Here is a 114,780-nt window from a genome sequence, read left to right as displayed (position 1 = left end):
CGTTGGATTGTCAACCAGAAGCTGTTGAATTGCTTTTTTAGTGATGATCCTCTAATACAAAAAGATTCTTGTGATATTTGCAAACAAAAGCTAATCAAAGAAATAAATATAAAAATACATTTCATGCCAAAAATATTGTAATATTATGTATAACAGCGTAACTCATGTCAAAGATATTGTAATTATCCCAGATTGTCAAACGCTAACAAAGCTTTTTAACAATGCCAAAAAAACATACTAAAAAGATGTCATGGATCACCCCGACATGTACCGCTGCCGATTTAACCTCTTGACTTCATGTAATTGTCTTCATTAAACATGACATTTTTTTGTGAAACGCATTTGCACAAAAGACTAGAGGGCAGAGACACATCTACATATTAACCTCGCATAAGGACTGTCTTCACACATCCACCCCACTGCTCCGCCTGGTGGCCAAAAGTTTAACAAGCTATTGGCCCATTTGTAAACATGCCTACAGTTGTAATTGACTTCTGGTTTCACCATACAGCGTTGTCATTTCACCCATCCCACCTCTTTCATTAAACATCATCGCTTCAAAATGGTGCTGCTTTTATATTTTTCTTACACAGAGAAGTTGTGCTCATCAATGTTTCATCTGTTTCGCAAAGGTCAGGTCAAGGTAGTATTCAATGTCTCCCTCAGGAGACGTTTGTATTGAGTAACTGCTCCGACAACAACACATAACACACATAAATAATCCAGTGCAACCAACTTTTGAGTTCAGTTTGGAGTAAGATTTTTTAGCCGTAGATGGGGTGTGAAAGATGTAAAAAACCACAAAAATTTGCATTACGAGTGTATTGTGATTGTGAAACATAATTCAATTTAACAAATACATTTTAGGTGAACTGTCCCTTCAAATTTTGAACACAGACCAGATAAAATAAAATGTAAAAAAAATAAAATAAGAAAAATAATAATTAAGAAACGGACAAAAAAAACAAAAATAGTCTTGTGAATAGTTAAATAATGGATTAACTATTTGCAAATTAGATTTTTAATTTAATAGGCTAACAACAACCATTAAACTCTTTTAAAGCTACACCGTTTGTTCAGTAAAGGTCTGGGGGTGATTTAATTATTGTTTTAACTTTGACAAGTGAATTTACTTTTTAATTAAATAATTATTTAAATAAATTTTCAATATTCACACATTTATTCCTCATTTTACAAAATGCTGAAAACGGCTCCATTGCTGTTTTGTCACACTGCACTGATACTCGAATCACGTAATTGAGATATTTTCCACCTAAAACAGCATTTTCAAGTTTGCATCACTGGATAATACTGTCAGCCGTTTTTTATCATATGAGCTATTGAATTTTTACTTACAAACAAATTCCAGACTTCTGTTTACATTATTTTCATAACACACATTGATAAATTTGAATGTAAATTAGTGTTCAACCTTTTCCACAGTGAAAATTAATTATTCCAATTCCAACAAAAATCTTTAGAGAATTATACAATAAAAATCAAAAAGATCAACATCTCCCTCACATTTACAAAAAGAGCAAAGATCTTCAATATCATAATATGTTGAAATGCATGTTTTAACAGTGTAGATGGTATGTAGAATTTCAAAGTTTATTTCTTTCATTTTAATATTAATACAATATTTAAAGGGATTAACCAAGCAGCCTTCCGATCAAAATATCCTCTTGGTACAATTTAAATCATTGTAATTGAGGATGTTTTTTTGTAATTATCAACCAATTCAACAAAGTTTAAAATTAAATTTCGTTTTTTCATTATGGTTGTTCCATTCCATTCCATTTTCTACCCCTTATCCGAACTACCTCGGGTCACGGGGAGCCTGTGCCTATCTCAGGAGTCATCGGGCATCAAGGCAGGATACACCCTGGAAGGAGTGCCAACCCATCGAAGGGCACACACACTCACTCATTCACTCACGCACTCACACACTCACACACTCACACACTCACACACTCACACACTCACACCCTACGGACAATTTTTCCAGAGATGCCAATCAACCTACCATGCATGTCTTTGGACCAGGGGAGGAAACCAGAGTACCCGGAGGAAACCCCCGAGGCACGGGGAGAACATACAAACTCCACACACAAGTCTGAAGCGGGAATCGAACCCCCAACCCTGGAGGTGTGAGGCAAATGTGCTAACCACTAAGCCACCGTGCCTCCCCTCATTATGGTTGTGTTAAATTTAAATATGGATTTTGATAAACTGAATAATCTAAGGAGGAACAGCTCTAGAAACCAAATTTAATTCCTTAAAATACACATCGTGTTACGACACACCACAGACGATAACAAATGGATATCCAAATAAGGTAGGTTTATTAAGCCAAACGTAACATGGAGCACATGAACACTATAAACCATACAACACAGAGACTAGAAAAAGGCTGGTGTATACATAGTTCTAGTGATGAGGGGATGGCTGACAGTTGCGAGGATTGCAGACATAGGACAGGTGTGGAGCATGATGGGAAATGGCGTCCAAGTGGGACACAGGGGAAACAGGTATGGAGACAGATGAGACTTTACAGTACCTGGGGTGTGCGTACTCCCGGCACAAGGGATCAGAGCGGCCATTGAGGTGCCAAGAGCTCAGGTGGCCACGAGGTCTGGCAGTTCTGGGGGGCATGGGGGTTCTGTCTGAGGGACCATAGCCATGATGTTGGAGCTGGTGGAGTCAGGGATGATGGCCGCCATGGCAGTGATGCTGGAGCAGGGGGAGTCAGGGATGGTGGCCACCGGGGTGCTGGGGTCTGGCGTGGTGGTGACTCTGACAATGGAAGTGGGCGTTGAGGAGTGGGCGGTCATTGTTTGGATGTTGGAGACAGCTAGGATGACTGCTGCAAGGAGGTGCTTCGCCTGGCCGGTCCTCAGAGTCTTTTCCAGTGAGGTAGGAATGGCCACTGCAGTGTGGGACTGGGAGCCCCCCCAAATTTCTTTGAGGAAATCCTGGGGTGCCCACGCAGCTACAGATCATGCCAGTGCCAAGGCCACAATTTTCACCGTGGTGCAACCCGGGGAGGGCTCTAAAGACCTGGGAGGCTCGGTGGACAGCTCTTGAGGCTTGGAAGGCTCTTAACACTTGGAAGGCTCTGTGCACTAAATGTATAAGGGGTCGAACTCCCACAACACCTGATCCATTGGGTGCAGGAGATCTGCAGTGAGGTGCCGGATGGGGAGAGCGTTCAGGCGGTAGCTCGGGGCGCACGGCACATCTTATGAAGTGTTGCGGGGTGCCGGTCCGGGAGAGCCTGTCATAATCCATCTTGTGGTAGTCTTGTCTTCTGTAACGTGACACCACAGAGCATAAGAAACGGATATCGGTCTGGCCAGATCCTCAACTCAACTCAACTCAACTTTATTTATATAGCGCTTTTTACAATTTTCATTGTTACAAAGCAGCTGAACATGAGACACATTTAATACAAGTATGAATTCTAAAGCAGCCCCCCCGGCCAGGCAGATAGTGCAAAACAATATGCAAACGGTGGTGAGGAACCCAAAACTCCCATCGAGAAAAAAAAACCTCAGGGGAACCCAGGCCCAACCAGGGGATTCCAGTTCCCCTCTGGCAAAAGCTGCTGCCTCTGCACAAGCTCAACAGTGCTTGCACAACAAGGCTTAGTAAAAATATAAAAATTAAGGATTAAAGATTATCATTAACAATCTAATAGCATTTGAAATGTTGTAGGAAAAACAAAGTTGTCGCGTCCTTTATCCAGCTCTATCCTCTTAGCACTTGTCAGGTCACCGCTTTCCATTCTCAGCTCTGCCATCAGGTCTGGGCATGAACTGCATCCTGCGGTAACCTTGGAACAAAGAGACAAGACTGGCTGAGAGTAGAGTACTGTTCTGCACTCTTTGATGCAACAAGTGCATCATTTGTTGTTGGATGTGTTCCTGGTTCCGGTTGATCTAGATAATGCAGCCTAAATCTTCTGAGGATTAATATTATGGAGGTGTAGTGTATGCAAGATTAAAAAGATGAGTCTTTAGTCTAGATTTAAACTGACAGAGTGTGTCTGCCTCCCGGACCGTGCAGGGAAGAATATTCCAAAGTTTAGGCGCTAGATAAGAAAAGGATCTACCACCTGCACTTGATTTTGAAATTCTAGGTATTACCAACTGACAGGACCCCTTAGAGCGTAATGTACGTGGAGGTCTGTAATACAATAGAAGTTCATTCAAATACTGCGGCGCTAGACCATGTAGGGCTTTATAGGTAATAAGCAAGATCTTAAAGTTAATGCGATGCTTTATAGGTAACCAGTGCAAGGTTGACAGAACCGGGGTTATATGCTCATACTTTTTTGTACGTGTAAGAACTCGAGCTGCCGCGTTTTGAACCAGTTGCAGTTTTTGTAATAGGCCCGCAGGGCAACCACCTAGAAGTGCATTACAGTAATCTAGTCTTGATGTCATGAATGCATGAATTAATTTCTCTGCATCTGAAAGTGACAGTATATGACGTAATTTAGATATATTCTTAAGATGGAAAAATGCAATTTTACAGGTGTTTGCGACATGGCTTTCAAATGAGAGAGTACTGTCGAATACAACGCCAAGATTCTTAGCTGATGACGAGGATTTTATGGAGCATCCGTCAATCGTTAAGCAGTATTCTTGGTTGTTACGCATAGCAGTTTTCGGTCCAGTAAGTAACACTTCTGTTTTGTCCGAGTTTAGTAGTAAAAAATTGTTACTCATCCACATTTTTAAGTCAACTATGCAATCCTTTATTCGATGAAACTGCTGGGTTTCATGAGGCATCGAGGAAATATAAAGTTGAGTATCATCAGCATAACAGTGAAAGCTAATTCCGTGTCGCTTTATTATATCTCCTAGAGGTAGCATGTATAATGCGAAGAGCAGGGGTCCCAAGACTGAGCCCTGTGGTACACCGTACTGGACTTGTGATTTGCGGGACACCTCATTGTTTATTGCTACAAATTGAAAACGGTCGGATAAATAAGACTTAAACCATTTCAATGCTATTCCGTTAATGCCAACGTAATTTTCGAGTCTATGTAGAAGTATGCTGTGGTCAATGGTGTCAAATGCAGCACTGAGGTCTAGCAGCACCAATAACGAAATACAGCCACGGTCAGACGCTAAAAGCAGATCATTTGTAACTCTGATCAAAGCAGTCTCTGTACTGTGACATGCTCGAAATCCAGACTGGAATTCATCATTAATGTCATTCCTTTGGAGGAAGGAGCATAATTGAGTTGAAACTACTTTTTCCAGAACTTTAGATATAAAAGGTAAATTCGATATAGGCCTGTAATTCCCTAGTTCTTTAGGGTCGAGTTTGGGTTTTTTTAAAAGAGGCCTTATAACAGCCACCTTAAATGCTTTAGGCACATGTCCTAATGTCAGAGATGAGTTAATAATACTAAGAAGAGGATCTATAATTTCTGGGAGCATTTCTTTCAGTAGTTTTGTAGGTATAGGGTCTAGCATGCATGTTGATGATTTAGATGATCTAATGATTTTAGACAGTTCATCGTGATCTACTGTAGAAAATAATTGCAATTTCTCCTTAGGGGTGCTGTAGTTAGTTTGTTCAGCGGATTTCACTACAGGTTGCATTGTTATAATTTTTTCTCTTATATCTTGGATTTTACTCGTGAAGTAGTTCATAAATTCATCACTGTTATGCTGATAATCAGAATCTGACGTCGATGACAACTTATTTTTTGTTAATTTAGCCACGGTGTTAAATAAGAACCTAGGGTTGTGATGGTTTTCCTCTATTAGTGTTGAAAAGTAGGCGGATCTAGACGTTTTTATTGCATTCCTGTAATTTCGAGGACTATCCTTCCATGCTATACGTGGATCCTACACTTTATTAAATTGTTAAGACTCACCTTGTAATTATCTTGTCTTTTCTAGGCTACAGAGCTTGTAGTCTTCTGCATGGTGTTCTGCTTCTGCGGTACCCATAGATTGCTGCCTCACGCAATCAAGTTTCTCCCTTCCTCGGATCAGGTTTGTCTTCTCTTCCCATGTGGATTAGATCTCTCCCTGCGTGGTTCACATCTCTTCCAGAGTGGATCATTTCTCTCGCTGGGCGAGTCAAGGACTTCCTCTCCCCTGCGGTCACCTCTGATCCCCACACCTATCCCCCATCCAGTCGCAGCCATCTCCCCATCCACTCCCTGGCCGAGCGCTCAAGGCTGTTGTTTCTGACCTCCCCTTTCTGAGTGTTTTATCTTGTGACGATGACTCTGTCCGTTGAAGTATCTCTCTGTACCCTGCATCTGATTCCGGTATTGTTCATAACAGTAAGTGTTTAATAACAGACTTAAATTGATGTTACATGTAAATGGTTACAAATTTAATGCATAAAATGTTAAAATTTTACAAGTAACAGTTTCTAAATGTATTCGATAGTCCCTGGGAGATAGGAAAGGATAGAAAAGAGAGAAAGTTTAGAAGGAGCCATAGAAGAAGAGCCAGAGCTCCAAGAGATGAACTTCCAGGGAGATGAAAACGAGAAGAGCATATTTTACATTTCCTTTTTATCCTTTCCTTGACCATGTGACAAAACCTAACCTAGTGACACAGCAATAAATTCATGCTTATTTCTAAGCCTACAGAAGTTTAAGCTTTGTCTTTCTAAAATATTGCTGGTTAATTCTGTAACCATGGTTGTGTGAATGGTGGAAGACCGCCAGAGACAGTCAATACATGGTGGAAGAATTGCGTCTCATGCATCACATTGATAATCTCGTATTAATTCAATCTCACGTGATATTGACCGATTACACATCGGAAGCTATATCAACTCCCAACTATGTCACGGTCGGTCTCAAAGTTTTCTTAATCTGAGTGACAAGACTCTGGCGGTCTTCCATTCATAGAACCACAGTTACGTAAGCAACCAGAGACAGTCAGTACATAGTGCAAGACGAGTACAACCAAGTGACGAGGATACCGCAGCATTAACGTGAAGAGGCAAAACTGCAGAACCAATGAAAGGAATAGAAGCCACACTAAGTCTGCTAAACTTGTGAATGTGCAAGTAGCTGCTGCAGATTTTTCTGATAGGGGCACACCACGCAATGACGCCCAAGACGTGGACACCGCCCGAGTTAAATGACACCTAACCGATGCAGGCATTGTATTGCATGCTTTACTACATGCCTAAATTATAGTGTCCGCTACCCAATGGGCCAGCCTCAGCTTCAGTAAGGGAGCACCCTTCCTGCCGGAACTAAATCAAACAAACAAGTGGTCTGTGGTAAGCCATGAAGCAGTCCTTGACACATACTGCCTCAATGCACAAACTGGACATAGGACCTCCTTTAACTGAATATGTTGATTTACAAACTGTGATGACACCGCCTTGGGCAGGAGAGCTGGGTTTGTTCAGAGCATGACCTTATTGCCCTCTGGCCCCCACCTGAGACATTGTGGGCTAACTGACAGCGCATGCAACTCACCAACTATTCTGGTTGGTGTTATTGCCAAAAGAAAGGCAGTCTTCATAAAAGACTCCTTATAGCTGCTTGCTCCAGTGGCTCATTGGGAACTGAACAGAGACTTCCCAACACCACACGCAAATTCCACTGGGTATATGTTACGCGTGCTAGTGGCTTTAGACACATAGCCCCTTTAAGAAATGCAGCCACTTATCTATCTGCACCTACTGACACCTGCCCCTTAGGATCCTGATGGGCTCACAAACACTCTGAGAGTAGCTGGAGAGTGACCAGAATCCAATAAGTCTTGCAAAAAATCCACTATCATGCTAATAGATGCTAGAACTCAAAACAGTGTCCTTACCCCAGCTGATTTCTGTGTGTCCTCTCAACCCCAAGGGCCAGGCACACAGTTTCAAACACTGGGGAAAGCTAACAAAACACTGACAAAAGGAGTGAAAAGGTGGGAAATGTGTATAGAAGGAGGTTCGGCCATTTGTGGGCTAGAGCTTCCTGGACTAACGAGTCCAGCTCCCGCTGTGTGCTGAGAACCACAGCAGGCAATTTGTTGTCGCCCTGCTATTAAAGAGGCCTACTGCCGCTGTTGCATAGATTTTCCATAATGACTCGACAACCTCCTTTTGCCGATTCCACTCCCCCAGCCTTGGCACTACACTGTTGCAGCACCCGGGAATGTGTGCTACCCTGACTGACAGGAAATGTTTGCCTGCCCATGTCAGAAGTAGCCTTGTCAATCGGACACAAGGTAGGGACCTCGTGCCTCCTTGGGGATTGATAGAAATACCAAATGTGTCTACTCACTAGAATGTTGTTTCCTGAAAGTTTGTGCCGGAAATGTTACAGAGTGAAAACGACTGTCCACAGCTCCAGTACTTTGGTACGCAATGCCCGGAACATGGGGTTCCAGTCGCTCCACACACCATGATGTTGCCAAAGTCCTCCCGCTGAGGGAAGAATCTGTGGTCATCAGCTCCCTGCGTGCTGAATACCATAACCAAATACCCGATGAAACCGCCGTGAGAAGGCCGGCCAGCCGTGTCAAACTGATGAAGGCCAACTTGTGGTGAACCTGGAACCTTGCCAAGGTCCTCCAAAGTATCTGCCTTCTGATGTCTGTCAGAGTGGCCTTCATTGATCTTGACTTGAGATCCAATCCCAGGAAGGACACTGAGGTTAACCCTCAAACCCAAGGTGGCACCATGGTGTAGCAGGCACTGTGTATTGATGATAAATTGCTGTGGCGACCTGGCACACAACATCCAATCGTCTAAGTATGGAAGAATCAATATGCCTTCTTGTTGAAGTGGTTCTAGTGTCGCCTGAACAACCCAAGTGAAAACCCGGGGAGAAAGAGAGAGGCTTAATGGACCCTGAAAGATGGCGCTGGTAAGATCAACTGCCCCCATGACTGCTCTGATCACATTTTGCTTATTTTTGTTTATTTCATACAACTTTCTGCACTTTGTCTTCGACATGAGCTACATAACCCACAACATAGCGACCCTTATATCTACCCCATCCTAGATCTGCATAGCCTGAACAGGCATCTGCACAAGCTGCAGTTCAGGATGCTCACGCAGAGGCGCAGCCTGGCGTCTATCAGATGTCAGGATTTGTTCATGGCAATAGACCTGAAGGACGCTTACTTTCATGTCTCCATTCTTCCTCATCATCACCCGTACCTACGTTCGCTTTCGAGGGTCAGTCGCTTTCGGTTTGTCCCTATCCCCATGAGTCTTTACGAAGATCGTGGAAGCCGCCCTCACTCCGCTCAGGGAGAGAGGTGCGCGGGAACTAAACTATCTCGAAGACATTGTTTATCTTGGCACACTCTCGAGATCTATTATGTACAGATTGGGACTTGATGTAATTGGGACTACAGGTCAAATGAGAAAGAGCAAGCTCTCCCTGTGCAGAGCATCCTCTTTCTCAGTATGGAACTCATCTCTGTCTCAATGACAGCATGACTGACTTCAGTGCATACTAAGTCAGTGTTAAACTCCCTGGAACAATTCAGTCAGTCAGCGGTCCCCTGAAACAATTTCAGAGGGTCCTGGGACACATGGCATCCTCGGCGGGGGTGATACCCCTCGGGTTGATGCGCATGAGACCGCTCCAACACTGGCTAGAGAATCGAGTTGGACAGCACGACTGGACAGCACGTATATCAACCACAGGGTGGCATTCGCTCATGGCAGCTTACACGACTTGCCCGACGTCTCCTCCTGTGGAGTCAGCAGGTGATCCGCTCCCTGCAAGCCAAAAATATCCCAGGCAACCCGGAACCAGACAGTCGACGAGCTCCGCGCAGTCCAGCCCTGCGCAGTCCAGGTCATTGGGTGCAGTTTGCAAAGATCTAGGACTTTGAGAGATAACTGAGGACCTCCTGCCCCAACCATCAACACAGCTGGGCCCGGTTTCTTGCATGGGCAACAATTATTCGGGGTCAAAAGGTAGGCCTTTCCACTCGGGACCTCCGTCTGCAACATCCCTGTCGAGACATCCCCGTTGAGACCCAAATTCACTGGACCATTACCCATAGTACGCCAGATAAACCCTGTAACCTATCGGCTCCAACTACCTCCTGACTGAGCATGCGGCACAACTCCTTGTCTAGACCATGGTGATCTCAAGGTTGGACTACTACAATGCTCTCCTTGCTGGTCTTCATGCAAAATTTATCAAACCTCTCCAGCTGGTTCAGAATAAAGCAGCATGCCTTGTCTTCCAACAGCCAAAAGGGCTCATGTGACACCCCTTTTTATCTCTCCACTGGCTACCGGTTGAAGCCCGTATTAGATTCAAGTCACTAATGCTAGCCTACAGGACTATCACTGGATCTGGACCGGCATATTTTCACTCACTCCTACACCCCATCAAGATCCCTGCCTTCAGCAAACCAGCGGCGTCATGTATTGCATTCTCATAAGGGCAGCAAATGGCTTTCCTGCTCATTCTCATTCACAACTCCTTCATGGTGGAACATTCTTCTTAACTCAGTCCGGTCAACCAGATTTCTCAAAACATTCAAAAAACAACTTAAAACCCAACTCTTCTGTGAATACCTTACAGGCAAATGAAAAAAAACCTCTAACCCTCTCTCTTTCTTTCAACAGGTATTGTTCTAGCTTTTGCTGAAACTAGCAACTTTGTATGAGCACCTATTGTATTATTGCTCTTGTATGACATATTTCTTATTTCTCCCTGAACTCTTTGTGAGTCGCTTTTGATAAAAGTGTCTGCTAAATGACTAAATGTTATGTAAATGTACTATCGCATCTCACCATCATTTCAAGTGTCCCTTCTAAAGCCATACACTAACCCTTGTGTCTCCCTTTCCCACAGAGCCTGGTGCAGCGGCCGTCACTTTGTCCGATTTCAGAAGTGGTTAAGGACTCAGTACCTGCTGGTATTGCTACTTACCATGTGTGACTCCTGTGTTTCTCCAGTGTCTCCTTGTATTCCCAATCATCAATTTATGTAAGAAGGATTTCCCCCTGGTCTCTAGCTCCTCGAACGGAAGTCTCCACTCTCCATAATAGTTATTCTACAATAAACTAATCTGAACTCTCTGTTGCATCTGTTCAATAAATACGCATGGTGTGGATTCATGCTTACTCTTTTTTTTGATTTTCATCCTTAACATATATAAACACAGGTCATAAAGATTGGTAAATGGAGGGGGGATTCTCTGTGTTCTGTCTCTTTGATTATTATGTTGTCAAACTATGATACAATTATAATTGTAACCATTAGAAGATTGGCTCCTTTGTTTTGATATTTTAATATTTATTTGAGTGTTAAGATCTGAACCATAATTCATTTAATCAAGGATAAACAATTGAGTGAAAAAAGTGCAGTGTAATCCTCTTTTTGTCTGTCATGCTGATGTGTCTTTGAATCCTCAATGACTCACAGGACTGTGTTATATTATCCCATTTATGTAATGATTAACTGTAAACCTTATCAGTGGGCAGAAGGTTGTGATTTGATTTTTTTTAAAGCTATCATCTTAAGGTATTTTAAAAAGCTTTAAAGATTTGGCCTGATCAGCGTTTTATCAACTTTTCATATCAGGTTTCATTATATTTGTCCTGCTGTAAATTTTGTTTGTCTTAAGTTTAGCACTTTCCTAAGTCACTTTCTAAGTTTTTTATGTTAAAATACTATTTAATGTAATTATATTGTAAACATTTATATTAGTTTTCAAATTAAATCCTTCAGATTCAAGAGGCAATAAGATAATTATACTACAAATGTTTTAAAGAAAGGACCATCCTTTATTATCTCTCTTCTCTATCCAAGTTTATTTTTTATTTTATTCATTTAGCTTTATGATTTTCATGTTTTGTTACATGAGCTCTTTTAAATGGTTGTCGCCCCAGAAGAGGCTTTTAAATTGTATCAGGAAATTCAGCATTATTGTTTTTAGCCGACAAGAGGAAACCCCACCTTAAGCCCCATATATTTGCAAAGGCAGAAAATAGCCCTTTCCTACGGTGTATGTGTGTTTGTGTGCGTGTGTGTGTGTTGTCCCCTCCTCCTCACATACACATGATGATGGTGGATCTGGACTTTAGACTATAACGAGTTATGAAAACCAAAGAGTTATCTCAGAGCTGCTTCATGTTGGACAAGTGGGGAAAAGGTTGACATCTTATTTAACCTTATTTTATAGCAGTAGGCAGGACACAGTCTTAAGAGACTACATTGTCACTCACTCAGCCAAGCCTGAAGAGGATACATTTCTTAATAGATTACATTGCAGAAATAAGGAATTTGTTAGACCAATCTGTGCTCTTTGGTGAAAAACATCACCTCTGTTTGCTGCTGGTCAGGTGGGATGGAAGAAACATGTTGTCAGCTCTAGACAAATACTGTGGCTCTGTGTTTTGGGTAAGTTGCGTAAATTTTATGTTTATATAAATTTGTATTTCATGATTTGAAATTAAAAGTTTAGTTTACGGATTGCAGCTGTGTGGCAAGATGCAAACAGTACTAGTTTACACAACTCGTAATAATAAGTTTGAATTGTGCGGGTGGCAAAATTGTAAGAAAACTTACACACATTTTACAAGCAGAATCTGAAATCACAACCCAAGATTTTAATTTAGGATAGCATCTCATGTAGATAATCTGAAGTCTTACTTAAGCAATAGTTTTAACAATTTTGGATTATCATGAAGTACATACTGCATACACTTTTTTATCACAATGGACCAAATCATTCAGTCGAAAACAAAAACGTATTCCTCATTCCGTAAATAATAATTCCTTAAACATTATTTACCTCCAATGACATGCACCAATTAAATTCATTGCACCAATTGGATAAGATGTCTTTGAATATTAGGAATTGATTGTCTAAAGGGAAATAGGGTTGACTTTAGGTAATTAACATCTTTACAAATCATTATTAATATTATAAATAACTTTTTAAAAAGTCACTTTTCTTCTGAAAGGAATAGTTTCAAGGTGGTATTTTCTGAAAGAATTTCTGTGTTGTCAATTTTAAAATACTTGTTTATATTATATTATATTTGTATTATATAACAGGTTGTTTTCTATTAAGACATCTCTAACATTTAAGTTAGTCTGGGACTAGTCCGGGAAACCGCCCTTTTAAGTTTATGTTAAAATTTTAACTTGATCTCTCTTACTACTTAAAGAATTCTGAATACCGCTCAGAGTACCATGAATGGAATCTATTTTACATCGAAATAAATCAGCATATCAGTTTTGTTGAATTTCATCCCACAGGGTTTGAAGCAAAATATGCTAGTCGTCAAGACAAAGAGCAGAAAAATGTAAAAGGAGATTTTACCTTAGCTGTCATAAAAACAACTAAAATGAGAATGAGCTTAACGCAGTCCCATCTTTTAATACATTTTCAAAGTTTTCACAGTTCATTTTTATCATTATTGTGTATAGATTTTGGATTAATTTAAATGTAAAGTAAGTTAAAGTAGTCTAACTAAAGGCAGAACATAACAAAGTGTAAAAAAAGAAAGGGGTATGAATACTTTGAAAGCCACTATATCCCTTTTCACAGTTACTATTGTTTCTATTTATAACCACTAGGGCCATTCCGAGACATGAAAGGGCCTTTCGCCAAATTGTTCTTGAAGGATTTAGAGGTTTTCTCAAATCTTATGAAGGCACCAAATAATAAGACACAAAATAAATGTAAAGGAATAGTTGACCAAAAAGTGAAATCAAAGCCATATTATTTACTCACCCGCATGCCATCTTTAGGTGTTCATGTCTTCCTTTCTTCAGATAAACATAATTCTAAGTAATAATAATACTCTAACTTCTGGCTCTTCCTAGTGTTGTAATGGCATTAAATAGTAGCGTATTAGTAAAAAAAGTGCATCCATTATAAAAAAACTCCAGAAGACTTGTGAAACGAAACAATAGGTTTGTGAGTGAAAAAGATGAATATGTTCTGTATATTGAGTCATGTTGGAAAGCAATACATCACTGTACTCACAAAAAATGAACAAATTCACGAATGTCAGCTTTTAAATCTCATTGCTTCTCGTGGTCACAAGACACAGAGTTCTGCTGATTATTTTTGGAAAAGATATGAGCTTTTTTGAGCTTTAAAAACTTGGTTACTATTCAATGCCATTAAAATGCTAGGAAGAGACAGCATTTGGATTATTATTACATGCGTTATTATTATTTGGATTATTATTATTGTGTTCAGATAAAGAAAGGAAGACATGTACACCTAGGATGGCATGAGGGTGGGTAAACTATAGCTCATTTTCCTTGAACTATCCCCAAAATTATATCTTCTACCCCGCCTTTGCCTAATCCCTGGTCTTTAATTTTGTTGTCCTGTACCTATCAGAAAGGTTAACTGCAAAAAAAACTAAATATTGGAATTTATTTCATGACAATGAAGTCTCCATTTGACCTTTTCTAGTGCTTTTCACCGGTTTTACATTGTTGCAAAGCAGCTTTACAGTAAACACTTTTATGATGCCTGAATTGATGACAACTACAAATTAAAACTAAATAACTCCACCGATACCGATCTGCCGCCCGATACAGATAGTTCAGGGTTCTATTAACTTGGATTGCAATATAACATTTCTGCTAATTATATAAGTACATATTAAGCGGTTTGGTCCGTTAAGAAAAACTGCTCACACCGGCAGGAAAAATTGTTGCAAAATGCAGCCAGTTGGAGCCATGACAGATCAAGTCACTTCATTTTGCTTTTAAAATGCCACCCCCAATAAGATAAGAAAGTGCAAGTCTTATTTCTTTCTTGTTTATATAGTACTGTTTTTATTACGATGGTTAAATTTGGCACATTAAGATAAAATACAACTCATATTGATTTGGTGGGTTAGAATTATGTGCTTCCCCTCTTTCAAGTCATTCTGTAATCCTTAGTGAGACAGGACTCTAGATACTGTCATCTATCATTTTACCTGAATGACATCATTCACTCTGTCTTACTGTGTCTGTGTGTATCAGAATGCGTCGTACCTGCAGCGTCCAGACCCTGATTTGCCGGTGTGTTTTGAAAGGACAGTGCTGGTGTGGCTTCCATTAGGTTTTCTGTGGCTTTGTGCCCTGTGGCACTTGGCTTCTCTCTGCAAGAAATCTTCCAGAGTTCCAGTCTCAAAACTCTACATCTGCAAGCAGGTAATCGTCCGTGATAAATATATGCATAAATAACTCATCATCATTTAAAGTAATAGTTCACAAAAAAATTAATTTAAATCCATAATTTGCTGTTTGTAGTCTCATGCCATCCAATAGATAGAGAAAAATAAACAAATGAATTACTGTAATTAAATGGTTTCTTTACCCAAATGAAGAATGGAAAGCAAAAACCAGGTGATAAGAAATGTGAAGAAACTGAAGGAAGAGCATAGCCGGAGAGTATTGTGTACTGTAATTTTTTTCCATTTGGATAACATACTGTACATATTAAAATATAATTTGCACATATGAATCTGACAAATGCACATAAAATATTGTCTCAGATTGTTTTTTACTAACAGAAGTGTAACAGTCGATAAGCTTTTTTGTTACAAACAGAAGAATCCACTGGCATAATCATTCTTTAAAATAGGAAAGTGAATCAGCCAAGTTTGTCATTATCATAAATCTGCAGTATTTTTTATAGTTTTTACTTTTACCCAAAGTACTTGTTTTTTATGGCGTGAGCAGCGGATTTGTGGCTTCTTCTACATGCAGCGTTCCCCTGGGCATGTCAGCAGCGAGCTGTGCATTTCTCTCCACAGTTTGTGCTGTCTGCGGACATGGTTCACTACTGTGCTTTTGGATGCGACAGAATCATCCTCGATTCTGACGGGCATGATACCTGCATTCAAGCGAGGGTGAAACTGATCCACTGCGACGCCATCCCCTTAATGCTCGTGACTGGATGCTTGGTATCTGGGTACGAAGAGTGATGACAAACTGCCCAGATAGCGCAATCCATCTGGCTTACGCCTATTTGACGTCTGCATTTATATCTACAAAACATCTGCAATACATAGTTTGCTCATCTGCAATACGTCTCGGAGACGTCTGTAATACTTCTTCTAAAGATCTGGCAATCTGTTGCATAAAAACATCTGCTGAACATCCTAGAAAGAGCAGCTTTACATCCATTCTAAATCATAAACATCTTACAGACATCTTCTAGAGGTCTATATGACGTCTGACAGTAGACATCTCCGAGACGTATTGCAGATGAGCAAACTATGTATTGTAGATGTCTTACAGATGTAAATGCAGACGTCAAATAGACGCAAGACAGATGTATGTGTGCTATAAGGGTGTGCACGGCCCTGGTGCCTTTTTTTTTGAGGTGCATGAGGAGATCACAAAGGCATGGAACGCCCCGTTTTTGGCACGTCCACTGCTGACGAACATGGCTGCACTCACCACCCTCATTGTTGGGGTAGCTATGGGATATGTCGACATACCCCAGGTTGAGCGTGCCGTTGAGGTGCATTTATGCCCACAATATATACTATAAGCTTAAACTGCTGTGGGTCAGGCTGCCTCTGCCCTGCATGCCAGCCATTCGGCAGGTACATCAGGCCAAGGTGCTTACAAATCTGCAGTAGCTCCGGGGTAGCGGGCAACGATACTGCGACACTGCGGGCAACAAAGGTCACGGCCTGAGCTCTGGGTTATACAATCGCTACCTTGGTGGTCCAGGAGACCTTGGTGCTCTATCTTGCGCAGATGAGAGGCTCTGAGAAAGTAAGCATTCTCGAATTACCCTGCCCTGCTGTGACCTGGCTGCCTTCAGACCGTCAAGGTCCTGCGCGTCTACTCCCCAACAGTGTACAAGACAAGTCTGATTTTTATTTCTATGAACACAATGATAATCTTTTACACGGACCAAAATTATAAACGCACCAATTTTGTTTTGCCCCCATTTTTCATGAGCTGAACTCAAAGATCTAAGACTTTTTCTATGTACACAAAAGGCCTATTTCTCTCAAATATTGTTGTCAAATCTTTCTATATCTGTGTTAGTGAGCACTTCTCCTTTGCCAAGATAATCCATCCACCTCACAGGTGTGACATATCAAGATGCTGATTAGACAGCATGATTATTGCACAGGTGTGCCTTAGGCTGGCCACAATAAAAGGCTACTCTCAAATGGGAGAAAATGCATTTGCTATTTAAACCACGTGGCATGTGACTTGACTGCGTTGGGCCGAAACTAGCAAAAAATACTTGTGTATGGTAGGACCCGTATTGTAGGACCCGTATTGTAGGACCCGTATTGTAGGACCCGTATTGTAGGACCCGTATTGTAGGACCCGTATTGTAGGACCCGTATTGCAGGACCCGTATTGCAGGACCCGTATTGCAGGACCCGTATTGCAGGACCCGTATGGTAGGACCCGTATGGTAGGACCCGTATGGTAGGACCCGTATGGTAGGACCCGTATGGTAGGACCCGTATGGTAGGACCCGTATGGTAGGACCCGTATGGTAGGACCCGTATGGTAGGACCCGTATGGTAGGACCCGTATGGTAGGACCCGTATGGTAGGACCCGTATGGTAGGACCCGTATGGTAGGACCCGTATGGTAGGACCTAAAGTTTGTGTGCAATATGAGCAGGTTGATAAGGTGAATCCCACTTTAAACAATAATAATAGTGCATAGCATGTCCTGTGCTGAGAGATGTGTTGATCATATGAGTGAGAGGAGTGTGGGTATGATAGCTTGAAGTAGGTGTGAGGGAATGAGGTCTATAGGGCAGAATTTACATTTATCCATAATTACATTATCCATGGCGACTTAAATTTCATTATACAATACATAATATTTCTGACTATGTGCAATCCCTGGGATTGAACCCATGACCTTGGCATTGCTAGTGCCGTGCACTAACCACTGAGCTACAGGAAACCTATCCCTACAGGAAAGCTACAGGATAGATTAGAGACGTCCTCCTCTGTAGAGAAAGAGGAGAGAAGATTGTCCGCTGTGTGTATGTTTGGTAAGGGATCCTGAGTAGGTGGAATTGACTGCTGATGAAGCTGGTTTTATTGGCGAAGCAGTTGGATGGGGGCGGTGAAGGGGGACAGAGGAGAGTGTTGAAAGTTTTGAAAAGTTTACGAGAATTTGAGGCCCTGTCGATTTTGTTGTACAAAACTGTTTATTTGGTTAGAGGTTAGTAGAAAGTGGAAGCTTGAAGGATATGGCTTGTTAAGATGGATGTTAAAGTCCCCCTAGACCAAAGGCGGACTGCCGTACTCAGGGTATAGGATAGCAGCACGTCAAGTTCCTCTAGACAGTTGCCCAGCTGACCTGAAGGACGATAAACAACTGTCGAGTTTTAAAGGACAGTGATTGTAACAACATGGAATTCTGATACCAACTCCACTGATATATTTTTGACTTAATCATTAAACAAATTTAAACAGTTGTTTTTGTAAAAAAAAAAATTTCTTAGTGTATTATTTTTAACCTGTTTGTTCCATGTTGTTTGCCGCTACCTTTAATGTGTGCTTTGTACTGTCCATAAATATCAATAGCTGTTTCTTCTCAGTCAATGGAAATTGCCTATCAGTTCTGTGTATTCTGTGGCGGACAGCAGGTTACAGTACAACCTTATTCAGTTCAACTTGGTGCAAGTTAAATAATGGGAAAAAATGTAGTGTGTTGGCTTAAATGCTACATTTGTAAATTGGCTATTTCTAGCTAATTGTATTCAGCTGAAACAAGTCATATTCACATTGGATGGCATGAGGGGGGATGAGTTAATTATGGATTTAAATAAATATTTTAATGAAATGGCCCATTCCTTTAAGTTTTTTACAGTAAAAAAATGACTTGGCAAAACAATTAAGTACTCAAAAGAGCAATGTTTCAACTAAATATCTACAAACCTTAAAACTCTGAACTAATGAGAAGGCATCGGTGTCCTCGTTTTATGATGCAATACATGGACAACGTGTTTTAAATATACAATACACAAAGATGGGAGCAGCACCAGCCACACTCAGTAATGATTTCTGCTCTCATGTCAAACCTCTCAAGGTTATTGCTGGGCTACTGTTTCTGGCAGCAATAGCGGAGCTAGCTGTCACACTCGGTCAAGATTATGGGCCATCAAGTGATTCCACAACTCCAAAAAATCCAATAGTGTTTATCACAAACCCTGTTCTCTTTGCTGTGTCATGGGTATGTTCACTAACAGATCATCATTGTTGTCAATTCAGACATATTGAAGAAAATGTTGAAGAAACGTTTGTGTTTGCATAGATAATCTTGATGTTGTGTCAAGAGTCTTTGCGGCACAAAGTGACTTCCGTCGACTCTGGAAGCCTCTTCATTTTCTGGGTGCTTGTAGTGGTGTGTGAGATCTTTCCGTTCCAGACGTTACTAAGAGATGCCTTCAGTAAGGTATTGAAAACAGCTTACACTTGCTACACCTGTCACCCTTTTGTCATCAAACTGAAGTTCTGCTGTTTCTCAGGAAGAATTAGTTGATCTTCCACGCTTTTGCCTGTTCTACATCAATTTTGGACTGAAGCTGATCGCTTTTGTCTTATCAGCTATTGCTGACATTTCACCTGAAGTTCAAAATATTTCCAAAAAGGTAAGGGGAACTTGAATTGGAAAACTGGGACATTTCATATAAAACGCAAAGTAAATTACCAACTCGATTTTTGCCTCATTCAATGCAGAATCCTGAAGCTAGAGCAACGTTTCTCAGCAGAATCACATTTAACTGGTTCAACAGGTGAGTCTGAAACAATGAGAGCTTCTGAATGTTTCATTAACAAAACAAACCTCTCACCCTCGTGATTCATTATCACTGTTACTCTGTTCTCTATTTAATAATTCTATGCACTACTAGTTTTTACTGTATTCCCATCTTGTTTTTCTTCAGCATGGTTTTTAAAGGTTACAGGAGGCCTCTGGTCCAGGAGGACATGTGGGATTTGAATAAAAGTGATTCCACTCATGACATCTGTCAGCGGTTTGAGGAGGTAATGAACAAAGAGGTGAAGAAAGCTCAAATCGTTCTGCAGAAGAAAAAACAGAAGCAAACCATCAGTGACTGTCATCATGGCTTGGCCAAAGGAATCAGTCAGGATGTTCTAGTCATGGTGAGATTTCCCATAATCTGCGAAAATCCTGTCACTAATTATGAATTCTGTCCAAATGCATGAAAGTATGGACGCCCTGGAGGCTATGTAATATTTTTATATTCACATCATATGCTTTGTCAAATTTCTGTGTGTTTTCCCATTTTCATGTTATTTTAGATTGTTTTTCTTATGTTCCTGCTGGTTGTGCTAACATGCATTAAGGACCAATCCCATTTCTAGCCATTATCCCTATACTTTGTGTTCATATTTATGGTCATGTAATATAAAAAAAACTTTTAGGAAAATTCCTAAAGTACCGCAGTACTGATGGCACAATTGTTCCTCAACATAGGACAAATGCAATAAATAAACTGTAGCTCGGTCATTCTGGTGATTGCAAGCAGGGGGTATAAAGGGGTTTATTACACAACGCTCTGGAATACTTGATTCTGATTGGCCAGTCGCGACATTCCAAGGGTTGTTATTCTCAGATAACAACCGCTCGAAACAAATAACACCCAATTACCCGGATGCTGCAAATCATTTTGACAGGTTTAGTTTAGTATTATACAAAATTAATGTAAATATGTATTTTAATCACATTTATGACATGATATTTACAAATGATTAAACTAAATTGAATGTTTGTGACATTTGAACGTCGTTTCTTACCTTAAAACCAAAAGTAAACAGCAGAAGGTCTGCATTCTGTAAAGATGAGCTAATATAATATTTCAAATTCACATTTTATGTCCAGTTTTTATCTCTTGTGGCAAGAAGCCGTGTTAAAAGCGGGATAATGTACAAGAAGCCGGCTGTTATCGCAAAGTAAGTTCCTCCGGTTATTAAACAAAACCCTCTTATTCACGTCAGGTCCTGATCACACTGTCGGGGCTTATTTCTGCGTTAACAACAAGCTGCCTGTACATTATCCCTCACACAAAATAAAATTGGGATTGGGTCTAAGTGTAAAGGTGTTTTGCAACCAAGTAAACTTGTATAAAGCGCTACAGAAATACATTTGAATGATCTTTGGCGTGATCTGTTGTTCTTTCTTTTCGTCTACTAGGAAAAGACAGGGGGAAGCAAAGAGAACAGCAAGAAAAGAAAAGAAGGATTCAGAAGCAGACCATCCACATTCCTGGCTTATTCCCACCATTTGTAAAACATTTAAAGGTGTTCTCATCGAGTCTGCTGTTCTCAAGCTGCTGCAAGATCTTCTAGCATTTGCAAGCCCACAGCTTCTCAAGTAAGTGATCATGACTTCAGAGCAATCCCGTTTGATTCCTTTTCTAACCGAATGACATAATCCCAAATGCATATAGACTGCGTGATCTCTTTAGCTGGTCCGTACAGTCTTCTTCTTTATCCTGTGGCACAGCTGTATTGTTTGTAAATCTATTGTTCTGCTTCCTAATATGATGTGATTTGTCACAGGTTAATGATATCATTTACTCAGGACAAATCCATTCAAACCTGGACAGGCTATTTGTACGCTGTTCTGCTTTTGTTGGTGGCGTTTTTTCAGTCTGTATTCCTACAACAGTATTTTCAGCGATGTTTTGTCCTGGGTATGAAAGTACGCACAGCAATTATGGTTGCTGTCTATAAGAAGGTACTTGTAGAAGAATGCTTCAGCAAAAATTCTCTTGCTTTAGACATTTTATTTCATGAATTCTCTTGGCAAGAAATCAAGCCATATCTGGGTGTTTTTGGTTTATCGTTTTTTACTGGTCCCTTTCAGGCATTAGTTGTATCCAACGACTCTAGGAAAGAGTCTACAGCTGGAGAGATTGTCAACTTGATGTCAGCGGATGCCCAAAGGTTTAACGACGTCACCAACTTTATCCATTTGCTTTGGTCATGTCCGCTGCAGATCGTTTTGGCCATAATTTTCCTTTGGTTTGAGCTGGGCCCATCTGTCTTAGCCGGGCTGTTGGTCATGGTGCTGATGGTACCCATCAATGGCTGGTTGGCAACCAAGTCGAAAGGCTTGCAGGTGATTTATCTACAATTGGCTTCATAAATCATTCAATCTGATTCCTAAATGTGCAGTCATGAAAAGGAGATTAAAACACAATATGGTCTTGAACAATAAACTGAATTATTTAATGAACTGAAATATACAGTCTGCTCATGTTGCGTGATCCAGTGATGTCTTGTGCATTCAAAGCATTTTAAAAACTTGACATTGGACATCCTGTGAAGAGACATAAATGTGAGACGATTTAAGGATAAGCACAGTCATTTGAAAAAAACTCTATTAAAAAAATAAGAATAAAACGGATAGAAATAGAATTTATTACTAAATGCAAGTCTTTATTTTCAGATGAAGAACATGAAATATAAAGACAATCGTATGAAAATTGTGAACGATATACTGAATGGAATAAAGGTAGGTAGTCTGCTTCACTATCAAAAAGGATGTGTAACTGATTAACACATTGTTTGTATTAGGCTATTCAACACATTATGGGCCCTGTCACACGTCCGGTGTAATGCCTTGTCAGGTTATTCGCGAGTGTTTTTGCTATGTATTTTCACGTCAAGCGCCACGTTGTTAAAATAGCAAAAGAATTTGTGCCCATATGTTCTCCCATATGGGCATGCTGGTTTTAATGAGGTGTGTTTATGCGCATTGTTGCCAAGTTGCTAGTTTGAGTCAACTGAATATGATTACGCTATTGACCAGCTTTTATTTACAGGACGCATTAGTAACATGCGCCTATAGGTGGATGGACAACGCGCACGCACTCTGCTTATTTCACGCACAGAAGCGCACAACATGCCAAACTATTAAAAATGAAAGGATTACAATGTAAGAGAGTATTATTGTGTACGTGAAGGTCTTGTCCCGTAGATGGTTTGCTCTTGCAAATTCCACCATGTAAACAGCAAATCTGTCATGGTGCAAACGCAACTGGCTTTTAAAAGGAATGGGAGATGAGACTCTGATTGGCTTATTGTAGAGGTGTAGCAATATGTATCGATACCACCCGTAAAATATTGATATGAGGTATTTTGACACTCTCCACTTCCTCATTTCTCACATTATGTCGGTCTAAGTGTATTCTTTTGTTCAGCATTATCACTATATTCATTTTGCCGTGGCACGCTACCTACCACATTCAAAATCTTCCCCAATATGGCTACAGCTCTGTTTCCCATTTATTCCTAATTTAATTGGTCTTGCCTTTGTTGCTTAATTAATAAGTTACCGACTGTTTGAAACAGAAATATCAAACAGAAAATGTGTATATGAGAGTGGCTTTACGACGGCACAAATATGTTAATTAGCCTATGACATCATCCAGGGCCACATTTCCACAAAATCCTAGCGGAAACACTTTGATTTGTTGTCATTTTGGACAGAGAGTGTGCAATTTTCAGGGGTTTAATTAAATGTTATTTTATATATTTTGGTTCCATTTATGATTAATTAAAAATACTCTTGTGTAAACTAGGCAAGTTATATGGAAATATGGATTAATTATTCGAATCCTAATTTTATCACAGAAATTTTATCGCGGAGTTGATCCCAGCATATCGTAATGTACAAAATGTTCTTTTTTAATAATCGTTTAGTGCTCCTATCCTTCGTTGAACCCTTTTAAAATGCAATGTATACCACACTCTTCTTTCTGTTCAAGATTTTACTTGACCTGTTGACATGGAATATTTCATGCTAATGCTTCTATACTCGACTTTGTGTGTCAGATCCTGAAGTTTTACGCATGGGAGGCATCTTTTGAGGCTCAGGTCCAGGCAATAAGAGAAAATGAGCTGAAGGTCATGAGGAAGTTTGCCTACCTCTCTTCGGTCTCCACCTTCTTATTTTCATGCGCTCCAGCTATCGTAAGTTAACTCATGTTTGAAATAATAAAATCCTATAATCTTATTTACTTTGTAAAAGTCCTTTTTGTGTGAAAGGTCATCAATGCTGAAGCCTGTATTTATACAATAAAGTAGGAATAGTGCCTTATGTAAAACTTTGCATTTTTTTCCATACCCTTTTCTGGGACACTTTAAATTTAGCTCAGAATCATTCCATTTGATTTTCTACACTTCAAGTTGAGTTAACCTGTGGCAAATTCAATTGAATGAGTAGGAAAGGCAACTCTTGATTAAAGGTCTAAGAGCTGAAAATGCCTATCCAGAACAAAAACCAAGCCATTAGGTCTAAAGAATTGCCAGTGGTGCTCTGAGACATGATTACATCAAGATACATATCTGAGGAATGCTACAAAAGAATTGCTTATTGAAGGTTCACAGAAACATGTAGCCTCCTTAATCATTAATGGAGGAAGTTTGGACAACCAGATCTCCTACTTGAGCTGACTTTCTGTCCAAACTGAGCAGTGGATGGAGCAGGGTCTTGGTTAGAGCGGAGACAAAAAAGCGGTTTGACATTCAGGTTGAGGTCAATAATCACCATGAAACTTTGAGAAGGAAAAACATCATTGGAAACCAATATGGGCTTTTGTTGGACTCAAGCATGTCCTCAGTGAAGACACATGAAAACTTTGAATTTAAAGAAATTGCACTTGAAAGACGCTTAGACTGTCAGAATCAAGATTCTCTGGTCTGATGTATCCCTGTTTCAAGCATCATGCCTGTAGGAAACCAGGCACTGGTCATCACCTGCACAATACACCCCAACAGTAGTGTCAGCGCATGACTCCACCTCCGTCAGAAATGCGATTATGATGTTAATTGAATCCTCTCCTCTCATAGTAAACGTTTCTTTAATCATTTGACATTTTAATTATTATGTTTATTGAGGGAAAAATGCAAAATTAACAAATCAAAATCCAATATGGTAATACAAAGAAAACAAGCAGATTTATTCATTTTATCTAATATCTTTGTAATAAAAAAACTAACCAATCTCAAAGAAATGATAAAAAAGAAACATTTACCAATAAATATCTTGAATTGTTACAACACAATTACTTGAAGAATCAGATCCAATTCAGTTGCATTCAATTTAATTTACGTATATAGCGCTTTTTACATTATTCATTGTTGCAAAGCAGCTTCACACAAATGATTATGAAAATAATATATGAATAGACAAACTATGGACAGTATATGATAATAAAATACATTACATTATTGCAAATGCTCATAGCAAATAGTTCATCCATTCATCCTCTTCAGGCAGTCCAAACAGCGAATTTTTTTTACAACATGTCAAATGTTAAAAATAAAATCAACCCCAGGGGGAAACAGTATAGATACAGGCTTCATAGAAAGCATTACTAGAAGTTCCTACTTTGTGTGTGTAAATTATATTTTGTGTGTCTGACTGTGTGTAGGTCTCTCTGGCGACCTTTGCTGTATTTGTGTCTGTGAGTCCTGACAACATCTTGGATGCAGAGAAAGCTTTTACCTCAATCTCACTTTTTAATATCCTGCGCTTTCCGCTGGTCATGCTTCCACAGCTGATTTCTGTCATGGTCCAGGTACTGTTAATACACATGAATGTTCTCTCTTCTCTCTCATAAAACCATTATTTTAAGTTTATATGATTCATAGTCAAATCTTTCAGCTAATACAAAAGGCATGAAAATTCAACTTTATTGTCACACCACCCAAACACAGAACCAATCGTCAATTAAAAAAGACAAGCGATTTTAGAGATATCCTTCTTTCCCCATTCAAGAAGTTAAGACTTTCTGCCTGGAAGTGTTAGGAACACAAATGGGAAAATGTGTAGGCTTTACTGAAAGGAATTTGTTACACGAAACTCCTGTGTTTTGGTTGTCTGGAAATAAAGGTCATTTTTGTCTGCCTTCTAGAAATTTTGGTTGGATTAGTTGTTGGGTTGGTTTAAAAACGGACCGTTTTACTTATGTGTTTAGACCAGTGTATCTAAAAAAAGGCTAGAGAAATTTCTTGGTGGGGACGATCTGGACTCAAATGCTGTTTCACATGACAACACAAACAGTAAGAAAAGAGTGCATTGTTGAGACTTTTCAATAGATATATGTACCTACTTAATTGTAAATTGCTCAAATATTGTGTTAATATCACGAATCATCCTTATGGTTTAACCAGAGCCATTGTTAGAGAGAGAGTTCTGCCAACGGAAGTCCAAAACATTGGAATGTCACGTGATTCATGGTGCCTTCAGATTGTTCCAGGAAGTTATGTTTTCTCTTTGATGCTTTATTTCTTTCGTCTTTAAATGGGTTAGCAGTTTACCTCAGTTGGTCTGTTTAATCGTAGCTCCATGCATAACTAGTAATCGCCTGGAACTAATGAGAGCTTCCATGAACCGCCATTGCTGTGAAAAAACTGTTTCATTGGAGTCAACGGATTAGATGCGACTCTCTCTCAATGGCTCTGGATATAACATACTGCATGGAACAAACTTAAGGCACTTAAGCACTTCAGTGTAAAATCTCTGTCAGTGATCAGATCTTCATGAATTAGGTGCTGCGGTGAGTATTTCTGAAGGCACGTTTTCCTGGGAGAGAGGAACAGATCCAATTCTGAAGAAGTGAGTTTTATTTCAGCAAATAACACTTTTGGATGCTCTTATTTAACATTTAATTGTTCCTAGTTGCACACATTACTTCCACATTTAAATTGACCTGTCATCAGGTGTGTGTTTAACATTATGATCATACAGACATATGATGACATGTGTGTCTCTCAGTGTATCTCTGGACATTAATGAAGGACATCTGGTGGCGGTGGTCGGGGCCGTGGGCTCGGGCAAGACGTCCCTGATATCAGCTCTGCTGGGAGAGATGAACAAAATCAAGGGTCACATTAATCTCAAAGTAAACCAAAAGACCCTGTACTGTATTTGCTATGCAGTTACTTACGTACATTTGCTGATGTCTTGTAAACATGTGCTTGCTCAGGGATCTGTAGCGTATGTGCCACAGCAGGCCTGGATACAGAATGCGACTCTAAAAGACAACATTCTTTTTGGATCGGAGCTGAATGACAAAGAGTACCAGTCCGTGGTGGATGCTTGCGCCCTGCGACCAGACCTGGACCTCCTGCCAGGTGGAGATCAGACTGAGATTGGAGAAAAGGTGAAGCATGTTAAAAAGAGTGAACTGTGATGAACAAAAATGGCATCTTGTTAAGCCAATGTGATACTGAAGACATTTGTAACAAGGGGAAGAAATCTAACAGCCATATCAAGCAAGTCATTCCAAGCGTAAACTCTTTATTCTTTGGAAGCGTACATCGAGGATGAGGAGGGCATGTGAGCGAGCAGAAAACATAACAAGGGAAACCAAAATGATCTAAAAATAAACCAGTGAAAAGAATTGATTGCTATAGTGATGTTTCTTTTGATCACATGCTGTGCCACAGGGTATCAATCTGAGCGGGGGACAGAAACAGAGAGTGAGTCTGGCCAGGGCAGCTTATAGCTGTGCAGATGTCTACCTGCTTGATGACCCGCTGTCTGCTGTAGACTCACATGTGGGAAAACATTTGTTTGAGAGGGTGATTGGACCAAGAGGACTTCTCAAAAATAAGGTAAGGAATTGAATGACAAGTTGTTGGTAACGCTTTAGATTACGACCCGCAAAGAACTGCGCAAGTAAACTAAATTCACTCTGTAAGTTTTTTTAACTATAGTGGTCCTACTATAAGGAAACAATATTATACATTTGGGTAGCAACCAGATATAAGTGGAGAATGCTACCCATTTGTTCCACGAAGTTACAGATATCATTGCCTCCGAAACCTTTATTTAAAAAACAAATTATTTAAAAATACATTTGCAATAATGTTTATTTATTGGCTAATTCCTCTCATTTCAAAACAGATTAACAGCAATCACCATAGGAGATGTTTAGTTTTCAATTCCCCCACATAAACACAAGCAATTATTTAAGTCAAAATACTCTAGAATGCTACAAGTTCATGGTTCCTAAAAGTTGAAGGATCAAACGGCACATAACGTCAGTAATCCATACAATCCCGACGGATTCATTAATGTCTGAAGCGAAATGTTAAAAAACACCAGGACTTTAATAATTTTAATTCATATCGCCTCCGACCAACTGTCACCAGCTTATGCATAAGAGGCATCGTGTAAAGCACATTGTAAGTGCGATGAGAATATCACGTGAGAAATGCCATCCTTTATTCCTCTAACAAAAACAACAAAAAAGCAAATAAATGGCAAAACTTGTCATGACCGGGAAGTGACAAGGTGGAAGAACCCACGTGCATGCAGCAGTTGTACAAGAAACAGACTGTATAGATAACATAAAAAACCATGATGGGGTAAATACGGACAGGACTAAATTGACCTAACTAAAAATAAACTAACTAAGAAATAAATAAATAAACTAAGACTTAAAGTCAACAGGAACCAGACTAAAATAATAAACACGACGCAACGTACTAACAAGGTGACAAGTAGACACGGCAGGGTAATCCAACAGGGTACTGAAAGGTAGTCCAGACTAGGCAGGTGTGGGGAATGAAACACTACTGGGAAGCTAAACGTGGAAAAGAGGGGGGCGGGGCCAAAGACGAGCCAGACAGCGCATGTTATGTCAGAAACAACAAGAATATCTCTCTCCACAAAAACAATGAGGCTCATGACAAAACCCTGGATAATACTCATTTTTTTGGGAAGTAATTCTCTATCTCTCTCACTCTCTCTCTCTCTTGCATTTCACTTTATTTATCCAGTACCATGGTGTGACAACTTCAGAACACATAAATTGGGTCCTTCCTATATTTTCTCTATTCCAATCAGATACTGGTGGGTAGAGTTTGTGTAAATAGCCTTGACCAACAAGGTTGTAAATAGACATTAGTATAAATAGACACTCAAAGTGTAAATAGACATTAGGATAAAAAAATTAAGAATGGTATACATATTTTCTGTTAAACTATTATAAAATGACTTTTAATATTTTGAGACCCACCCAAAAAAATTATCTCATGGTGGGGCCATTGAGAGTGATTCAATTTGAGCAATGCATGTGTTCAGCAAAGCTCCAATACTGTTACTTTACAGTTAGGTGAAGCGCTTTGATCAGTTTTTTTTTCTTTGTAGACCCGTATCTTGGTTACACATGGAGTCAGCTTCTTGCCATATGTGGATGCGATCGTTGTGTTGGTGGATGGGGTTGTTTCTGAAGTAGGGTCCTACAACAGCCTTCGAGCCAGCAAAGGGGCCTTTTCTGAATTCCTGGACACGTATGCAAAAGAGGAAAGCATCAAAGCTGATGGCTCTAAAGGTTTGTCCGCCAGACACCATTTGCATTTCTTTCCATAAACCAGATAGTCATTTTATTTTTGCAAAGATAATCAATTATCGTTAATCTCATATGATTATATCTCATATGTTAATCTCATTATTATTTTAACCTACAGTGTGAGCTTTATACCAGAGAGGCACATTTCCCATAATTCTTGGTAGTGTCCAAGTAAAGTGATCAGTTACCAAGTTGCTTATATGACGAGATACAGACACACAAAAAAACATATTTACAATTTACAGAATTGCAGATAATTCCAACAGAAGACTGAACTGTTATATTGAATAAATGAATCTTTAATAATCATTGACTTTCAGATTCTGCTTGATAGAAATATTCCACATTTCCTAATTGCTGTATGTCATTGATTATTTATACCACATGTAGAGATGCATATTTTTCAATAGCAACCCCCCCCCTCAATTGCATTACATTTTGTCCCCATTATTTGTAATCTCTTAAAGAAGCAGTTCTTCAGACAACAAATTTTTTAACATCTTGCCTGATTGCGTGAGTCTGGGATTATCTTTTTTGTTTTGGTTAAGATTGTAGCCCCCAATTTTGTCCTCTATTCAATGAATCTAAACTCCACACATACTGGTTAAACATTTACCAAACTCAAACCACCTTTCCAAACACATCGGTAGTATCATAGTACAGGATATATATGATTGATCTAATGACTCTCGTACAAATAATATTTGACTGTACTGCACATACAGTAGTTAATTAATCGGCCCTTGTTACACATGTTACATGTTTTTACTATAGTCCTTACAAAACTTCTCTAACGATTAAGTCGTTTATAAATACATTATAAAGCAGTTATAACTGCGTGAATAAAAAGGGGGATTCTAATGAAATACCTGCCAAATAGTGAGCCATTTTAACTCACATGTTACAAATGCGTAATAAATATATTCATCATTGATTTGACTCTCAATCAGATTCATCATTATATTGTTATTATTTGCAAAATAGGTGTCAGACTGGAGAATGTAGGGTGTTATGTTGTTTTTTCTTATTATTGTACATTTCATATAACATGTAACATTTCAAACCATGTTGCTTATCTAAAACTATTCCGCATGTCTTTCGATGCCCTTCAGAATATGCCTTCAGATCATTATGCTTATTAAAAGAAGTTTTTTCTTGCTTATCAAGATAAATGCATCAAACTTTTGATCACTTTTTCAAACTAAATGCACAAAGGGTGACAAACTTGTTTGTTTACGATGTTTTATTAATGATTAAATTACTTCCAATAGTTAATCAAAACCAGAAAACATTTATTTATTATTTATTGTAGAAACAGAATGCTGGCTCACAAGGCTTCATCTCTGATGCCATTTTATGTGGATGCCTGTGAAGTATTCGTTCACAACTTCAAAACACCTAACTTATAAATATTAAGAGTTGTAAATGCTAGCAAAACACGAAAGTGTGCCTAAATATAGTGGATTCATGTGAACCATTTAGTAATAAGTTCTGAACATTAATAACTTTTGAAAATGATATATACAATAATAAGAAAAACCAACATAACACCTTCCATTCTCTAGTCTGACAGCCAATTTGGCAAACAACATCAAGATAATCATGAATCTGCTTTTGAGTAAAGTAAATAATGTATAAATACATATATTACGCATTTATAACATGTGGCTCACTATTTGGCAGATATTTTGTTAGAATCTCCCTTTTATCATGTAGTTATTACTGTTTTAAAATGCATTTGTAAACGACTTATTTATCATTATATCAGGGGGCTGTGGAATGCTTGATTCTGATTGGCTGACGAAGTTCCAGATCTGTCGACCGAATTACAGTTTGATATCACTGCACCAAGTTTAACTGATATAACAGAATTTATACTGTAGCTACAGTCCACAACAAACAACATTGAAGACGATTTAAATTTCCAGAAATAACTTTTAGTAAAGAAAGAATGAACATTTCGACAATTGGGTGAAATTTCGCGTCATGGCTGCATTACCACCTTGTCAATAATTCATTACTTAATGAACACATTTATAAATGCTTTATAAAGGGTACCTTAATGTCGTGTTACCGACAGCTTTGTTCTCAAATCGGGGAAAGTGATATAGAAATAAATGTAAACATTTAGATTTTTCCTTTAATTTCTTCCTTTTCTATGCCAGTGTTTGATATATCAAAAATGTGTTTAGAATCTTCAAAGTCTTAGAGTAATAGGTGCTCCACATTTTGATGAAAATTGTAATAATAATGATAATAATGATCGCATGTTACAGATCAGGACTCCTCGGGCTATGAAGAGTTTGACACAGTTCCTGAGAGTTTGGAGCCACAGGCCGATGGCTCTCCTGAGGACGTCATCTCAAGCACGCTGAAAAGAGAAAACAGCTTACGCCACAGCCAGCGTCACACTCAACAGAATGGAAGGTAAGCTATCTTGGATTTCTCACGTGTTAAATAGATGAGAGAATTGACTACAGACATACACCTTGAGTCTAAAAGAAATAGGAAAAAAAGGTGACAAGCATCAAATTCTGAGAATTGGTTTATATTTAATAAATCATGTTTTTACGATTAGACTAAGGAAAAACAGCTCAATCACAGTCAGAAAAGACTCCGGCGATAAGAAGGGACAGCGACTGATTGAGAAAGAGGCTATGGAGACAGGAAAAGTACGTCCAAACAATCTGTAGCATGTTCTGAACCTCTTCTGTATGTCTTGTGGTCTCAGCTAATCTGTTGTTATGCTCCAGGTGAAGTTCTCAGTCTTTCTTCAATATTTGAGGGCTATGGGCTGGGGTTATACAATCTGGAGCTTTCTGATCTACTTCGTTCAGAACGTGGCCTTTATCGGTCAAAACCTGTGGCTCAGTGACTGGACCAATGATGCTGTGGAATATCTGAACTCAAGCTACCCGGCTCATGTAAGAGACACTAGAATAGGTGTCTTCGGAGCGCTGGGAATAGCACAAGGTACTATTGATGAAAAATGTCACCCTGGACCACAAAACCAGTCATAAATCGCACGGGTATATTTGTAACAAAGGCCAACAGTATATTGTACAGGTTAAATTGATCCATTTTTCTTTAAAGTCAAAAAGAAGATATTAAGTAAATTTCCTACCGTTAATATACCATTAACCAGATTATATATGATTATATTTAGAATGTTTCGCACCATCAGATTCCAAATATTCCTCAAATCTATATACTGTTTTAAAAAAACTGACCATTATGACGGTTTTGTGTTTTATGGTTTTTATGGTTTATCGACACAAAAGGAAATTCTATGAATAAATGTAATTTCAGAATGTTGGACCTTTGTCCAACAGCGACCTTCTATAATAATGGCAGACTTTCCTTTCCTTTCATGGCATGACTTTTCCTCTGTGACTGACTGATGGCGTGGCTTTTGTCAGGTTTCCTGGTATTTTTTGGTACTATACTCTTAGCAAATGGAGCGGTTGATGCATCCAGGATTCTACACACACAACTGCTGTCAAACATTCTGAGGGTGCCCATGGTATTCTTTGATACCACGCCGTCGGGACGCATAGTCAACCGTTTTGCTAAGGTATAGGTGTGTTTTTTACAGCGTGTTCAAGCTGTCGATAATCATTTGATCTGTCAGTTTGTCTGGTTAACTAGAACTGCACGGGAATTTTGACTTAACACTGTATTAGATGTTATGAATCTCTGTTTATATACAATATATTAATGTGTGTGTTAAAATGATTGCAGATCAACACTGTGTTCACTAAATGCACTGAATGGCAAATCTGTTTGCTACAGTTATGTCATGTTTCAATTATAATGTAATGTTAAAGTGTGGATGGAGCTGCCTCTGTCTGAATGGGATTATTATTACTGTAGTAATTAAAAGAGTTATATGTATAATAAAATAGTGAAACGTGATCAGTAAATGAATCGTCCACATATAAATGTCACTATGCCTTGAGTAACACGTATGCCTGTTTTCACACTACATTTTTTTAGGATATATTTACTGTGGATGAGTTGATCCCCATGTCCTTCAGATCCTGGATTCTGTGTCTTCTTGGAGTTCTGGGAACTTTGTTTGTGATCTGTCTGGCTACTCCACTTTTTACTGCAGTTGTGGTTCCAATGGCTGTTATCTACTACTTTGTGCAGGTAATACAGCAGCCAGTCGTGAGGAAAGCAACCGAACAGAATCAGCCTGTGAAAAGACCTCAGTTCTACTTGAGGATTTGTAAATCTACGCTGTTCTCTGGTGGTGTTGATGTGTTTTGTCTCCTGTGTTTCAGAGGTTTTATGTTGCCACATCCAGACAGCTGAGGCGACTGGACTCTGTGTCTCGATCGCCCATATACTCACACTTTGGAGAAACCGTATCAGGCCTCTCTGTCATCAGGGCATACGGACACCAGCTGCGTTTTCTCCATCAAAATGAGCAAACCATTGATGAGAATATTAAAAGTGTTTATCCTTGGATTGTTTCTAATAGGTGAGTTTGTATGAATCACAACAAGGTTTTTGTCTGTTTCTGCTTCATACCGGATGTTGTCTGGTGGTGTTTAGGTGGTTGGCCATGCGCTTGGAATCTCTGGGGAATCTGGTGGTATTTTTCTCTGCGTTATTTGCCGTTCTCTCCCGTGAGACTCTGGAGAGCGGACTGGTTGGACTGTCCATCTCATATGCCCTAAATGTAAATCCAAAGCGCATTCAAGCTATTTATCAGTGTGTCAAAGTAAAAAATCTTTTCATTATTCAATTCCAATCATTTGCTCAATAATGTGCATTCCCACATTGTCCCTAGGTGACCCAGACCTTAAACTGGTTAGTGAGAATGACATCAGAACTGGAAACCAATATTGTTGCTGTGGAGAGAGTGAGCGAGTACACAGAGATCACAAATGAGGTAAAAGTTTTACCATCTTCAGGGTTGGATAGACTTGGATTTAAAATGCTAATAGTAATTTACATATAATGAATCATTTTAGTGTTGTTATAAATGGTTTCTTTTGTTATTTTAACGCTTGTCTAAAAAAAACCTTGTTTAAAAAAAAAATTAACAGATTTTTGCAAAAAACAAATGATGAAATGTGAAAATAGCATTTCCATGTATGAGTTATGGTTTCAAAGGTCAGCTCAGATAACTTTGACCTTTTGAAATCGCTATAGAGGAATCGATTGGCTTTTTGACGTACAGCATTTAAACGTTTTAGAAAACTGATTTAAGCGTTATCATTCTACATTTCCATACCCAACATGATGAGACGTTTGATTTATAAATGTTTCAGCCAAAAAAGCTTGAATATCTATTCAATAAAAAAGATTTTCATAAAAAAAAAAGTTTCATATCAATAACCATAACCAAGGATAAAAATCAGTTTAAACATTTTTTTTTAGCAATAACGATCAAACTTCAGTATTAAAAACCCACAGGATTCTTAGTTAAAAAATCTTGGCTGAAATATAAACGAACCTGAGCCATTATCTGACAGCAGCAGCACTCATTTATGTCCATACTCCACCAAACCCTGACATAGACGTCAACAATTGAGTCCTCCTCATCTGAGGAAGTATTGTCTGAACTTGTCTTCTCCTTGCGGTAATTCTGTTTTGCTGACGGACTGCTTGAAACTTTTGGCTGGCTAGGGTTTTTCAAAAGGCTTCCTATCACTCGGGCCATGCGTCATACTCCCAAACACAGAAGCTATATAGGTTTATAATCCGCTAATAATTTCACAGTATCAAATACACAAAATACTTACAAATATTGTCTTCAGGCTCAGTGGATCTCAGAGAATCGTCCTCCAGATGGCTGGCCAACAGCTGGGAAGATTTCCTTTGAAAACTACAAGGTTCGATACCGGCCTGAACTGGATCTTATTCTTCATGGAATAACGTGTAACATTGAAAGCACTGAAAAGGTAAAAAGATGAAACCAAGTGTCTATTTTACAAGTGCTCACAATTTTCTTAATGTAAATGATGGTTTAAGTGAGGTAAAATGACTTTTACATGCCTTAAGTAGAGGAGATTCAATAAATGTGGAGATTTAGCTTAACTATGCATTTCATGAACTTGAATATTGCCTGATTTATTCTGCATCATCACAGTTTTCTTTTTGCCCAGATCGGCATTGTTGGACGAACTGGTGCTGGCAAATCTAGTCTGACCAACTGTTTATTTCGCATTATTGAGGCTGCAGAAGGCCAAATCCTCATTGATGGTATTGACATTTCTACCTTGGGACTCCATGATCTCAGAAGCAGAATAACCATCATTCCCCAGGTGTGTTATATACAGAAGATAGCACTTACCTGCACACTTCAATTGGTGTATGTTGCAGTCATTCGTTCTTTAACAAGTGGTGGAGCTCCTCTTATGTGACCATTAGTGCTGGGTTGTTGTTTGGTCAAATATAAACTTTCTTCGGGTTAATTGAACCCAACTGGTGGGTATGTCCCTTTTTGACCCAAAGCTGGCTTGAAAAACAATCATGTGTGATGACATACAGTGATCAGTCTGTGCAGGGATACTTGGTCTTTAGCTTTGCTATGAGCTCAGTCATAATGTGTCGGCTTACATGTGAAGAAGGTTTTGTGTTGTAGTCAGAGTTGGTTTTATGTGTGAGGTGGTGTCTATCACATTTCTTCATTTACACGCTAACGTCTGACCACTAATGCTGATACAGATCTCAAGTCTTCTCGTTACAATACCGATGTCTATAGCAAGGGAAGATCATGCAGAAAGAGAAAGTAAACTGTGGAGTGCTTGTCAAAAAAACATTGGATATTTGAATATATTATTTCTGTTAGGACTACTACCGTCAAAGATTTAAACAATAGCAATATTTAACGTTGGCAGAATGAAACTGTTCTGGACAAACTCTGTGCCTGTCCATGCAGCCTTGCACAAACAGAGCAGGAGTGCAGCAAAGTTGGGGATGGGGGTGGGTATTTTGAGCGTGGTATTATTAAATCTCTGTAGAAGAGCGAGAAGAAACCGGACAATTTTGGTTGACAGGTGAAGTCATCAGGTGCAGCCAATCAGTGAGCAAGCTTGACTTAAGTGGCCTGCCAGGGCTATACGCTTGATTTATGATCGTGTTTGATTACTATAATAATCATTGGATATTACAGTATTGGTTATCTTGAATTCAGCTCAGTTTCGTTTGAGTGCAAAGCTGCTTTCTAAAAAACTTTGAGAAAAATGATGGTAGGCACTTAAAAGTAATCAACTAAATCTTTATTACAGGACCCAGTGCTTTTCTGCGGAACTCTGCGCATCAATCTGGACCCTTTTGAGAAGTTTAGTGATGAGGATATTTGGAGGGTCTTGGAGTTGGCTCATCTGAAAAATTTTGTTGGTAGTTTACCATCAAAACTTCAACATGAGGTTTCAGAGGGAGGAGAAAATTTAAGGTGGGTTAACTTTACAGTGTAAACATGAACACAGTTTTGTGTAGGGTTGAACCAGCTGTTCTTATGTTCTTACACTGGAACGTAAAGTCCACACCACACTAAAGGCTTCGTCACTACCAACTAGTTTGAAGCAACTCATTACTTTATTCGGTTGCACCATTTGTTCTCAAAGTCCCAGTGAAATGAAAGATCACAATTCCTAATTTGTCATGGTATAGTTCAGTATTTATTATAAAATGCTTATCTGTCTGGGTTATTTTTATTAAAAATGTATGTGCATTTATAATCTGAAATTAAAATCTGAAAATGCGCTTTAGCCCTCTGGTAACCATCCACTTCAGAGGACATCAGGTTGTTGGCTTGGGCAGAGCATCTGTTAACTCATTTCAAATGTTAGTCTGCTGCCAGTTCCATTAAAATGTAGTTTAGTAAGATCAATTTGCAGTTTAAAATGCAAGCCACCCTTTTTGTCATCCGAAATTGCGTTTCACTTGGAAATGGGTCAGAATACGGAAGTTAAAACAATCACAACTTCTGGCTTAAAGCAGAACATAGCTAGCACTTCGTAAACTCTCCATAAAGTAATGCATAGGCACGTAATATGATGCTTACCTACAATAATCCTTTAGCAGATTTGTGTGCAAAAGTTTGCATGCCATGCATTTCGGTTTCCAAACTTCTATGTTAATTTATGTTTAAAATAATTATTGTACTGCCTAATCATGAAAATAATTAATATTTTTATAAATAAACTGTAACCTTTAATAAGGATTGCTAAAAATGAGTAATGAAAACGTATATTATTAATTTTGGCTATTTTATTTTGCCATTTTCATCGCAGATTCATTCATGAAAGTAACTCTTGACCCGAGGTTTCCTTAAATATGTATTTCATTCATTTATACATAGAATTACGCCTCAACTTCAAAGCAAAAAACTTACAGCATGCACACACTAGCCTTGAGTTGCCCTGAACCGTACCCAGGTGTGATTGTTCCCTGCTAGCCTGCGCTTACACTGTATATTAACATCCGCACCACAGCACACTATCTTCATTACAACGTGACTGCTTTGAAGTAAACAAAAACAAATCGATCTCTCTCCACACAATGATATCCATCGTAATGTTCAGTTTGTGACTTAAGTATGTTTCACTTTATGCCCTCTTCGCAGACCGATTCACATATAATATGATAGTCATAGGAGAACCATGTGAGAGTAAACAGCTCATTGTAAGTGCACATCCAGGCTTTAGGTGTCAAACACGCCCGGGCACTTTTCCATTACGATAGCGTGAGCAGCCCCTTAGTATTGCTGTAACTTGGTGCACCTTTACACTAGTGCAACCGAACCCACATGCTTAAATGTGCACTTAAAATAAAATCCAGAAGCAGAATTCAAATGCCTTCTTTAACTGAATAATCCAAATGAGAACCAATCAGAAATGGGAAAAACTCTAAGACAGGGAGTGCCGCATAGCAAAAAATGCTTGATAAAGAAAAAAACCTTGCACTGCATCAAAATATGCCTATAAAGTATGCGGAAATCAGTATGAAAATGATTCCATTTTAAATTAAACTTTCTGTAGTTACTGATTTTGGTCATTTGTAATAGTCTCGGTCAGAGACAACTGCTTTGTTTAGCCCGGGCCCTGCTCCGAAGATCACGCATACTCATCCTGGATGAAGCCACGGCAGCTGTGGATCTGGAGACGGATGATCTCATCCAGAGCACCATCCGCAGAGAGTTTTCCCACTGTACTGTGCTAACTATTGCACACCGTCTCAACACCATTCTGGACAGCTCACGGTAAGCATTTATCTTTAAGAATTGAGACCGTTAACTACATGTTTTTAATTATAGTCTTGATAAATCTTCAAACCTCAGAAAACAAAGAGAATAAATAGATGATTAATGAAGATAAATATTTATTTACATACAGTATCTCACAGAAGTGAGTACATCCCTCACATTTTGTAAATATTTTATTATATATTTTCATGTGCCAAGACTGAATTTTTTGTAAATTTATTGTCCCCTTAAAATAACTCAACACACAGCCATAAATGTCTAAACCACTGGCAACAAAAGTGAGTACACCCCTAAGTGAAAATGTCCACATTGGGTCCAATGATCCATTTTTCCTCCCTGTGTCATGTGATTGTTTAGTGTTACAAGGTCTCACAAGGTGAATATGGATGAGGTGTGTTACATTTGGTGTTATCGCTCTCACTCTCTCATACTGGTCACTGGAAGTTCAACATGGCGCATCATGGCAAAGAACTCTGATGACCTGAAAGAAAGAATTGTCGCTCTACATAAAGATGTCCTAGGCTATAAGAAGATTGCCAAGACCCTGAAACTGAGCTGCAGCACGGTGGTCAAGACCATACAACAGGAACGGTTCCATTCAGACCAGGCCTCACCATGGTCGACCAAAGAAGTTGAGTGCACATGCTCAGCGTCATATCCAGAGGTTGTGTTTGGGAAATAGACAGATGAGTGCTGCCAGCATTGGTGCAGAGGTTGAAGGGGTTGGGGGTGAGCCGGTCAGTGCTCAGACCATACGCCGCACACTGCATCAAATTGCTATCGTTCCAGAAGGAAGCCTCTTTTAAAGATGATGCACAAGAAAGCCTGCAAACAGTTTGCTGAAGACAAGCAGACTACGGACATGGAATACTGGAACCTTGTCTTGTGGTCTGATGAGACCAAGATAAACTTGTTTGGTTCAGATGGTGTCATGCATGTGTGGCACAACCAGGTGATGAGTACAAAGACAAGTGTGTCTTGTCTACAGTCAAGCATGGTGGTGGGAGTGTCATGGTCTGAAGCTGCATGAGTGCCGCCGGTATTGGGGAGCTACACTTCATTGAGGGAACCATGAATGCCAACATGTACTGTGACATACTGAAGCAGACTGGGCCACAGGGCAGTATTCCAATATGAGAACTACCCCAAAAGAAGCTGAGGGTAAAGGTGACGGACAGGCTAAGGATGTCTCCAGACCTAAACCCTATTGAGCATCTGTGGAGCATCCTTAAACTGAAGGTGGAGAAGCACAAGGTCTCTAACATCCACCAGCTCAGTGATGTCCTCATGGAGGAGTAGAAGAGGACTCCAGTGGTAACCTGTGAAGCTCTGGTGAAATCCATGACCAAGAGGGTTAAGGCAGTGGTGGAAAATAATGGTGGCCACACAAAATATTGACACTTCGGACCCAATGTGGACATTTTCGCTTAGGCTTTTTGAGTTATTTTAAGGGGACCGCAAATGTACACTGTTTTACAAGGTGTACACTCACTACTTTACATTGTTGCGAAGTGTCATTAGTTCAGTGTTGTCACATGTAAAGATTTAATCAAATATTTAATAAACTGTGAGGGGAGTACTCACTTCTGTGAGATACTGTATATAGATACACAACATGTAGAGATGCACACATATACATTTATTTTTCAATGACTTTTTCAGCACTTTTTTGCAAAGCAGCTTTAAGTAAAACAGAAGAAATGTAATAAAAATAATACTAGGGGGACATTAAAGAGAAAATACGGTATGCAGATACATGGTATTATTGCAAGTTTTTTTGTATTCAGTGTACACTGATGTAAGTGTATTGTCAGAAACTGTAAACTATTCAATCGAAGTATATTTAATTTAGGCATATTATTATTTTAAATATTGTTATCAGGACTGGGAGTCTAAAATGACAACATACCAGAACAATACTAAAACGTGCTGAAAGAATATATTTAAACATATAGTATATTATGAAATAATAAATATATAACGTGTGTTGTTAAATGAAGTTTATTATATTTATGGATTCAACTAAATCCGCAGTCTATTATAGAGCTATACAGTGTGAATTAGATTTACAGTATACTGCTTACATGTATTTCAAACAAACACATGTTACATGTTAAACAAACACCGAATAATATAGATATAGTCCTTAAAAAGTAAAGAAAATCGAATACACAAATGTTCTGTACATATGCATATTATACTGTACATATGCATATTATACTGTACATACAGTACACACGCAAATATAGCAATTATATACTATGCTATTTTACAGAGCATAAACTCTTTCAAAGGAATAGCAAAAAACACCATTCTGGTTTTATTCTGACTCTTATATTCATAACTTTATTCATAACATTATGTATCCATATCAAATCATTATTAATCGGAAATTTTTTTCTAACTGCATTATTTAAACCGTCTTTGGTAAACTTCAGTATTAAAGAGAAAATACTCAGCAATTCTTGTGCTGTATTCTAACTTCCTTTTCTCTGTAGGGTGATGGTCCTGGATTCTGGGAAAATTGTGGAGTTTGATTCACCGAGTGCATTGTTTAACAAACATGGACATTTCTATTCAATGGCTAAAGATGCTGGAATATCGGCTATAGAGCACACCTCACTGTGAACATAGCTGTAGTTCTCTGTTGTGACTTTTACTTTCTGTATTTGTCTTATAAAGCTATTAGTATTAAATATTATGTATTATAGAACAACATTTATAATATATAATTTTTTTTCAGTGCTAATGTGTCTGTTTGACATGGATTTATGTTGTGACAATAAAGCACACATTTTGCATTCCTTGTTTTATCTATATTTTTAATAAAGCATAAGTGTCAGAGCGTGTTGTTGTTGTTTTGGGCACGTGGCAGTGGATGACAGAATGTTATTTTTTGGGTGAACCAGCCCTTTAAAGCTACATGTCCCAATCTTTTCTGATGAACCTCTGACACACTAATCACGTAATTCATGTTTACAACATTTCAGTAGAGGGAAACACACAATCAATACACAACATAAAAAATACACAAACAAACAAAATCATTCAAAGTATGACATCCCCCACACTACAATGTCAGCAGTCCCCTCTATAGTCTCAGCCTCAGACGTCACTCCCACGGACTGTTGGCTAAATGTCTGATGACAAGGCACACCTTCCTGGAAACACTTCAGCACATTCGAAGTCGTCATCTGATTGGTTGAATTTTAGAGGATTTACAGGAGAGGTGCGTGTTGCTTTCTTTAACGGTCCGCCTGGAAACAACACAAAGCCGTCTGATCTAAGTAAGCTATCGTGTTTACAACTGCTGCAATAAAGAGTTAAGCATTTATTCAATTGTGATGAATTCTTAAAGTATCCAAGGCCCATGGTATAAACTTATAATCATTTTGTTGCTGTTAGCTTCTGACATGTTAGTGAATGTACAACAATCTATTAGTGAGGGGACATTTCACACCTCCAAACATGAGGTGAAACAAATAGAAAACGTGATTGGATGCTTTATCAATCAGTCATATGGCCTCTTGGGCAGGCCTTGGCCAAAGAAAGTGGCCATACGCTACACGAGACTATCCCTGCTATGACTTAATCATTACCTATAACTCGAGGCTGCTTGCCAAAGTTTTACTCTGTGGACCATCTCACCAGACCACCTTCATTATTTACAATGCCAGGCTCTAATAGAGTGTTCCCACCAAACGTGACTTGAGCTATTCGCGCGTTGTTGGACGCTTGAACATTTTGAGTTGACTCGCTTCATTCGCGTCATGAGAGGGGCCTCATTTTTACAATTTACCAGATTGTCCGACCTCCTAACTCACTTTCTTCCAAGCAAGATCCTTTTTATTCCTGTTTCAATAAAAGTAAGATCCAACTCCAGGTATCCACATACAGCCACGATGATTTTGTTCTCCTTTGTTGCATTGCCTCTGCTCACTACGTCATAATCACGTCACTACTAGATCAAGCTCCTGATTGGTTAACGTGGACAACAACCAGTCTGGTTTCAAGAGCAGTCATTCCACTGAGACTGCGGTGCTCTGTGTCATTGAAGCCCTGAGACTGGAAAGAGCTTCCTCTAACTCATCTGTTCTCATCCTACTGGATCTATCTGCCGCCTTTGACACTGTTAACCATCACATCCTCCTGTCCACCCTCAAGGCTATGGGGGTCTCCGGAATGGTGCTACAATGGTTTAGGTCTTACCTCTCAGGTAGGTCATTTAGAGTATCCTGGAGAGGTGAGGTGTCTGAGTCCCAACATCTCGACACAGATTCATCCTCTACAACATTAGGAAAATTAGACCCTTCCTATCAGAGCATGCTACGCAAGTCCTCGTACAGGCTCTTGTCCTGTCCAGACTGGACTACTGCAATGCGCAACTGGGTGGACTTCCAGCTTGCACAACAAAACCTCTCCAGATGATCCAGAATGCTGCGGCAAGAGTTATCTTTAATGAACCGAACAGAGCACAATTTACTCCTCTATTCATTAAACTACATTGGCTCCCTATAGTAGCTCGCATCAAATTCAAGACTCTGTTCGGCACCCCCTTATCTTCACTCGCTAATACAGATACAGTATACGTACCCGGCAGATCCCTACGCTCTGAAAACGAACAACGTCTTGTGGTGCCATCCCATATAGGCAAAAAATCTCTCTCACGTACCATCTCCGGATCGGTTACACCTATGTGGAATTATCTGCCCGCTGTTACAAGATCTGCAGATTCTGTAGCCTTCTTTAAGAAACGTCTGAAAACACATCTCTTCCGTCAACACCTGAATGATCAGTTCAAACTTCTATTTCTTCTCTACTCTTAAAAAAAAAACCTCTGACTTAGCTCTGTATACTGTGTTAGGTTATATGAGACCAGTCTTCTTTTTTGATTGCAATTATTCTTTTGTTGTACTTATGCTGTCCCAATTGCTTCCATTGCTTACCCCATCTGTAAGTCGCTTTGGATAAAAGCGTCTGCTAAATGACTAAATGTAAATGTAACATGTAAATCAATCACGCTTAACACTACATTCGCGTTTTGTGGGAACACACATTAACACCACCCATATGCTATGGGCCTCTGAAGGTCTCTTCATCTACATGTGTGTCAGCAGCTTTGATGGGTAGTGAGTGCACCCATTAAACTCCTATTGCCATTCAGAAGCATTGGCTAAAACAAGGAACACATCCTTGCATTGTGTTGTTCTCAAAATGGAAACAAAACTATCACTTAACTTGTTTATTCAGTACTTGTTTAAAGATATATATGTGACTCTGTGTGTTTGTGTGGATGGAATCACACTGAGAGCAGGTGGATGCTCACTCAAGATCTCTTTACTAGAGCCTGGGATAAACACGACCAAAAGCTGGTTAAAGGACAGTGCATCAACGCATCAACGTTGCTCAAAGTCTTGAATGAAATAAACAGAGATACTGAGTTCATAAGCAGGTTACAGACACACACTTCATTTGTGTGTAGTATAAAAGTCCAACCTTACACTTGAAATCAATCTAAACTCATTGTTTATGACGCAGCGCTTATTGATGCGACTTACCAGCAGCGAGAGATGTGAAACTCTGCTGGTGGTGACGTAGATCCGCCCTTAATATCACGCATGCCAATGCAAGTGACGAAACAGCCAATGTCGACTTTTCCCAATTAATGCATGAATTTAACAACATTATTTAAACTAATTTACAGCTTTGTATTGTTCTACTGTGAGTTCTACTGTTTACATGATCAATCAGTTATTCATTAGTAAAAGAATGAAAAAATACATGATAGTTTAACATTTTGAGGTCATGTTTGTACTTTATTTATTCAGGTCAATGTATTTTGAAAGTGATTTGGAAAGTGAAATATGCATAGTGGTTTTGAGTAATGAATTAACACTCTGCCTATTTCTTATCTATTTTCAGGGCAGACAAAAATAGTTAAATCTGTTCTAAGCCTTAAGCATCTATTTAGATATACTCACACCCAGTAACAGAAGTCTCCTCCCTTGGACTGTTCGTAGTCTACTTAAAAATATGTCAGTCAACAGACTTAATTGTAGTTTTATAACCATAAGCTTTATTAATAACAATTAGTCTGCTTTATTGACAATTCTGCCATATGTACAGTTCATACATATAGAGGATTGAAATTGCAAGTATGGGAGATAGGAGTAGAAGGACCTTCGGATGAAGTCAGAGTTCAGTGGTGCACATGGCACGTCACATATAAGATACTGACACATCTTTATATAGAGGTTGTGTCTTAAGAAGCATTTGACTAATAATTTTTGTGTCATCACATATAGATTATTATTTATGTGTTTTATATATGTATGTTAAGCTTTCTTGCGTATATTATAATGATATTTTTTTTCACTCATTTGATAGTAAAAACTAGATGGTTCCATAGTCACATGCTTCTATAGGTAAAGGATTATTTACATGTGAATCAAAATGTAAATTAAATGTTATACTTAATTACTGTAATGTTTTTGTCTTTAAGTTTTCTTTCATTTAAGTATTTGCATTGATTTATTATTTTATTTTCTTTCATTTTCAGTTATGTCATGACAACTCTCTGTGGGTTTAGCATGGTAGTGTGCATGACATTTAAATGTATTTGTTCTTTGCGGAATGATTTTTCCACGCTGCTGCAGCGCCGTGTAGTAAAGTATGTCAGATTGGTTAAGACTTTTGGACTGCACAATTTAGAGTTTCATGCCAGAACTAACTGTCATTTATTATTATCTAATTTAAAGTATTATGACAAGGGCCCATCACAAAGGTTTACATAGGGCCACCTGATGTCTAGGATGTGCCTGTGATTATATAATCTGAAGCACAACCTCTATATAAAGATGTGTCAGTATTTTATATGTGATGTGCCTGTGATAATATTAAAGTGAGATTAAGAGGGGAGGACATTATTAACAGGTATATTGGTTATTGTGGTGGAAATTATACCCCCTATAATAAACCCACTGTATTGAAGCTATAGTCAAATGCTTTTAAAGACACATCCTCTATATAAAGATGTGTCAGTGTCTTATATGTGATGTGCCTGTGATAATATTAAGGTGAGATTAAGAGGGGAGTACATTATTAACAGGTATATGGGTTATTGTTGTGGAAATTATACCCCCTATAATAAACCCACTGTATCGAAACTAGAGTCAAATGCTTTTAAAGACACAACCTCTATATAAAGATGTGTCAGTGTCTTATATGTGATGTGCCTGTGATAATATTAAAGTGAGATTAAGAGGGGAGGACATTATTAACAGGTATATTGGTTATTGTGGTGGAAATTATACCCCCTATAATAAACCCACTGTATTGAAGCTATAGTCAAATGCTTTTAAAGACACATCCTCTATATAAAGATGTGTCAGTGTCTTATATGTGATGTGCCTGTGATAATATTAAGGTGAGATTAAGAGGGGAGTACATTATTAACAGGTATATGGGTTATTGTTGTGGAAATTATACCCCCTATAATAAACCCACTGTATCGAAACTAGAGTCAAATGCTTTTAAAGACACAACCTCTATATAAAGATGTGTCAGTGTCTTATATGTGACGTGCCTGTGATAATATTAAATTGAGATTAAGAGGGGAGTACATTATTAACGGGTATATTGGTCATTGTTGTTGAAATTATACCCCCTATAATAAACCCACTGTATTGAAGCTAGAGTCAAATGCTTTTAAAGACACAACCTCTATATAAAGATGTGTCAGTATCTTATATGTGATGTGCCAGTGATAATATTAAAGTTAGATTAAGAGGAGAGTACATTTTTGGCAGGTGTAAATTTAAAATTGTGTAAATTTTACTCCCCCATTAAACTCGTTCTAGTAAAATTAAAGCTTAATGGTCATGAGGTCACCAACCAAAGATATATAAAGAAATGAAGTGCTTCTTGTTCCAGCTTTTTAAGACTACACAAAGGTTAGAAAAACATACATTGAATAGAATATTTAGACCTGAAAAGAAATAGAGGAATCTAGAATGGTCTGTTAAATACCCTGATACAAAATAACTCATATTTTTGGTATTTTCATAACTCATAACGCATTTTCAATGTTATCAAAATGGAAGACAATTGAAAACTGTTTGTTTTGTCTTTTAATCGTGATTTCATTGGTCATACAAAATGTAATCCTTGAAAAAATCCTTAAAATAGAGATAAATGAAAGAATTTTGGCAGTATAACGTTGACAAGCATTTTTAACACCGTCTTCTATAAGAGCACATTATAACCTTAAATAAATGTATTTCTCTATACTTCAATGATTGAATATTTGTATTTTAAATGACATTCATATGCAAGTATCAAAGGAAAAGTAAAGGATCAGCCTAAAAGTTATTTGAAAGACGGTGTGAATTAGTAACATGACAAAAGCAAAACGTCATCCACGAATCCAAAGATATCGTGACATTTCTTTTTGGAACAAAGTTGTGCACAGATAAATGACATCGGGCATCCAAATTAGTCTGCATACAAAGCATTACTATCCCTTTACTGTAATAATCCATGTCAAATTTTCCGGGTGGTCTTGAAGATATCGCTTCCACGAGAGAGCTAAATCTATCTACCATGCTGTTGTGTGTTTATTTACTTGACCCATCTTTAATCCTTAGTATTGCTTAACATCTTTTGGTGATCGTAGATTTTAGGACTTTGACAACGACTAATTTACACATTCATTCCTGGGGCTAGAAGTGTGAAATAGAACCGCAGTAAACAGAACTCTTAACTCCGCCTATCAAATGTGAATAAAGGGAGTATGATTTGTCCGGGGAGTCGGATTTCGGTACAACACCGGCATTTTACTTTCGTTTGGTGGTTTGTTTATTTTTTATTAAAAGTTATCGAACGTTTGCCAGTTCCCTCCTCCTTCCCATTCCTTGTACTTGTTACAGTGTTCATCATGTGTCGCAAATGGAACGCCTTCCATCATTGCTGGGTTATGGTTTACAGGTTATTATTATAAACAGTGTATAGATAGAGATGGCGAGATTTTACTTTACCAGTTTGAGCCCCGAATCTGACGAAGAAACATCCGAAGACGATAGTAGATAATAAATGGATGATAATAGATTGAACACTTAAATTAGCAGAGTTCATAGCTAGATAAACAAACTGTAATACCCAGACATAACGGTACATGTTCACTTTAGCGTTATATGCATCAGCTAAACACAGACATAAAATACACAAATATTTCTTGAAGTTCAGACAAAAATCAATAGTCACACTTACAGGTTGTGATTCGGTGGAGCTGACAGGTACAAATAAGGTTGGTATTTCCCCCTTTCAAGGATAGTCTTTTAAAACATCCTGCAGTGAAAGTGTCAAGATTATTGAAGCAATCTTTGGTGAAGTGACGCACTCACAGTAAAACCCTGGGGTTATACTCATTTGGTGTCAATTGAAAATTAAGTGTAACCATTGTTTCCTCAGAAGTTCTTCTTTTTGTAGTTTAAATAAGACGCACTTAGTTTCACAACGTAAAACACAGGTTTTAGACGGCACACACATCACAAAAGAGCGACAGTGTTTTGGGGGAGGAGAGAGAGTGAAGTTTTCACAGCAGTCCCAGCAAAACATAGGTGGGGACTATTTCTAGTGACATAGATACGTGGCGGTACTCGTTCACGTCTTGTTTGCCTGATTCAGAGATGACTCCCTTTTTTACAAGACAATAACTATGTTATTTATTCAACTTCGGACTTACAACTTGCAGGATAGCTTACTTTCAAACACGGCAACATAACACACTGCATGAAGTGTAATTTTCATGATCTAATGCTACCTACTCTTCAAGATAACTATTATTATAATTTGAGCATACAGGAAGTAGCAGGATTTAATTATATTACTTAACCTTGATTCCATAGCTAAGATCAAACTGGTGGTTTTGCAACAAAATATAACAGGGGCATGATAATTAGGTAGTCAAGTCCTTTAATAATAATCATTAACTATCAAGAAAATGATCCAAACTGTTTAAAATTTGGAGCCAAATCTGTTAAAAGCGCTGAGGAAAAACAAAACATGCAAGATAACTTCACGCACACTATTAGATTCCACAGTTGGTCCAATGGGTGGCTCTTACAGGTGAGTAACAAAACACACAGAAAATGTTGCAAGCTTTCAGTGCACCACAGAGCTCTTTATTTTAGCTGGATGGACATTCAATATCAGCAGTTCATTTACAAATCAGATATGACTCTACAGGACATATTCATTTTCTTAAATACAGATGAAAGATGCTCTTAGGATATTCAGAGTGTGTTCTTCGCAATGGCATTCAATGTGCGCACTTTTGTCCCGTCTGCCACTTTTATAGCATATTCTGGTACAGACAGAGAACCTCCCATACTCACATTTGGATTTCTAGAGAAGATATCATAAACACACAAATGTATTAGAAGCACAGTCTGTAAACAGTAAATATTCTGCAATAATAATGAATTCGCTACAAAAAATGAATTTCATCTCTTCCGCTAGTATGGGTAACCCCTGTAATAACCAAGCCCCCAATTAATTGACCTCCAGTAGTTTCTACTGGGTGTGTGTTAAGGTGCAGTAAATGATTTTGATTCAAAATTTAAATCAAGCCTAAACAAATACTTTTGTGAATGGGTCCAGGATTGCTAAAGTTTTGGAACCCCTTTGCTAGATGTCTGCTCTGTGTTAAAAAAATCTTCTGTTAACACAAGATTGGCTGTGTACATTATGTGTACCTATTTTTGTCACGTTTTTAGTACAAATATTAGTTCTGAGAATAATTTGGTACCTCATGACTCGATTCAAATAATTTCTTAAATCACTATTTGATTTGATTTGATTCTTGGTGTACTAATTAACATATTTGTGATGTCATCACATTATATTGGTGTCAGAATAGCGCTTGGACTTTTCCCTTCACATACTTTACTTAAAAACAGCTGCCCTATAAAGCCGTTCTCATTGACATAATTTTCTGTGTCTGTTGTCAGCAATTAAAACAAGTATTAAAAACGTTTCATTCCAAAAAGCAGTAGGGCACCAGGGACGAGCAGCCAGCAGCAGGGCGTATCCGGCGGCAGAGCAGCAGGGCACGGGAATGGAGCTGAAGTAGGAGCAATTTCCACTGACAACATGAAGGCTTGAAAGTAGTGATAGACGTCATTCTCACGCAACAAAGCAATCTGTAAATGACAATGGCGCTTCCTGTGTTGTCGTTCCCCAAAAGAGTATAGATACCAAGAGGTGCAACTCTGGTGCTTTTTTGAGAGAAAACAGCGCGGCTTGTTCTTTTGGGGTGATAAATGCTTGATATCTGACAAGGTTTCTAGCGAGCCAAGGCTTTTGTCATCATGTATTATCATCATTCAGGTTGATTTTGAGCTTTAATGTTTTATTTTTTAAACAAAGCAGCTGATATTGCCATCCCCAGAGCAGAAAGCAGAGTCAATGGAACGATCTATTGAGTTTCACCTCTTGGCATCTATAGCCACTTTGGTTCTCATTGTAGTAGGTGCAAGTCACGATTCTCTGAAAACCAATCAGCATTCTGCAGTGAGACTAGCTCCACCCATTAGGTTTCGGTACTATTGGTACTACTGTGCTAGTTACCCTCAGGAAAGGGTCCCAAAAAAGTGGTACGGTACGGTTCGCTATTTGTGTGCCATTCACAGTGTTAACAGAAAAAATTGTGTACCGTAGTGAACCCACTCAGTGGAAACGAGGCATAAGTGCTGTACTCAGGTCCCCGGTGTATCTAGCAACCCAGAATACGTGAAAAACAAGATCCCAGTAACTTATAATATAATCTACACAATTCCACCCACAGCGCTGCCACCATTGTTGTTTTCACAAGCGACAGCGGTGTATTTGACGCCATGGCAAAAGTTCATGGACAACATGCAATGTTGTTACAATGTTGAGTCTTAACCTCGGAAGAGACAGGAGTGGATTTATTTAATTTTGAGTGGAAATCCCTCAGAAACCATAAGTAAAAACCTAATTGTTTCCGCGAATCACTTCAAGCCGGAGTGCTTTTTCAACATGGGACAGCACAAGCAGGATTAGCTTCAAAGTTCCTCAAGAGGGATCAAGACCAACTGAGCGAGACAAAGCTGCTGATGTTAGTAAGGGATGTAAGGCAATGTTTTTCAACAAGATTTAATGGGTCTGGGCAGCAAGACACCCGTGTGTGTGTGCAGGCTGAGGGAGAATGGCGGGACTCCTTCACAAGAGCCTCTACATTTATAAGTAAATGTTAAAGAGCAGCAGGTGGATCTCTACAGTAACCTAACGTTCCTTCAGATCTCAAGCGTGTGTACAGAACAAACTTCTCTGACAAGTCAACTGAAAGGGTCAGTATAATGCCCTGCACACCCATATTCCCATGTGTTTCCTCTAGAAAGAGATTGGCAAAAAATGTCTCATTCCCTCCAACAGGGAACTGGGTTACAGTCGTAACCGAGATGCTTTACAGGTTTTGTGTCTTTAAGCTCACCTGTATTTCATAGTGGAGTCTCTACTGGAGCGAGCCGAACAATGGAACTCTTGCACCCCAGAACCTTCAAGAATCCTCTGAAGATTCCGTTCAGTGATTCCACCTCCTGCAAAACACAAACAAAATCATGTTTAACTCTGAAATAACAAGCCCATCAATTGGCTGATGACTTTTTATTAGAATTTTATAAAACGTACCTGGCATTATGATTATTCTGCCTTTTGCCTATATTGACATAAAGAGAGACGACAATTATATTGTTACAAGATGAAAACCAAGTAGTTATTCAAAAGGGTTAGATTGTATAAATTGCTTTGAGGTTGGATGCACAACTAAAAGAAAAATAAAAAAAATAAGGTGAACGATCAAGCAAGAGCAAGGTTTTTTTATATGTATTTAAAGTTGTCTATTCAGAAGCGTTGTAGCAGGACGTTGCTAAGAAGAAACAGGTTTGTTTTAACACTCTCCATTGGCTTACAGCTGTAATGATGTTGTGAAGAGTAAATTAACCAAAGTGTACATTCTAAGCTTAACATAGAGACCAAGCTTGAGTGGGTAATTCCTAAAGAGCGGTCCAGCAGCAAGTAAAAGCAGTAGCAGTAGTTTGTAGGCGTATTTCCGGCAGATTTTGTTTGCAATTGTGCTGTATCCACGCACAAAAATAAAGTTTTGACCTTTCTACAGTAGAAATATTAATGGAACATGATCTTTACTTAATATCCAAATGATTTTTGGCTATTAAAACCCATAATTTTAGCCAATTCAATTTGACTTGAATGGTTTTGTGGTCAAGGATCACAAATGATTGTGGAACAGGTTGTATGGTTGTACAATACCATTATCGACCATTTGATGTATGCAGATGATTTGGTGTTTTTCAACAGCTGGTCTTCAACAGTTACTGAAGGTGTGCTCTCAATGGGCCTCATTCATCAAACATTCGTAAATATAGGAGTAAATTCAGAGTAATTTACACGTAAAACAGACCTCCCTGAAAACTTTCCTCCGGATTCACAAATACTTCGTAAACCACAGATTTTGTATTAAAATGTGTGTGTGCTAATGAATTCCAATCATTTGATAACAAGGCGCGCATTCACGATAAATTAGCATAATCCCCACCTATGAATTACAGCTACGCAAATGACGTATCTAGGAATACTGGAATCCTCTGTACTTCATTCTCTGGTTTGGCTACATTTAATAAATGCATAAGATACTAATATGCTACATGCTTACCAATAAATGAATCAATTAAACTTTGTCCACCAAAGCGTATTTAGTAAGCTAAAATAATAATACCTGGTGCTCTTCTGAAAACAACCAGCTGGTGGCGCCTGAGAACACTGAAGTGCGTTTCAGAGATGCGTTGGGTGCTGTGGTTTGAAATATCCGCAGCAGTTAGCCTACTTGTTACCAGTCTCTTATTTAAAAGCATATAACTGAATATGAAAATGCATAAGCAATAGTTGTATATGATGGTTGGTCAATGTAGTGTTTGTCCCGCCTCTTCTCCTCTGTGATTGGACAGTTGTTTAAAAAAGGACAGTGAAGAGCTCTACGTTTTACCCAAAGTTAAAAAGTAAAAAGTGATAAAAGACAGGGCAAAATAACTTGTGAAATATCATTATGATACATAGTGCATCAACATGCAGTGTCATAAGTTTGTCTAAAAGAATACAGAATGTTACGTGCAGTTTGACTGGTGCGGGGCATGAAATCATTAACAATCAATAATGAGGAAACGAAGGGCAGGTACAAAGACGAGAGCGGATAGTATTGAAGGCCATAAGGGCCAAAATTGCCTCACTCCACATAAAACATGAGGATCTGCCATGATTCTGCCTCTTCAAGTCATGTCTTTCTTGGTCTAGTGGCAGAACCATGACATTGGTTTCACCATAGTGTTTGATGTTTACACTTACGAGTAATAATTTCTCAACACATTGTGTTTAAAATGAAACACTAACATTTGTTTTTAAAGACTTTGGGCAGTGTTGTGTCAACACTAGCAAAGATCGACCTTAATGTTCAACCGGAGAGTGTTCATTTTAACACCCATGGTAACAAATCTGCCAATTTTTTTGCTGTAGCGTTCCCTTGCTAGTACGGTCCAGCGATCATTTTTGAGTGTGATCTGTTCAATCGAAACTAAGTATCACCTATAGCTCTTCTTTACTCTTTATATGCTGATAGGCAACATGTCATTTGCATCCATTTCACAAAGTCGTTCTGTTATCCTTCGCCTTTTGAGTTTGTAATTTACCTGGCTAAAACCGAAGTTATTGTTGACTGTGTAGTTTCAAATTCCGTCAAGAAGACACCTGGGTTCACCTTTTTCAAACGATAAATCAACAACACAAATACATATCCTCACATGAAGAACATAAACAAAATTCACATTAAAGTTGATCTGACGTTTCTGAAACGGCCTAATCTAAAACACTGTGTAATAACTTGATCCACAACTATTTAAGGAACTTTCTATACCGAAACTAAACCTTTACGTCAAAAAAAACTCTCAACTTGAAAGAGTGTCTCACCTGTTCCACAAGTCTTTTAATTACAGGTAAACCTTCCAGTGCAGAGCTGTCACAACCACTGGTCAATATCCTTTCAAATCCCAGGGAGACCAGCGTTTCCAGTGCAACCACTGGATCATGGACCATATCAAATGCTGTTACAAAAGGCAGAAATATAATTAAATTACATTTTCTGGATTTTAAGGCATTTTTATGTTAGGTTGGGAAATTTGTTCAACTGTTCTGACTCCAACTTCTTTCAATTGCTTAATGATTCTTCTTTTAATCAGAACTTCAAGAATAAGCAAACAGCGAGGAATTTGCTATTTGATTTTCAAAAATGGATAAAAGTGCTGCAGCAGAATATATTCTTTCTTGCTTATATCTGCAAACTAAAGCAGCTAAAGGAAATATGGGTTGTTTTTATAAGCAAATTGTTGGGTTGATTGTGCTGGGTCAGAAATTTGGGCAGTCTGGGGTACTGGTAAACTGACGGTTTGGTTATTTATGCTGGGTCAAATGAGTTGTCAAATTAGTTAATTTTACCCAATGGATAAACAACCCAGAAATCTGGGTTATATGGAATAACCCAGGAAAAATAAATATGAAGCCATTTCTTTTTTAACAAATGCAAAACATATATATTGGAATACCATTGCTAAAGGTTGCACTGTAAAACTTCGCAGCAAGTTTGCCAGTAACTTACTCTAGATTTAATTTACAAATTAGTTTTAAGCAAAAACAAGACTAAATATGTCAGGTCAATTTTCTTATTTCGTAAATATTTTTACTAGAAAACAAGACAAAAATGCACAGAAAAAATGTATTTTTTTGCATTTTTTGTCTGTTCTTGCTCATTTTGAATTTCAAAAGTCAAATTGAAGTTAAATTAAAGTAAATTGAAAACAGTACAAATAGGAAAATAGTACGAAGTAGTAATTCAATCTAAAGTAAGTTACTGGCCTACCTGCTGCAAAACTACAGCAAAGTTTCACAGTGCGCTTATGCTTAATACGTAACTGTGGGTCGTGATAAGATGCTTAAGATGCACAAATGACCTATGGGTTGTTTTATTCAAGGACAGTCTCACAATTCCTCTTTTTTCTATTGTTAATAACATTTTGCAGATTCAATACAAATACAAATACAGCAGAATTTTCAATAAATGTGAAATTGATCCACTTTACCTCTGTGAAATGTAACTGGCAGAGGACGAGATGCTGCTGTAGAAACAAAAACAACATTTTGTAGTGTACAACATTGAGCCTACATTTGATATGTGCAAAAAACATATTATTAAAGCTGAAATACGGAACTTTTGTCCGTTTAAAACATAAAATGTACAGTTTTACTGTTATTTTCTTTACACAGGTTGTGTACAAAGCATTTGGCCAAAACTCATATGAATAAGTAATATATCTTTCTCTTTTGCTCTGACTAAGTGAAAAGCAAATGTTTCTCGGTAGTAATGTAGTAAAGCACTGCATTTATTTAATCTTTCTAGATGTTGGAGTCGCCTCTCAAAATCCCTGTCGATACTAATTCTAAGTTTTTAAATACTACTTGAAAAAGTTATTAATTACGAGCTACTTATTACAAATAATGTAATAAGTAAAACAAATATAAATGTAATTAGATTACATAGAGTACAAATAATTCTCTCCATAAAGTATTTCATTTATAACTAATTACTTTCTTTAGCCTTCATCAACCTTAATTAGAATTGATTCAAGGATAGACATGAAATGCTTATTTAATCTATTCATACATAAATTCTTCTTTTATTTTACCAAAGTATACAAATGTGAGAAGGATACATTAAAGCATACATTTTAAAGTTAGCCTTATTATTTTGATGTCATTTTCACTATTGTATATATTACACAATATTTGGTTCAATTACTAATTAACTTATTAAATTACAGAAAAAAAATAGTGAAATCCCTTACTTACCTTTTGAAGGGAAAAGTAATTAAATTACAATTAATTAGTAAATAGTTACACCCAACACTCATTTGAATGGCTAAACACATTCTGGCAGAGGCCTTGAGTTCTTGAGCAATTAAGCCTGAGGGTGGCGCTCAATTGAGGGATATTCAGGGACAAAAATTAAGTTCTCAGAACAGTAAACCAAGCAATGGTGTGCATTTGAAACTGTAATTTAACGGTTATTTGAAGGATGAGTTTTTGATTTACAGCGGCCACTAGCGTTGTATTATAAATTTGCAAGGAATCGCTCAGTCCAAACACAATGGTGGCCACCACAGTACAAAAAGATGTGGTTCTCATATTGAAGCAGGAAAGAGATGATGCGGGCATCAGAAAGACTGTAGAAAGAGCGATGTCTTATTTATTACATCAAATAAAAGGTCTGTGGATTTTAAATATAAAAAGAAGGACAAAAGTCAGGCAGGAGCTAAGACCTGCAATAATATTATAAACTCTTTCCAGCAGAGACGTGTTAGGACCCGCGGTACTGAGGCTTTTAGCAGAGATACTCAGAGTAATCATAGGAGGTTGCTTTGATGAGGATCAGTATGTGAGTAACATTGTTTTTATGTTTGTTAGAACCAATATATGTTGTTGTTTTTATTGTTATATTAGCTGTGTGACGAAGCAGTTTTAAAGGTTCTGTGTGTAAGTTTTAGAGGCCACTATTGGCGATTTAGGAAATTGCAACCTACAGCTCCGCTACCCCCCCCTCCTATTAGAGAAGCTACGGTTGTCATCACAGGACAAAAGGGTTCCGTAAGTGATAGCGGCCATTATCGGTGGTGTTGATAATTGCAATCTACGTCTCAAAGGCGAACAACAGACTGAAGTTACGGACACAGGACAGAGATGTCGTCGTCTGAGACAGCAGAGACTAACCTTTGCAAGTCAAGTGACGAGGTTTATTTACAACGAAAAATAAATAAATAAAATTTACTTTTACAAAGAAAAATAAATAAATTAAATTTACTTAATTCATTATTTACTCTAATCGTTATAGTGAATATTATTGTTACTTGTTATCATTGTGTCAGTGATTTATTCGCTTTTTTTGCATAGCCTTTTTTTGGCACGGTAACATGGTTCGTACTTTACAGCCTATTGAAACGACTTGCTAATGCTAAAGCCGTGTAATCTAACCGCGAAAGTTCTAGCAGAGGTTTTTTCTCATTGTCACAGAGTCAATCAGAGGACTTAACACAGGTAGTAAGAGAGAGAGGGCGGAGAGGTTAGGGGTGTTGGAGATGCAGGCAGGGCGAGGAGAGGTAGGAGTGCTAACGTTACCCGGGAGGACCGCACGAGAGGATGTGGAAGCTAAGCAGTATTATAATATAATTTACACCCGATTTATGCAAATTATGATTGTAAACATGATTTCTAACTTGATTTCCACACGGCCATCCAACAAGGACTTATGATACAATTACAAAGTGCTAAAAATTTACAAGGAAAAACGCTACTTCTCTTGATGATCATGCTCATCTATTAGCTAAAGCTATCAAACAAACAGTTCACTTATATAGCGGAAATTAGACAAAGTTACTGGTCCAGCAGAAAGCTGGCAACTAAGGCGTAGCTAAGCAAACCCGTTTCCTCCTTCAGTACCCTCCTTTTTGAAAAGAACCACGCCGATGTTTATTCGGGTTTTCTGCCGTTTTTTGTCTCGACTTCGCATTGCTGCATCGTATTTTCTATTTTTTTAAATGAACAGATTGATTCTCTGTCAGCTATTGTGCAGAGTATGTGTGGTCCGCCATTAGCTCAAATTTCACTTCTTACTGCAACAAAGAACCGTTTCTATTTCTAATAAAAAAACATGACAAGAAAATTTAGTTATTGTTCTTCCTCTACTTCTGCTAATCCTTCTATGTAGTGGCTTTGCAAGCTGCCTCCAAAACACAGCTGAAGAAGAAGAACTAGTCCCGTGCATCCTTCATTTTACGAAACGCCCTCAGTTTGTCCGTGTAGTGCTACTATAGAAACATGGCTGTGCAATTTTATATATTAGATGTAAGGGTGTGCCCGCGGTGTATATACATAAAATGGCTCATTGTAAGGTAATATAAACATTTTGGTTCATTTTGTAATGTATTTATTCACCACTCACGACATAGTTTTGTATTATATATTACATGTTGGTAAATAAATCCTTCAAAATGCTACACACTGTACCTTTAAGTGCCATTGTTTATCTCGAACCGCTTTCATATTGTACTCGTCCAGATTCTGAAGAGAGACAGAGCCAGAGCACGTTGGCGCTAAAACTGTAGAGTGTGTGTTTTACTCTCTTACTAAAAGATGAAGAAACGGTCACACTTTATTTTAAGGTCCAGTTCTCGGTTTTTGCTTAAATTAGTTAGTAAGGTAGTTGTTAGGTTAAGGTATTGGGTAGGATTAGGGACATTGACATTTACATTTAAGTTACATTATATTCAATCCGTGGGTCACATGCGTTTCGAACCATAGAGTACGATCCCTATGGATCACAGATCATCTGCGATCCGTTTCACCACTTTACTGCAGGGGAGAGGAATCGTTGTTGTAGAGTTGTTATTCTGTTTAGGGCTTCTGTACAAAACATGGCGGCGAATTCAATGTATGTAGGGACGCTCTGAATGTAGATGTAAACAGCTTCATCGCTATAGGGGGCAATTATCACTATTAACAAACCATTAACTACGACTTTCCCCCCAATAAACTCTTAATTTGATGCTAATTAATAGTTAGTAAGGTAGTTGTTAGATTAATGGTTAGGGACGTAGAGAATGCTCATGCAGAATATTTGATTTATAAGTAAATCTTTTTTTGACCAAATGTAACCCAGCATATGAAAACTGTCTCAATAGATTACTAATTGTGAGAAAACAAGCATCAAAGTTTGATTTGAACAATTCATTCCCATATGACTTAAATCTTTCACATGTCCGTACTCAGTCAATAATAAAGATATCGTTGTTATTTTTCACAGAATATAATCTATATTATGTTGGACAAGTAAACCACATAAGAAGACTAAGCCTGGTTTTCAAGGCAGGCTCACAAATGACAAAAAACTTGAACACCCACATGGCTACAATAATAAAAAAACAATATGTGGAGATTTAAATGACATATGTAAGATTTAAAAAGGAAATCAGTCCAAATGAAACCGGAAGTGCTTCTGGACAAGCGTTTACAGTTCTTTGCTAATAACTTGCTTCACTTCACTTAGTGTTGGTTAAAGGTGGACATATTTGGATCTGGAAAACAGCAGGCAAAATTTACCCAGAAGTTCCATGCAAAGCTCAGAATCCACATGTCCGTCTTCTGTCAGCGCTCCAAATACTAGTCCATCTGCCTCATGATTCTTCATCTGCTCAATGTCTCTCTTCATCACCTCAAGCTCACAGTCTGAATACAGGAAATCGCCACCACGAGGACGAATCATAACATACACTGGAATCTTCACGTTCTCTTTGACGACCTGCAACAGACCTGAAGGCAGGACAAAACAACAGGAAACATCAAAACCATATCACAGCACGAAATCAAATGACACACAACTATCAGAAATATCACCGCTCATTTCTGATATCCTTATGCAGTTTGAAAGAAAGCAACAATTCGGTTGCTGTGAGTGAAGCTTTTATTTCTTCTTTTGCTCTGACCAACACTGTTAAACATTAGATAAGACAGTGTTATCATCAACCTGACAATCTAGCAGTGCCGTCACAAACTATAGTTGCAGGAAAATCTAAAAATATTTGCTCAATACCAAGACAGGACATCTTTTTGTCTCACTCACAAAAACAATCCACACCCTTTATTTTACATAAGATCACACAAGGAATATAAACACCAAACTCTATCTGATTCTGCAATGACTAAATATTTGTTGTTCAGTTTGTCATTGTTATTTCAGGGTAAACAGGAAAGCAGGGAGCGGACCCAAATGCAGTTAAATATACTTCATTAAAGTCCACAGGCTCACAACAGATCCAGTAACATAAAGAACACACAACAACCATCGACAACTGAACACAAGGGTAATATATAGATATGGCATTTGAAAGTAGGACGGCATCAATACACGACTGAGTCCAATGTTTGCTTTACTCCCTGTCTCCTGAGATACCTCCATCAGGTCGGTTTTTGAAGGCGGCATAGATGTATCCTTCACTGCCTTCAATGGCCCACAATTCTATGCGTGTGCTCACGCTGGGAATGCGATTGGTCAAAAAGGATTGAGCTCAATAAAATAAAATGGCGGCTTTTGAATGCATTTCTAGCAAGAAATTAGTCATGTGGTTATAAAATATTTGATTAGTTATCACCGAGGCGCCCTCTGTTTATATTTCAAACAGAATTCTGTTTAGCTGCCTCTGAAGGCTGTCTGAATGTGTTTCTCAGAGCTGTCTTCATGCCTAAACGCTGCCTCCCAAGGCATAAGGCTCGTTCCACTTGATGCGCATGACATCACAGTACCACCAGATCGATTCAAAAGAAATGTTTTTTAGTTTTCGAATAGCTCTCGCGGTACTTCGATGTCATCCGCCTGTGGGATCTTGTGGCGCCGCATCAAGTCAAACAAGTATTTTGTCTCATGAGACAGTGAGGCAACAAGTCAGATGTAGGGACAAACAGGAAACGGGACACAGATGAAACATGTTTACAATCACAGGACACCATGCATTAAGGGGAATGGAGTCCTTGACCAGAACACAGGCAGAAACACTGAGAAACATGATGCCTTCAGGTGGATAGCCAAGACACCAGCAACGGGTGTGACAGTTTGATAACAAGGACATCCTTACTGTACTCTTTTTGTTTTATTGGACATGGACATCAAAATTACATGGACAGACCATATGCTTTCTTTGAGTGTTTTAGCTCATTTCAACACCTGTCTACAGGAGGCTTTTTTTAAACAATAATATAACACATAATGAAAAATAATAATACAGACATTACTGTTAAATCATTAAAAAAGAAATAAATACTCATTTAAGAAGGAGTGTATAGAGAATTAAATTCATTTTGTAAGCTATAAAGCAAAAGCACCATGATTAAATATAAATCCAATAATAGGCTATTTATGTACTCACCTCAAGTATCAACGACACTAAAAATACACATCCACTAAAATAATATCATACTAGACAACTGAACTTTTAATACAATGTTTTAATACAAAGAATAATGAGTAACCTGTGCTGGGCGTCGTTCCTCCCTCCAGCAAGTTACAACAGAGTTCAATACGACCAGCACCTGCAAATAAACAACATCACATGATCATTCCACAAAGAACTCCAAAGTGTTCAACAAACATATCCCACTAAAGAAGCTCACAGGCAAACACAGACTAGAATTTGATCTGTATTTAATATTTGTTAATGATATCTTGTGGTAATATTGTGCAGACATTCTCCTGAACTACTGTAGGTCTATACTGTATATACTGTGTTGTGTAGAATTTTTGCCAAGCATTCTTAAATTCTTCTCAATACTGAGCTTTGATTTGCATTCCAGACACAACAATTCAAAAGGCATACTAAACTTTTGATGCATCTTTAATAAAAATGTTTCTCTATATTTCTCTGGCCACTACTATAATTGCAAAATTCAGACATATCAGACATATATTGAGTATGCTGAAGATGGTGCATAAAAATGTACCTCCCCTTTCTGCATTTATGGCCGACTCGACTGAGTCCACACATGTCTCCATCAGAAAGCCATCCAACATCTGCATTACACAACAGAGATAATCACTACAATATGTGATGACACATGTGATACAATTTCATTCAGTAATGAAAATAAAGCTTCTCAACTTGTCGATTCAGCAAAGTGATTCTTTACCCGAGTTGCAGCAATGCAACAACTGTTTTTAGGATGAATGAGGAGGACAGGAAAGAGGCCCTCAACAATCTGATGAAAGGACTAGAAGCTTCCAGAGAGTCATTTTCAATTCATTTTATGTTCGGACACGAAATGGACTTGTTTTGCAGGAATGTCATGACAAAATGATCCTAAGAGTTAATTGTTCATTTGTTCCGTTGTAATTAAATTATTTGTTTTACACTGTATTTGATTGCTTTGTTTAAAATAATGCTGCTGTTTTTTAAAATGTCTGTTTCCATGTAACAAAGCAGAAAACCATAAAACTAATACAGTCATATAAAATGCCCACAAGTTTGAAATATTATTTCTAACACCATCAACAAAAACACATAAGCTTATACAATGAAACACTTTAATTATACAATAACTCTACACAAGATTGATGTTTTAAATGCCTTTTGTTACTATACCTTAATGTATTACTATAACTTACACCTATAAGACCTGAATATTAAAATAGCCTTATTTTTGGTTTTCGCGTGTAACAATTGCAAATCACATTCCAAGACCCTAAGTGGCGGGTCTCAACCAACATGTTTAGGTGTATATCGCCCCACATGTGTAACATCATATAAAATTATATAGAAATCCATGGTGTTTATTCATCCTTTTTGCGTAATTTCACGGAAGCCATATGCGTTGTGCTTGCAGTGCACGTTAAGCGTCAGTCTGCAAGTAGTGTAGGGATGCTGAGAACCAAACAGACTTCTCAGATCATCAGGATCAAGTCAGTTAGAGATAACAAGGGTTCACTCAAAACAGGGCGAGTCAGCGTTTAGTCATTACGCCCCGTAGCTGAAATCTGCTTCCAGAAGTCATCAGGGCCCGGTTTTTCAAAAGGTTTAATCCGGATAAAATTGATCCGGATTTAGTAATCCTTTTTTTGCGATCCGTGATCACGTAATCCATCTTACTTTTGGAGCCAGTTTTTTAAAGCAACATCGGATTGGATCAATCTGATCCGGATAGGAACTTTTCAGGATCACCAAATCTGGATAACCAGTGCTGGATAACCTCCTACCATGGCTGATGACTCCTTTTCTAACAGCAAATACACCGGCGCAGGCACGCTTCAACACTGCTCATTGCAGAGCAAGATGTGCAATTGCGCGTTTAAATGGAGTTCTGAAGAGACGCTTTGCATGCCTTAACTACCTGAGAGCGGAACCACAGAAAGCATGCAACATAACCCTTGCCTGTATTGTCCTGCACAACATCGCCACTAAGCGCAATGTCCCTCTCTGTGCTGACAATGATGCACCTGAGCCCCTTGGAGCCCCTAACCAACCTCCTGCATTCTACCAGAACGAGCAAACAGGACGTGCAACAAGGGACGCAATAGTTAGACACTATGTCTGATTTGGATTTGTATTGGATATCAAAAATCAGTGATTGCCATTCTTTGCATTTTTTTGGTTATTCTGTAATCATTGCATGCATCACTAATAAATATTCTAAAAACAAAAAAAATTCGATTGTGATGAATATATATATCAATTAGTGACAGAATAAAATTTATTGTTTTTGGTCAATTTTGACAGCTGTTTGGAGGATTATTTTATGAGCCAAAACTCTTTCTACTTTGCTGTAGGCCTTTACTGAAAGGCTGAATAAATTAAAGCCAACCTAATCACTGTAGCCTGATGGATGATGGGATGGGATCAGTTTAATCCAGATTTTTTGGATCAAAGTGATCCAAATCCTACAAAAAAGTTCTGAAAAACCCAAACTAAAGGTTTGATCCGGATCAAAACCAAGATTGGATTTCGTGATCTAATCCGATTATGTAATCCGTTTTTTCTTTTGAAAAACCCATTTTCAAGATTTGATCCAATCAGTTATCCAAAATCCTAGTGGATTACTTTTGAAAAACCGGGCCCTGACGTTCACCAAAAGCAGATACTTTTAAATCCAGATTAAAAACACACTTGTTTAGCTGTGCATTCACAACCTGAGCACTGTGCTGCTTTACATCAACTGCACTTTTATTTCTAATTTATTTTTATTTTGCTCTTATTCTTTTAACATTTTTTAATCAATTTTATTGCTGTTTTATTGTTTCTTAAAAATCTAAAGTTTTTGTGATCTTAAATCATTTGCATTTTAAAGATACGTTTATTTCTTTCTGTCAATCATTTTATGTAAAGCACTTTGAATTAAACTTGTGTATGAAATGTGATATATAAATAAACTTGCCATGCCTTGGCTTGAGATAAAACTACCCGAGTTAAAGTTCGAACTTCGGAAAGCTCAGAGACGCCATTTCTTCTTTATTATAGAGTGGATGTGACGTATTTCATGTTGGAAAGTGAACTCGCCCCATCGGCTGCAGACAGACCCTCTCTAATGTTCATTTTGGCGCATCAGTAGTTTGTTTATAAATGTTTCTAGGAAAACCAAAGCTAGGAACGCCTTCTAACTACCTCATAGCTAGAGACTGTGACAGAGGTCTGAACGCAGCTTTATGGTTGGAATACACTACAAATCGAAACAGATTATTTTAACTAGACATCATACACTTGGAGACTTCTTGAAAGTTTCAGATAGAAACAAACTTACTGATCAATTCTGCAGACTGGCACAGACTTTCTGTAACAAGTCCAGACTGAAAATCTAAGCAAAATCTGAGCAAAAGTCTTGTAGTGTATTTTATTCTTTACACGCACTGCTTAATGCACCATGTGTGTATATGTGCCAGGTCTCATCCAATAGCAGACATGCCCTCTCCACATAGAGTCAACATCAAAATACAGCTTTGCCATCCTTAACTATGTGTTTAATATTCACATTAGAAAGAAAACACACAAATTAAATGTATAAATAAGATATAATTAAAATGTATAAGCACATTTATATTGATCTGAGGGCCCTGCCTCACAACAATCCATTGTTTTGTGGTTGACCGTGCTTTGGTTGTCTCAACCCAACCTTGTGTCACAGACTGACTGTCACGTGTGTATGTGTGGTGTACTAGAGCCGGACTGCTCAAACTCTAAAGTTCAGGGTGAACATGAGAAAATATCTCGTGTAACTTGTAAGCGACAGGTAACAGTAACTATTTTACCTTGCTGGGACATCAAAACATCGCCCGCGACTGAACACTTCGCCTCGGAAATACTGCTCACAAGTTCGGAACCTTTAAGAAATGTTGTGTGACAAAACGGCTTGTCAGTCAAAGTTCCGGATCGCACACACTACTTCTAACTTCTCGCTTTTGATTGGTCTGAGCAGGCGCATGCGCAGTGCAGGGCTGGAAGTGACGCAGCGGGTCAGAGCTGAGAGGTTGTTGCTAGAAGGGAAACGGCTACGCAAAATATCCACAAAATATCGCCACATATTTACAATAGATAACATAAGCAAACGTCTGCACCTATCCCAACCCTAAATATAATCTAAAAAAATAATAAAATATTAATAAACTATTTTCCGCGTGACAAAATATATTCTGTATTGAAGTGCGCATGCCCAGTGGAGGGGGCTGTATCCCTTCTAGTCAAAACCAAGCTGAGCGTGATTGTCACGTAAGACATCATGGTGGATGTGTTATGACTTTACTCATCGTATAATCTTACAGAAGACGCGATCATGCTGTTGTCTGCTCTCAGACTTATCCGGTCCAATGGTTACAATGCCGCGTGGAGGAACTTTTCAAGAATGAAGGTAAAACGCTTGAATTTGTGGATTACACGGCCGGTCTTTCCATCATTACATATCAGTGCTGTATGACACTCTTGTGTAATAAGTGTTAATGTTAAACGTCAAGTCCTGGCGAATGGTCGATTAAACTTGAGCCTTACACGAAGGCTTTATATTTAAAGACTGCTTCAAACATCTTTCATCTAGATCTGTGTAGTATACCTATTTTGTAAAAAAATGTTTATTTATTTATTTAGAGATGCAGAACAGATATTAAAAGAAAAAAGAAACAAATTGAATAAGATAATTAGTAAAATAATTCCTCCCTTTAAAAATTAACAAAAGATAACTCCCTTTAAAGACCTTATGAAAGCAGGCTGAAGTACTCTTTGCCAAAATACTGAATACATTACACAACAGCCAATGAATGATGAGAGGATGACATTTACTTTACATAAAATATTAATTATAAAATTAATAAGCATTTGCTTTATTTTATTTTTTGGTATTATGTACATTTGAAGGGGGGGCACGGTGGCTTAGTGGTTAGGACGTTCGCCTCACACCTCCAGGGTTGGGGGTTCGATTCCCGCTTCCGACTTGTGTGTGTGGAGTTTGCATGTTCTCCCCGTGCCTCGGGGGTTTCCTCAGGGTACTCCGGTTTCCTCCCCTGGTCCAAAGACATGCATGGTAGGTTTATTGGCATCTCTGGAAAAATTGTCCGTAGGGTGTGAGTGCGTGAGTGAATGAGTGAATGAGTGAGTGTGTGTGCCCTGCGATGGGTTGGCACTCCATCCAGGGTGTATCCTGCCTTGATGCCCGATGACTCCTGAGATAGGCGCAGGCTCCCCGTGACCCGAGGTAGTTCGGATAAGCGGTAGAAAATGGAATGGAATGGAATATACATTTGAAGATGAATGTATATATCTTTTCTTTTAATAAAAATAATTAAATGTCAATATATTTACAGCAAAGCCCTTTAACACAATGGTCACTGAGGAGAGGACAGACCACCGTGACCATCAAAAGTGGCCCAGTAACAACCGTATCGATCCCCAGCGCAGCGACAGATCGAGTGGTGGGCCGCTGGCTGGTGGGCTGCAGTGGACTGGTTCTGGGCGCTGTCATTTTGGGAGGTGTTACCAGGTACAAAACAATGCGAAGTGCACTGGATCTTTAACAAACGCATAGGGGTGTTTTGGGCGGTACCTTGAGCTCTGATTGGTTAGCGCTGCAGGAGCATACAGTCCAGAGTAATAAAATCAGAGCACTGAGAGAATTTGGTTTCTAAAGCCTGCAGCAAGTCTGCTTGCATTTTATTAAAGTAGTCTTTGTCAGTCTCAGATTTAAGCATACATCTTCAAACAATACCAGAGACATTTAGAAAATGACAAATCTAATTGTCAAAATGATAAAGACTAGCTAGCTGCCTATTAATGTTGAAAGAGAAGAATTTAAAGACCTACTGCATAACTGTGTTCAGCTTATTTTCATGGAGCATTTTCATCATAGATATTTCTTTAAAAATAAAATGTTTTGTGCAGATGGATGCACGTCATATTTCATTAATATTATTAACCAAGGCTATATGTGATTATTCTTTTGCAGAAAATGTCGTAAAGAAAGTGCATCAAGTGACCAGTGTTCATTCACTCTTCTTCTCCAAAAATATTGACAATGTCTAAATAATCTACCAGTGTTGATTTGTCATAGTACAGCAGAGGGCACTAAAGAGCTCGCAGCCACTTCTTTGTGCTTAACTCTACTCGAGCCTTATGTCTGACCACATTTGTGCTTCTCTGACATTTCAGAAGTTTTTCTGCCTGATAAGGGCCACAAAATCCCCCAAAAACATAAAAAAATCACTAATCATAATCCTTGTGAGAATAGGTCTTCACACCTTCAGTGTGGCCTTCTAGTCTACACCTCGGTGCTTGGGTCCTAATGAGCTGTTATATTAATTCCTTAATATGTAAATGAAGCCGTGTCCTCAGTTTAATGCAGATATATAACAGACATTCAGTAAGCCAATGGATTCAGTTGATTGTAAACGTGTATGTGCTGTAACTGTTGTTCTGACAACTCTCTCTCAAGGCAAAATTGTGATCTACCCTAGATTGACAGAGTCTGGGCTTTCCATGGTCGACTGGCATTTAGTGAAGGAGATGAAACCCCCCCGGACTCAAACTGAGTGGGAAGATGAGTTCTCAAAGTATAAACAGTTCCCAGAGTTCAAAATGTGAGTAGATTTCTCCTCTTATGTGAGCTGAGCTGCAGGATCTATGCTCAGAATGAACAGTGAGCAGTGTTTACAGTGAGAAAAACACCTGCTGCTTTTGTACGTTTGTTATATAACACATTATATAAAGTTTATACATTGATATTGACGTGAAATGCATTTCAGTGAGTGAAATACTGTAAGTATTTGATCCCATAAATCTTTATTTAATTTGTGATAAGAGCATAGAGTCGAGTGCCTGTTTATTACCAACCCGCACGCAAATGAATAATTATTCCACCCGTTACATTAAATATTAGCAGTTCACCCGACAGATACTCGCCCGTGTGCAGGACTGATGAGGATTAACAGTTTTATGCGCCCATGCGCGGAGCTGACCAGTACCATCTCAAAGGCATTAAAAAATGCATGAAAAATGTGCAGGCACGCTGTGATCAATAATCATGTGTGGATAAAATGAACATCTGTTCTTCATATAAATGAATGAACTAACATTAACAAACAACATTAAACCGGAGCGAATGAGACACATCAGTATACACCACAGAACAGCTTTCAAAGCTGATGTGAGACTCAACGAGGCCCAACAGAATGTGGGAAGAGCTCTCCATGTGAAGACACCTTTGGCCGTTTGTCATTTCCAAGAATGCAAACAACGGACTTTTGTTTCCACAAAGACCAGTCTTATGAGGCAGCATCGGAAGATCGATCTTGAATGGACGCAACACAATGACTTATGGGACTTTAAAGCAGTTTGGCCGGAAATTAAAAAAATCATGTTGATGTATGTCTAAGTGTTCTTCTTGGTGTAGTTAGGTTTTTTAGTTAATTATAAGATGTTATAAAAAATGGGTGTAGTAACATGATTTCTTGAGTCATCAGGGAATGTGGGCGGGACCTTGATTCCACACTCCACTTCATGGTCAGTACTGCACACACTCTGGTTCCACTCACCATTCCTTCAGCGCATGGCCAGCCTCCAAACTGATGTTTTACTTCCGCTTCATTACAATGGAAGGAAGCGGCGTCATGTTGTCCATCTTTTATACACACACGAGCGCACGCATATATGTACTTATATGCATTACATATTACTTTTACGTAATGTCCTTGACATTGAGAGTCCAGCAGGTAATTAAAAGTTAAAGCTTGTCTTGCCTGGATCTCATTTGAAAACGAAGATCTTGCATGTAGCTCCAGACTGAGGGCGGTCTATGGAGATTTTATATTTCACTCACTGAAATGCAAATCAACTCATAGGATTTATCATTTATTTGCTTGATATGACATTTTAAATCCTTCATTTCTTTGTAACTGGGCAAACTTACAAAATCAGCAGGGATCAAATAATGATATTCCTCACTGTATGTTCACTATGTGGGCATTGGGACCCCCTTCTAATCAACAGGTTTGACCACTTTAGTCATTTCCATGAGTAGAAATCTTAATGCTTCAGCATAGAATGATATTCTAGGGAATTATGGGCTTCTAAAGGTGTAGCAATGGTTTGGACAGAATCCTTTTCTATTCAAACATTACAATGCCCCTGTGTATAGACTGTTTCAGTGAATGCACGCGCACTTGGCCCCCAGTTCACTTCTGCTTTGTCGTTGGCTAGTGTCTTATGATATAATCACTTATATTTTATTTAGTTTGTGTTAATATTAATTTATTCCATAAAATTCAACACAGTTATTGATGTTCATTTTATTATATAATCAATTTGTGGAGTGGGTCCTGTAGTTCGGTCGCGTTTAATGAAACTGTATGGTACACTGACATCTAGCGGTTGAGCTTGGTATCACAGTCTAAATTCAAAATATTGGAGAGACAAGTTTAGTCAAGTAACGCTTCTCCTCAGTTTCTTTTGCTAATCTACAGGCACTCTATTGTTTGTGAATGTGTTCCAGAAGTTCAGTTGGGGTCTCAGAAGAGCTCATGCGCGGTAGCTTTTGTTTACGTTATAAATATGAATCCGTCTATAAGGCAAAGGTTAAAAAGAAATGATTGATTCGGTCAATGTGGTAGAACTGATCTGCATAAATTCCCAAACCCAGTTGAACACCTCTGATGTGACTTTAGATGTGACAGATAAGCCAATGAATCATCACCAAACACCAATGACTTGTACATATGAGTTCAGTGGTTTCAAACCTGTGGCGATTTAAAAATACATGATACATACATTAGCATCTGTTGCCACAGGTTTGGAAGTGTCTTTTTCTGTTCTAAAACCACTGTACCCATGTGTACAAGTCATTGGTATCTGATGATGACCGAAGTAGTCAAACCTCTTCATTGGAAGGGCTGTCCCAATACTTTTGTGCATATAGTATATGAAGAGCTCTTTTCCAAAACGCTATAAATCCATTTTAATAGTTTTCATGAAAATGATTTTTTTTAACCTAGAGCCATAGATTTTGTTAATATTAAATGTATCCTGTTAAAAGGCTCAGTCTGAACATGTTAAACAATGATTGTGAAATGAAACAACAATATTGGCGATTATTAATTTACTATTTTAATTTTTATTTCAAACAAACAAGAGAACATGAAACGTATGACATCAGGGACTCATACTATAAATTAATATTAAATCAAATAAATGCAAATGCATGAAATAAATAACAGCCAAATAAAATAAATAGTAACAAACTAAATAGTAAAATAAAATAAATATGTTTCATGTTTCAATATTGTCCACCACATACAAGAAATAATTAAAAAATAACACGGGTACAAATACCACTAACGAGCGAATTCTGATTGGTCGAGAGGACATCTCGAATTTAGGCTCAAAACAGGTTCAGGACTTCTAGCGTTTTGGAAAGAAACTACATCTTGCAGAATATTTTAAACAAGAAAATATAGCGAATTGGCATGAAACATTGATGGAGCAGTGAATAGGTTTAGTACACAGCAAAATGGCATGACAAACTTTATTTGGCCCTTAATGCGTTTTGGAAAAGAGCTCTTCATATGTTGAGTAAATTACAGGATGTACTTTATAAAGTGTTTGAGGACATGGACATTGATATCATAATGTCATTTCTTTTCTCAGCATGAATCACGACATGACGTTGACAGAGTTTAAGTGTATATTCTACATGGAGTGGGGACATCGTATGTGGGGTCGGCTGGTGGGATTGGCTTACATCATTCCTACAGCATATTTCTGGAGTAGAGGATACTTCACACGGTCAATGAAGGCTCGTGTTCTGGGCCTGTGTGGCTTTGTCTTCTTTCAGGTAACATGTTCAGTGCGCAGCCTGCCGTTCAATAGTGTCTCATATCACCAGACAGTTTGTTTAGTTAGAAAGTGCCAACAACTTATAGGCGATAAAGCTGCTAGAACTTTATTGCCTTTGTGGTAACATTTTACAGAAAAGTGCTAGAAATCATTACATGAAATGGCTTATTTAAACAAAACCTTTTTAATCAATAAGCTAGAAGTGATGTTCAAATGAGATTATATTTGATGATTAAAGATTAAAGCAGATAGCATGTTCTTTTTTAAACTTTGTGTCTTTCCCAAAAACTGAGAGTGCGTTTCCACCATAACACCATAATGTTTTCCATCTAAACCAGCCCAGAATAACATGCTGATAGAATGCGTGTAGTGACATCACCACTCTGGATTGTTCACTTGCCCAGATACCAGTTTCTCTCTGTAGCCAACATGGTTATTGAAGAAGTATTTTTTATTTAAACAGGAAAATCCCAAGAAGAATGAAGTTTAATAAAAGTTAAATAAAGTTGATTGCGTTCGTTACAATAATTCAATATTTCAAATCAATGTTTAATGTCCAATAATTTCCTCTTGAGATAAGTAGATGGGTACGCTGCATTTCTTAATTAGTATTATTACCTAGTTTTTCAAGTTTAATTTACAAACAGATCATCGGCTAAGCATTGTCCTGTAGCCTAATAAATATTAAATAATACAATATAACATAAATGTCTGTCCACAAGCCTCAAACATGGTTGAACTCTTTTCATTCTATGAAAAGAAATACGATGTTAAAGTGGTTTTAAAGCAGTTAGGGACTGAACCATTTTAATGTCAGCAGAGGCTCTGTCCCCTCTGCATTTTAATCCTGATCTAGGAACCAGAAGAAGATTCTGATCTCCAGATCTTAATGTATGGGATGGACTGTGGGGGTGGAGACACCCAAATTGTGAACACACTGGTCAAAAACAATTATCACTGTGACCAAAAATAATGACCCTCCATATCTTACTTGCATTTAAAAGTGAGAAAATATTTGGGAAAGCATATTTTTTACATCTTCTGAACTGCATTTAAATGGCAGGTGTGTCTGTCTGCATAACCCCATGCTTACTAAATATAGAACTAAAAGAAAGCATATTCATTAAGAAAAGGTCCAAGAATGGACCCCTGAGGCATACCGCAGGATAAGTGTGCTATAGAGTACATACAGTTATCAGTTATAAAAACATCTAATTGTCAAATATGACCGAAACCATTTAAGGATCTTCCTCTGCAATGTTTGTATCTCCTCTCTGCTCCGCCTCTCTGAAACATGCAGATTTTTTACAAAGCTCATCACTCTGAAAAGCGAGGTGTGTTCTGATTGGCCAGTTCACCAGTGCGTAGTGATTGGTGGAACTCTGCAAGTGTGTGAGGGAAATGTAACGCCTCTGACCATATTTGGTCATTTAAAGTCAGCTACTGTATCTCCTCTGCGTCGGTTTTTAGGAGTCATTTAACGTGAAGGCCGTTTTTGACACCGAATGTTTCATGTGTGTGAGGAAAATAAATGTGTCAATTGAAATGAGTAAATGTTCAGGGTCTTCTGGGCTGGTATATGGTGAAGAGTGGTCTGGAGGAGAAGCAAGGGCCATCCGACATTCCCCGTGTCAGTCAATACAGACTGTCAGCTCATCTGGGTTCTGCTCTTCTTCTGTACTCCGCCAGTCTCTGGACAGGACTCACGCTCTTACTGCCTGCAAACAAGGTATGCTATATCCCCTGTGTGTGTGTGTGGAGAAATGGTGTATGATGTCATCACACTGAACCTCTTCCCTCTTCCGTAGCTTCCCGAAAGCCGGCGTTTGCTTCAGCTCAGGAGGTTTGCCAAGGGCACCGGAGCCCTGGTGTTCCTCACAGCTCTGTCAGGTACGAGCCTTGACATATGTGGACATATTAGATCCGACTCTCTGATTTATGTACAGGATGTTTAAGCCAAGGCACACACAGTTTCTGCCAATCACATTTTATTCTTGAGTACCTATAGAGAAGCACTGCATACTTCATATCTCTGAAGAGTCTTTAGTTTGATCGTATTTATAAAAGACAGATACAGCTGGGCGATTATTTCCGAAAGCAGTCGAGCTGCTGGATGCGTGCAGTAGGGATGAGCAGAGTCAAATCTCAAGTCACAGTTTAGACAAGTCAAGTCAAGACATTGACTATAAAGAAATGACTTTCTTACCTTTCCTTGTGGTTCTTGAAATGTTCGATGAAATTTGATGTTGTTGTTGTCGTGTCAGATATTCTTGCGTTGCATACTCTACATCTGGCAAATCTGTTTTCATTGGCACGGTCCAGTTCAAAGTCCTTATAACCGAACGTGACTATTTGTAGAGCTCGACTGTTGTCTGCCATGCTTGGCACGGATTGAGTTGTACAGCATTAAATGCACAGGCGCCGATTATTGTGTTGCTGAGTCACAATCATTATTTTTAAAACTAAATGTATTACTTTATTTTACTTTATTAAAAGTTCAAGTCATTGCCGAGTCTTCCACTTTAAGTCAAGTCTCAAGTCACTTGCTCTCAAGTCAAAGTCAAGTCATTTTTCTTCTATCAAGCAAGTCGCAAGTCCTGAAAATTGTGACTCGAGTCAGACCAGAGTCAAATAATGTGGATGGGCGATGTGATATTGTTTGTGATATAACGGTAGAAATTCTCCCACGATAGATATAGTCTTCCCGTGAAATGAATCCTACTTTGATGACGTATTTCTTTGCTAGACCCATTCATAATAATTTGTTAATAGTCACAATGCATTAAAACACCACAGTATTTAGTTTGTCTATAAGTCTTTATTTAAACATGCGTTAGATGTTATGTGCACTTGCGTTTTGCACAAATTGTCTCTTGCCTATTAATGATTTCTTGCCTGTTATATACAGGGTGCATGAACGGAGCGACACAGCGCTCACAGTACTGCTGCCTGTCTACATGCGAGTTTGTATGACGTTATTTTCAATACGTTTATAATCGTCTGTTCATCTATAACCCGAATGAAGCATATAACTGGGCGAGCTTTTTCTCTTGCTCTCATTGTGATCTATGTGTTCATGTGCGCTGTTCATGGAGAGATGCCCATGAAAGAAATAAGACCACTTCTTTACGCAACGAAGATCCATGTTTAAAAAAAAACTTTCCGAAACTCACACAAATGTAAAGAGAGTGCTTTTGCATCAGAAATACGACATTATACGTCCAACATCTTTTCAACACTTTGAACACTTTTGATGCTTTTAACATAACATGATAAACTTTACAGTGTAAACAACTAAGAAAGCATTAAAAGAAATCATTTGACCGAACTTTAAAGCGTTAAATATACATCATCGCTTTAACAAAAAGGGCTTTAAAGTTGTTTTTAACACTTTATAAGTCTCGTTCCATCACATTTATTGAATGCATTATTTAACATGTACTAACAATGAGCAATACATTTTACATTGACTTTTTCTCAGATTAATGCATTCAAAATATTTAGTGCAATTAACGCAGCATCCATTTGTTTTGTCATCCGTTGTCTAGTGTTACATTTAAAATCCTGCTCTTATTCACGTAAAGGCTTTTAAAGAACTAAAGTGCGATTTGAAACAGTTTAGTGTTGATTGACAGCTTCTAGCTATGGGATGCGGTCCAATGCGACAGCGTCAGTCTGGTGTAGATTATACAGTCACAGGCTAAAGCCTGCATCACTGAATCTCTGTCAGACAGCACAGCATCTGTATTAAGTTCTCTGTCGTGCTTCAGCGAACAAAATCACTGAAGATTATGCATGTAAGCCCGTTTTCTCAAACACAGATTTCAACGTGTAAATCAATTCTTACATGAAGGCAAAGAGTTTGGAGAGGCGTGAGATCTGTGTAGAGAGACGCAGTGTTAAACCTGCTGCTGTGACTCCTGTCACTAATGTTCATCAAACAACAGAAGAAAAGAGGAGCTCAATGTGTTTAATGGAGCTTTAATGAGAATTCTTCTGTTTAATTTACAATTTAGCATTAAAGACTGTAACGTGTTTGAAAACTTCATTCCATATTCTGTATATTTCCTTCCTGTTAGACATCACAGCTCTCAATTATTATACTGTTGAATGACTATCACTAATGTTAAAATGAATGTAAAATAATCCATTTAATAGAGACATCAGTTGAGGTAATAAAATCAGAATGTTGGCTGTCATCCATAAAATTATAAAGAAATCTCTTGTTTATACATTAATTTGGACATTCAATGGGAAATTATAAGAATGTAAAATTATATTTAAAAAATGAATGTAATGTGACTTATGACAGAAAGAATGTGTTTTGTAGGTGCGTTCGTGGCTGGACTGGATGCAGGGTTGGTGTATAACTCCTTTCCAAAAATGGGTGAGCGCTGGATCCCTGACGATCTTCTGGCGTTTTCCCCGACCTTGAAGAATGTGTTCGAAAATCCTACAACTGTACAGTTTGACCACCGTTGTCTGGTAAGAGCTGCACACAGACACTGAAATGTGTCATTTTTTGTGAGAAATGTGAGACATGATGATGCGCTGGAATAAAAACAAGAGTTCCTTATGAATCCCCCACACTGCACGCTTTCATTCACACTGCAGGAAAACAATGGCTTTCAAAATCCAACTTTTTTCTTTTCATATAAACTGAATGTACTCTCCACCTTATTTTCAAATGCAGGTTCATTAAAAACAATGTTGTGGAAGCACATTATTAAAATATCGTAATGGTAAATATTTATGCACACCCGTGGTGGGAGGAAGAAATAAAGAAAGAAGAGGTCTGACAGATCACATGAAGAGATTTTGTGCTGTTGCTCGGAGTTTGCAGGTCTTCAATGACCAATTAAACAGCATTGATGCTTATCAGTACCTGCAGTATATGGATTTATTAAGACCATGTTTATTATTAAATGTGTTTCTTATTAATAAGGCATATACATGTAAGCAAATGAGCCCATAAACGCAATGCGTTTGTTTAATAACATGTTTTGCGGTGCCTCCTTATAGGAAACTTGAACAGAAAATCATCATATCAGCTCAAATGACGTTTATTTGTATATTAATGATACAGTATTTGACTTCACTCGCTATGCCTCTATGTGTTATAAAGGCCCAAAACATTTAACACATGGGGTACTTTTTATCCCTGTGTGACTCAAACCCATCTTGTGTGTTTGCTTCTCAAAAGCTTTTTTTGTTTCATCTGACCATATAACCCGTCCAGTTTGAATGATGGACATTTATTTTCACAGCATTCTTTGCTCATATTAACCTAACATATGAATACTGTTGAGCACAAAGTTGTGATCAGAAAACATTAATATTGTGTTGTTTAACCATGAATATGGCATTTCTTGTTATTTTGTGTCCCATTTCAATTTTGCTGCAAATCAAAACAATACTTTCATTATGAGTTTGGGAGACATTTTGTCACTAGTTATCACAAAATATCACAAAAAATACCTTTTACTTACACGCGTACCTAGAAAAAGGAAATTCGACTGAAAATGATTTAAACACAACAGCCAATGCAAGTCTACCGTTTAATATTAATATACATTTGTGTTTAAAGTAATTCTGTTCATTAAAATTAAAATGAGATTATGAATGGAGTAGTTCTTGTGTTTCTGTGTTCTGTTTTAATTCTATTTCAGCTTGGGATGTTTATTTGGGGGTTTGTTTCTCATTTCATAAAAAAAGAATTCCTCCATGAAAACTAAATGCCTCTTTATTCTGTACAGTATGCTTTGGCAATGGCCAGAAACCACCTTATCTGTTGTTCAGTATCTCTGTCTGAGTCGACATACACTAACAACTTTAATGTTGGATCATGTAAACAGAGAAACATAGAGAAACTATATCAGGAAAACTGCATATGGTGAATTCAGAAAAGAAAATTTAAAACCAGTATCTGCATTCATAGAGGACACCTTTCGACACGGAGAGGTCTGATTGTGTTTTATTGTGTTTGCGCAGGGCATCACCACACTGACGGCCATCACAGGACTCTATCTCTTCTCCAGACGAATGTTTTTACCCAGAAGGACGAGGATTGCCATCGGCTGTCTCACAGCCATGGCTTACACACAGGTATCAATTCAATTAATGTGCTGCCATTAATGGCATAATAGTGAATCATTATCTTTGTTTAAAGCCCATGTTGTTGTTTTTTTAAGATTATGATTTAAAAGAGATATTTCACCCAAAAATGAAGTGAGTTTACTCTACCTCATGTCCTCCCAGATGTACAAGACTTGTCTTGTCCAGCTGAACATAAACCCAGATATAAAGCATGCCATCGCTTGACTACTCCAAAAAGCATATCCATCCATCAATTAACAGAAAGTTCACATAGATGTGCTGATCATTTTGCAGGTAAAAATAGTGGTTTTAATTCACTCACCCTCAGGCCACTCAATTCCAATCCATCATTTTTGGGTGAACTATCCCTTTAAAAGAGCAATATAACATACATAACCATGTGTTCAGAGGTGTATAAAGACCTTACATTATGAAGCGTTATGTTTTAACTTAGAATGAGCGATTTCTATCTACTGACAGAGCGGGTGTGCCTGCATAGAAGGTTGTCGACATGTCGCCATGTTGTTTCTACGGCAGCCCTTGAAGGACAAACTTCTATACAGAACTCGTTTCCTAAATGCGTTATATCCTTTGGTAAAGAAAACAAAAACATGACGACATCATAGTCCTGTGTCAGCCACCGTAGTGATTTTGAAAGGAAGGGGGAGTGAGTCGTTGGTGGCAGTTCACAACCTCGTCGCTTGAGGTCACAGAATTCCATGACTAGTTCTTTAATACTTTAACTTAGCAAATTCTAACCGAAAACCATAACAAACACATGTGCCAAAATTTGATAAAGCATCACGTCTATAACACATCGGTAATGTGATTTTTAATTGAACCTAGCAAATCTATATCATTCCAAAAAATGTTGAATAACTACTGCCCCTCCCAAAAAGAAATTTGCGATAAGTAAGTGAGATGTAATATAGATTTTCACAGCTGTGGTGTTAATGAAATGTTTTCTTTTGTCAGGTGGTTCTTGGCATCAGTACGCTGCTGTTTTATGTGCCCACCTCGTTGGCAGCCACACACCAGTCTGGATCTGTGGCGCTGCTCACCTTTGCCATCTTTGTTTTGGCTGAGCTGCGTAAAGTGGTCAAGTAGATATCTTATATAAATTATGCTGTACAGTGTGGCGTCTCCTTGTTTGTTTGTATGGGTGGATATAATGGACCCGACAGTTGCAAAATTCACATAATTGTATTTTGCAGTTACATGATAAAAATGATGTTCCAGTTTCTTTTGTGCAACATTCATAATAAATCTAAATGACAATGGACATTTTTTGTTGTATGATTGTTAATCACATGCCACTTCAGACTAGTGATAAATGTGTATTTTATAAGAAACAGTTTTATGTCATCAAACTCTCATAAAGGGGGCGATAAATGTTTTTATATTGTTTGTCACCAGTTCACACTTAAAAGAGTTCTGAACTGTTTTTGTTGTGCTTTGAAGCAAAATGGCTTCGTATATCAAGTCTTGTTTTCTAAACCAAGCAGCTTAGGCTGGTTTATGCTGTTATTTATTATTATTGACTTCTACAGTATGAACACAAAACCAATGCAACGGACAAACAGGTTTCTCTTACCAACATTCTTCAAAATATCTTTTGTGTTGTGCAGAAGAAATAAAGTCATACAGGTTTGAAATGGGTGAGGGGGGATAGTTTTCATAATTGTCTCGCTCTACATTTGGTGCGATCTGCATGTATGTATATGTACTTTATATTAGTGTGTAAAGCTGAGAAACAGTATAGAAATACATTGGAAAATATACATCTTTAAATTGAAATGGTAACGTAACACAGTGTAGCTGTATAGTTTTAGCTATTTTAGGGCAACGGTAGGCTATACTGTATACAGCATACAGTGGGTGCAGAAAGTATTCAGACCCCCTTACATTTTTCACTCTTTCTTATATCGCAGCCATTTGCTAAAATCATGTAAGTTCATTTTTTCCCTCATTAATGTACACACAGCACCCCATATTGACAGAAAAATACTGAATTGTTGACATTTTTTCAGATTTATTAAAAAAGAAAAACTGAAATATCCCATGGTCTTAAGTGTTCAGACCCTTTGCTCAGTATTTAGTAGAAGCACCCTTTTGATTTAATACAGCCATGAGTCTTTTTGGAAAAGATGCAACAAGTTTTTCACATCTGGATTTGGGGATCCTCTGCCATTCCTCCTTGCAGATCCTCTCCAGTTCTGTCAGGTTAGATGGTAAACGTTGGTGGACAGCCATTTTTAGGTCTCTCCAGAGATGCTCAATTGGGTTTAAGTCAGGGCTCTGGCTGGGCCATTCAAGAACAGTCACAGAGTTGTTGTGAAGCCACTCCTTCATTATTTTAGCTGTGTGCTTAGGGTCATTGTCTTGTTGGAAGGTAAACCTTCGGCCCAGTCAGAGGTCCTGAGCATTCTGGAGAAGGGTTTCATCAAGGATATCCCTGTACTTGGCCACTTTCATCTTTCCCTCGATGCAACCAGTCGTCCCGTCCCTGCAGCTGAAAAACACCCCCATAGCATGATGCTGCCACCACCATACTTCACTGTTGGGACTGTATTGGACAGGTGATGAGCAGTGCCTGGTTTTCTCCACACATACCGCTTAGAATTAAGGCCAAAAGTTCTATCTTGGTCTCATCAGACCAGAGAATCTTATTTGTCACCATCTTGGAGTCCTTCAGGTGCTTTTTTAGCCAACTCCATGAAGGATTTCATGTGTGTGGCACTGAGGAGAGGCTTCCGTCGGGCCACTCTGCCATAAAGCCCCGACTGGTGGAGGGCTGCAGTGATGGTTGACTTTCTACAACTTTCTCCCATCTCCCGAATGCATCTCTGGAGCTCAGCCACAGTGATCTTTGGGTTCTTCTTTACCTCTCTCACCAAGGCTCTTCTCCCCTGATAGCTCAGTTTAGCTGGGCGGCCAGCTCTAGGAAGGTTTCTGGTCGTCCCAAACGTCTTCCATTTGAGGATTATAGAGGCCACTGTGCTCTTAGGAACCTTAAGTGCAGCAGAAATCTTTTGTAACCTTTGCCAGATCTGTGCCTTGCCACAATTCTGTCTCTGAGCTCTTCAGGCAGTTCCTTTGACCTCATGAATCTCATTTGCTCTGACATGCAGTGTGGGCTGTAAGGTCTTATATAGACAGATGTGTGGCTTTCCTAATCAAGTCCAATCAGTATAATCAAACACAGCTGGACTCAAATGAAGGTGTAGAACAGGGCTCCTCAAATCTTACCCTGGAGGTCCGGAGCACTGCAGAGTTTTGCTCCAGCCCTGATCAAACACACCTGAGCAAGCTAATCAAGCTGTTCAGTATCGCTAGAAAATCACAGGTGTGCAAGTTTGATCAGGGTTGGATCTAAACTCTGCAGTGCTCCGGCCCTCCAGGGTAAGATTTGAATAGCCCTGGTGTAGAACCATCTCCAGGATGATCAGAAGAAATGGACAGCACCTGAGTTAAATATATGAGTGTCACAGCAAAGGGTCTGAATACTTAAGAACATGTGATATTTCAGTTTTTCTTTTTTAATTAATCTGCAAAAATGTCAACAATTCTGTGTTTTGTTTTTGTCAATATAGGGTGCTGTTTGTACATTAATGAGGAAAAAATGAATTTACATGATTTTAGCAAATGGCTGCAATATAACAAGAGTGAAAAATGTAAGGGGGCCTGAATACTTTCCGTACCGACTGTATGTGACCAGAAACACTTCCAGCTAGTAAACGCACATCAGATTGAATGAGCAGACACTGATTTACTAAAGTAACTGATGAGATGAAACTGTAAAAGAGTCAAAGTGGTCTTCTCACAAATATGTAGACTTAACAGACTTTGATTAGTAATTCATTGACATTAAATATGTCCAACATAAAAGAAAAGTGAATCACAGATCAAACGGCTTTACAGAGATTTTTCATAGTTTAATCAGAATGATTTGTGTTTGTCACTTAATTCAGACATACAAAATCAAAATACATTGTCTGTGGGTTTTGCATACATGTATTTAATATAAGTAACACTGTCACTTTAAAAATGCTACATTTTTTTAAATTTACTAACAGACATACAAGGTCTGACAGTGATGATATGATAAAGGAATGTTAATGATCAATGGTTCAGTATAATATCACAAAACCCTTAGCTTTAGATAACCGTGATTATCAGAGTATAAAAATAAATGACAAATACACTAATTGGCCTGCAAAGTTACGTGTAAAATATGGGTGCGTAACAACATGATCCCCAGACTCCCCAACACAATCTACTGACTTACAATGACTGGCTGTTATAAATAACAGATCAAACCAAGAGTACAGATTGAAAAGGAAAAGGTCAGAACATATTTCAACTGTATTCAGAAATACCTAAAAAGGGATAAAGCAAGCACAGCGACAGACCACAATATGAACAAATATGTGAAAAAGAAACTTTTAAAGCCAAAGTGTCTGTACTGCACCACTTCAAGAGAAGGTTCACTTTCGCTCTACACTGATTTGTTCATCTACTCGTGCAGTCCAGGATGTTTCCTTGACCTCACTCAAGCCAGACTCCTATGACGGGGCCTAATTCTTGGATACAACTGTAGAAGACAAACAGAAGAAAAGCAGTTACATAGTTGAACGTATGGTGCTCTCTGTTGGTGAAATTTGATCATATTACTGAATATCTACAAAACATTGTGTATAATGTATCGACTGTAGTCACCGCTAAAGGTCAAGTTTGTGTAATGTCATGTTATAATGTAAACCAACGCAGTGGCTAGACACTACTAATACTACTTTATATTTGATCATGAGACTGTGTGTCATGGCGCTCCATTTTAAAGCAGAAATCCTACATACTTTAGACTGCACTTCTGTGTTCCAAGATATATATACATATTTCATGCATTTGGCAGACGATTTTATCCAAAACGACTTACATTGTATTATCCTATACATTTATACATAGGTATGTGCAATCCCCTGGGATCGAACCCACAACCTTGCGTTGTTAATGCATGCTCTTACCACTGAGCTACAGGAAAGCTGTAGCTCAGTGATATAAAACAATTATTAATGCTCACATTTGCCAAAAGTTACATTTTACCAAATAAAAAAGCTTCAGCAGCTTTTTTTAATAAGGTCTCAATTTCTTTTCCCACAACGAACCCCCACCATCATTCATATGAAAATCATAATGAATAATATCAGCTTTCATATTTATATTACAAAGACTCACAACACATAGACGAGTCATATATATCCAATGAATGGTGTGGGTGTGCGTGTGTGTCAGATTACCACTTTCTCAGTTTACCTCTGGGCACAAGCTAAGGAATTTCACACAACAGTAAAACTTATCCAATTAGATCATACAATAAAAAAGAATTAAACTGGAGGAAGTAAATCACCTGGTTTATTTGAAGGATTTCGTAAGATTCATTTAACTTGTAAAGCCTCTTACTCTATTCAGATCATTATATATAAGGATTAATTGGGTCATGACAATTATGACTATACTTAATTTGCAGTACTATCTGTCTTTTGCTTTATACATTTCTGTGATATTTTGAATGTAGGATAGCAAACAATTTTGGGGCGCTTTTGACTACCATCGTCATTTCTCCTATTATGGTGGTCAATGGTGGGTTAAATGGATGTGCCTGCTGTGCACAGGGGGGTTTGGGGAGATGTTATTATGGCTTGGGCCCAGCCTCGCTGCTTGCTGCTATATTAAAAAAAAAATAAAGTCTACTCTATTGTAAGACTTGCAAAAGTTGCGAACTTGCAAAAGTTAACCAGATTTTTATTTGGATAGGTTACTGCAAAGTCCCTTTCACTGTGTGTTTGACAGAAGCTTCTTTCAGATGAAACAGTGAAATGCTTGTGTAAACTCTGGAGTTCACAATTTTCATTCCAGGACACACCTAGACAAGTATAATCTATCTTGAGACACACCAAAATATGTTTTAATGGAAATATGGTGAGAAAATACACATTCATCTTCTACAAGTAGAAGTTTTTATTTTCCATAAATAGAATAAATGAAATTTAGCTGCAATACCAAACTATCTAACGGTAAAGAATCAAAGCTATTGTTATTACCAGTCATTAACTGGACTAAACTGTTTGCATTCAAAAGCCAAGTGACTTTCCATGACCCCCCTCATGCCACTCTGCGACCCACAGTTTGAAAACCCCTGTTCTAAATGATAACATGTAAGTTATTAAATGATTGGAGTCATGTGTCTAGTTTTTCTCAATTTTGATGCAACTTTAACTTCACATGAGTGTGGTGTGTCACTTACCCCAAGCAGATTTCTCGGTATGTAACCTTCTGTGTCGCCCACACGTGCCCACCACCACTCGGTCTCATCCGCGTCTTCCCTGCGGATCACAGTCATGCAATCGCCCTCTCTGAACGGCAGCTCGTCGTTATGATCACTCTCATAATCCCAGAGACCATACACCACCCCTCTGTTCATAATGCCCATCTTTTCCTGAACACCTGAACATTTCAAAATCACATGTCATTCATTAGGACTGAACCCATAGTAAGCATGGGCATGATGATCTTTTACAGTATGTATCAGTCATGTGTTGATTATCAGTTTCAGGTGACAAATGTCAATGTGTATGGTTCATCATGCATATTTTGTAGTCACGTGACCTACAAGGAGGGCAAGCGGTTCACATTGGGCTTCTGTTTCAAGCCACAAATAGAGGAATCTGGTGGGATTCAGTGATTCAAATGTGTTTGGAGTTTAGCTCCGACCCCAGTCAAACACTCCAGAACCAGCTGATAAAGATCAGACTAGGCACAGAAGAAACTGGCAGTCAGGTGTGTTTGATTATGGCCGGAGCTCAACTCTTCAGGGCAGTGGTCCTACAACACAGTCTGGAGACCCCTGGTGTAAACTTATCACTGTAATCGGTTGCCTCATCCATGACAACAATTTATGTAAGAAAACTACATCAAGATCTGATTTATGGCTAAAAATAGAATGATTAACATACCCAGTGCTTATGTGAGGTCACATTTATACGCATTTGGCCGACGCTTTTATCAAAAGCAACTCACATTGCATTATACTACACATTGCATCTGAGCATGTGCCATCCTCTGGGATCAAAGCCATGATCTTTGCGTCTAAAAATAATTATACGCAAAAATAAAGCAATGAGGAAACATGTTCAAATAACGTGTGAGAATGAAAGTGGAATTTTGATTAAATACATATAAATGTATTTTTTTGTCGATTTATTTTAGCATTTTTTACTTTTAATATTGGTGGACATGTTCGGACAATACATGTTCCAGACATGTTCGAACAATACACCTCAGTTGTAATAAACACAGAAGCAGTAAAAGTTGTAACACACCATAGAGGAATTGAGAGCACTGGCTGTAACCATCCTCCATCTCTTCACATTTATCAGCTGCTGTCTGCATGTCACTGTGGGTCATAGCAAAAACGGCCGCTCCAGACTCCACCAGAAACTTACACACCTGTACATTATTACAGGACGCTGCACAGTGCAGAGGGGTCCTGCAAAACACACAAGTGCTGTGAGATGATTGACCTGCACATCGTACACATCTGCAGTATTAAAGCCTTTATCTTTTATGAATATCCAGATGTTCATTCAATTGAATTTGATTTCTATGGCACATGTGAACTCAATTCCTGAAGGGCCACAGCTCTGCAGAGTTTAGCTACAAACCAGACACCTGCTTAGAAGTGTCTAGTAATCCTGCAGACACTGATTAGCTGGAGGGAGCGGGCGTGTTTAATCAGGGTCTGAGCAAAACTGTGAAGTGCTTTGGCCCACCAGGAGTTGAGGTCTGCACCCGTTTTTGACGAGAAAAAAAGAGACAAACAGACAAAAAGCATCATGTTAAAAAAACAAGGAGCTAATACATGAGGAACGGTGTTGACTAGAGGTATAAAATTCATCATCAATGCATTGCAATAATAATATATTTCCAACAAATATAGCTGCGAGCAGCCATAACGTGGTCAAGTCCTACAAAAGTACTAAGGGAAATCACGGGGACATTTCTGATGATGAGTTTTAGAAAAGCTGATTTTTTTAAATATGTAAATGCACCTAATTGAAGTGCTTATAACTTTTGCCCACTAGGTGATGCTGTCACCAAACGTGCCAGTGATGCTACATAACAAGTTACATGTCAATACACAAACGTTCTACAGAGATACACCAGGACAATATTTTATGACGGAAAATGATGTTGCAATGCATTCAAATCAGCATTAGCCAAGATATCATAGGACTGAACAATTGTGTTTCCAGGATCAAAAGTTATAGGCTAATATTTAACTTGTGGTGGCGCTAAAAAGTTTAAATTAGAGACTCCAGATTTGCCATGAGAATGGTTCAGACTGTGCCAAATTTCACAACTTTCCCATGTACAGTTCATAGGCTGCCATAGACTTCCATGGTAGAAGAAGAAGAAAGGGAAGAATAATAAGAAAACTAATGGAAACTAATAAAAGAGCCACTTAAATAACAGCCAATTCAATTCTAAATGTTAGAAACCAGGCCTTTGAGTCAACTGAATTGGTGTTCCCTTGAACTCTTACTACAGAAGCAGACAGACAGAAGAGTACTAACCAGCCGTCGCTGTCCGCTGCATTCACATTGGCTCCATACTGCACCAGGAATTTAACAATGTCTGTATGGCCTGCACATACGGCATTATGCAGCGCTGTGATACCCTCATCATTCGGCTGACTTGGATCTTCAACCTGTTAAAAAAAAGAACAATTCTTGCTGTTAACATCGCCGTATTATTGGATTGGGGCCAAGCTTTCGCGGTGGCTGCTAGAGTCAGGCTGTAGAACAGCCAGCCCATATCCATTAGTTCAGCCCCATGTTCAGATCTATGCTCCGTTCTCTGATGGTAAATGCAATTAAAGCCTTATAATCTGATTTCAGTCACAACTATCTGTTGAATAATACAGCTTTACTTTAGTTTCTCTTTGCAATGATTGATGCCACACTGTTTATTTGTTATAAAAACCATTTGAGTTAAATCTTGTTTCTGAATAAAAGGGAAATTAATTAAATGGGACATTCATTTGTAATCTAAAATCTAATGTATAGTATAATGCAATGTAAGTGGCTTTGCATAATAGCGTCTGCCAAATGCATAAATGTAAATATTGTCCATATTTTTTTCAAGCCATAATAAAGTAATTTCATGGATTTCGAATACAGAAACCGTTTTGATTGTGTTGTAAAATGACTCAATACTTTCTGGTCTTATCATTTACCCCACCTGAATTTGTGATTAAGTTGTAGTCACACACTTGGAAAAACGGTACACATCCATAAACACACACACACAGTCATGCTTTAAAAGTGGAAAGTAACTTTCTTGGTATATGACCCTCTGCACTAGATCAAACTCTCCCTCCAGAGATGAGTCCAGTAACAACGACAGAGGATTGAATTTCACTCGCATGTCATGGTCGATGCGCTCCGATCCAGATTTCCGTAGGTTTGTTCTTTTACCCTGCACAAAAAGACATCAATCTTCATCAGAATGCACCCACAAACTACAACCACCACTGAATACATCACCTTCATGAAACTATTAAACTATTGCCACAGGCCAAAATGTTAACCTCAACCCTGATTTATCTGTGGTTTGAGGACTTGTTTGTCTTTACGTAAAGGGCTTGAATATGACAGCCTGAGGTCAAGAAAAGCATGTGAGTAGCAGGGCTCCAGACTGCACCTGAAACGGTCACAGTTGCGACCCATAATATGAATTTGATATTTGTTTGGAGGTCACCACTGGTGACAATCCCATGTTCATTGCAAACTGTTTTAGCATATTGAACTTTTATTTGACTTTCCATCAAATATATTTTTGATTACGATTTAGTTACAGTTGTTTTGTGAAAGATTATTTAGATCTCTGCAACTATAACTGCACTAGTAAGAAATCTGATTTTAGATATCTGTATTGACCTCATAGATATTTTAATTTGTAGCCGTCTGAAAACTTTGACCAAAAGGTTAGCATCCCCTAATGTGAAGTTTTTAGACGTTTCAAGAGTAGATTTCAATGCTTCGTGCAAAATTAGAAAGGTTCACGTTTAAACCTTTGCATATTATAACCTGAAACTTGGACGTGGAAATAATCACAATTAATGCAAAGATTGCTTGATCAAAATAGAGGTGATGCTACAGAACAGTCAGATTACTAGCTGTATGAGATTGTGTGTTACACTTATAGACATGCGTTACTGGATTGTTCTTTCCAAACCACAATATTATACATTTACAGTTTATCGAAACAACTGTAATTTTGAGAGATTTTTCAAATTATTTTAAGGTGAGCTCGAAGGAGTTCACTTTCAAAAGAAATGTTCATGACCATTTACTCACCCCCATTTCAAAGATGTTAATGTATTTGTTTCTTTACACGAAAAGAAATGAAGGTTTATTGATGAAAACATTTCACGATTTTTCTCCATATATTGGACTTCAATGGACTGTTGAAGGTCAAAATAACAGTTTCAGTGCAGCTTCAAGGGCTATAAACCAAATCTGACCATGAATAAAGGTCTTATCTGGTGAAACCATCGCTCGTAAAAAATAAATGTATATGCTTTATTAAAACAAATGCTCGCTTTACTCTGTTCTGCGATGTGCGTTCATGACTTCACAAAAATACATAATAACGTTGAAAAGTTCACGCTTTTCAGAACAGAGCAAGACCAGCATGTGTTTATAAAGCATATACATTTTTTTTTAAATGAGCGATGATTTCACTAGATAAGACCTTTATTCATGGTCTGGTATTGTTTAAAGTCCTTTGAAGCTGAACTGAAACTGCCAATTTGACCTTCAAACATTTGGAGTCTATTGAAGTCCACTGAATGGAGAAAAATACTTTGAAATTCTTCTTTAAAAACCTTCACTTCTTTTCCAATAAAGAAAGAAATACATAAACATACTCCATCCAGGGTGTATCCTGCCTTGATGCCCGATGACTCCTGAGATAGGCACAGGCTCCCCGTGACCCGAGGTAGTTCGGATAAGCGGTAGAAAATGGAATGGAATGGAATACATAAACATCTTGGATGACATGGGGGTGAGTAAATTATCATGGAAATGTATTTTGAAAGTGAACTACTCCTTTAATGGGTGCAATACTATGAGGTAAAAAGGAAAATGTATGATTCCATAGATATTGTCATTATTATTGGTTAATGTTAAACTATTATTTCTTTTGTAAATCTTTTCTAAAGTGAAAATTGCGGGTTGTTTGAGATTTGTGAGCGCACAGAAATTTGCATCTCATAAGGAGCGCAGAATACTAATCTTAGTTGTCTTTCATGTCTTGTCGAGGTTAAAGATCAAATGTAAATTATGCAGGGGATTTTTCCATGTTATATGAATTGGAGAGGTCAGAAGCTTTTTTAGGTGTTGAGTAATACAAACAAACTAATTTGTGGTGTGAAGGTAAATACACTGCTCAAAAAAATGAAGGGAACTATTCATATTCCACTATTTAAGATCTCAATGAAGGAAATATCCAGGTTAAAACCCTTCACTTATACTGTATACATTGCATAATGTTGTTTGGCACCTGTGTTCTCCTATGGAAGCCAATGACTCCCTACAAGATCTTTTGGTCTGGAGACCTGCAGTGGCACATTTGTATTAAAACTTGTTTCACCACAGAGCATTAAAGAACGAAACACAGTGGGACAGGCCCATAGCACAGCACAGCACACACAACATGCAGAATATCAATTCCGCAATAAGTAGCCGGAGTAAGAAGACAGCTCTCTTTTCAAGGAACTTACAGGGGGCAAGGGCACCTGGCCGGTGACTTCAGGTGGCTTCAGGCTCAAATGGTCTTCTAGAGTCTCATGCTCGGCACCACTGGGATAAGGAGGTGGTGGATACGGAGGAAACTCCTCAAGCAAGCTCTCTGGGAGTGGTGGTGGAGGAGGGACAGGTGGCTGCGGAGGTAGAGGCAACACTGAAATGTCCGGCCGTGGAGCTGGATGTGAAGGGGGCGGAGGAAAACTGTCCTCGTCTTTAGTTTCTAGTGTGCCCACAGACACCGACGGCTCATGAAGCGGCTGATCTGACCTTCCAAGCGAAACTTCATCGGATCTGGGAGGTTCTGTCGTCGTCTCTTTCTCCTCTTCTCGAGACGGACTCACCGTGGTCTCCATTGCAGCCAGAGTGGCCTTCTGGTACAAGAGCTTCTGGATATTGGGGCCACCTGGGCCCTCTGGCTCTGTGATGGAGCTACGTTTCTTCAGCGGCCTTGGAGCATTGAAGAGTTTCTTCCTAAGAGCCTCCAAATCCACGTCGCTTTGGTGACGGTAGGGGTTCGAGATGAAGGGCAGCAGTTTGGTAGGACTTAGAGGCCTAGGAATGCGTTCTGTCTCTTGGTTCTCTGATGAACTGGTATTTTGGACTGTTTCCAGGCCACCAGAAATGTCCAGGTACGGGTTATAAGGGTGCTGGTTTTGAGACTCCTGGCCTGTGGGAATTACTGGCTTTCCATAAACTGCATGAATGTGGACAAAAAGCAGTGGTCAATAGTGAATCTTAATGAAATCATTTACCTGTAAAATCACCTATGTGTTAGAGAAACACCTTGCGTTACATAGTAGCAGCTCATCTCAGTTGATCGAAACTTAATTTTAACGTCCAACAGTTTACTCACTCTGCTCTTTCATATTAAGTATCTGAATGGATCAACATTTGATCGATCATGTTGTAAAAATATAACAGTGAAGGAGTTACGTCAAGTCTGAGAACGAAACTGGCTCACCACTGATGAAGTTGTTGGGGTTTTGGGATCGGTTTAACGCTCTCTGTACAACTGTGGGCTGCTGGGTGTACATGGAGTAGATGGAGCTGGCAGTCAGCGTTTGAGGCTTGCGTAAGTCTTTGGCTCCAGAAGAGTCGGGGCTGAACGGGTGTACAGTGGCAGCGGGTGGAGCATCTTGTATGCAGGGAAGTAGTGAAGTGTTCCCTTGAGGAAGACCAGACAGAGAGGCAGTGTGCTGAGCAGATGATGCACTCTTCCCAGGGAGGCTCCCAGACAAAACTGCCTGTTTAGGCTTACTTGGAACTGGAGGAGGAACCTTAACTGTGTTCTTGACAGCACTCTTATTGAAAGGAGACATAAAACAGTTTAATTTAATGACAGTAAACAAAATAAATAAGGATGCACAATATTATGGGCACGGCAATATAATCGGCATCAGCCCCATGTAGAAATTGATGCCAATATGACGCAGGCACAGCTTGCATGTTTGTAAGGAGTGCTAGAGACCATGGCATTATACTTTATGGCTCCACATTTCACATTTTGATCAGTGTATATAGTGTAGGGTGTGTATCACACTGTTCCTCTTATGTAAGAGCGCGCACTTGCACAAAGAAGCCATCGGTCACCAGTTATTAATGTTCTCTTTCACGTCTTGTTGCACTTACATTGTTCAAGGTTATGTCATAACCAACTGTGCTTATGTGAACTTTGTGTGTTTATGTCGGACCAGTGTATCAGTATGGGTGACTGTGCCCTGGGTAAAATGAACAAACATTGTGTAGTGTGACCACGAATGACTATTACGTGAATTACATCTAAAATACATTATATGTGGTAGAAATCACTGATACAGTGCTTAAGAGAATAATACTTCACTGTGGTAAAACATTTTAGCTGCCCATCACGTCTGAGTCACATCAACCAATGATACATAAACAATAATCATTTTATCATATATTAAATTTGCTTATAACACGGCTCATTTGAATGCTTGATTCTGATTGGCCAGTCGCGATATTCCAAGGTCTTCTAAAATAACAACCGCTCAAAACTAATAACACCCTGTAACCCGGATGCTGCAATTTTGAGTTTGAGTTTAATATTACACAAAAATGTATTATAAATGTCTTTTAATAACATATATGACATTATATTTACAAATGATTAAACCCAATTGCCTGTTCGTGACGTTTGATCGTCGTTTATTACTTTAAGACTGAAACTTAATGGCTTTTCCACGTGGAAGGTCGGTAAAAATTATCTAATTAAATATTTCAAAATCATATTTTATGTACAGTTTTTTTCTCATGTGGCATGTAGCCGTGTAATACGCGAGATAATGTACTAGCAGCCGGCTGTAATTGCAGATTATAAAATGGTCAGTTCTGGTTCTTGACTCCGATTGGCTGAGCAGAGTTCTAATCCGTTATAAAATAACCCAATATATAATGGCTGTCTGCATTACATAGCCTTTTCGTTTTTTTTTAACCTTGCTAGTACGCAGATGGATTAAATGTTTTATAAAAGCAATAAAGCCCCCGAAACAGAAGGGTACAGAGCACTTTATACCGGTTCAGGGATTTAAAACACTCCGCTTCGTGCCACAACGCCCTGAGCCGTTAGAAATGCACTGTTACCCACTGGTTCTTGGGGCTTACTGCTTTAATAAACCCCTTCAGTGTGATACAAGACCATCCAGTCCTGATCACACTCTCTGGGATTATTTCAGCAATAACAACCGCGTGGATACACAGTATCTCTCACACATGGGCTATATGAGATATATTCTGTATTGATGGATGATGTATGTTTTTATAACACAAAATGAATATACAGTTTTTTATTTCCTATCATGTCACGTACCACTAGAGTGTCAAGAACCACTAGTGGACTATACGTACCACAGTTTGAGAACTGAAATTGTGTTTTCGTCAAAAATTTGAACTGAAGTTTGTACTGTAATTTCATTTGATGTCATTCTGACACTTTGTTGCCCGACAAGGCTTGTCTCAAGATGCAAACCAGTAATATTTAAACCAGTTTATTTCAAAGGGCGTTATATCAGAATGACCAAAAGGGATTCCCAGTACAAAAGATGGAAAAATATGTATGCTTATATCGACACTGGCACCGACAAAGATGAGTTTGAAAATATGGACATATCGGATATCAGCAAAAATAAACATTGCCCATCACAAGATAACAGACTACAATGTTTGTTGACTGAGGGTTTTTGTGTTTCATTAACGATAAAAAAGAAGAGTTGTATTAGCAGTCCAGATTATGTTGTATTTAAAATATAACACAAAACAAATGAATATGAATTATGCGTGAACTATTATTACTCATTCAAATACACAGCATTAATGACTAAAACGTTACCAAAAAATCAGACACCGCAAAGAACAAGTAAATTAAATGACTAACAGAAACAACAGCATAAATGCAATATTACAATGTCTTTCATTGAATCATCTATCTGACATCATCTAATACATTTTCCAAAATGTCAATGCAAGTCATTGTAAAATTTAAAGTAAGAGTTCACTTCAGAATTTTCCCCCTTTGACTTTCTATGGTAGGAATAAAAAGTGAAGTACTCCTAAAACACTTTCTGGAATGTCTGAAAGAGGAATACTGTGAGCCAATGTGCTGTATATTTAGACATCAGGTATGCGTGTACAATGTGAAGCGTGCCACTACCTGAGCATCTCTCACAAGGTCTTCGCTGCTCTGGTTCTTATGCAGTGAAGCTGCGGGTGGCTCAGTGGACTCAAACATAGAGACGGGGCGCGCCCTCCGGTCTGGTTTCGATGCACCTCGGTCACCTGGCGTGGAGGACAGAGGGACATGCGTTTGGATTCACAGCACATGATTGTGTACAGTGTTATACATCAGACGGGAGATCTGGGGTGTAGAAGGTCGCACCTTTGTTCTCAGTACCAGTCTGGCTCACCATGCGAGGAAGAGTAAATGAGCCGTGAATGATGCCAGGCTTTGTAGCAGGCAACTTTGATGACTCCTTGGCTACAGGCAGACCTGGACAAATATCCAGATTGATTCTGGTATCAGTTTAGCTATGTTCAGACCTCAAAGCTTTAAGTGTGCCAACAATACCAATCTCTGCACGCACAATGCTTTACACAATGTTGATAACCATCTGGCTCACACAGTACATGATATGTAGATCACTTGAGTTCAATCACTGAAGTGCAATCACTATATAAAAAAGAGTTGTACGCCAAATCTGAATGGTTTTAAAAGTACAAATGTCAAATTAATGCTTAAAACTATTTTTCACATTTCAGTGGAGCTACTTCAAAATGTAAGGGATTTCTTTTTGTATCGATGTTACATCCTCCAAACGTCATACACACTTTGTATATAGATACAAAATGATTTTTTTACATCTTTGGTTGAAAAATATGTACCCAACTAGAGTCTCAGTAAATCTCAGCCATGTCCAGCACTACACACTTAGTTTTTAATACTGAGATTATCTTAAATTAAATGAAATGATTTCGGGTAGGCAAGCTGTACCTGTAACTGGAGGAGAGCTCCTGCCTTGAAGTGGTGCAGCTGCTGAGCCTTCTGGGTACAAGGTTTTAATCAATGGGTCCTGTTTACCTGAACCCTTGGGCATCGTCGAAGACTGGATATATGGACCCACTGCAGCCACACGAGACAGTCCAGTTTGTTGAGCCATCTGGTTGTCTAAAGGCACCTGTTCAATAAACAACTTTTAGTGTGATACAGCCCCATCTCCCTCTGAACCCTTTGTATTCTTTAGTTCACAGAAGTGCTGAATGTGAACAGAGCCCACTGGATGTGTCTCTTGGGGCGATGACAAATGTTCCTATGACTCTTTCCGTCATGCATGCACAAATGAACTTTTGCCATTCGAAATATTCAAAAAGTACTGCTTATGTTTTCAGTTTCCTAAAAAATCTGATAACAGTTGTAATATATTCCCAGCAAACACTACGTCCTGAATACGTCTCCAGCTAGTCATCTTCATTTGGTCTGTGTGATATTACTTGTGACCGCGTTCTGAGGAAGTCTTGGTAAGGTTCAGTTTTATCGGAACTTGGCAAAATAACATTGTGAATGAATCCCACATGAAATGTTGTAGCGATGTGATATACTGGTTTCCAGATGACCTGGACACTCGTACATATCGTCTCAGACATTTAATGACCAGATACATAAATAAATTATGAATTTTGTTTTAGTCGAAACAAACGGTCACATTTTCGTCATGCTTTATCATTGTTAAAATGATAAGCATCGTTATTTTGCTAAAAATTATATTCACAGTGATTGTTGTCGTTTGAGAAATGAGATTTATAGTTTATTACAAATACTTTTGAATGGTGTATCTCAAGAACGGACATCCCGCTAGATTTATGGGGTAAGACCTTTATGTGGTATGGTGACGTCATGCACTAGTTAGTGTATGATGTCATCACGTCATGTTTTTGCTCACTATATGGATAAGTTGATCAATTGTCACCTGACTAACCCCAACTGTTCACTGTCTAGGTCTGTGTATTAAAAAAACTTGTTTGCCTATATCTTGTATGTTGTTTACTTTCCCTTTCTTCAGCTTTAATCCTACTTGTAAAACTACGCTTACTGTTTAGGTCTTTGACTAAATGTTAAACGCTCCCTTATTTGTAAGTTGATTTAGACATGATACATTTCCTACAGAGCACTTTAATCCCAAATGCAATCTTTTACATTGAGCAAAATAATGACATTTCTTTGATTCTCAAAAGCACTTGGTAGTGTTAAAAGGACTTACAGGAAGGTTTTCCTTCTGTTGTAAGGCTGCCTTCTTCTTCCACAAGCGATCCCGCAATTCATTCACTCGTTTTCCCATGGCAGCCACCTCTTGGTTCCGTTTATTAAGGTTTTCTCTCTGCTGCTGCAATGAAGAATTCTGATCCTGGTTCATACATTTTCTCATCTGGTGAAAACATGCAGAGTAGATGCTTTGAAGAGAGACTGGGCAATGATTCAAACGAGGCAGTGAAAGCAGATTAAAGCAGAATGAGCACACTGAAAACGCTCACGTGTTGAATGTAAACCTGCAGAAATTGTTCATCTCAAACTTGCACAAAAAACAAGACTGTGCAAGTAAATCAACACTTGCGAAGGGAAACGACAATTGTGATCGACTTGATTGTGGCAGGAAAAGCCTATCACGATGGGAGTTCCAGAAGGAGCAGGGCCGATTTTTATGGCAAAGATTGAGATTTGCAATTTCTGCAGGTTTATTTTTTTGCATTATTACATTACACGCTCAAGACAGTTTTGTCCCAATTTTTGTCGCCATATTAGAGTTTCAAATTTTACCTGTAGCTCCCTGTAGAGCCTGTCCAGCTCGCCCACAGAGCTCCGATTGTTATGAAGCATGTCCGTCTGTCCATTTTTTACTGTCTCTAGCTGTTTGCTCAGTTCTTCTGCTTTAGACACAGCTACCACCAACTCTCTCTGTTTCTGAAGGAGCAGACTGTTCATCTTCCCGATCTCTTCCACTACATCAAACACACAAACACAAAGTGTAATGTAACTTCCAATGAATGCTGCCATTCAAAAGTTTGGGGTCACTCACCCTTTCTTTCTTTCTTTTTCACATTTGATAAAGATAGTAAAACAATCAATTGTTATATTTGATCATCTTCAGTGTAGCCAGTGTCTAGAATTTGCAGAAATGTTCTCCTCATTTTACAAAGCAGCTTCTACTGGTCTCACCCTCAGACGCTATTTAAACAGCATTTAAGGAGTTCACATATCCTGACCTCTTATAAGGGCCTGAAAAATCCCTCAGATGATGCATTAGGGCGTGAGCACAGAGGTATAAATTGCAATCCCTGTTGTTTAGGGTTATGCACTAGGTTTATTATCAGAAGTCAAGGCTCAAAGTTTTCTTATCATTCCTCCTCCTTCCATCATTACGTCTAGGCAGCCCATAGAAACATCCAAATAGGAAATTCTGCTCACAGATACAGGACAGTCTCACATGGTATCATGGGAATTTAATTTGAGTCTCTAACTAAATCCCTCTTTTCAAGAATATAACTTCTAAACAATATGAGAGGTATTGTCACCAAATTTGACATGTTGATGTATGGGCCCAGTCCAATGACATACAAAAAAGGTGGTGGGACTATGCCCCATGGTGGCCTGTTAATTAAACAAAATTTGTTTATTATTATTAGTAGTTTGCTTGACTTCAAAATAAATAAATAAATTGCATAAGTGTGCGTATTAACGTGAAAGTTTCCATGTATCATCTTTGGCACATCTTGTTTGCCTCATAGACATTTGGTGACAGTGACAATTATTGATCAAAAGTAATTTTATGGTGTTCTAGGTGCTTTTAGCTATGATTTTAAACTGTTTTTCAGTTGCTTTTCAAAAACCTCTTAATTAGAAATCTCCACATATGCTTCCCTTTATAATTGGAAGCCCTCTTGTTTTTCCTCGTTTTATTATTAAGGCCCAAGCTGCTAGTGGGGCAGGGCCCTATATTGTGCTCCTAATGATTTTTCTTATAATTCTTTTTAGGGCTTTTTTGGCCCTAAACATCCTCTAAAACTCTTGTGAATTGGCACACACATTGGAATAAGTGTTTCCAAACTTCAATATTATATTTAGGTGTTTCTGAAGCTCTTAGAATGTTTAAAATATCATGAATTGGCACACAGCCCTGCTGATGTCCTTTACCCGTGTGGAAAAGCTCAGAAATGGTGGTGGCATCGAAGGTTCTGTGGCACCACTTTTTGTCTAAGTTCAAGGGGTTAGTGTTGTTTTGTCCCCAAAATTGGTACGCATGTTGTTCTCCTTAAACCAAACAACTTTCAAATTTACAGTAGTTAGCTCCGCCCCACAGGAATTCATGTTTTGGAATTAAGGTAGATTTAACTTTGAAATACTCATTAATTTTACACTCCTGAAAGATGTGCACTAACAAATATTACTTGATATCAATAGTGCTGTGCAGATGTTGCTCACCGAGCTTTCCATTGCTGAGGCGTTTCTGTTCAACCTGTGACTTCAGAGCACGGACTGCTTTCAGCTGTGCCTCCTGTTTCTCCATTTTGTCTTTCAGACATTGAAGTTTCTCCTGCTCGGAGGACGCTTGCTGGGGCCTGTGCTCCTGTTGCTTCAGGAGATGCAAACGCTGCTCCTGTGGAGGACAAGCTTTCTTAAAACCTAGTGACCTGTATACAAACCACACATCATCTAAAGCAGCATCCTAACTGAGGTGTAACATATAACTCATTCCCCGCCAGCCTCTTTAAAAAAAAGTTGCCAGCCTACACCAGCGTTTTTTAACATTTTCACCCAACTTTAATGGCTCACAGTAAATTTTCTGTAAAGAATATATGGATAAACAATTTGTCAAATGAAAGAACAGAGTCTCAGCTTTGAAACAAAAGAAACCGCATTCTTCTATCCTCATTTGTTCGTTTTTTATCACTCCATAGATGTGGGTAGGTTTCTTCAAAAATGCATCACTTTGATTACACAGCTGAGATAATTCACGTTTTTTTGTCAAAGATTACGCCCAGATTCCACTCAGAACAATCATTAAAAACCGCTAAAACATATACGTTCTAGGTTCTGGGATTCTGTTCTTTTTTCCAAAGGTGTGTAATAGCGCCACCTGCTGTACAACAGTACAAACACTGATTGCCTTAATAACTCGTCTTTGGCAGGGAAGGACCAGCACCTAAATTGTATTGCTTAGCTAATGTTGCTATAATCAAATGAGAATAAACGTTAGGACTGTATTATGTTACATTTAATAGTGTTCATTTTTAAAGCGATTTTATATAAATTAATCAAGCGTTATCCTCTACAACAGTGGTTATCAACTCTGGCCCGCGAGATCCATTTTCCTGCAGAGTTCAGCCCCAACTCTGACAGAACACCTGAAGAGGCTAATCAGTGACTTAAGGAACAGATGCGTCTAATAGGGCTGGGGGTAAACGATTATTTATTAAACGATTACTCTAATATATTTTATTGATTAGTCGACTAATCTAACGACTAATTTGGCGATTAATCTAACAAAAATTTGACTGCTGCTCGATTAATAAAAACCATAATGTATCTCAAATAAATACCGAAAAAATCAAATGTCTTTCCTGTAGCTCAGTGGTAAGAGCATGCGTTAACAATGCAAGGTTGTGGGTTCGATCCCAGGGGATTGCAAATACCTATGTATAAATGTATAGGATAAAGCAATGTAAGTCGCTTTGGATAAAAGCGTCTGCCAAATGCCTAAATGTAAACTGTAAATGTAATGTCCATCCTGTGCACTGGGCACCTTACTGCATTAAAGTACCGCGAGAGCGATTCAAATGCGTACTGAGCAAAATTTGCACTTCGCGGTACTAAAATGTGATGCGCTTATAGATTTGCGCAGCACCGCATTAAGTTGAACGCATCTATTCCTGATACACTGATTAACTTATTCAGGTGTTATATATAAGAATTAGGACTAAACTCAGCAGGAAAATGGATCTCGCACGCCAGAGTTGAGAACCACTTCTCTACAACATAAAACATTTTGCTTTATTCAGTGCTAAGAGCATTGAGTTAAGAACGCAAGGTTGTGGGTTCGATCCCAGGGGATTGCAAGTATAAATGTATAGGATATTGCAATGTAAGTGACTTTGGTTAAAAGCGTCTGCCAAATGCATAAATGTAAATGTAACATGTGTGTTCCATATATGCTACAGGCTAGTTTGTAAACATCTTCACAAAATGTACATTAGTAAATGCATTCGCTAACAATGAAAAATTTAGTTTTTCAGCATTTATTAATCCCCTTCAATGTTAGTTCAGGACTAAACGTTTATTTATGTTAGTTCATGGTACACTAACTTATGTTAACAGTGATAACGTTTCATTGTAATAAAGTATAAGTAAATGCTTAAATTAACATGAAACATTGACGTATGCTTATTCTCAGGATTTTCGGCAACGGCTGTGCATTAATGCTACAACTATTGTAAATATCATTCAGTTTTTGCAAAAAACAATAGATTTACCATGTCTCCAGGAGCCGTGGTGATCACTTTAGTATCGAATATATCTACATGATGAATTTACAAAGTGATTGTACTAGTGGTGGGCCGTTAACGGCATTAACGTGCTGCGTTAACGTGAGACTCTTATCGCGCGATAATTTTTTTTTTGCCGTTAATCTATTCTCAAAGTTGGGTTGGGAGCTGGGTCTATACTACGCAAGCTATGATGACTTTCCCCTTGATATTTTAGCGCGGATGTATATCTAGCTGAATTGTACTGTACCGGGCGATAACGAGATTTTTCAACTTGCGTGATTCGCGCAATTCGCGTCATTCGCGCCGCCTCATCATCTCATGACCAGGGCTTCATTCGCGCGATTCGCGCCGCAAGTAGGTCTATCGCGTCTTTGCATTGACTTAACATGTAAATCACTCGCGCTTGACGCGCCATTCGCGTTTGTTCTGAACACAACATAACGTTACTGTGAAATTACCGCATCAAGCGTGACGTGCTAACATGGATGCAGCTTTGAAGCCGCGGGTTGCTTCAGGGAATTTTTTTCTTTAAGAAGCTTCCCAATGGAAACATCGACAAGACTAAGGTTGTTTGCACCTTGTGCAATGCGGAATTGGTTTAAAAAAAAAAAACTTTCAACAGGTAGTGGTCTAGCTTTAGTTGAAACCAGTAACTTTGTATTGAGATCTAATGTATTATGGCTCCTGTATGACATATCGCTTGTTGCTCCCTCACTCTTTGTAAGTCGCTTTGGATAAAAGTGTCTGCTAAATGACTAAATGTAAATGTACTGTAGGAGCGCTTCCAGTCTCAAGTACCACCTAAACGCAAAGCATCCCTTAGCTAATGCGGAAGTAAACACAAGTACATCTGATTGAACATAATTTATTTTCATCACCAATTATCATAGTAGAAAAGCTTTCTCTAGCAGTTTGTGATGCATTTTGGAAACAGGAGATGAGCCCCTGGAACATCCGTTCTCAAAGACTTACTTTTAGTCATTATTTGGGTAGCACACATATTTTGAATGCCTTCGGCAGAATTCAAATTAGCCATTTTAATAATTCCAAGATTAATCTAGATTAATCTAGATTAAAAAATTAATCTATGCCCCCCACTAGATTGTACCCATTCACTTGAATTATATGAATCACGCTGCACTGCGGTTTCTGCTTAATGTCTTTATTGCTCTACTGTAGAAAAAAATCTCCTAACATATTGGAAGGGTGAGTAAATAAACAGCAAATTTTCATTTTGGGGTGAACTGGCCTTTTAAATGCTCTGTAAGTGGCTTTGGATAGCAGCTCCTGCCAGTGTAAGTGTAATAAATATTCTTTTCATTTCATTTTTAAATGCTTAGTGGTATCTGTATGTTTCTCAGTACCTTAGAGGATAAGACTTGCTGCTGTTTGTCGATCTGCTGCTGTTGTCTGGCAGCCATCTCTTGGAGCTCTGCCACAGTCATGTCCATCCATGGGCTGCTGCTTCTCACCTGCTCACCATCACAAAAACTACCATTAACCCTGTGTAAAGTGCAGGGCCACACACAATCCCTGCCCGCAGAAAATTCCAAAGATGACATTGACAAGTATACACACACCGCCAGTTTTTAAGCAGGAGTAGCATGTGCTGTTAACTGTAAGGGATTTTAGTTGATTATAGCAAAAAATATTCAATATGACATGTCTAGAAATGAAACTAACCGCGAAGGAGTTCAGGAAACGTCACCAGTCTCGGTCAACTACCTGAGACAGCAATGAATTGTTTTAAATCCATCCTTGCCAACTAAAGGTGAATGCTCTCATTAAGTTGTTTAAGTTATATTTAAACTGGGGTGGTTTCCCGGACAGGGGTTAGCTTAAAGGAACATTACATTTTTGGGGGAAATATTAACATTTTCGAAATCCCCAAGAGTTAATAAGTTGAGTTTTACGGTTTTGGAATGTGGCGATAGCACTTTTAGCATAGCTTAGCATAGATAATTGAATCCAATAAGACCAGTAGCATCGCGTTCAAAAATGACCAAAGATTTAAAACTTAACTCTACTGTACTTATGTTGTGTGCTAAAACTGGCGGAAATCAAAAGATGTGATTTTCTAGAGTGATTTGATTAGTAACTATATTCCCATTCCAGCGTTATAATCAAGGATGTTTGGTGCCGTAACATGTCCGCAGCAGGCGCAGTGATTTCACACAGCGCCTGAAATTAGTCCCAAGCTAGAAATGTTGACTGAAGATAGCCTATTTCCACGTGTGCTGCGTGATAACACTGCGTCTGCTGCGACCATGTTACGGCAGCAAACTTCCTTGATTATTACACAAAATAATACATACACGACAAAATCATAAAATCTTGGGTTTTTTGTCCAATATATATTATGTAAATATTTTGATCAAATGAAGTGTACTAATTTGGTTCGGTGTATTCAGAGTTATTACAACAATTCACAAAACTTAAAAATTGAACAGAATGAAATTTGCTGTCATCTGCAGTTAAATGCATTTTACAGAGACAGGAAGTATTTTTCCAGCTTTATTTACGGAAAATTAATAGTAGAAAGGCATTAAATAATAATGGAGATAAGTTTTAGTTTAGAAGTGATGTTGAATTCCACAGATTTTTCCAAAAATTACAGAATTAACAAAAACAAGTCAGCAGAGGTACTTCTGGCTCATGTAATGTGTCACACAACACTTGAATTATGTTCCATATTTTAAATGTAGCCAGACTCACCCCATTCTCTGTATGCTTGTCTACAGGTTTCGTCACAACGTTCCTTTTCTGATTCCAGCTTCTGGAATCTGAAAAACAAACCTCTTCTCAGCAACAGTAGTTTGTAGAAAAATAAACTTCAGAAAAAAGCTGTCAACCTTTTGGGGAAACTTCTGGGGCTGTAGCCCACTGCTATATAAAACACAACATTGCTTGAAGCAGTGTGCTTGAAGTGTTTTGTTCTCTGTCCAAAGCATCACTACACAAAGCTCCTTAGTTCTTCTAATGTTTTTAGAAAGTGGTACACAATACACAAAATTTCAAAAACGCAATAAAGAGTGCTTTTTATAAGCCAGGAGTACTCCTGGATGGGGTACTCTTGGAGTGCTAATTGTGATGAAGTGCTTGGCTTTTATATCCAGTGTTAACTTCTTTGCAAACAAAATCAGAGCGAAAACTACAATCCTATAACTTTATGCTTCATTCTATAATCTGTCTATAATCTGTCTATAATCCACTGTCTATAATCTGTCTATAATCCATTTAAAGAGCATCTGAAATCATTCAGTATAGTAAGCAAGGAAGTGTGGAAAATGATTTAATCATCTAAATTGACAACATGTATGCCGGGTCCAATACCGACTATTTTACTAAAAGGAATACTTCCTGAAATCATAAATCCTATTCTTAATATAATGAATGAAATTAATGAAATTAATAGGATGTATTCCTAAAACTTTCAAGCTGGCCCTTATTAGGCTGTATTTGCATGCCAGTGGATGCTGATGTTGCGCTGTAAAGAAACAGTACATGCTTGTTCACATACGCATACACTGTTATAGTTTGTGTATATAAATACTATGTCACTGCAGGTCGTAGTGGTGCAGTAAATCTGCTTTTTGCTGGAGAAATGAGAGTTTGTATCTCATGCAGAACAAATTCAGCATGGAGGCCGCCATTATTGTTTAGGGAATACTTGCGCATGCCTACAGACTGACAAACAATTTGCATGCATATGACCTCATCGTTCTTGGAGAACCACACCTGAGAGTTTGCAAAGATACCATAACGCTGTCTTTTTCCAAAAATTCTCCCCCAAAATGCAGCTTTCGTGTAAAGAACAGTCAAAATGTATAAAATGTTTTTAGGACGGAAATACCAGAAAACCCAACTCCGGATACGATCAAGCAGCAACCAGCGCAGAGAGAGAGAGAAATAGAGAGAGAGAGAGAGAGAGAGAGACGCATGCGCTTTATTACTGCCTCAAAAAAGCAAAGAACTTGCAATGCCAGAAGGATTTTTCTGAATGGCTCAGACAAAAAAAACTTTTAAATGACTATCACAAAACAAAAAACAGTCATTGACCATCCTAGTAAAACCACAGTATTAAGAATCAGGCACATGTAAACTGTTGAACTGGACTATTCTTGTAAATTCAGTTATTATTCTTTGCTGTGGAATGTTCAATTTTTTGGGGAAAAAACTTGTTCAAGCAGTATTAAATTAAAGCTACAATCCATAACATATATGTTTGTTAAAAATAAACAGAAATCATATTAAAGGGGTCATATGGCGCGAAAATGTGTTTTTCTGTGTGTTTGGTGTGTTATAAATTGCCCATGCATGTATTAGACATGTAAAATGGCAGAAATGAAAGTGTGTGAACAAAAGATGCATTCTAAATAAAAGCGAATGCTCACCCAGACCTGCCTGAAACACCTCTTGTAACCACACCCCCACAAATCTACCTCAGTACAATTGAAGAGGAACCTGATGTTCCAAATATGGTAAGAGGCGTTACATTTCCATCACATACTTGCAGTATTCCACCAATCACTACGCACTGGTTAACAGGCCAATCAGAACAGAAGTTGTTTCTCAGAGCGATGAGCTTTGTTTAAAGCACATTTCAGAGAGGCGGAGAAAAGAGGAGATACAAACATGCATGGTATGTGGAAAATACAGCGTTTTTTATAACCTTAAATCATGTATAAACATTGTATTACATCTAAAACAAACCATAATATTAGTTTTAGATGTGTTATATGACCCCTTTAAGCAAATACATAGACAGATCAGTGTTAAACACGATTGTTTTATCTTACTCTGACTTACAATAACAGTGGAGTTATAATAATAATTTGCGTAACCTGGTTGCCGTGTCTCCAGATGTCGCTTAGCCACTATTGAAATGAATGAGATCGCACCATTGCTAGTCGCTGCTTTAGAATTAAAATGTCATGTAGATGGCAGGGTTTAATCTGGAATGTTTTAATATAATGTTATTTAAACATCTCAAATGTAATCAAAGACCTCGAGCTGCAAAGAGACTGCTGCCAAAAAGGGAAAGCGACAGCTCTGTTAATATCAGCAGGGATTTGGCTCCAATATCTAAAAGGATTGAAGTAATGCGTCACTAACATGATTTCATTTAGTCAGAACAAAAGCTGCATTTTTTTCTTCTATCGATAATGTTTGTGCAAAGAGTGACATCATTTTTTGCCATTACTGTACTTTCTATGCTAAGTTATATTAAATAATATCCTGGCTCTTTCTAGTCTCTGGTGATGCCATTTCATGGGGTCCAAATTTTGAAGCTCCAAAAAGCACATCCAGCCCTAAGAAGTCATTCGTAAATATAAGTTACCGTACAATCACTGTTGGAAAGGACGGTCTTCCCAGTGGACTGAATTATTGTTGTGCAATTTGTCAGCTCACCTGACTGTGAACTGGGTGTTCTATCATTGCGCAGAAAGAATCCCACATCAGACCTCGCCTGTCCCCACTGCAGCAACAGATCCAACATCTTCTCAGTCTCACTTATCGTTCGTTCTGCACACACAAGAACACAATATATTTATGCATTTCTAAAGGAGCATGACATTGTTGCTTTGGAAACAGTGGTTTGTAACACAAAGCAGGATTGTAACATTTTACAATACAGTTAACAAAGCGCTTGCTAACATGAACTAAGAATTAACAATATAGACTTTCAGCAGTTATTCATTTTTGACAATATTAGTTAATGCCAATACAGCTGTTCGTGAGATGGACATTAACCAAAGTTGGGTGCTTTAAACGGAAGGCTGCTTATCTCTGCTGCAACATCATCAAGTGTCAAAAGACATCTTGATTTGAAGGAACCTTGGAAGACAGATCTCGCTTCACGTCCTTTATTTGGCCTCTTTTGATGTAACCCACCTTCATTTGCACACATTCCAAAAACATTGCGAAACAAGTGAGCACTGAGCTTGTCCAATTATGTTACAAAATGTAAAACAAAAAAGGCATTTTGTAAATGAATCACGCAACGCAATAAGGCACTGGGAGATCACAAATGATTTATATATGATTCTCTTTTACTGTATGGCATAGGGCTAGAGTGGACGATATGGCCAAAACTGATATTGAAATATATTTCTTCATTTCGGTCGATACAATATAATTCTGATAAATCGAAAAAGCAAAATGTAAGATGTAAGTTGATAGAGCCCTCTGATATGAACAATAACATGCTGATCTAAATCATTCTAGATCCCAGCAGGGTTGTGCTGCCGTGAAAGGCAAGTTCCGCCTTGCATGAATTGCACACAACCGCATTTTTTATTTCAATTTGGTAAATCTTTCCCAAACTTTCCTTGTTCACATTCGTTTATACTCCGCCCTAATTCTTGCTGTGTGTCCTTCTACTGCGATAGCATTCAGGAAGACTGCATTACACTCTAGCGCTACAGAAACGTAGCGGTCAAATTGTGATATTGCAGGCCCTTAAATTAAGTCATGTAATCAAACGACTACTCGACAACAAGAATATTTGTCGACAATATTTTACTGTCGACGTTGTCGACAATATCGACTAATCGTTTCAGTCATAGTTAAAACAACACATTTTCACCCCAATTTTTATTATTTACCAACACCGGTCCACCAGACATTCCATCACCAGAGAAAAAATCTGTGATTAAAATGCTATGTCTATTTCCTGTCTATTTCCTTGAGCAACAGGAAATAGACATCGGTTGTGATGACTGCAACAGATTCTAAAAAAGGATAGAAACGAAACGAAAGTAAGGAGGTTGTGTTTTAACATGGCATTAGTTTCGCAGACAGTTTGTTTAACCAACATGGTTCTATTGATAAGACCATTAAACACTACTCAAAATAAATTCCCCAAAACACAATACAAAAAGGAATAATTTTTACTATTTAAATTATTTTGTACAAAAGGGAATCATTTTAATTATTTTTTTTAAATAAAAGTGTTTTAATGGAAACCATAAACATTTCTGTGATGGTTTCTATTGATTTTTTGTCAGCAGGGTAGTCATACTTCTGTGGTTATTTTGATTAGGGATGTGCACGAATATTCGAATATTCGATCAGCAATAATCATTCGAAAATTAGGGGTACTATAGGGTACTATGCCAGGGTACTGGAGAGGAGAATTCGGCCGATGGTAGAACCTCAGGAGGAACAGTGTGGTTTTCGTCCCGGTCGTGGAACACTGGACCAGGTCTATACCCTCTCCAGGGGGCTGGAGGGTTCATGGGAGTTTGCCCAACCAATCCACATGTGTTGGTTCGCTCAAAGCTTGGTTCGCATTGCCGGCAGTAAGTCAGACTTGTTCCCGGTGCGGGTTGGACTCCGGCAGGGGTGCCTCTTTGTCGCCGGTTCTGTTCATAATTTTTATGGACAGAATTTCTAGGCGCAGCCAGGGGCCGGAGGGAGTCGGGTTTGGGGACCACACTGTAGTAGAGTAGGCGGGGCGAGACCGTGGTTCGAGTCCGGTGAGTAATTGTGAATTAGCGGCAGCTGTGTGCACACCGGGCTCGAATCACGTAGGAGATAGGGAGCATATAAAAGGAACGAGCGACCGGACCGTCGAAGAGAGAGGACCAGGCCCGAACTTGTGTTATGTTTGTATTTGTATTTATATTTATGTTTTGTTCGCCGGCGGTCGTCCGTGAGGGGCCGCCAGGTGTTATATTACTTTATTAAATGTTTTGAATGTCTTCCGGTTCCCGACTCCTTCCTGTCCATTTTATGGAGATGTGTTACACACACGATTTCATCTCTGCTCTTTGTGGATGATGTCGTCGTGCTGGCTCCATCAGACCATGACCTTCAGCATGCACTGGGAAGGTTTGCAGCCGAGTGTGAAGCGGCGGGGATGAGAATCAGCACCTCCAAATCTGAGGCCATGGTTCTAAGTCGGAAAAGGGTGGCCTGCTCACTTCAGGTTGGTGGAGAGTTCCTGCCTCAAGTGGAGGAGTTCAAGTATCTGGGGGTCTTGTTCACGAGTGAGGGAAGGATGGAACGGGAGATTGACAGACGGATCGGTGCAGCTTCTGCAGTAATGCGGTCGCTGTACCGGTCTGTTGTGGTGAAGAAGGAATTATAAGCTTGATGTGAAACTGTGACTAAATAAAAACAAAAAAACTACGTCTTTATTAACTTAATTTAAATAAGCGAATATTTGTTTTTTAAGAGCTCAAATATGAAATTATTGAAAAATGCCCATCCTAATTTTTATAAAAGTAACGCAAAAGTAGTGTAATGCATCACAATTCAGAAACAGTAATATTATAGTATAACTAATTACTTTAAAATGACAGTAACTATTAATATATAAAATATTAAATTTTGTAATGTAACTTGCCCAACTCTGCTTACACCTAGATGCCAGTTTCTCTCTGTAGCCAAAACAGATCATTATTAAAATAGAAAATCGAGTTAACTTAGCTGGTTAATGGCTGTAGCTGGTGGGTACCAATAGAAACAAATGTTTTTCAAGTCCAGTGACGCATTTGTGTTTACATTCTAGAAGTTCTGTTATCAGCCCTGTGGTGAAAATTGTAACCATTTACGTAGTGCTGGACTGGATCGGCACAGAGTGGAACATTTCAGCAACGAGAGAGTTAAAGCGCTCCCTAAGGACCAACTCCAGTAATTCATAGGATATGTTCCAAAAACGTTCAAACTGGCTCCTATCAGACCTCTTCTAAACAAACAGCTCATCCCCAGGGAATTGGTAATCTCAAATATATATATATATATATATCTATAAATCTCAAATCTACCTTTTATTTAAAAAATAATTAAAAGGTGGTTTCTTCATAACAAGGGAAATACTAATGGAATGTACTTATTTAAGTTTGTCATGACAACTCTGAGTGTTTAGCATTGTAATGTACGTGACAGTATTAATGTGTTTAGTCTTGCTGCTGTAGCAGAGCATGTACCGAGACTTGCTCCTGCTATTACATACACATCATACTGCTGTGAGCCTGTGAGGAACTGCACATAGAACATATATGAAAAGATTTAAACTGTTGCATCAGCGGACATGCATATATCTACACACATGAAGATTAACAGATAGATAGAAACAAAACACCCCCAACAAGCAGATCTATCGGCAAGACATATATGTCGCTTCGAACAGACATGAGAACCAGCTGTTTACTATAGATTTTCAACATCTCCAGTCGATTCAAACGTCTTGATATATACCAAGGGGGCTAATATTTTTGTCCCCAACTGTATTTTATGCTTTTCCCTTTCAGAAAAAACCTGAAGAAGAAAACAGTGGAAGGACACAACATTTTCATCTTGTCCATTGTAAAAATATATCTGAATTCTCTGCTGCTTTAACTCTTTAAATACTATCAAAAGACACAGGTTAAATCTGCCTGAATGTACACCATATAACATTCTTCATCTTATCTACAACAAGTTCTCACCTGAGCCTCGCCACAATTCAGTAAGATGACAATTGACCTGGCCGGGTTCCTTGCACAGCTCTATGACATCACGACACACTGTCTCAGGGGTGATGGGCACCTCTGTGAAATGCTGGTCATTGTTACTTAGGTACACGGTTAGGAACATCTGAAAAAGACAAAGTTAGAGGTTGAGCATGCAATGGAAAACAATGAAGAAAAAACAACCTTATATTCAGTGCTAGCAAAAAAATGATGCATTCACAAATACAGAAGAAATGCTCACATGTTTAGTGACAAGACATTAAGACCTGACAGCTTTTTGACATCAAAAGGAAATACATAATTTAAAGGGATAGTTCACACAAAAATAAAAATTCCGTAATGAATTACTCTCTAGGAGGGATGGGCGGGCGATTTCATATCTTTTGCGATATACCAGTAGAAATGTGATAGGAATTAATCTTCCCGCAATATAAACAATAAATTGTAGATGTTGACGTAATTCTGTGCGAGATAGCAGAGGGCAGATGTGAAGCTGAAAAAGAGTTTTCACAAAAACTCCTGAAGGATGGCACGCTAGATGCATCCTGCTTACTGTTAGGTTTCATTTTTGATTTACATTTATGCATTTGGCAGACGCTTTTATCCAAACCGACTTTAATTGCATTATACTATACATTTGTTTCAGACTATGTGCATCCCATGGGATCAAACCCATGACCTTGGCGTTGCTAGTGGCTTGCTCTAACCACTGAGCCACAGGAAATTAATTGTTTGACTTTGAGGAGCCACATGTTTTTAACTCGAATCCATCCTGCGTCGGGAGTAAACTTGGAACCTGGTCGAGCACGTGAATGTATAGGTACACGTCTGACGCGTGATGTAGACCTGACGCTGTGCTTCTTGTCCGGTGACCACTGCCACTTTGAAGTTTCCATTCATAATCAGGTGTTTGTGAAGAAAGTCTTGACTTGAAATTCAAGGATTAAATGCAGTTGTGTCCCCCCCTCAGGACAAAATACTGTGATAGCGTCGGGTTTACTCATATGCATTTCCAAACAAATTATATAAATACATTACGTGTTCTTCTGTATGTAACAACAAGAATCAAAAGTATTTTTCGCTTTTACTGCTTAATGCTTCAGACAGCGTACACAACGAACCACTTCTTCTATGGCTCTTGTCTTATGGCCAGGCCACACATACAGTGCAGTGTGTAGGCGGTCCGTATTTTTTTTACTTATCCATGTTAACGGATTAGATCATTCAAACAACATGCGTGTGCGGTGCAGAACGTCCGTTGCAGATGCGGAGCGTCAGTGCAGCGATCGTTTACACATCGAGTCTATTTATGCTGTACAGCACGGAGTGTTTTAAAGTGATAGCACACGTATCATGCTCAAAATGAACAGGAATTGACACAGAAATGCATTTAAATGAAGTTTACTAGGCCTTACTTTTTTACTTATGTTAATTGTTTAATTAAGCAATAAAAGCAAAACAGTTACCAGGGGTGTATTCCAGAAAGCAGGGTTACTAAACCCTGAACTCTCGGTTAATTAACCCAAACCTTGCTTACTCTGGGAATGTCTGTTCTAAAACACCTGAGAAGAGTAAGTATGATCAACCTCCAGAGAGATACCCAGAGTTAACGCTTAAAGAGACAACATGAGGACATTGTCAATGGATCACAGATTTCACGAGTCACCATGGAAACCGCTGTGAAGCTTAAAGTTTTTGACTATAATACAATGTTATAAATCAGTGTTTTTTTCACAGAAGACTTAAATCTTGCATCAGTGTATATAGTACGGGATAAAAATCATAAATTAAATGAAGTTATGTGTTTATAAAACTATAAAAACGCTATAAATTAATTATTTATTTAAATATATAAATATTTTAAATATATGCGCTATTTTTATACTATAATATTGAAAATATAAACTCATCATGGCTATCTTTTTAACATTAACTGTAGATTTGTTGAGATGTTTGTAACTGTAATTTTAACGTGTTTACCATGGGTTTTCACCAAAATTGTGTTGTGTATATGTATTTGAGCACATTTGTAGTTTTGAAGGCAGTATTAAAGCTCTTTTTGTTCCTTCTCTGTATGTTTCTTAAAAAAATCTTCCTTTATTTTGTTTTCAGAAAACTGATTTTGCCTTGTATCAGCTTTATTTGCAACAGTTGCTGATGTAGTCATGTTAATGGAGGCTCTTTTAATTCTACCAATACATTTGTCATCATTTTGGAAAAAAAATGTGTAATGCTTTTCAGTACACAACACTATGAATAATAATTAATTTACAGCAGAGGATGAAGGTCTAATGGGACATGAGGTAGGTGTTTAAAATGTTAGGCCCTATCAAATATACATAATGATCACGTAGCCTTTATATATCCCTTTCAAATACTTCAAAAACTTTCAATTTTTTGTTTGTTTCTTTTGACTTTGTTTGCTAATGGGCCATGGCTTTCCAAATGTTAAAAGATATGGAAACAGCCTATCCTGAAAGGCTCATTGTAATATGGAGAAAGGCCTTTCAATACTAAACTGTAGGAGGCTAGGGATAGGGTTAGGGTAGATCATTAGGGAGGATCAGAAAGACATTTTTAAGTAATACAGTCAGTATGAAAATCTTAAGTCAAATTTTGTATATATTTTTTATGTAAATGGATATAAAATTATAATAAGAATTTGAATATGTGAACAGTATGCTATAGGTGAACCCATTGGGGGTCACCTAATAAAGCCTTGGAAACCTGCCAGCTTGGGAATTGAACATGCAACCTTTGAGTTTTAAATCTGGCTCTCTAACCATTAGGCCACAAATATCTTTGACCTAATGCATCAAATATTGCATAGTAAGTGGACAAGAGAAATGATATGCATTCTCTAGGAGTTAAAGTACTTCACTATTAACATCCATTTACTGTTGGAAATTGCAAGATGTGTATATTCATCCAGTGATATTTGGAGATGTTTTAATAAACCTATTTTAAAGTTTATATAGTATTCAATATAAATACATAAAGTTTAACATTAACATCTTACATTAATTTATTTAAAGATGATTTAATTTGAAAAGGTTAAATAATAAAGTTAATAAAAAAATTGTTGTGAATGCTAAATTGCGATGGCTGAGATTTGAAATGTAATTGTAATATTGCTGTAAATTATAATATATTATACGTAATCTGTGCTTCCACAGAGCAGGTTATATTCAGAGAGTTGGTTGCTATGGTTACTTTCATACCCTGAAAGTTATCTCCGTTTTTGCAACCGGAAGTTTTGGTTATCAGCTAACTAACCCTTAAGCTTAACCGGTTATGTCACATAACCAGCTTTCTGGAATACACCCCAGGGGTTGTAAAAACAACTAAACTGTTTAAAATGTTGTGTAGTACAAATATCCTATAGTGTTTATCTTGCGTGAGGAAGGTGCTTCTATGCAAATAGTGACAAGCAGCCAGTGGTCCAGAAAGAACAAGATGGCAGCTCGATGGATAACACGTGGCTAATTATTGAGATAGAGGTTTATAGGTTGTAAAGGTTGAAACGCAGGTTGAAAAGGTTTATAATTGTATTTCTGTGTTGTCCTACACTTTATACAAAATCATGTTTTTTAATCTGGATACACCGTGGAAGTTTACGGTGGATGCTGTTAGATATAAACACTATACCCTGTATCTTCCTCTCAACAGGTAGTGGTCTAGCTTTTGTTGAAACCAGTAACTTTGTATTAGCACCTATTGTATTATTGCTCGGGTAAGACCTGTCGCTTATTGCTCCCTAAACTCTTTGTAAGTCACTTTGGATAAAAGCGTCTGCTAAATGACTAAATTAAATGTAAATAAATATATCTATCAACCACTCGAACAAAAAATAAAACAAAGAATCACAATGATGAAAAATAGAGCGTTTCATAAAACCTTTTTAAAAACTTCTGTTTCAAGTTATCATATATCAGAAATATCCATTGTTGATGGAATCACACAGAAGACACGGACCGCTAGCGCGCTACAAACGTAGTATGTGTGAAAGCACAAGGGCGAATAAGGGATCTGTACTGCACACGCGCACCGCATACGTACTGCACACGAGTATGTGTTGCCCAGCCGTTAGTTACACAAACAACACGCCTGTGGACACTGACGCCTAGTGGCCATTCCCTGTCCACGCAGACAAAAACGCAGAATAAACCAAAACGGCGCGTTGCCTACGGCGTAGGAACGACTCCGAAGTATAAAACCTCCTTAATGACGTCATGAGCAATCCAGTCAGGGGGTTGATATGACCCAATGTTACGCAAAACGTCACAGCCAGGACATAATCTACTAGATTTTACGTAACTGTGCAGATTATATCGTTTTCATTGTCTATCTCTCACTTCATTCATAGCCAAGCAAATGAAGTCAACTTCACATTTAGCGTCACACTGTTCACACAAAAACACGAACAAGTTCGAAAGCAACAGGCCAAACGTAAACTTAACATTAAACAAGCATAAATTCACCTGACGTTAGTGTTTATTGTAAAACTACACAACATAAATACTCCAGCGCGCTTGTGACAGATTTAATAATCGATAAGAAACCTTTGTATTTGAACTGCTAAACCACAGTGATAAGCTTTATTGAAACACAACAATACCTCACAAACAAACAAGAATGTGCCTGAAACACTATACAAAAATAACATATAACCATCACATCTTGTCACAATAGCTTAGGTAAAATATTTCATCTAGTTTGATATTAAAACTCTTGTCGCATTTTTGTTCTGTGCGTTTAAAGAAAAGTTTACTCACCGGCATCATTTTGTCTCGTTTTTCTTTACCGCTTGCGCTGCCTTTCGTTCACACAAAAAGCTTCGTATACGTGCAGCTATAATATATATTGACTAAAACAGTGAAAACATGGTCGACATTGGCCAAAAATACGTATTTGTCTTTTAAACAAACAAAAAAGCGTTCAACGTTTGGCCTTCCAAAACTTTTCCTTCCGGCGGAAAAGTGTTTGTGAATGAACCTCAACCGATAACGTGGACCATAAATGCCGAATACTGTTTTATTTGCCCACAAACAGATTTACACGTTTTTTAATTTGATAAAAAACCATTCAGAGTCGACCGAATTCCTCGTAGGCTAGCTCATATTACGTTCGTCTGTTTCTTCTCCGAGTCATTTCCGTGTTTTTCTCCGCCTTCTATGACTTCGGGAATCCTGTAAACATGGAGCAGCAGTAGGTCCCGCCGCACGCCCCTGTCATTCCTCATGTGTCCAGTAGAGGGAGGCTGTACATTATGAACCATCAGAAGAGACCTAATCCAATGTTTACAGTTAGCAATTTTGTTACAACATTTAGCATATTTTTTGCTTTAAAAAGCACCTAGCAACAACTGTAGCTTTTTTTTTACATTTATTTGGTGACTTGAATGATAAAACCAAGCATTTTCTCTCAAAATGACACAAAATAATGATCTTCTCTGTCACATACTTAGTCACTTGTATGTACAGCACGTGTTTAATGTTTCCCTCATCTGACACATCCAATTAAGGTATTTCAGTCTCTACTACTGTACTGATGGATTGGGAATGGTCACTTTCTTTCAGGGGGCTTAAGAACATCTGCTATTTCTCTTCGCAAGCTGTGAGGCTGTCAGCTGACACACTTTCTGCAAAATAGAGAAGAGCTTTAAAGCATTCATTACGTTTAAAGATGCATTACGTACAATAATGCTATTGTTATTGTCCACCATCTAATGCACAAGGCCAAATAACACTGCATGCTCTTTACACCGATTTCAAGTGTAAGAAGGCAGGAGTTACTGTTTACAGAGCCAAGCTGTGACCAATCAAATCAAAGAACTTCAAGAATTCAGCAGAGCCATTGGGAGAGAGAGTTCTGCCAACGGAAGTCCAAAACGCTGGAGCGTCACGTGATTCATGGAGCCTTCAGATAGATCCAGGAAGTTAAGAAGAGGCCATAAAAGATGCCAGTTGGTCTCGATAAGAACAACCCTTGGGCCTTTGGAGATGCGGGACATGTGTGTGCATAGATGTTACTTTCCCACGTGCACACACCAGCAAAAGCCCCCCTTGAGCGCCAGGCAAAAAATAAATGGCTTAGCAGAATAGGAGAAATAAAGAAACCGCGAATAACACACGCAATTAATTGCTGAAATTACAAGCAGCAGGACTCGATGGTTTCCTTATGACATCTCTACAACATACATAGGAATCAGGTGTTCTAGGATACTGAAATGTTGCGCGGAATCGCGTTGCCTGATATGGTAGGCAGACATTTTCCTGAGTGTACCCAGGAGGGCACGCTCCAGTGTGATCACGTGGTGTTCTCGTGGTAAAGTGACGACACGTCCATACCCTCTATAGGCCTTCATGTTCATTGTCAAAATCTCCTTTTCACGAACACACACGCATACACACATACAACACAAACCCTGAAGTCAAATGATAACCCCAGGACCTCATGAGGACCGAGAGCTTTCTGATTCCCCCCAAAGACAGCTGTCTATGGTTAGGAGTCAGAAAGCTCTGGACATAAGCAGAATGACCCTTGTCTACAGCGCTCTAACCAACCAACACTGGGGAAAGAAGAGTCTGCATCATGAGTTTAGTTGCACCCCAGTCTGTTGCCATGGCAACAGAACACTTTTGACGATGCTTTTGAATCCCACAGCGCCCTAATGGTTTACGGTAATATTTTGTGCATTGAGTCTCAGAGCATATGCATGGA

At 38.4% G+C, this 114,780-nt stretch overlaps 4 protein-coding genes across 6 annotated transcripts; 2 read left to right on the top strand and 2 right to left on the bottom strand.

Annotated features, from left to right (window-relative positions):
• Positions 1 to 12,074: 12,074 nt before the first annotated feature.
• On the top strand, positions 12,075 to 41,391 carry abcc2 (ATP-binding cassette, sub-family C (CFTR/MRP), member 2). The gene is given in 33 exon segments (XM_056760893.1): positions 12,075 to 12,370; positions 14,969 to 15,139; positions 19,019 to 19,162; positions 19,244 to 19,384; positions 19,458 to 19,580; positions 19,669 to 19,724; positions 19,875 to 20,094; positions 21,146 to 21,183; positions 21,185 to 21,325; positions 21,514 to 21,691; positions 21,821 to 22,075; positions 22,406 to 22,471; positions 23,794 to 23,931; positions 25,395 to 25,541; positions 25,941 to 26,025; positions 26,515 to 26,581; positions 26,741 to 26,867; positions 26,952 to 27,128; positions 27,415 to 27,582; positions 29,123 to 29,306; positions 31,601 to 31,751; positions 31,903 to 31,996; positions 32,078 to 32,297; positions 32,744 to 32,898; positions 33,321 to 33,476; positions 33,611 to 33,810; positions 33,885 to 34,011; positions 34,123 to 34,224; positions 35,096 to 35,239; positions 35,444 to 35,602; positions 36,569 to 36,735; positions 38,350 to 38,544; positions 41,046 to 41,391. Coding segments are annotated over 33 exon segments (4,668 nt in total). The 5' UTR covers positions 12,075 to 12,328; the 3' UTR covers positions 41,176 to 41,391.
• Positions 41,392 to 41,493: 102 nt separating this feature from the next.
• Positions 41,494 to 64,686, bottom strand: cutc (cutC copper transporter homolog (E. coli)). Of its 3 annotated transcripts, none has more exons than XM_056760897.1 (9): positions 64,523 to 64,685; positions 61,231 to 61,300; positions 60,763 to 60,822; positions 58,840 to 59,049; positions 54,771 to 54,806; positions 53,605 to 53,738; positions 51,259 to 51,286; positions 51,062 to 51,167; positions 41,494 to 41,804 (listed from the first exon to the last, which is right to left on the bottom strand). In XM_056760897.1, exons 2-9 carry the CDS (start codon positions 61,298 to 61,300, stop codon positions 41,738 to 41,740), a joined length of 711 nt encoding a protein of 236 aa, XP_056616875.1. In that variant the 5' UTR covers positions 64,523 to 64,685; the 3' UTR covers positions 41,494 to 41,737. The 3 variants fall into 3 exon arrangements, with proteins under 3 accessions (XP_056616875.1, XP_056616874.1, XP_056616873.1); XM_056760896.1 differs by lacking the exon at positions 41,494 to 41,804 and adding an exon at positions 48,707 to 48,951 and having other exon boundaries at positions 54,771 to 54,803; positions 64,523 to 64,686; XM_056760895.1 differs by lacking the exon at positions 41,494 to 41,804 and adding an exon at positions 48,707 to 48,951 and having other exon boundaries at positions 64,523 to 64,682.
• A 268-nt stretch (positions 64,687 to 64,954) lies between these two features.
• Positions 64,955 to 77,961, top strand: LOC130431731 (cytochrome c oxidase assembly protein COX15 homolog). Its single transcript, XM_056760894.1, has 9 exons — positions 64,955 to 65,118; positions 66,065 to 66,240; positions 67,211 to 67,333; positions 70,395 to 70,581; positions 72,145 to 72,312; positions 72,392 to 72,473; positions 74,914 to 75,068; positions 76,575 to 76,688; positions 77,655 to 77,961. Exons 1-9 carry the CDS (start codon positions 65,044 to 65,046, stop codon positions 77,784 to 77,786), a joined length of 1,212 nt encoding a protein of 403 aa, XP_056616872.1. The 5' UTR covers positions 64,955 to 65,043; the 3' UTR covers positions 77,787 to 77,961.
• Positions 77,962 to 80,572: 2,611 nt separating this feature from the next.
• tp53bp2a (tumor protein p53 binding protein, 2a) lies at positions 80,573 to 113,234 on the bottom strand. Its single transcript, XM_056760869.1, has 18 exons — positions 112,833 to 113,234; positions 108,034 to 108,181; positions 104,009 to 104,122; positions 101,312 to 101,379; positions 99,961 to 100,068; positions 96,534 to 96,708; positions 94,872 to 95,053; positions 94,318 to 94,482; positions 93,054 to 93,237; positions 92,442 to 92,552; positions 92,217 to 92,341; positions 89,511 to 89,850; positions 88,525 to 89,243; positions 86,079 to 86,216; positions 85,313 to 85,446; positions 84,059 to 84,225; positions 82,984 to 83,183; positions 80,573 to 81,273 (listed from the first exon to the last, which is right to left on the bottom strand). Exons 1-18 carry the CDS (start codon positions 112,839 to 112,841, stop codon positions 81,232 to 81,234), a joined length of 3,129 nt encoding a protein of 1,042 aa, XP_056616847.1. The 5' UTR covers positions 112,842 to 113,234; the 3' UTR covers positions 80,573 to 81,231.
• Positions 113,235 to 114,780: the final 1,546 nt, after the last annotated feature.

Source organism: Triplophysa dalaica, chromosome 11, assembly GCF_015846415.1.
Source record: "Triplophysa dalaica isolate WHDGS20190420 chromosome 11, ASM1584641v1, whole genome shotgun sequence".
NCBI lineage: Eukaryota > Metazoa > Chordata > Actinopteri > Cypriniformes > Nemacheilidae > Triplophysa > Triplophysa dalaica.
The sequence above is the reverse complement of the archived record's forward strand: the minus strand, read 5'-3'. Positions and strand labels throughout refer to the sequence as shown.

Bases quoted from the DNA above. Each gene is read 5' to 3' on its own strand.
- cutc (XM_056760895.1), bottom strand. From the start codon at position 61,300: ATGTTGGATGGCTTTCTGATGGAGACATGTGTGGACTCAGTCGAGTCG. The intron at 53,739-54,770 runs GTAAAGTGGATC...CTTTTGTAACAG, and splicing joins GCCAGTTACATTTCACAGAG to CATTTGATATGGTCCATGAT. The intron at 48,952-51,061 runs GTGAGCTTAAAG...TATCTTCTCTAG, and splicing joins GACTCCACTATGAAATACAG to AAATCCAAATGTGAGTATGG.
- LOC130431731 (XM_056760894.1), top strand. From the start codon at position 65,044: ATGCTGTTGTCTGCTCTCAGACTTATCCGGTCCAATGGTTACAATGCC. The intron at 70,582-72,144 runs GTAACATGTTCA...GTAAATGTTCAG, and splicing joins GTGGCTTTGTCTTCTTTCAG to GGTCTTCTGGGCTGGTATAT. The intron at 75,069-76,574 runs GTAAGAGCTGCA...GTGTTTGCGCAG, and splicing joins AGTTTGACCACCGTTGTCTG to GGCATCACCACACTGACGGC.
- tp53bp2a (XM_056760869.1), bottom strand. The intron at 104,123-108,033 runs GTGAGAACTTGT...TTGTGTGTGCAG, and splicing joins TGAATTGTGGCGAGGCTCAG to AACGAACGATAAGTGAGACT. The intron at 89,244-89,510 runs GTGAGCCAGTTT...ACATTCATGCAG, and splicing joins CCCCAACAACTTCATCAGTG to TTTATGGAAAGCCAGTAATT.